Source organism: Sceloporus occidentalis, unplaced genomic scaffold (genome assembly GCF_023333645.1).
Source record: "Sceloporus occidentalis isolate IW3139 unplaced genomic scaffold, rSceOcc1.0.p SCAF_171, whole genome shotgun sequence".
Taxonomy (NCBI): Eukaryota; Metazoa; Chordata; class Lepidosauria; order Squamata; family Phrynosomatidae; genus Sceloporus; species Sceloporus occidentalis.
In genome coordinates, this window is record NW_028317151.1 from 62,331 (window position 1) to 192,424 (window position 130,094).

Here is a 130,094-nt window from a genome sequence, read left to right on the forward strand (position 1 = left end):
ATGTTGTCTAACTCCGGTATGATACTAGAAGCTGAGGTTGACGAGATGAATGCAATTGCAGGAAATCTTGAATATTCATCAATAGTCACCAAAATGTATTGACCATTAGGGAGCGGCCCATAGATATCAACTGCTATTTCCTCCCAGACAGTTTTAGGTAGAAGAGACATTTGTAAGGGTTCCGACTTTGAGGAATGGGTAACTAGCTGACATGTGGAGCAATGTTTTATAGTGTTTTCAACCAATTGATCCATGCTTGGAAACCATACCTTTTCCCAGGGAAGATGGCCTTCATGAGCAATCTGTATCACTAAGTGGCGTAGAGTCTTAGGAACAACCAGCTTCGTGCCTCGCAGAATGAGACGCTCCTCCGTGACTGACAGTTCTGCCCTTACATTGGAGAATGATTTCAGTTCCTTGAGATTTTTCAGGATCTGGAAATTTTGCTCTTTGAATTTCATGCCATTTTCCATTCTGGAAGATGTGGATTAAGGCACACAGTGTCTTATCATTCGCAGTCGCCGCCACAAACTGAGCAGCTGAAAGTGCCTTTGGTATTGCATGAGTTGTGACAAAGTTGATATAGTCTTCAGTAGACCAATGAGTAGGTTGATTCACTTCTGTGGGATGTCTTGAAATGTAGTCAGCTGGATTGCTGTATTTTCCAGGTCTATGAACATTTTTTTAATTCTAGCCTTGGAGTCACAGACCCCACCGTTCAATCCTTGCAGGCATTTTGGCTCGTGGATTTCCAAAAATGGTAAGTAAAGCCTGGTGGTCTGTTACAATGGTGAAAGGAGCTCCATAGAGAAACAGATGAAAATGCTCACATCCCCAAACAACTGCTAAGCTTTCTTTTTCAGGCTGAGAATATTTTTTTTCTGTGCTAGTTAAGCTTTTACTGGCATAGGAAATAATGAATGGATCAGAGTTGTTAGCTTTTTATTGCACTAGTATAGCTCCCAGTCCCACTGGACTTGCATCCACAATCAATTCAGTGCGTAAGGCTGGTTCAAAATAAGCCATTGTTGTTGTCGAACAGAGTTCACTTTTAATAGCATCAAAAGAGGCTTGGCATTCTTGAGACCATTTGAATTCACAGCTCTGTTTGGTGAGTTCTCACAATGGTGCACTAATTGTTGAAAAGTTTTCAATGTATCTAGCACAGTAGCTTGACATGCCAAGAAAGAAACGAACTTCACTTACATTCTGAGGAACTGTGGCCATTTTGATTGCCTGTACCTTATTTGGATCAGGCTGCATTCCAGCTGCCGAGAAGATGTGACCATAAAACTCCAAGGAAGTTTTGTTAAATTCACATTTCTGTTTATTCAAGGTAAGACCCTGAGACTCAAAAACAGCACGTAATGCACAATTGTGTTCGACCTGGGTTCTACCAAATACTAGAATGTCATCACTGTAGTTGAAAACATTGGGAATATGATGAATTACATTCCTTATAGCATCTTGAAAAATTTCTGCAGCAGAACAAACCCCAAATGTTAACCGTTTATATCTTCTGAGGCCTAAATGTGTAGAGAATGTTGTCAGGTATCTGGATTCCGGGCTCAATTCCAGCTGATGGTAACCCTTATTAAGGTCCAATCTTGAAAATACAGTTGCGCCATTTAGCAGATGGATAATGTCATTTATTGTGGGAGTGATGTGTCTTTCTCGCTGAATGGCAATGTTTGGAAGGCGCATGTCAACACAAAGTATTACCTTGTCAGGAAATTTTGGTTTTGGAACTACCACAATTGGAGAAACCCATGGAGTGGGACCAGTGACACATTCAATGATGTCTTGCTCTTCTAAACTTCGGAGTTCTTCTTCTACTTTTTGTCTCAGATGAAATGGAATTCGCCGATGAGCTTGTGCAACTGGGCGAATGTTCTCATCCACATGCAGATGTACCTGAAAGTCTTTCAATTTTCCAAGTCCACTGAACAAAGAAGAAAATTAATTTAACATATGTTGTACATCCTTATCATCAGGATCAACTATCGTATGAACGATCTGGATGAGACCCAGGTTCATGGCGGTATGGTAACTAAGAAGACAGCCTCCAGATCCTTGTAAGATGTAAAAACTTGTCCTCTGACTTTTATCCTTGTAACTAATGTCAGCATCACATTTTCCCATAGTAGGTAGTGGGATTTGTGAACCGTATGGGAAGATTTTAGTGTGAACACTTTCCAGAACAGGCTTCAATTTCAATAGTTCATATGTGTCACTGTCTAAGATATTCACTGATGCTCCAGTGTCAATAGTAAATGCAATGTCAGTGCTGAATAGAGTGAGTGTTACACTAGGAGACTGTGCAGATTTACCAGTGGAGGTAATGAAAACATAGTCACCCGTCGTGGTGGAAATCTCCTCTGCCTCTTCATGCAACATTTTCACATTAGCTTTGTTTGCTGAGCGGAACAAAGTCTTGGTATTTGTTGATTTGCAGACAGCAGCAAAATGGTTCTCCTTCCCACATTTGCTGCATGTCTGGCCTAAAGCTGGACATTTATTTATATGAGGAAAGTTCTTCCCACATCTGTAACATGTTTTATTCCTTTTTGTTTGGATGTCAGGTGTAATTTTATGTCGCATGTGATGCACATGTGAATCAGGTTCCTTTTCCATTGAAGCTGCCTGATAATCCGCAATTTCTATGGCACGAGCCATTTTAAGAAGGTCAGGCAGAGTGTAGTCTTGCTGTAATGCTTTGCATCTTATAGTAGATGATGTGCAAGATACAATTACTTGTGTGATAATTTCATCATCAACATCAGCAAAAGCACATCCTTGGGCCAGTTCTTTTAAGCGTGTGACATATGTGTCCATGGATTCTTCTGGAAGTTGCTTAGTAATCCTAAATTTGTATCTCTCATATCTAATGTTCTGTCTAGGGTTGAAATAATCTGTTAAGGCTTTGGAGCAGCCACAGTATGTATCAGTATCTGCAGCAGATAGTGTGCTGAATATGTCATATACCTCTGTGCCAGCATAGTGTAGTAATAAAGCTCTTTTTCTTTTATCATCTTTTATGTCCATAGCATCCAGAAAGTTGTCAAATCTAGTAAGCAATTTCTTCCAGTTATGAGCCAGGTTATTAACATCAGTTGTATCAAACTTTGGGAACATGTGAAGGAAATCTGCCATCTTAGCTTTGCTCACCAGTGTGCAGTAAGTCTCCAATTCTTCTCCTCGTCACCAACTGTAATATTGTCATAAACTGCAGACACTCAGAGATGACTTTTAACAGCAACTTTCTTTATTTTCTTTCTTAACATCACCATATTCCTCCTTCCATGTCCCAGCTCCCAGCAAGCCAATTCCCCACTTCCTGTTTCCTGTCCAGACTCCTCTTCCCTTAAAGCAGGGGTGGGCAATTAATTTTCCCATGGGGCCACATGAGAAATTGGAATGGTTTTAGAGGGCCAGACCTCTACAAACTACAAACTCCGAAGCCTTGTCCATTTTGTTAACTTATGTGCTGTTTAATAAAGTTATTCAAGCCTACGTCATTGGTAGAGGTGCTTGAATAAGTAAGGCCTGAATAACTATTAGCACAGCACAGAAGTGAACAAAATGAACAAGGCTTCGGAGTGCATACCGTATTTTTCGCTCTATAAGACGCACCTGCTGATAAGACGCACCTAGATTTTAGAGGAGAAAAAAAAGGAAAAAATATTTTGAGCTAAAAAATGGGCTAAAATATTTATTACAATAACTGAATAAGCTATGAACACAGTAAGACACACGCAGTAAGACACACACAGACACAGTAAGACACACACAGACACAGTGAGACACACACAGACACAGTAAGACACACACAGACACAGTAAGACACACACAGACACAGTGAGACACACACAGACACAGTGAGACACACACAGACACAGTGAGACACACACAGACACAGTAAGACACACACAGACACAGTGAGACACACACAGACACAGTAAGACACACACAGACACAGTAAGACACACACAGACACAGTAAGACACACACAGACACAGTAAGACACACACAGACACAGTAAGACACACACAGACACAGTGAGACACACACAGACACAGTAAGATACACACAGACACAGTAAGACACACACAGACACAGTAAGACACACACAGACACAGTGAGACACACACAGACACAGTAAGATACACACACACACAGTAAGACACACACACACACACAAACACAGTAAGACACACACACACACAGTAAGACCTCCCTCCCTAACCCCCCTTCTCAGTATCTCCCCTCTAACTCCCTAACCCCCCCTTCTCAGTATCTCCCCTCTAACTCCCTAACCCCCCCTTCTCAGGATCTCCCCCCCTTCTCAGGATCTCCCCCCCCGCCCCGGTCACTTACCTTAAACTCCTGTGTTGGAAGCGTGAGGCGTTTGTCTCGGGTGCCGGCGCTTCACTGCTGATCGCCGGCGTCTGACGTCATATGCCGGCGCCCAGCGTAAAGCGCCGGCACCCGAGACAAACGCTTCCAACACAGGAGTTTAAGGTAAGTGACCGGGGCGGGGGGGGACACCGGACTCATTGGTGAGTCACCAGGACACTCTTTGCGGGCCGGTCCGAGCTATTCAGCGGGCCGGATGTGGCCCGCGGGCCGTGCTTTGCCCAGGTCTGCCTTAAAGGGATGCTTACAGTGTGGTGTATGAATGTTTGGCCTGTAGGAAGACACACTCAAAAAAAAAAAAAAAAAAGACATAAAAAATTATTTTAGAGAGATGATGTAGAGGTTCATAAAATTGGTGAATTAATCACCTATCATAGCAAGAATGTGTTTTATCTTCTAATGTGCAAAATCGGAAAACGATATGTGGGCAAAACAACCAGACCCCTGCACATTCGGTGGAGGAGCACATTGGAATGTAAAAAACACAGTGTCTATTCATTTTTAGGAACATCACGGCCGAAATCCACACCATCTCAGTTTTCACTTACGAAAAAATTACTGCAGTTTTTTGGACATGAAAAAACTGCAATACTGCACTTTTACTGCAGTATTACTGCACATTTACTGCAGTGTTACTGCATTTGTACTTCACTGTACTGCAGTTTCACTGCACATTTACTGCACTTTTTTTTTATATTGCAAACCTACAGTTGTACTTCAATATACTGCAGCTTTATTGCATTTGTACTTCCGTACAAAAATAACTGCAGTAAAACTGCAGTACAGTGAAGTACAAATGCAGTAAAACTGCAGTAAATGTGCAGTAATACTGCAGTACTGCATACTGCATGTCCAAAAAACTGCATTATTACTTCAGAAAAACTGCAGTAATTTTTTCGTAAGGGATACAAGCAATTGTACTTTACAATGTCGAGCTCGCTTCGACATGCTTCAGCCTTAACACTGGTACTAATCTATGCTACTTACGCTGAAAATATTTCTTGGCAACATGCATTATCATATATCATAGCCCCAGCCAGGTAATATCACACAGTAACATGCATTATCCTTCACTTGAATTTTCCTGCTCTCCTTACATTGTTGCCCCCACATCCCTTACACCTGATTGCAACAACATAACTTTCCAAAGGACCACTTTGCACCAAGGTTGCACACACAACCCTTCCAAAGATCCAGATTGCCCATCCAGGCAATGCCCCAGCCAGCACCCAGATAGCACACCCATGCTGGCTGAGCATCATGGGAAATGCAGTTGATAAACCTGCAGATGTTAGCTGTGAATAACAATTCCCATGATGCTCAGCCAGCCAGGTGTCCACCATGATGCTGGCTAAGCATCATTGGAAGAGTAGTCCACCGCAGAAGAGATTTTTTTGTTTACAATTACAAAAAATTCTAATGTTAGCCTCCCTCCCATTCTTTTCATAATTATATTAATCCCTTTAGTATTGATTTATCATGTAATGGCCCCAGCTGCCCTCTTGTGTATCGGTGACCCCACAACCTTGTGTATTGCCCCCAGGCAGGCCTCTATTATGTTTTCATGCCCCCTGCCAGCCCCCGTTTATGTGATACCCCTAACCCCTTGTGTATTTATACCACCAGCCAGCCCACTTTTAGTATAGATGTAAGTGATGCCCCTAGCCAGCCCCCCTTGTGCATTAATGCCCCCACAACCTTGTGTCCCTTTCCTTCCCCCACTGTAGGTTGTGGGGGCATTAATACACAAGGGGGACTGGCTAGGGGCATCACATCTATACTAAAAGGGGGCTGGCTGGTGGTATAAATACACAATGGGGGGCATTAAAACATAATAGAGGCATCAAAGAGAAGGGGGCAACAATACATAATGGGGCTTGGGCCTTCTCCTCATTATGTATTGTTGCCCCCCATCTCTTTGATGTCTCTATTATGTTTTAATGCTCCCCATTGTGTATTCATACCACCACTCCCCCTTTTAAGATGTAAGTGATGCCCCCCAGCCAGCCCCTATTTACTTTTTTAGAACCACAGACCTTTTTTCCTTTTCCCGCCTGCTCCATGCTCTCTTCCACTGCGTGCACTGCGTGAGCCCGCCCCCTACAGCATTGCACCGCATCTTCAAGGGGGTGGGGCGAAGAGCCGTTGCCCTACCGATGTCCTGCTTTGCTGTCCTGTCTTTAAACAGCTGGCTTCTGTGTGCCGTGCCGCTTCTGCAAGGGGTCCCATTTTGGCCATCCACGTGGGGGGTTGATGACCTAGGTGTGCTTCCATTGAGAGATCTTATGCTATTGAATAAAGCAGACTTACTCAGGCTTTGGTTACTGTATCCATCAACAGTCTTGTTGTGGTCCAAAATTACGACCCGCATGATGTGGAGGAAATGCTAGATTTGTGGAGCGCGTCGACAAGGCCAGACATAAACTAAACAGAACCATCTTAAGGTTTGTTTGTTCAATGGGGGCATAATGGTGTGTTGTTTCTCTGGTGTGTCGTTTCCCCTCAATTTAGTGGGGTTAAACATAAGCTTATTTGACATACACAAATAAGCAGGCAACCGAGGTGTTGGGGGCGTATGATGCACACGGTATCATGCATAAAGGCTTAGCAGGTCCTGGGTTGCTCTGCTCTTGATCAGGGGCTGGTTGTAGACTGTGGTCAACTAGCATGGGCTGCACCAGCCCATGTGGGGGGGTTTAGTGCTGGGGATAACCTTGTGGGTGGAATCAGCCTGACACAGCTGTGCGGGTACCCCGGCATGTGAGAATAACAGGAGAAGGGTATTTTGCACCCTGAGCAAAGCCCCCAGGAGGACCATATGTTCCAATGTTTTAACTAATGTTACACGATGTTGTACTGGGTTTTATGTACTTTTCAGCATTTGGTTTTATGCTATTACAATATGCTTTACAGTCATCCAGAGGTTATTTTAGATATATAGTAATATTTATAATAAAGAAAAATGTTTGTTATTGTTTTTTTTTACTTCTGTCTTTTATCAAGTACTTTTTTTGTCACTTGAAATATTATTGAATTTTATAAAATAAGAACACAGACAAAAACAAGGAAAGAGAGCAGTACATAGTTCATCTGTCATCATCCCAGATCTTGACAATGTGATAATGAATGAATAAACAAAACAAGGTCCACTGAGCATCAAAATATTGAGTATGCAATAGTAAACAAAACAAACATACCAAAAGACAGGACGGAAATATCAATGACTCATGATTAGCAGCAGGACCAGTAAGAATTTAAAAAAAGATCAGAGGAATACAAATATAAATGCTGTGACAAAAGGTGTGGTAAAGGGGGCGTGGCTAGCAGTGGGACAAGATGGTTGTGTAGTTCCTCTGCTCTCCCTTCGTGCCCTGCATAAGCTACTGATTTAGCGACTTCACCCACTCTTACCTTCTCCGAAATACATCCCACCGCTGCAGTATGCCCGGAGGCACTCAGAAATCTACAAAAAAGTAATCGGTGCCGGACATTTTTCAGAGGAAACCCTCTCCTGTGGTGCTTCCCGCGCTCTCACCATCTGCGCACTTGGGCCTACTTGAAGACATGGCCACAGAGGCATCCTGCTCCAAACAAGATATTGCAGACCTTAAGAACCTAGTTCTTTCAGTTAAGCAGGATATCATAGACCAACTTCGAGGCGAGCTGAAGGGCCTAAGACGGGACATCGCGGATATCGGGCACTGTACAGACACACTCAAAAGCACACAGTCTTCGATGCAACAGGTACAACGCACGTTGCAGTCCGACATCGCCACACTGCGACAAGCACTACAATCCCTACATAATGATCAGGAAGATCTCGAGAACAGATCCAAACGGGATAATATCCGTATTCGTGGCGTGCCGGAGACTTACCTGGTCATCGATGAGGTACTTTCTGACCTATTTCGGCAACTTCTTCCTAACACACCGAAGGAGCAGATTGTGGTTGAGCGAGCTCATCGAGCCCTGCGTTCCAAGCCCTCTAATCGAGATAGACCGAGGGACATAATTGTAAAGTTTCGGGACTTTCCCATCAAAGATGCGTTAATGAAGGAGGCCAGGTCGAAATCACCTACCATTAGCAATGTAGAAATCCAGTTTTTCTCGGATCTCTCTCCCAAGACCCTCTAACATCGCAGGGAATTCAAACCGCTTACCGATCACCTCAGATCACGTGATATTTCTTATCGATGGCGGTTCCCCTTTGCCCTCCAGGCCACTAACGACGGCAGGAGCCTCACCATCAAGACAATGGCAGAAGCTGACACGTTGCTTCGAGAACTGGATCTACCGCCGTTACTTCTTGGCCGTAAGAGACGATGTCAGGAGATAGCCCCTGCAGCCGCAGACACCTGGTCAGTGATCCCAGCGCCTCATTCCACGCACGACCCTATCAACACTAACACCGCGACTGGGGACACCATGCCTTGAGTGAGCCTTTTGCATCAGCACCAAGCTGCCTATTTACCTCCCGGTTTGTCTGGTGCCTGCCCCAAGGCCCACTCTCGTGCTCAGGATGCGATACACGACCGGACGCCTTGCGGGACTTATTCTGTGTGTGCCGCAGCCTGTTACACCGGACAGATAAGTCTTTCACTATGCACCGCTCCGTGTTTACTCGTATTGCTTTATTTTGTTTTGCTGTTTGTACCGGGGTCCATTTCTGATGGCCTTTACATAAGGAGTTATGTTTGCATGCACCCCAGTATTAAAGTCAGGACCTACGTTTACACACCATGGGGTGCCCCTTGCTATTCTTAGGGGGTAGTCTTTCCTCATCCCAGGGCTGGGGGGAGACCGTCGAGTTCCGTGGACAGTTAGTACCCCCTATTGACCATTGCGGTCAATCTATTACTTGACGGTCGCCTTGCCCGACTTATGGTCGGGAGTAGACAATGCACCGCTGTCAAGTGATAGCCAAGATTTACATATGTATCTGGTTTTTTTGTATTTATTTCCTTTCTTTTCAGTCTTTCTTTCCCTTATTCCTGTCCCTCTCCTTTCCTTACCACTTCTTTTGGGAGATGTCGAAGATAGTTGTTGATGACGCCTTGCGCATAGTGCTTAGCGCCTGTATGCCAGCACTGTTCCTCCTGCTGTGATGTCTGCGCGGATTAAGATCATTTCCCATAATGTTAGGGGCCTCAACACCCCGCATAAACGGAACAAGGCTCACGCTACTATCAACATCACCACTGTGATATTATCATGCTTCAGGAAACGCATCTTCGCAAATCCTATATACCGTCTTATTGGCACAGATCCTTCGGGACACGCTTCCATGCACCGCACCCGAGACAGAAAAAAAACGGAGTTAGAGTATCTTCCTGAGAACAACTCTCGGTTTCCAACTCACGGAGGTCCGCTCAGACAAATGGGGTCGCTTTCTATTATTGATTGGAACTTTACGCAACCAACCCACAGCAATCTTGAATGTTTATGCCCCCTCCACTAGTGATGTTTCTTTCTACAACCGTTTATCGGACATTTTGTTGCCGTATCGTTCCCACCACATTATCATCGGCGGCGACTTCAACTCCATTTGGGACCCGTTCCTTGATAGGAAGGGACCGCACATTACAGCAACTACATCGCCGAATACGAAACACCTTAAAGATTTTATCCGGACATCGGCCCTGGTGGACATCTGGAGACAACTCCACCCTAAAATGCTTGACTTTTCTTTTTATTCTCACCCCCATAACTCCTATTCCCGCATTGACTTTATTTTTTTCAGCCAAAATCTGATTATGTCTGACATGTCTTCCACAATCCACCTCATCACATGGTCGGACCACGGCGCGGTGGAATGCTCGATTGTGCTAACGGATACTCCATCAACTCGTCCCACATGGAGGCTGGATGAATTCTTGTTGACCGATCCATCGGTGCTGAAGGTCGTTCGCAGAGATCTTGATGAATATTTTCCTTTCAACGAGACTCCTGACATGGATCCAGCCCTGGTTTGGACGGCCCATAAGGCCTTTATCCGAGGGTCTTTTCTTAAAATAGCCACACGGCGCAACCGTGCGCGACGACTGGAAGTGAAGTCGCTCATCGACAAGCTCACTCAACTCGAAACTGAACATAAACACTCCTTGTTAGACTCAACGCTTCGGGAGATTATCCAGACACAGGGTGAACTGAACTTACTCCTAAGTAAAGCGGTAATTTTTGAGCACGCAAATAAGCCGAGCGCGATGTTGGCGAGGCGCTTGCGCTCTAAGAGGAAATCCCAAACCATTTCGAAAATTGTTGACAGTCACCAAAAATCTTGGGTAAATCCCGTTGATATCGCGGAACAATTTGCTGCTTATTACAGATCGCTTTATGATGGCAACAAAGCTCCCATTAATAAAACTGGAAATGAGCATATTGCTGACTTACTGAATTCCCTTTCGCTTCCACGCTTATCCACGGAACACACAGATTTCTTAAATAGCCCCTTTCCGGAAGAAGACCTCAAACGCGCCCTTTCCTCCATCAAATCCTCTAAGGCTCCTGGTCCGGACGGTCTTCCGGGCTCGTACTACAAAAAAATTCTCTTCGATATTGAGCTCCAGATTACTCACCCTTTTTAACAGCTTTTTTAGATGGAAAGCAGATCCCACACGACATGCTTACAGCTAGGATTATTGTTATCCATAAAGAGGGGAAGGATCCAGCCAACTGTGGGAGCTATCGTCCCATATCCCTTATCCCTTATCAATGCAGATACTAAATTATATGCAAAACTTTTGGTGACACGTTTGAGCTCAATCATCTCGACACTGATTCATCCGGACCAAGTGGGCTTTACACCCCACAGGGAAGCTCCAGACAACATCAGGCGAACCTTGGACCTGATTGACGTTGCGGTATTGTCAGGTAAGGGGTGCGGAGCGTGGCGCAGGCACCACTATACAGAGTCCAGGAGCGTAGCACAAAGAGGGGCAAATCCAGGAGAATAGTCGAGGTCACGGTCCAAAGGTCAAGGTAGGCAGCAGACAGCATAAACGGAATACGAAAGCCAAAAAAGGTCAGGATACCAAGGATACGAGTACTAGAGGTAGGGATAAGCAAGCACTTGAAGCTTAACAAAGAAGCACTGGTGTAGAGGTTTGGGGAGTTTATATAGGGGCAGGTAATTAGGCTTCCACCCCCTATCACCTGTACTCCTCCCACCCAAAGTGCCTGAGTGGAGGGAGACAGAGCTGGGTCTATCTCCTCCCCCTCCCTCTGGTGGCTGTGGGAGAGGGAGGTTGCATCAACGGGGTTAAGCCCCACCCCCCTCCTCTCCGGATGCGCGGCTCCTGCCCGACGTCTCGTCTCGCGAGGAGGTCTGCCGGTGGGGATCGCGCTCCGAGGCGGCGGCCCCCGCAGCGAGGTAGGTGCTCCCGGCCGGGCCTGACAGGTATCTACAGATCAACCGCTGATGCTCCGCGCATTGGACGCCGCAAAGGCGTTCGACCGCATAGACTGGTACTATATGTGGGAAGTTCTGCAGTCATTTGGATTCAGTGGTCGTTTCCTCAGGGGCGTTCGTGCATTATATGACTCCCCGATGTCGACAATTGCTCTTATGGGACATGAATCATTACCCTTTCAAGTATTAAATAGAACCAGGCAAGGTTGCCCGCTTTCGCCTCTTCTATTCGCCATATGCCTGGAACCACTGGCGATCGCGATACGGTCTAATCCAGATGTGCGGGGAGTGGAGATTCATGGACGTCAATATAAACTCAGTCTGTTTGCAGACGATATCTTACTTACCGTGTCGAATCCTCTTATTTCTCTTCCAAATTTGTATTCCACTCTTCAGGCTTTCTCTAGTATCTCAGGATATAAAGTTAATGACTCTAAATGTGAGGCCCTGAACATAAACCTGGGAGACCCGATGATAAATTCTCTTTCAGCTGCTTTTAAGTTCACCTGCAAATCCAGGTCTCTCACCTACTTGGGTATCAATATTACTAACTCGCACAAAACGATGTACCAAGCAAATTACACTCCACTACTGTCCACATTACGCTCAGAAATGAGGCGCTGGTCCAAATACTCCATCTCTTGGCTTGGACGTATTCACACGATCAAGATGAACATCTTGCCTAAGCTACTGTATTTGTTTCGAGCTTTGCCCACCCCAATTCGCAGATCTGATTTGGATGCATTCCAATCATTTATATTCCGATTTATCTGGAATTTTAAAAGGGCCAGAATCAATAGACGCACGATGTACCTGCCCAAATGCAAAGGTGGCCTCCCTGCTCCAAATCTCTACCTTTATTATTTGGCGGCTAGAATTGCTCAATTAGAATCCTGGTCCCTCCTGGAGGGCGCCCTCCTGTGGGTGGACATCGAACGGGCTTTTGCACCGCACCATCAACTTCACCTCCTACTCTTGACGGTCGCCTCAGTTCTTTCCGCAGATCCTCCTCCAACATCGATGATGGCTTCCCTCTCTATTTGGAAGTCCTGTCGTCGTGCCCTGAATCTTGCCGGAGATATCTCTCCCCTGACTCCCGTGTTCTTTAACCCTGCGTTTCCGGCGGGAGTGGAACCGAGGATTTTCCAGTGGTGGCTAGAGAGGGGACTTGTGCGTGTTTGCGCCAGCTGATACATCAGAATGCAGTCTTCCATTCCACACGCTGCGTGAGACGCTGGATATTCCATCAAGGGAATTATTTAGATATCTCCAGATCAGACATTTTCTTCTATCCATGCTGTCGAGACGTCCTCTGGCCGATGCTACATTGTTTGAGAAGCGATTCCTCACGGGTCAACACCGCAAACAAGCAATTTCTGCATACTATGGTCATTTTCTAGCTCTTAAATACAAAGACCAACCTTCATACAGACACAGTTGGCACACGGACCTAAATTGTGTGTTTCCATCTGAGGCGTGGGAGAGGGTCACATCCACCACACATAAACGTACTGTATGCACAACTGTGAAGGAAAGGCTATATAAAGTCATAGCGCACTGGTACCTCTCTCCGATACGTTTATCCCATATATTCCAATCGGTCCACGTGACGTGCTTCAGGGGTTGTGGACAGCCCGGTTACCTACCTGCATGCATGGTGGAGTTGTGTGCCTGTTCAGCCTATCTGGCAGGTCGCCTTCCACAAGCTATCCCAGGCGCTAGGTCTTGAGATTCAGGGTACCCCAGAAGTGGCCCTGTTAGTGATGGACGTCGCGCAGCCAGTGCTCTCACCCCACAACCACAAGCTTACTCACCACATTTGTGCAGTGGCCAAACTAACGATCGCAAAGAGATGGAAGGGGTCCCCGCCGACTGATGCCAAGATTCAAGCCGGTATCTGGAATATCATAATCATGGAACACCTTACGGCCAAACCGAAAGATGAGTTGTCCAAGTTTGAAGCCATTTGGAAACCTTGGCTCTCTAAGCACACAGATTTCACCACCAGTTTGGAACTATTCCATCTCTAAACAGTTATAACTCATGAGGCGGTCGTCATCTCCCATTCCACATTCCTTCCCCGTCTCTTTTCCCAATTTCGGATTCTTTTTTTTCCTCTTTCTATGATTTATCTTACTTACATATCACAAAACCACTTCTGTGAAGCTGCCTGTGCTGCATTGTCTGAATAGATTCCTTTGTCATAACCAACGGTCATGTCACTTGGTGCCTTTCTATTTGTAACAATATACTGTATTCTTTTGTACATGACTGTATATTTATACACTGTGTTGTATAGTTTCCTTGTTGCGAATCCCTTGCATACATTATCTGTGTATCTGTTCATGACCTGCTTCGTATCACAGAAGCTAATAAAAATTGAATTAAAAAAAAAAATAAAAGTGTGGTAAAGTGGTAGATGGCAGGTATATTAGACCAGCCTTGGTCAATAGTAGCCTGCTTTAACCCCTTCAATCCCAGGGGTTTTTGGTACCTCAAAGCCCGGAGCAATTTTGCCATTTTTGACCTATGTCGGTTCAGAGATGATTCTCTTTTCCTGTGAATAGTGTACCCATGTAAACTATTGTTTTTTTCAAGGAGAGATAGAGCTTTCTTTTGATACCATAGTTGGATGATTAGCTGAAAAGTTAGAATGAGAAATTTAGTAAAAACTAGAGAAAATTAGAAAAAAAAATGATTTTTTTTTTTTTACATTTTCCCTCTGAATCCTCACAAAATTAGGTAAAGTGATGGAAAATCCCCTCCAAGTTTATCAATTCAGGTGTCCTGATTTCAGATATACCTAATTTATATAGATTTTCCATACTTTCCCAGCACCAGGGAGCATACTATCAGGTGTACATTTTTTTTGTATAATTTTTATGCCTATGGCTTAACGGGTTTGAGGGTTGTGAACGTGGGCAGGAGGGTTATAATGGCTAGATGTTATGCTAGGGCAATGGGATGTAAGGTTTTATAATGATTTTATTTTTTTTTATATATATATATATATATATATATTTTTTTTTTATTTTTTTACACAAAAATGGTTAGAGGTCCTCTTAGGGACCTCCTGAACATGCCAGTGATGTCACAGCTCACATTATAATTTTTTTAGTATTAGTTATATTATTATTTTAAGGATTTTTTTACTATTATTTTTTAAATGAATTAACATTTTTTTTTTCTGCTTTTCTGTTTCAGGACGTGAGAGACATGGTTTCTTACTCCCCTCCCCGCGATCCCCCTGCAACGATCACACTGTGATCTCTATGCAGGTCCTCACAGACGTGCATAGAGATTGCAGCATCTGTGCCTTATCGGAGGACAGGATATCCCCTGCAGATGACCTTCCGGGTTACGTCAGCAGTTTGAAATGTAACAGCTTTCCGGCTTTCATGCTGTCAGTGGGGAGTCCAGGCTGTCAAACAGCCTGATTTCCCGTGCAGCGGCAGGGATTTGTCCCTGACGCTGCAAGAAGGGCTGGACGTACCGGGACGCCCATAGGGGTTTCTTAATAGGTGTTTTTTGGACGTCCCCGTACGTCTATAGGGGATTGAAGGGGTTAAAATATATCCCAGGGAAAGATGTTGTTTACAAACTGCACTACTGGCAGTTTGCAAAACATGGTAAGGGTCCCTGGGGCGGAGCATCTGGAAGAGCAGGGTGGGCCAGTGCTCCAACAACACTAATTGCTGTTTTGATCCAGTCCAGAGCCTCCATTCTGGACAGGAGCTCCACAGGTGTGCACTAAGTAGCCGCTCACCTGTGGTTGATTAATTAGCAGGCAGAGGGTAAAAGGAATCGAGCCTGGTTCAGAGAGAGTAAGCCACTGTTATGCCAGCTAGGAGAGCTGATGAATTGAGGAGTGGTTTCTCTCTGCAAAGCCGTTTTGATGGTAACTTGTGACAAGTTTTGTCCTAAGAAAGTGCTCAAGCAAAAGCAAAGACTGTTATTCTGTGCTGCTTATAACCGCTGCTGTTTATTCCTTTAAAATAAACATTGAAACTGAGCTGGATGTGTCCTGGGCTTCATTTACCCTAGAAGACTGGGTTACAGCCAAGCCAAGCCTTGACAAAAATCCCAAGAAAAAGGGAGGCGTGTCACAATACATAAAAAAAAAAATGGGAGACATAGCTAAACCTAATCATAATATATGCTCTGTCCAGGGAATACGAGGGAGAGATACGCGCGGGAGGGGGAGAGAGCTCTCGTGACACTCAAGAGACACTCAAAGAGAGAGACTCTCACACACCGAGAGAGATGTCGCGAGAGAGAGAGAGCAGCACTCTTCAATTCCATGGAGACGTGCACAGAAATAGCTTCTTGCAAAAATTGTGCAAATATGAAACAAAATCAAGTTTTCCTCCTCCAACATAATGTTCTCCATTTTCAGTAACTGAAAAAAGAGAGAAAGAGATCTTGCAACACTCAGAGAGACACTCAGAGAGAGAGAGAGAGAGAGAGAGAGAGAGAGATTGTGACACTCAAAGAGAGAGAGAGGCACTCACACACCGAGAGATGTCGTGACAGAGAGAGAGAGAGATAGCGCCACACTCACACCGAGAGAGAGCAGCATTCTTCAATTCCAAGGAGACGTGCACAGAAATAGTTTCTAGCAAAAATGTGCAAATATGAAAAAAAATCACGTTTTCCTCCTCCTCCTCCAACATAATGTTCTTCATTTTCAGTAACTGCAGCGTTCTATCAAAGCTTCTGCCTCACATCCCGCGTTATAGCTGCAGCAGCGCGATATCGGTACAGTCCATTTCAAACAACTGCATTTCCCACTTTCGTGTTTTCTGTAGTACCAATTGACGCATTATCTGTTGACATCACCGGAGTCCTCAGTAGGAGCTAGCGGCTATCATACAACACAATAACAACGACATTATAACAATTTACTTCCGGGTCAAGACACGTCATAAAGAACGCAACATGGCGAGAGGATGGAGGTTATCAGTTGGTTTCGTATGTGTAGTGTTGGCCTTTGTAATACTATGCAGCAGTATATCGCTGTGGATGTATTTGCTATTTTTATTGTTACTTTTGAGTTTTGCGACGTTGCTATTTAACACAGGAAGCCCAAAAGAAAATTATCTCGTATGTGTATTAGTTCTGGGAGATCTGGGTCGCAGTCCACGAATGAATTACCACGCATTATCATTGGCTCGGCACGGTTTCAAAGTTTTGTTAACCGGACATCTAGGTCAGTAGTTGGTTTGAAGCTGGACGTTGTGCACCCGTTTTACGTTATTGTGTATATTGTAACCTGTAATAGCCAGAGTCGTTATGCTTCGGGTTATCTCGCTCTTGCGAAATATCGGATGCAGTAATAGAAACAATTATGCCTGTCCTCTTGTGATTAGAACTCATTTATGTGGTGCCTTTATTTTGCCTGGTCTTAATTTGTTTTATAGCTCTGTCGTTCAGTAGTGTGTCTCAGCGTGAATGATGGCTACATAAAACCTGTATATGCCGCACTTGTTTACAGCAGCTGAGATACTCCATTATTTTTTAACATTTGTGCGCCCAACTGTCCAAATACATTTTTTATTGACTTCATAGTTTCTTACCAAGATATTTCAAGCCCTTCCAAATCCATTGGCTATATACCCAGCTATGAATGGGTCACACAAAATATCTAAATTTTGTCTAGCAATGCCGCTAACCACACTCTAAAGCTGAAGTTTCCTTTTGCTATTTGAAATGTTGACAGGTATGCACCTTCACAATGTAGATTACATAAATTTAAAAAAAATATATTCTTTTGAAATACCAATGCACTACTTGTACTTATTGTCCTTACAAAAACATACAAACATTGAGTATTTTTACATTCGGAATTAGAATCTGTTTGGCAGTTTTTCTGGTACTTTCCTGTTATCCAAAGCTATTTTTTTTTTATTTATTTATTATTAAGAATAATATATCTCTACAACAATAGCAATTATAATAGAGATTTAGGAGGCCAAAAAACTTTCATTGCTTCAAACAGTGAATTCATTTGGAGGCAGCACATGTGACACAAGAACGTATTGTTCTTGTGTCACATGTGCTGCCTCCAAATGAATTCGGCCAAATATGACAACAAATGGTGACGTGCTGTTCCTGTGGTTTTTTTGTTTTTTTTTGTTGTTCTTGTTGTGCAATTTACCCAATAGCCACATTCGCTCAACACTCTGTGGATGCCAGTGTGCGGATCAATGAAGTTGTAGTGATGATTGACTTAACCCCTTTCAGTCCCCTACAGACGTACCGATACGTCCAAAAAATGCATCCCAAGAATCCCCTATGGATGTACCGGTACGTCCTGCTCTTCTTGCAACGGTAGGAGCACCTCCCTGCCGCTACACGGAAGATCAGGCTGTTATGTGAGATCAGCCTGGACTCCTATCTAGACCCTGCTGGGATATCCGATCACTCTGATGAGGCACTTGCATAGAGATCACAGTGGGGATCGCAGGGACGAGAGTTGATGAGAGGGATGAGGAAATCGTGTTTCTCACTCTTCTCACATGCTGAAAAACGAATCGGCAAAAAAAAAATATAAAGAAGATATTTATAAAAAAAGAAATAACCTTTACATCCCATTGACCTAACACATCATCTAAAAGGTATAACCCTCCTGCCCCCGTTCACAATCCCCAAACCGTTAAGCCATAAGTATAAACAAATACTACCCTATATGAATGGGATGGATATGGCTCTCTAGAAAGAAATAAAGAAAAAAACGGGAGAGGCGGCTGAACAATTTAGGCTGGGTTTCTCTGCCGTAACACATACCATGTGCCAAAAATCCTCAATGTTGGTGAAAAAAGCGCAGGAAATAATTTCTGCGGCCACTTTTGACAGTGATTGGTGGCCAAATAACTGCGTGAAGAGTGTCCAAATACCCCTGATAGGATAGTCTAGACTGTCTGCTTTACAGAAATGTATACTTTTGTTGGTATTTTTTGTTTATTTGTTTAAAATTAGTGTTGCAATCCCATCATACTTAATGTAAAAATTCTACGGCTTCGTAAAAAATAATGTACACCTTATAGTATGTTACCTATAAGTGCTGGGAAAGTATAGAAATTCTATATAAATTAAATCAGGACACCTGAATTGATAGACTTGGAGGGGATTTTCCATCACTTTACCTAATTTTGTGAGCATTGTGGGAAAATGTTTTTTTTTTTTTTTTTTTTTTTTCTTTCTAATTTTCGCTAGTTTTTACTAAATTTCTCATCCTAAATTTTCATCTAATCATCTAACTATGGTATCAAAAGAAAGCTCTATCTCTCTTTGAAAAAACAATATATAGTTTACATGGGTACACTATTCGCAGAAAAAGGAAATAATCGCTGAACCGACATGCTGCAAAAATGGCAAAATTGCTCCGGGACTTGAGGTACCAAATACCCCTGGGATTGAAGGGGTTAAGGACCAGGCTGTGTTTTACCTTTTGTACCCTTTGGGACCGAAGCTGTTTTTGCGTTGCTCGTGTTTAGATGTAATTTGCTCCTCACTCATTTAGGGTACAACACAAGTTATATATTGTTTTTTTTTTCCAGGACAAGGACTTTCTTCAAATAGCTTTTTTTTTCTATCATATTTAATTTCCTTGTTGTGCTCCCCTTCAGATCCTAGCATTCTCTGTGTATTTCTGTTTATTTCATAGCCGCTTTTTTGTTTTTCTTTTTAAATTTTTAGAAACAAATCCTCATCAAGACGTCTTGAATCATGAGAAAATAAAAATCTGTTCATTTCCAGACTTTGAAATGATAAAAGGTAACTTTTTTTTTTTTTTAAATTTCAATTTGTCTGTTCTCTTATTTGAAATCAAAACAGTACCCTGGAATAGTATGTCACCACTTGTGTCCTGCTTTCCATTGCTAAATAGAATGGTTATTTAATATCTGTTTGCTAAATCGGGATTTCATCATAGTAAGAAGAGTATCGTCAAATGGGTTAACTTGGCTTCCTTAGGTATATTTAAGGCAGGGCCAACAAATTTGGTTTTGAACCAGGACAAATATTTAGGAGGCAAAACTGTTTTGTTTTTTTCTCTTCCATATGTTACCCCTGGTCTGCAGTTAAAGGATGTTTTTTTGGGGGCAATACAAAATAAAACATACATTTCTTTAGTGCTGTACCACTTTACATGGTACTGCAGTTAACGTTCCATGACAAGGGGTATTTTACACCAGAGAGACTGAAGCTTTAATGTTTAACCATTAGTCTTACACCTAAACACACTAACGCAATACAGTCACATACATTCACTGGCCACTTTATTAGGTATACCTGTTTAACTATTTGTCTTAACAAGCAGTTGATCAGCCAGTCAGATGGCAGCAACTCAATGCGTTTAGGCATGTAAACGTGGTCAAGACAACTTGCTTGAATGGGGATTTAAGTGACTTTGAATGTGGAATGGTTGTTGGTGCCAGACAGGCTGGTTTGAGTATTTCAGAAACTGTTGACTTACTGGGATTTTCACGCACAACCAGAATGATCTGAAAAAGAGAAAATATCCAGTGTGTGGACAAAAATGCCTCAGTGATGTAAGAGATCAGAGGAGAATTGGCAGACTGGTTCGAAATGACAGGGAACGGTAACTCAAATAACCACTTGTTAAAACCAAGGCATGCAAAATACCATATGTGAACACAGAACACGTTAAACCTTGAAGCAGATGGGCTACATCAGCAGAAGAACACACCAGGTGCTACTTTTTCAGCTAAGAACAGGAAACTGAGGCTACAATGTGCACAGGCTCACCAAAATTGGACAATGAAAGAGAGAAAGAACGTTGCCTTGTTTGCTGAGTCTCTATTCCAGCTGCAACATTCAGATGACAGGGTCAGACTTTGGCATAAAAAACATGAAAGCATGGATCAATGGTTCAGGCACGTGGTGGTGTAATTGTGTGGGGGCATTTTCTTGGGACACTTTGGGCCCCTTAGTACCAATTGAGAATTGTTTAATCATGACAGCCTATCTGAGTATTGTTGCTGACCATGTCCATCCCTTTATGGCCACAGTGTTACCATCTTCTGATGACAACTTCCAGCAGGATAATGCACCATGTCACAAAGCTCACATCATCTCAATCCGGTTTCTTGAACATGACACTGAATTCACTTTACTCCAATGGCCTCCATAGTCACCAGAACTCAATTCAATAGTGCACCTTTGGGATGTGGTGGAACAGGAGATTCACATGTGTGATGCCATCATGTCCATATAGAAGGAAAAAAGGTATATACAAAGTAAATCTTTATTAGACAATATGATTTAAATACATATAAAATATATATATAATAAAAAAGCATCTCGGCACCAAGACACATATAGGAAGGTACCTATGAACAAGGGCACAGGACTACAGGAACTAGGATGGAAATACGTATGTATATAAAGACACAAATAAGAAACACAAGGATGACCACAGCAATAAAGTAAAAAGGAACAAATGAAATAACATACAGCAATGGTACATCAGTGCTCAAAAGTAAATAACCAAACCTAGAAACAAGGCTGAAAACGGCAAAAAAGCCTGGTGATGAATGGTGCCAAGTCTAAACGTACCAACCCCAACGTACGTTTCGCTGCAATGAGCTTCGTCGGGTCCCCTTACTTGTATACACACATACACTGAATCTGGCACTACAATGCAGTAGACATACTGACTCTGGCACTAGAAATTTACACATACACACACTGACTCTAGTACTATACATACACCGATCAGCCATGACATTATGACCACCGACAGGTAATGTGAATAACACTGTTGTCAGTGGGTAGGATATATTCGGCAGCAAGTGAACATTTCATCCTCAAAGTTGATGTGTTAGAAGCAGGAAAAATGGGTAAGGATCCGAGCGACTATTACTTTGATTGTTATGGCTAGACAACTGGGTCAGGGCATCTCCGAACTGCAGCTCTTGAGGGGTGATCCCAGCCTATAGTGGTCAATACCTATAGAAAGTAATCCAAGGAAGCAAAAGCAGTGAACCCGCGACAGGGTCATTGGCGGCCAGGGCTCATTGATGGGTGAAGGCTGGCCCGTGTGGGCCATTGTAGCTCAAATTACTGAAAATGTTAATGCTGGTTCTGACAGAAAGGATGTTGCTAGATAAGCCAGGCCTGCCTGAAGAGACTTCAGTTCCTAAAAAGGCTACATCTAAAACAAAAGCCTTTTGCTTGTAAAAACTGCAACGCAACCGTGTCTGATGCCACAACAAAATTTCGCTTGGCCTGTCTGAAGGGCAAAGAAGAATTTATTTCAAAATTTAAGGAACGGATGAAAGCTAAGCTTCAGTCTACTTTCCAGCAGATCCAGGCATCTGTTTTGGATACATTTCTCCAACCTAAAACTTCTTTTCATCATCATCCTCTACCTGTCTTCAGGGCAGGATCCTAGTTCATCAGGCTCAGAGAGGGACTGACACCTAGAGGAATTTGAATCTCCGGAGGAAGGGGAGCTTTTGGAAGAGACCTTTTTCTTTCCTGTGGAGGAGGTGGATAAGCTTGTTACTTTTGTAAGGGCTCCTCTGGATTTGGAACAGGAACAGCTAAGAGAAAAAAAACAGACCGTTCTTTTAAAAAGCCTAGGACCTTTCCAATCCCCAAAACCTAAAATCTATCATAACTGACCAGTGGTAGACTCCAGAAAGAAAGCTAAATGTCTCCAGAAGAGTTTCCAGATTGATTCTGCCAGAGTTTTCTGAGCTCTGTTTAGCTCCTAAAATAGATGCTCTGGTGGCCAGGACCACCAGAATGCCAGCTATTCCCTTGGAAGATTCCTCTCATTTTCAGGATCCTATGGACAGGAAAGCAGAAGAGGCACCCAAGAGAGGCTTTGAGATTAAGGCAACTATTTTCAATCCAGGCATTGCGGGGGCTTCAGTGGCCAGAGCCATGCGTTTATGACTCCAACAAAATGAGGATGATATTTTGGGTGGTGAAGAAGAGGATGTTCTCCGTAGTATTTCTGATGTTAAAAGCGAAGCTTTGTTGTTGTTGTGGTTTTTTTTTGTTTCTTTTTTAAATTATTTTCTTTTTGTGTGTGATTCAGCTATGGAATCCTTCGGTATGGCTGGTAGGGCCTCTGCCCTATCTGTGGTTTCAAGGAGTACTCTATGGCTCAAGGCTTGGTCCGCAGTTTCAGCCTCTAAACATAATCTGTGTGGTATCCCCTTCTCGGGGAAGGATCTGTTCGGGGAGGAACTAGAAGTTCTGTTGGAAAAGGCTACTGGTAACAAGCATTTTTTTCTGAAACGTAAACCTCTGCTTTGTTTTCGTCCAAACCTGTTTAGATTGTCCAGGACTCAGGATTTTAGATCCCAGTCCCGTTTCTGAGATAGACCTTACAGCACCAGGTTGCCTTATTTCTGAAGATGACGTGGTCTCCAAGAAGGCATGATGCCAGAAACATTACAGTAGGGAGGAGGCTGAAGAGATTTCTGCATCAGTGGGCTTATCTTCGAACTCTGGGAATCCTCTCCCCAGGGTGTACGGTCTGGAGCTTGTCAGCGCTCCTCCGGAGCGGTTTATATCGGCCTCCCCTTCGGATCCTTGTCCAGGGCTTCCTAAGGAAATAGATTTTGATCCCTGTGCCCCTGTGTAAATAACTTTTCCAGAGAGGAAAAGGTATTTACTCCCAGGTCTCTGCTGTCCCCAAGTCTTCAGGGGGTTTCAGACTGGTTATAGTTCCGGATGGCATTAATGACATCTACCATAGAGCTTCTTTCCAAGGGAGAATTTTTTTTTTTTCTATTCTCGACCTATTCTCAGAGAAGAGTCACAGAAGTTCCTTCAGGTATCTATCCCTTCCTCGAGAGGGATTCTTCACTTCCAGTTCCAGGCCCTTCCCTTGCCTCTGTACCAACAATCTTCACCAAGCCCCTGTCAGGGGTTACAGCTTTCCTGAGAAAGGGAAGTATCAAGTTGATCCGTTATTTGGATGACTGGCTTCTGGCAGCAAGCTCTCAGTCTTCTGTTGCAGCAGATTCTCAGGACTATATCAATGCTTCAAGAATTCTGTATCCAGAGCTGTCCGTGTGTCCGTAGTGTGCCCAAAGAAGTTAGAGAGCAAGCCGGACATGCTCCACCAAGGGCCTATGCTCCACTCAAACCCTGCTTACTTCAAGTTGATGAGATGGCTTCTGAAATGGAGAGATTAATCCAGGCCATTCATTTTCCAGAGCTAGAAAAGGTCTTGCTGTTACAAGAACTTCTGTAGCTGAATTCCGCTATTGATGAAGCCTACAAGGCGTCGGTTAAAGAACCTCCCTCTGGTGTAGGGCTGCAACAACTAATCGATAAAATCGATAATGAAATTCGTTGCCAACGAATTTCATTATCGATTAGTTGAATCGATTATTATCGATTATAAAATGAGGGTTTTTTCAGAGCAAACGCTCTGAAAAATACCCCTCATTATATAATCCGTTTGGTCTGACTCACAGCAGCAGCTCCTACTTACCAGCCCCTCCCTGTAATCACTGTGACAACTGGCCCCGCCCCCTTCCTTCTCCCAGAAGGCCAGAACCACATGGCTGTGACATTCATCTAACTGTAAGTATAAAATTAATATTTGGGCTGCTGAAAGTTAGGGGAGGTGGGGGTTAATTTAGGGGCAGTTATGGTTAATGGGGTGTTTAGGGTTAATTTAGGGGCAGTTATGGTTAATGGGGTGTTTAGGGGCAGCTATGGTTAATGGGGTGTTTAGGGTTAATTTAGGAGCAGCTGTGGTTAATGGTATGTTTAGGGTTAATTTAGGGGCTGTTGTGGTTGACAGGGTCTTTAGGGTTAATTTAGGGGATACTGTGGTTAATGGGGTGTTTAGGGTTAATTTAGGGGCAGTTATGGTTAATGGGGTGTTTAGGGTTAATTTAGGGGCAGTTATGGTTAATGGGGTGTTTAGGGTTAATTTAGGGTAGTTGTTTTGATGGGGTATTTAGAGTTAATTTAGGGGTAGTTATGGTTAATGGGGTGTTTAGGGTTAATTTAATGATGAGGACTGAGGGTTAATTTGATTAATTTAATAAAGTTAACTTAAGGTGCAGTTAGAGATAAAGGGGGGCCAAACTAAGGGGAATCTAAATCCTGGGGGCAGTGAAGATTAACCCAGTACTTATTTAAAAAAGTATGGTGTCAGTGTGCTGTGAACGGGTCTGTGACTCTATGAGGGGACTATGAGATATCTGGGGGGTATAAGGCATATCAGGGGAGGACAGAGTGACATATCTGGGGGTATAAGGCATATGTGGGGAGGGCAGTGTGGCATGTCTGGGGAGGACGGAGTGGTGTATCAGGGTGTATAAGGCATATCTGGGGCCACAGTGGCATATGTGGGGAGGGCAGCGTGGCATGTCTGGGAGGTAGTGTGGCATGTCTGGGGAGGATGGAGTGGTGTATCAGGGGGTATAAGGCGTATCAGGCACAGTGGCATATGTGGGGGTGGAGTGGCATATGTGGGATGCAGCGTGGAGTGGCAGATGTGGGAGGCAGCGTGGAGTGGCATATGTGGGAGACAGCGTGGAGTGGCATATGTGGGAGACAGCGTGGAGTGGCATATGTGGGAGGCAGCGTGGCATATGTGGGAGGCAGCGTGGTATATGTGGGAGGCAGCGTGGAGTGGTATATGTGGGAGGCAGCGGGGAGTGGCATATGTGGGAGGCAGCGTGGAGTGGTATATGTGGGAGGCAGCGTGGAGTGGCATATGTGGGAGGCAGCGTGGAGTGGCATATGTGGGAGGCAGCGTGGAATGGTATATGTGGGAGGCAGCGTGGTATATGTGGGAGGCAGCGTGGAGTGGCATATGTGGGAGGCAGCGTGGAATGGTATATGTGGGAGGCAGCGTGGTATATGTGGGAGGCAGCGTGGAGTGGTATATGTGGGAGGCAGCGTGGAATGGCATATGTGGGAGGCAGCGTGGAATGGTATATGTGGGAGGCAGCGTGGAATGGTATATGTGGGAAGCAGCGTGGAGTGGAATATGTGGGAGGCAGCGTGGAGTGGCATATGTGGGGGGCAGCGTGGAGTGGTATGTGTGGGAGGCAGCGTGGCAAGCCTGGGCTCAAATGTGCATAAATTGGGGGGGGCTGGTTGGGAAATAAAGACAAATGTATTTTATCAAAGTTTTTTTTTATTCTGCTGTTTGTATTTAACAATTTGTTTATTAAATTATTTTAAATAAATGAAAAATTTACATTCATTTTTTTTATCCGATTAATCGATTAATCGAAAAAATAATCGGCCAACTAATCGATTATGAAAATAATCGTTAGTTGCAGCCCTACTCTGGTGTATAGGCTCATTCCACTCAGGCGGTCATGACAGCCTGGGCTGAGGCTGCTGGAGCTCCAATCAAGCAAACTTGCAAGGCTGTTGCCTGAAAGTGTTCATACCTTTTGTCAGGCATTATCGCCTGCAGTCTACTGGTGTGGATGATGCCAAGTTTGGTACAGGAGTTTTGGAGTCTGTTGTTTCATTCCTTCCCTAATATCTTTTTTTTTTTTTTTATATCTCCTAGCTAGAGAAGTAAAATTTCTGTAAATGTTGAAGTCATGGAAAGTTTTTTTTTAAAATGTGTTACACTGGGAACATGAACTGCAGTATATCTAAAAGTATCATGCTTGAAATAAAAGTACAGCTTATTAAGTAAATAATACTAATAAACTAAACTTTTTGTTTTTTAAACTTTTTTTGTTGCAAGTATAACCACTTGTATATACTGTAAAAAAAAAACAGAAATTCTCCTCTAAACCTCCTACATGAATTGGATGGGGAGAGTGCTCACAATCGCCCGATCATATTTGCACTTTGGCGCCAATTGCAAATGAAAACGTTAAGCAAATGGCATTATTTGTGCTAGTCGATGTGGACAAATTGCATCTATCATAAAGGTCTTCATGTAATATAGTTTGAATGCCATATCATAAACATATTTATCATTGTAAAGGGAGATATTCCATAAATTTTGTATAAACAAAAAAAACCTTTTTTTTCCCCCCTGTCACTCCCGGTAGCATAGATGAATCCTCCTATCCGAATAGGGCAGGAAAGGATAAAACCCCCAGAACCTCCCCCTTACCCTCTGTTCTTTCCTGCCCTATTCCGGGTAGGTGCAGTCATCCCCCCGTTTGTTTGTTTTTTTGGTTTTTTTTTTGAGCTTGTGGCAGACCTTATTTCCCCTGTGCTGCCATCCCACTTTGGGTAGCAGGGAAGCGCTTTACTTTCCCCCACTCCGGTCAGATCCTTGGGAGGATCGCTTTGCCAGAGAGGGGAACGTGTTATATTCATGCAGGGTCCCCCCAAGGGACCCTAGCTTGCTTACCTCCAGGACGCAGGTGGTTTCAGCAGGGCCCTGCCTGTGACGCGTTTCCAGATCTCGTCCCAGGCTGTCCGGGGGCGCCTGAGGTCAGTGTCTCTCAGCAACAGGAAGCAGCTCTCGGGTCAGATATTTTTGTTGGTTTCTAGATCATTTTTTCCCGCGTTTTTGGTAAGGTTTCTCTATTTGTGCTGCTGATGGTTTCCAGTTTGCTTCTGATGAAGAGTCCTGGCATTCTGTTTTCTGTTTTGGTGTCTTTCTACCTCTTAGCCCAAGTAGGTTATGAGTCTCCTGGTTAACTGTCTCCTGTCCTTTGCTATCAGGATGTCAGATAAGCCAGACCTCTCTGAAGAAACTCCAGCTCCTAAGAAGGCTACATCTAAAACAAAGCATTTTGCCTGTAAAAATTGCAAGGCTACTATGTCTGACGCCTCAAAGAAGTTCTGCTCTTCCTGTCTGAAAGCCAGGGAGAAATCCATTTCGGATTTCAAGGAATTAGATGAAGGGTAAGCTCCAGTCCACTCTTCAGCAGATCCGATCATCTGTTTTGGATTCTTTTCCCCCAGCCTGAGACATCTTGTCCTAATCCTATTCAACAGGGTTGATGTTCCTGGAGGAAGAAGCTAAATGGCAAACGATCTAGGTAAACTGGAAACATGGTCAGAGCTGTGGCAATTGGCATTTAATGTGGATAAATGCAAAGTAATGCACCTGGGGCATAAAAACCCAAGGGCTGAGTATAGAATATTTGATACTGTCCTAACCTCAACATGTGAGGAAAGGGATTTAGGGGTAATTATTTCTGAGGATTTAAAGGTAGACAGACAATGCAGTAGAGCAGCAGGTAATGCAGAATGCTTGGTTATATAGCAAGAGGTATTAGCAGTAGAAAGAGGGAAGTGCTCATGCCGTTGTACAGATCACTGGTGAGACCTCACTTGGAGTATTGTGTACAGTACTGGAGACCGTATCTCCAGAAGGATATAGATATGTTGGAGAAAGTTCAGAGAAGGGCTACTAAAATGGTTTATGGATTACAAGATAAACCTTACGAGGACGTGTTAAAGGATCTTAACCTATATAGCCTGGAAGAAAGACGTGACGGGGGATATGATAGAAACATTTAAATACTTAAAGGGAATCAAAAAGGTAAAGGAAGATAGTTTATTTAAAAGGAGAAATACTACCACAACAAGAGAACATAGCCATAAGCTAGAGGGGCAAAGGTTTAATGGTAACATCAGAAAATATTACTTTATGGAAAAGGTAGTGGACGCATGGAATAGCCTTCCAGTAGAAGTGATGTTAATACCATAAAGGCATTTAAGCAAGCATGGGATAGGCATAAGGCCAAGCTAGATATAAAATAAGGGCAGGTACTAAAGGAAAGTACTCAGAGGTTGGGCAGACTGGGCCTACTGGTTCTTAATTGCCGTCACTTTCTATGTTTCTATGCCTGGGTTCCAGTCTTCTGGTCAGGATCCTGGTTCTTCAGGCTCACAAAAGGACTAGCACCTGGAGGAACCTGAATCTCCAGAAAAAGGGGAGCTTCCTGAAGAGACTTTTTTTCTTTCCTGTAGAGGAGGCGAACAAGCTGGTTACTGCGCTGAGGGCTGCTCTGGACTTGGAAGAGGAACAGCTGAAGAGATCTTTTGAAGCATTTCGGGTTTTTTTTTTTTACATCCGTATGGCTGTTAGGGCCTCTGCCTTATCGGTGGTCTCTAGAAGAGCTCTATGCCTCAAGTCCTGGTCAGCAGACTCAGCTTCCAAGCACTGTTTGTGTGGGATCCCCTTCTGTGGGAGAGATTTGTTGGGAAAGGAACTAGAAGTTCTGTTGGAAAAAGCTATTAGTGACAAGTATTTTTCGCCGAAACGTAAACCTCTGCCTCGTTTTCGTCCCAACCCATTTAAGTCATCTAGAGGTCAAGATTCTAGACCCCAGTCCTGTTTTCCAGGTTTCGTCCTTTACATGGTAGAGGCAGATCTTCCTCCTCTAACCAGGAGGATGGGGCTTCCAAGAAAGCATGACGCCAGAAGCATTGCTCTAATATCTTCGGACACTTGGACCTTGGGAATAATTTCCAGCAGTTACGGTCTGGAGCTTGTCGGCACTCCCCCAGAGCGGTTTATGATATCTATGCCCCTTGTGGATCATATTCAGGATTTTGGGAGGTAACAAGTGTTGATCCCTGTGCCTTCGGCTCAAAGAGGGAAGAGGTGTTTACTCCCAATCGGAAATCGTCAGGAGATTTCAGACTGATCATAGATCTCAGGTTCCTAAACAGTTTTGTGCCTTACGGAAAGTTTAGGAAGGAGTCAATCAGATCCGGAGAGCTTCTTTCCAGTGGAGATTTTCTGGCTACTCTCGATCTTCAAGATGCCTATCTTCATGTTCCCATCAGGCAGGAGTCACAGAAGTTCCTTTGGGTGGCTATCCCTTCCACAAAAGGGATTCTTCACTTCCAGTTCCAAGCCCTTCTTTGTGGTCTCGCTTCGGCACCATGAATTTTCACCAATCTGCTGTCAGGAATTGTTGCTTTCCTGAGAAAGGGAGGAATCAAAGTGGTCCCTTATTTAGACGACTGACTTCTGGAAGCAAGCTCTCCAGATCATCTTACTCAGCAGATTCACAGGACTGTTTGCCTACTTCAGGATTTGGGATGGATTATCTCTTTTTGAAAATCCTATCTGCTTCCCAATACTTAATCCAGGCTGGTCTCTCTGAAGAGGTGGCTGAAACCCTGATAAGAAGCCAGAAGTCCTCCAGTATGATAGGATCCGGAAGTCCTTCTCCTCCTTGTGTTCTAGAAGACAGCTTCAGTGGGATAATGTCTCTATCGGCAATATCCTAGATTTCCTCCATGCAGGTTTTCGTACAGGTCTGTCTCCAGCCACCATGAAGGATCATGTGGCAGCTCTTAACTCTCTATCGAATGAACAGTTAGCTGTGCATCTCTGGGTCTCTCGTTTCATGAAAGCCATCTCTAGACTTCATCCGTTAAAGAGGCCTCTAGTGCCCTCCTGGGACCTGAATTTGGTTCTATCTAGCCTGGCTTCTCCTCCTTTCGAGCCCCTCGAAGACACCCCGATCAAGTTTCTCACCTGGAAGACGGTCCTATTAATAGCTTTAACATTAGCTAGAAGAATGGCCGAGAACCAGTCTCTCTCCACTTTGAACCCTTACATTTTTTTTTTGAGGATAGGGTTGTTTTGCTGTGACTAAAGTCAAGATATTGTCCTACTGGTCTTTTGTCCTGACCCTAGTAATGACAAAGAATACTGGCTCCATTGCCCGGATGTAAGCAGATGCTACAGAAGACTGCACTATAGAGAAGATCTTCCAATCTGTTTGTGTCCGAAGCTAGAAAAGGTCTTGGCATTACGAGGTCCTCTATAGCTAGATGGTTGATCTCCATTATTTATGAAGCCTACAAAGCTGCTGGTAAAGAACCTCCCTCTGGCCTCAAGGCTCATTACACTCGGGCAGTTGTGACATCTTGAGCTGAGCAAATTTGCAAAGCTGCTGTTTGAAAAAGTGTTCATACCTTCGTTAAACATTATCGGCTGCAGCCTGCCGGTCTGGATGATGCCAAGTTAGGTAGAAGAGTCTTGGAGTCTGTTGTTTCATTCCCTCCCTAGTGCCTTTTTATATCTCCTATGCTACCTATACAGTTTGTTGCCCTCCCTAATAAAGAATTCTGGGGGTTTTATTCTTTCCTGCCCTCTTTGGATAGGGGGAGCCATCTCCTATGATACCGGGAAGTGACAAGGAAAATACTTGTGTAAGAAATCCATGTTTCTTTTACATCATGTGGATGGCTGGGTGCGTGTGCGTCGCTTACCTGTAGAACACATGGCACCAGGAAGCGCTATGGGAAGAAGAGAAGCTGGCAGAGGCAGTGTGATTCTTTGGGCAATGTTCTTCTGGGAAACCCTGGGTCCTGCCATTCATGTGGATATTTGACACATAAAACCTACCTAAACATTGATACAGACCATGTACACCCTTTCATGGACACGGTATTCCCTGAAGGAATTGGCTTTTTCAGCAGGATAATGTGCCATGCCTTAAAGCAAAAATGGTTCGGGAGTGGTTTGAGGAACACAACAACAAGTTCAAGGTGTTTCGTGCTTGTATGTCTTCAGCTCCAAGAATTTTCAAAAAGTTGTAGTGATTTGACGGTGCTGCTTTGGTATTTACATCATCTCATACCTAGATGATTGGTTCATATAGGCTCCTAGCTCGCTACTCAGTCTCCATGTGTCACAGGTCATCCCTTCCTTGGAGGCTTACTGTTGGATTGTAAATCTAGAAAAGTCCTCTCTCATTCCATCTCAAATAATCAGATTCTTAGGTATGTGGGTAGACTCCATAAACATAGTTTTCTTCGCCAAAGCAACAAAAGAAGTCTTCACATTCGTTATTCCCATTGCTCTATTTGTAAGGCCTTGAGGCTGTTGAGCCTGATAGTGTCTGCCATTCCAGGGGTCCATTGGGCAAAGGCATACCTGCTGCTTCTACAGAGTTTGATAGCCTCACACCCTGGAGAAGTTTATTCACATAGCAAGACGTTTGAAGGGCAACCTTGCTTGGTGGCTAGTGCTTGCACACCTCTGAACGGGTGTGCCTTTCCGCCAAGATCTTTGGTGCCATGTTACAACAATATGCCAGGCTGAATAGCAAAGGACTGTGGAGCTCAAAAGATCAGACAGTCTTCAAATTTCCTGGAGCTGAAAGCAGTGTGGATTGATTTTCTGCATTTCAGTCTGTAAAGGCCTCCGTGTGCTGATCCATTCAGGCATTACTACAGTTATAGCTTATTTAACATAACAAGGAGGAACTTGATCCAGTTCCCTGCGATCACATTAGAGAGCAGGGGCTCTGTCTTCCAAAGAGGCTGGGAGGGAGGTCAGCAACAGACTTTTTGGAGAGATCACCCAGAAGTAGATCTTATGGCTACAAAGGCAAATTCAAAGCTTTCCCGATTCGGTTCTTTAAGGGCTGAAGATGTGCTTGAGATAGTGGATGCCCTGCCAGTCCTGTGGAACTACAGCCTGGCTTATATCTTCCCTCCCAGTCCTAAGATTTCCCGAGTTCTTCAAAAGATTTGGGAGGAAAAATGAAAAAAAAGATTTTCACCTGATCTCATTAAAGTTTTTATGCAGTCTCGTAAATCGACTACTTCCATCATTTATGATAGGATTTGGAGGGCGTTTTCCAGATGGTGCTCATCTTTTCAGTATTTCCAATCTGTAAGCTTTGATTCCTCAAAGTCTACAGTTTTTACTAACAGGTTTTCATGGAGATCTTAGACCATTAATTCCTGATTTCTACTATCCATTCAATTGCAGACTATCAGTTCAACTGGCTCAAGAACCATTGGTTAGGAGATTTGTTAAAACTGTTGGAAATCTTTCTCCAAATGTCCGATCTCCTCTTCCTCTTTGAGACCTCAGCCTGGTTCTGGATAAATCATGTGGACCTCCTTTGAACCCCTCAAGGATTGCTCTTAGCAATGGCTGTTTTTGTTTTAGTTGCTATAATGCAAACCAAAAGAGAACTGGAGGTTTTGTGATTGAAACCACCTTATATTAGTTTTAACAACCATACCAGACTTTCGTCCACAGTCACTTCCTCCCCAAATAACCTTCAGGTACTTTCAGGTGCATTCCTTCTGTCCAGATCCTGTTTCTCCTTTAGGAAAGAAATTTAATTCCTTAGATGTTAATGTTGTCACTCTGTTTATTTGGATAGGCCTTTTCAATTTCAAAATCTGATAATCCTTTTATCCTGTGTGAACCTCTAAGTCCTCCATCCCTCTGTGGCAAATTCCCGGGAGTAAACTGCAGCTGCCTCTTACTATGTACCTAAGGTATGCTGCTACTTGCAGGAAGGGGAAAGATACCAAGCAGCAGCACTTGATGCCCTCCCTTATAAAATTTTGTTGTGCACTCTGTCTGGCTCCTTACTTCTGGGGAGTTTCTGTTGCCGGCGGAATTTATGCCAGTAGGAAGAGACAGAGAGAGTGGGGGGTGGGTGGTCTTTTTTCTTCTTTCAGCTTCCTGTCCTGCTGAAAGGAAGAAACCCTAAGGTATGATGCTGCTTGTTGTCAGGTAAAGGACATTTTACAATAAGATTTTAAAAAAAACAAAAACAAAAAAATTCATATGTATACATAGTTGTTTAACTGATAAAATGAATTGCAAAAGGTGGATGTGACAGCTGCAATAGTGACTTAAGGTAGTTGGATTTTATGCAGACTGAATAAAATGTTACTTGTCTACAGTATTTAAACTCAGAAATAGACTAAACTTGAACCTGCAGACTGTGAAGCCCCAGTAACTACCGTATGACAAGCAATCTTCCAACACACAAATGTTTTGTATTAATCTTCTAGGATGTCTGTCATTAAATCAATTAACCCCCTAAACCAAAATAAAATGTTTTTTCTGAGACATATTTTAGCAAATATATACTGTGAACATGTGTCACTGATTCATGTATGTGTTTTTTTTTTGTTGTTTTTTTTTTCAGCGGGTCCACGAATTCTTCGGTATTGTGTTAAAGTGACAGTGCAGTCTATAATTCTGTTTTATACACTGTTGAAGACCGACACCCCTTCTTATATCCTCCTTCAGGTAGATGACACATTATGACCATACACAGGCATATTACTTGAGAAAGAAATAAAATGGGTTCGCAAAGTGGATCTACTACTTACAAATTAAGTATTGTAGGGTTTTTTATGTGTGGTTTTTAGCCACAATGTTGGGTTCAGTGTTGCTAAATGTAAAATAATGCACTTTGGACATAAAAATCAAAAATAATCATTATGGGGTTAAACAAGCTTAGATACTTAATATTTGTGAGTACAGCAAATGAGAAGAAAATTACAGCTAAATGAGAACACCACAGAAATAGTTAGCGATAATTGTAGATAACAGACTTTGCAACAGTGTGCAATGCTAGTCAGAAGCTGCAAAGGCCAATAAGTATAAAATTAGGATATTGATTCACGTGAGGGGAATATTATCTTGCCTTGTTATATGAATGGTAAGACCTCTCCTTATCCCCCTAAAGGATCAGGGTTTTTTCTTTTATCTACAATGTTTGCTCTACATGACCAGAGCAGTTTTTGTGTGTTTTTTTTTTTTCTTTTCTTTTCAACTGTGATTGCCTGCAAATTCATTTAGTACCCCCTGAGTACAGCATGCATGGATAAGCCATGTTTCTCGGACATTGTTGAGTGAAAACTGGAAGGTACGCATTTCAGTTTTCAATCTAATTTTGACAAATCACTTTACTGGGTTCATGTCTCATTGGAGACACACTAGAGATCCCAAATATCAGCTTAACCCCATAAAACTATATATTTCCTAAAGATTTAGTATACGGCTGCAACTAACGATTATTTTCATAATTAATCTGATAAAAAGAATCAACATGCTAATTTTTCGTTTTTTTAATTTTACTGACATAATAATTAAAGCTAAATTTTAGGTACAAGAACCCAAAACAAATTATTTCTCAAACTAAGTTTTAATACCAAAAAATTGGTAAATTGGTAAATAAAAACTATGACAAAAATGCCTCTTGTTTATATTTTCTTTTATTTGCCAACCTGCACATCTCACCCCCAGCTTGCCACTCTGCCCTAGAAATGCCTTATACCAAGGCTTGATAAATTTGTTTTAAATCTAGGAGCCAGCTAAACAAGTTAGGAGCCAGGACTTTTTTTTTGCCTTACACCCGCACTTTGCCCCAGCACTTTGCCCTGCACCCACACTGCACCCTGCATTTGCCCTGCACCCAGTCTCCCACACTCTGCCCTCCCACTCCCACTTTGCCTCGCACATAGACACTCACTTACCTCAGCTATGGACTCCAACATCCGCATCAAGGATGCTTATCTTCATGTTCCGATCCATCCGTCTCATCAGCAATTTCTGTGCATTGCCGTTCCTCGAGGGTCAAGTATCCAGCATTTCCATTTCAGGCCCTTCAGTTTGGTCTGTCGGCAGCCCCCATAGTCTTCACATAGCTCCTGGCAGTAGTGGCGGCCCATTTCAGACTTCAAGGAATTTCGGTCATCCCTTACCTGGACGACTGGCTTATCCATGCTCGTTCGGCTCCTGTTTTACAGTCTCACCTTACCAGAGTGGTCAACATCTTGCAGGGGCTCGGCTGGATTCTGAATTGGGAAAAGTCCAGCACCATTCCCTCTCAACAGATACTGTTCCTGGGTCTACGTCTGGATTCCTGATCAGAGAAAGCTTTTCCCTGCCATCCCAGGTGACACTATGAGAGACTCCTCCTCCGTACCTGAGATAGGGCAGGACTCAAACAGTTAAAAGGCCCCTCCCCTCCTAGCACCCTCAGTGTTTTTTCCTGCCCTACATCAGGTGGGGAGGACTCGTCTCCCGTTTGTTATTTTTTCACGGCTCTAGGTTGAGCCGGTTCTCCCTAGGGCTAAGCCCCCCCGGATGGGGGATGCCTGCACCATGGCCGGGTGGCTGGTGCCTACACCATAGCCGGGTGGCTGGTGCCGCGCTGCCCCGCGCATACTCACCGTGGCTGAGCGGTGGTCCGTCCGGCTTCCTTCCCTCAGCTCCCGCGGCTTCCTTTGCTGATCTGCCGTCTTCTGTGTTAGACGCCGCGGTTCCGGCGTCTCGGCGTGTTTCAATATGGCGTCCCTGCTTCTTCCGGCGAGGAGTTCTAGGCATGTCCGGTATGCGTTCCTCGTTTTCGGGTCAATTCAAAATTTTGGCGCCAAATTTGCTGCTGTTGCAGTTTGTAGCCTGATATGAAGCTATTTAAGCGGTGTGGTGAGTTGAGAGCTGTTTATATATATATTTTCTACGGTGCTGTTGCATCCTGTTTAATTATGTCTGCTCCAGATAATTCTGAGCCTCCCTCTGTTGAGGAAAGACCTAAAAAGGCTTTATCTAAGACTAAGCATGCGCAGTGTTCTGGTTGTCACAAGCCTCTGCAGGATTCTAAGAAAAAGCTCTGTTCCGCCTGTCTAAAGTCTGTGGCGGATTCTGAAGCCTCTGGTGGGAGAGAATTTTTAGCCTGGCTTAAGGAAGAGATGCAGTCTACCTTTTCTGCCTTTCGTCAGTCAGTTCCTGCTCCTCCCCATCTTCCGGCAGTATGGGAACCATCTTTCCTGGGTTATCAACAGCTTTCTGACTCCGAGTTCGATTACCCTGAGCTGGAGGAGTATTCTTCAGAGGAAGGTGAAATCCAGGAGGAAAGTTCCTTTTTGTTTCCGGTGGAAGAGATTGATACTCTCGTCTCTGCTGTAAAGTCGGCCATGAACTTGGAGGATACAGCTACACCTAAAAAAGATCACTTTTTTTCCGGCTTCTCCAAGCAGTCACCGTCTTTTCCTGTACACCCTGCTTTATCCGACATCATTAAGCAGGAATGGAACCATCCAGAGAGGATAATTAACCTGTCCAGGCGGGTGAAACGCCTTTTTCCGTTTGAGGAGGACTTTGTCAAATTCTGTGCAAACCCGCTGGTTGACACCGCAGTGATGAAAGTTTCCAGAAAGACTGCCTTGCCGCTGGAGGATGGCTCTCATTTTTCGGATCTTATGGAAAAGAAGGCTGAAGCAGCCGTTAAGAAATCTTTTGAAGCTTCCACCGTTGCTTTTAAACCTGGCATAGCATCTGCCTCGGCGTCTCGAGCTGTTAAAATCTGGCTGTCGCAGATCGAGGGAGAGGTTGCAGCAAAAACGCCTAGAGAAACTATCCTCAAGAACATTGCTGCTCTCAAGTTGGCAGTGGATTTTCTCTGCGATGCTTCAATTAAAAATGTCAGGATGTCAGCCAGGGCCTCTGCACTTTCTGTGGCGGCCAGACGGGCCTTATGGCTTAAAGCCTGGGGGGGCTGACAATGCCTCAAAGAACAGACTGCTTAATATCCCTTTTAAAGGAGGGTCTCTGTTTGGCGAGGAACTGGAGTCCCTGCTTGAGAAAACGACTGGTGATAAACATTGGATGCCACAACGCAGAACTGCTTCCAGGAGGCGGCAGTCCTTTCGTCCATACTTTCCAGGCCAGTCCAGGTCTGGTTTCTCTCGCCCTGCAAGGGAAACATGCCTTCCGGGGCAGATTTCATCGTGAAAGGGGTAGATATGACAGGTTCGCCTTCCCCAAAGCGGCCCAGGACCCCAAAGGTTTTGCATGACTCGGCAGGCATCCCGGTGGGAGGAAGACTTCGGCATTTCATAGACTATTGGTTCTTCGTTACCCAAGATTCCTGGGTGAGATCCATCATATCCCAGGGTTATCGACTACAATTCGTAAGCAAGCCTGCAGACCAGTTTTTGATTTCCCACCTTCCTCAGAACGTGGAACAGCGGGGATTCCTGTTGTCTGCCGTCCAACAGTTTGTAGATACAGAAGTCCTTATTCCCGTGCCCCTGCAGGAACAGAGTCAAGGGGTTTATTCTCGTGTCTTTTTGGTTCCAAAAGCACCAAAGGGGTTTCGTCTCATTATAGACCTACGTTTCCTGAACCGTCACCTTCGTTTCCTAAGGTTCAAGATGGAGACCGTACGATCAGCTCTGGACTCTCTAAATCTTCGAGACTTCATGGTCTCCATAGACCTAAAGGATGCGTATCTTCATGTCCCTATGCACCCCTCCCATCAACGGTTTGTGCGGATAGCTATTCCTTGGGGTTCAAGAATCAGTCATTTTCAATTTCAAGCCCTTCCATTTGGACTGTCTCCAGCCCCCAGAGTGTTTACAAAGCTCCTTGCAGTGGTGGTGGCGGCCCATTTCAGACGTCAGGGTATTTCGGTCATCCCTTACCTGGACGATTGGCTGATTCACACTCATTCAGCTGCTCTCCTTCAGTCTCACCTTTCCCGGGTGGTCCAGACGCTTCAGGATCTCGGCTGGATTCTAAATTGGGAGAAGTCCAATTTAGTTCCTTCTCAACAATTGGTGTTCCTTGGCCTTCGCCATGGATTCCTGCGAAGGAAAAGCTTTTCTTCCTTCAAGCAAGATCAGCTGTATTTATTCCCTAACCTGCAAGGTGCTTGCTGCACGCAAAAGTCCACTAAGGCAATGTATGTCTCTTCTCGGCAAGATGACTTCAGCAAGGTATGCAGTTCCCTGGGCCCTGGCTCACACGAGGGTTCTTCAGAACCATATTCTTCATCTGATGGAAGAGAACCCATTCGCCCTGGACAGACTGGTTCGTCTTCCTCCGCATGTCAAGGCATCCCTCTCCTGGTGGCTTCTACGAGACACTCTGGCCTCAGGAAGACGATGGGCCTGGTCATCCAAAGAGCTCCTTACCACGGACGCAAGCAGAACAGGCTGGGGAGCGACCTATCGGGACGGCTTTGTTCAAGGTCTCTGGTCGCCTGCCACTCAGCTCCTACCCTCAAACTGCCTGGAGCTGCTGGTGGTGGAGAATGCCCTACATCACTGGGAAAAGCAGCTCTTCGGCAAGAACATCCTGCTTCGTTCCGACAATCGGGCGGTAGTCGCCTACATCAACAAGCAGGGGGGTACAAGAAGTCCTCGCCTGCTGCGCCTAGCTCTCAGGATTTCCTTTTGGGCAGAATCTCGTCTAATGACTTTGTCTGCGGTTCACCTTCAGGGGGCTTTGAATTCCCAAGCCGACTTTCTGAGCAGGACTCCCGTTCAAAGCAACGAATGGGCTTTGCATCCGGCAGCCTTCCACATGATTGTCCAACGGTGGGGAATGCCCGAAATAGATCTTATGGCCTCCAGGGACAATGCTCAAGTTCCAGCGTTCTTTTCTCTCAATCCTCGGGACCAGCCTCTGGCAGTGGATGCCTTCGCTCAGACTTGGAGTTTCAGCCTCGCCTATGTTTTCCCTCCATTTCCTCTGATATCCAAGGTTCTGCAGAAGATCAAGTTCGACCGGGCGTCGGTTATTCTGGTTGCCCCAGACTGGCCCAGACGTGTCTGGTACGCGGGCTTAGTCTCACTCAGCCACGCACCGCCCCTACGGCTCCCGGCCTGGGAAGACCTGCTTCACCAGGGTCAGTTCCTTCATCCAAATCCTGCGGTATTTCAGCTGACGGCTTGGAGGTGGAACGGAGAATTCTGAGGTCTCGAGGCTTCTCTGAGTCAGTTACGGAAACACTTCTTCGCAGTCGTAAGAAGGTCACATCCCTCAGATACATTAAAGTGCGGAAGAAGTTTTGTAGCTGGTGTGGATCCAGGAAAATTCTTCCTTCAGACAGTTCTCCGGCTGCCATTCTGGAATTTTTACAGATGGGGTTTGACCATGGACTTCAGCCTTCTACCATCAAGGTCCAGATTGCTGCCATTAGTGCTTTACTTGGCTTCGATTTGATTTCTGTTCCAGTCATCAGGCGTTTCTCCAGGGCTATGGTGCGTATTCGTCCTCGCCCTGTCTCCAAGATGGTGCCCTGGGACCTGAACCTGGTCCTTCGCAGGCTCATGTTGCCACCTTTTGAGCCTCTTCAATCGGTTTCCCTACACCTGTTGTCTCTGAAGACGGCCTTCCTGGTGGCCATTACCTCTGCGAGGCGTATCGGTGAACTCCAGGCCCTTTCAATGAAGGAACCGTTCCTGCGGTTTTTTCCGGATAAGGTCATCCTCGCTTTGCCCCCTGAATTCTCACCCAAAGTCCAGACGGCGTTTCACAGGGACCAAGAAATTGTGTTGCCTACGTTCTTCTCGTCCCCTCAATCGGCGGAAGAGGAAGCGCTCCATACGTTGGACTTAAAAAGATGTCTTTCAATTTATCTGGAACGCACGCAGCCTCTGCGCAAATCATCTAGTTTGTTTGTAGCCTCTTCTGGTCCCAGTAGAGGTCTTAGCATTTCTAAGCGTACGATGGCAAAATGGATTGTGTCAACTATCTGTTTAGCTTACACAGCAGCTGGCGGGGTTCCCCCTCCCGGGATTCGTGCCCACTCTACCCGCGCAGTTTCCACTTCATGGGCTGAACAATGTCTCGTCTCGCCTGAACACATCTGCAAGACAGCTACGTGGGGAACTCTGAGTACTTTTGTTCGACATTATAGACTCGATCAGATGGCACAAGAGGATGCCCTGTTCGGTCGTACGGTTCTTGGGGCTGTGTTTTCCCCCTGAGTTTCTTTCTTTCCCACCCTTCTTCTTTGTTATATCTCTCATAGTGTCACCTGGGATGGCAGGGAAACATTAAGTTCTACTTACCGAGAGCTTCTTTTCCCTGCCAATCCCTGGTGACACGTTTAGTTCCCTCCCTTCCTTTCAATAAATATTTTTTGCAGCGATTCTGTTTTCCTGTGTGGTCTTTGATATTCACTGAGGGTGCTAGGAGGGGAGGGGCCTTTTAACTGTCTGAGTCCTGCCCTATCTCAGGTACGGAGGAGGAGTCTCTCATAGTGTCACCAGGGATTGGCAGGGAAAAGAAGCTCTCGGTAAGTAGAACTTAATGTTTCTTCCGCCGTCCAAGATCAACAGGATTTGTTCGCTGATCCACAGGGTTCTCTCTGTGCACAGACGCTCCACAAGGACGTGCATGTCTCTGCTGGGCAAGATGGTCTCCACAAGGTACGCAGTTCCTTGGGCCCTGGCCCACATGAGGATTCTTCAGAACGTTATCCTTCGTCATCTAGAGGGAAAACTGTTCGCTCTGGACAGGCTCATCTGTCTCCCTCTTCATGTCAGCGCATCCCTCACCTGGTGGCTCCAATGTGATACCCTAGCTGCAGGGAGATGTTGGTCCTTATCAGCCAAGGAGCTTCTCGCCACCGACACAATAATCAGAGGATTTGATTGCATATCAAGACAGATTCGTTTAAGGTCTTTGGTTTCAGCTGTGCGACACCTTCCTTCCAACTGCCTGGAGTTGCTTGGGGTGAATATTCTGCTAGGCTCTGACAACCAGGCAGTAGTAGCATATATCAACAAGCAAGGAGGTACAAGGAGCCTCCGTTTTCTGCGTATATCTCTCAGAATCTCCTTCTGGACAGAGACCCGTTTGATTACCCTGTCCGCAGTCCACCTCAAAGGGACATTGAACACTCAATTCTCAGGATCGTCCTTTGGCTGTAGATGCCGTCGCCCAGACTTGGAATTTCTGTCTCGCCTACGTTTTTCCTCCATTTTCTCTGATCTCCAAGGTTCTGCAGAAGATCAAGAACGGTCACACATCTGTTATCCTAATAGCTCCAAACTGGCCGAGGCGCATTTGGTATTTGGACTTGATCACCCTCAGTTACAGGAGCCCCCTAAGGCTCCCTGCTTGGAGAGGCCTTCATCAGGGCCAGTTTCTACACCCAAATCCGGAGATCTGACGGCCAGATGGTTGAACGTGAGATCCTGGGGCTCTTCTTCGCAATAAGAAGAAGGTTACCTCCCTCAGGTATATTAAGATCTGGAAGACGATTTGCAGTTGGTGTGGTTCCAGAGGAACTCTTCCTATCTCATGTTCCCCAGGATCGATTCTGGAGTTTTTACAAGAGGGATTTGACTGTGGTCCTCAACCATCTACTATCAAACGTCCAGATTTCTGCCATGAGTGCCTTACTGGGATTTGATCTCGCCTCACTTCCAATAGTCAGACGTTTTTCCAAAGCCATCGTCCGTATGCCCTGTCAACAAGATGGTTCCCTGGGACCTTACTCTAGTCCTTCGTAGACTCATGTCTGTAGAGTCTATTTTTCTACACTTTCTCTACGCTTGTTGTGTCTGAAGACCGCCTTCTTGGTGGCCATTACTTTCGCTAGACATGTTGGTGAACTTCAGGCTCTGTCTATGAAAGAACCGTTCCTGCATTTCTTCCCAGATAAGGTTGTGCTCTCTCTGCCTCTGGAATTTACGCCCAAGGTACAGAACCAGGAAATCTTGTTGCCCATCAGTGACCTAAAGAATCATTAATCTTATATCATGTAATAATCAGATTACTTGCAAGTGACAAGTTTTGGCCACTGACATTGATAGTACAACTGGTTGGTGACATAATAAGTGTCACTAATCGGTGAGCACGTAGTAATTAGTTTAGTATTTAAAATAAATTGTTTAGTAATAGTGTAGATTAAAGTAATAAGTGTGTTTTTGTTCACTTTATGACCTGGATGATTCTCTCACTTGTCACTGATAAGAGTGGTCTTCGAGTGGCTTTCATAATCTGATCACTCATATTAGTCACAAGTGATCTGATCATTACTGTCCCACTCCTTATCCTCTCTGTAGCACATTGAACTGGCAGTACCTGACATGTAAGCCCTTGTAAAACACCCTCAATTTATGCAGCTTTGGTGCAATTGTGGCCTTGAAGGTAGTCAATCCTGTTGTCAGGGGGAGGATGTAAAGCATGTCTGGCTGACTGTTTTCTAAGAAATTTCCTACTTCAAAAAGGTACATTTGCAGATTATATTTTAACCCATTTCCCTTTTTTTTTTTTTTTATTAAAGTAGAATCCTCCAGGATTACCTAGTATTGCAGTCACATGGATGTTTTGTCTTCTCAGAAGAACCAAACTAATAATTGATTGGCATAACTATGGATATTCAATATTGAGTCTGACAAATGGACCTAAACACCCAGTTGTGCATATTGCAAGATGGTATGTTGTGTGACGTGGCAGTGATAAACTATGAAATGTTTACTGTGTGCTGAAAATATTGTTTGTAAAATCCTTAATCATGTTTACCTGAAAATAGCATCTCAGTAACAGTATTATTAGCATATTCATTTTCATTTTATTATGTGGATAACATTACCCTGAAATACAAAAAAACATTTTATTTCGTCTACTGTAGGTATGAGCACATTTTTGGAAGAGTGTCTCACTATAACTTATGTGTAACAAATGCAATGAAAGATGATTTGCTGGTCAACTGGAATATCAGGTAAGATGAAAACAAACAAACTTTTCTTTTCTAGATTGTTAAGCTACAGGCCAAACCTTAAGAACTACAAAAGTTCTTAAACTTTTTTCATAACGTCGTTAAGGTGCAATGTTTTATTAAACACTCTTACACAACGTTCTACAATTCCTTGTCATGGCCCCGGGTTCCCGTCACAGGCGAGCGGGCAGGAGGACGGGTCTGGGGGTCCCGCTACGGGTGAGCAAGGCTACCCGTCAGAGCAGGAATCCCCAAAAGAAGAAACTTTATCAGTTCTCTTGTCACTGGAGGCTCCGGCAGCAGGAACGCAGGGTCGCAGCTAGAGCCGTGGTTTTGATGAACGGTTGGGGGTGCAGCCATGGCGTAGGAGGCAGGGTCCAGAACGAGGGCCGGATTTAAAAATCCGGAAATGCTTCTCTCTGGGACCCTGTTGTGGTCCATTACTGTGTATCATTGCCTGTGTTCCTGATTTGGGGTATTTTGACCCCCTGCCTGACTACTCTTTGCTTAGTGATTCTGCACCTTTGCCTGTATCTTTCATATACCATTTCTGCTCGTCTGACTACCCACTTTGTGTTTTGACCTCTGGCTTGTACGACTACCCGCTCTGTGTACTGGCCCTGCTATCCTGACCATCCTGCTTGAGTTAACCCCTACCGTGCTATACTGCCTGTGTGTATCCTCCCTGAAGCTGACCCTACACCTTGCTACATAGACTTAATACCTTTATTACCTGCCAGCACTAAGGCCTCCTTGCTGTTGGGATCATCTAAGTCCTGGATTATTGCTACTAAGGGCTTCTCTCTTGGTAGCGGTATTCTGGGCAGAAGAACTTCCGCGGTGGCAAATCCACAAGATGCAACCTAATGTACTGTTATTAGAAACCTTGTGAAACCGAACTAATGCAACCAAATATTTTAATTACATTTCTTGCGGTTGTTTTATTCATGAAAAAAGATAAATTGATACGTGTTGTTGGAATTGTGAGTTTTAATTAGATTACATTGACAGGTATATTTTACAGTATTGCTACAGTTAATATACACTAATACTGTATTAGTAAACAGGGTCTTGCTCATGTTTGCATTAGTAAATAGATTGGAAAAAGATGCCAGCCGATTTTAAATATTTCTACTTGCCAATATTCCCTTTTTTGTCATAACCACTTCAACCTGCATTATCCACAATATTCTTTACGTTTTAATTGCTACAGAGCTACAACACTATATGACAAGCCTGCTTCTACATTTCAAGAGAGTCCTTTGGAACTTCAGCACAAGTTATTCATGAAACTTTCCACAGTTTACTCTCACTTTAAGGCTCCGTGAGTAATACAGCATCGCTTTTTTTTATTTTAGACCACATTGCTCAGTAATTTTTCAAAACCTTTGGTCTGTTAGTAGTTGTTTAACAGTATAATGGTAAAATATTAACATAACTGTTTTGTACAAAGTATAGATTTACCCCCCCCACACACTCCATTACTTGCAGCCTCGATTCTCTTCATTGCTTCAAGCTATCGATGAGCGAGCCTTAGAACCAGCTCACAATGGACATGAGACCGTTCGGTTGTCTACACCGGTTCTACACCAGGAGACCCTTCAATTCCAAGTAATCTCTGCATTACCCTGTTGTCCTCGGGTATCCTTGGCTGCGTAAGCACAATCCCCGCTTTGTCCTCAGATTCTTTCGTGGTTCCCTCAGTGTACCAAGACCTGTCTCCTGAAGCCAGTCAAATTTCTGTACTTCCCTGATTTCCTGCTAATTACTATAGAAAGTTCATTCAGAAATTTGCTTTGATTGTGAAACCCTAACGGACATAACCCATAACAATGGCAATGCCAGCTCATGGTCCCTGGTTGCAGTACAGGCATTTGAGTTTCTAAAGATGATGACCTATGTTGCAGCATGTCATATCTGTGCACAAAACCCCCAGCCACCTTCCAGTGGGTTTGCTACAGCCCATACCTAATGATGAGCACCCCTGGAGGCATCTGTCTATGTATTTTATCCTCAGCTGATACTAAAGAACTGCCTTTCATCCCTCCATTTCCAGAGTTACCTGCTAATCAGCATCTCTCTGCCCTTATTATTACTTTACAAGCCAGGAAATGACCATGTGCCTCACTGAGACCTAGCTGCAAATTCATTGAACTGTGCAGCAGCTAGGAACTGCGGCGATGTCCGCCGACAATTGTTGTCCCACCACGTCGCTCTTTTGGGGTTACACTATGCTCGTGGTGGGCAACACTCTGAGATGTCTACGGAAGGGGAGCTCATTTGGGAACCGTGGTTTTATTGCTCATTGTGACGGGAGCGACCTGTACCCCGACTGGGTACACCCGCCAGACAATCCTTCCTTCTCCCCATGTCCACCGGGAACACAAAACTTCAACCATCGGGCAGGACTAGCCTCGAGAGCACTGTATTATACAGAAGCATAGCAATGCAGTGCTTTACCGCACTGACAAGGGCAGCACCGAGGCTTACCCCAATAACAAGACAGGACTCGTATTCAGGTAAAACACCATATGTAAAATGCAATATGCAGATCATATGCAAAATAGTTATAACAGAAAACCACACACACAATCAGAATCAATAATACTGGTCAGGCAGGAGGAAGGGGGAAACTGGAATCTAGAGAGCTCTGGCTCTCTCACTGTTGCCACCCTGTACCCCTTATCAGGTACAGGGTGACTTAAACATAAATCCAAGCAAAGGGGCCAGATATTGCACTGCAATTATGTAATGCAATCCAGGAGTCCAACATCTATAATGGGCAGGGGCGGGCTGGGCAGGGGGCAATTGCCCCCCGGGCCGCCCTGAATCTACATTAAACGGCCGCACGGCCGCCCATTTAAGTGGCTGATTCGGCCGTCTTTAATACCAGCAGCATCTGCGGTGGGCCGGCTGAAGTGGCCGCCACACACAGATGCCATTGCAGGCGATGTGGCTGTGACTCTTGAAGCGGTAAGACACGCTGGCCGCTTTAAAATCCGTGTGACTCCTCCGCTTTGAGCGGCACGTCACATTGTCAATATGATGGGCCGCTCAAGGGGGCGGAGTCACACGGAACAGTTCCTCGTGACAGCTTGAAGAGCACGTTGGAGGACAGCAGCAGTGAAGGATGGCAGAAAAAAAGTAAGTATTAAAAAAATAATAGGCGGAAGGGGAGCCATATTCAAAGGGGAGGCTGCATTGGGACAACAATCAAATGCAAAATGGGGGGGATAGGAGGTAAAAGTACACAACAGGGTGGTTGGGGCACCACATAAATCAATACACAAAGGTGGGGGGGCTGGGTTCAATATACATGGGTCATTAATGCAAAGGGGGGCATCAATACACAAGGGAGGGGGCTGGCTGAGGACATCACATAAATCAATACACAAAGGTGGGGGGGATGGGTTCAATATACATGGGTCATTAACAATGCAAAGGGGGGCATCAATACACAAGGGAGGGGGCTGGCTGAGGACATCACATAAATCAATACACAAGGTTGTTGGGGCATAATGTACAAAGAGGGCTGGCTGGCTGGCGGCACAAATCCACATGGGGCAATACACAAGGGTGTGGGGGGAAATACATTAAAACCAAAGGGGGGCTGGTTGGGGCATCAATACACAAGGGAGGAAAATAAACAAACAGCAAACCAGTGTGGAAAGCATTTTGGATGTGGGTGTCAGTGTTGTAGAGCCTGTCCAGGTGTGTGTGTTTGGGTTTAGGTGTGGCAGAGCCTGTCCTGGTTTGTGTGTGTGTTTGTGTATCGGTGTGGCAGAGCTCTTCCTGGTGTGTGTTTGGCTGTCTGTGTGGCAGAGCCTGTCCTGGTGTGTGTTTGGGTGTTGATGTGGCAGAGCCTGTCATGGTTTGTGTGTGTGTTTTGTCTGTGTGGCAGGGCCTGTCCTGGTGTGTGTGTTTGGGTGTCGGTGTGGCAGAGCTTGTCCTGGTGTGTGTGTTTGGGTGTCAGTGTGGCAGAGCCTGTCCTGGTATCTGTGTGGCAGAGCCTGTCCTGGTGTGTCTGTTTGGGTGTCGGTGTGGCAGAGCCTGTCCTGGTGTGTGTGTTTGAGTGTCAGTGTTGCAGAGCTTGTACTGGTGTCAGGGCGGGCTGTTTGGGGACAAAATTGGCTCACGCTGGGCTGTTTGGGGACAACGTTGGCTCACTCTGGACTATAATTTGTTAATGTTATCTTGGTGCTGGTCGTGTTCTATATGGGCAGTGTGGACACCAGGGCTGGCTTTGGGGGTGTGCATCCTGTGATCTATGCCTGCAATTTAGGGGGTTTTATGTATACCTTTTAATGCTTAGTTGTTATGTGATTTCCAGTTGATCTGTACCTGCAAAGCTGGGTTTATGTCTTATTCTGTTGATCTGTATCTGCTATGCTATGTGCCATACATTATTTATGTATACCTGCAAATACAGGGTTTGTATTTCTTATTCAGTTGATCTATACATGCACATGCTGTTTGCATGTGTTTATTTGATCTATACCTGAACTACAGAGAGTAAGTAAAACAGAGGTGTGGCTTAGTGCATCAGGGACAAAGGGACTCTGGGGATGATTACAGGCAGGGGCCCAAGGAAATGCCTAGGGTCCAATTTTTCCATATTTAAATTTTATTTTGTTAAGATTAGCTGTTTTTTAATGTATTAAACATAATTTTTTTACTCATCACATTACATCAATATGCGTTAGAAAATTAGGAAAAGATGAGCATGGATGGTGTGCTGATTCGGTGGCGCAACGGGCCACTTTACTAGACTTGCCCCCCAGACCTTAGGCTGCCAGCCTTCCCCTGATAATGGGATATACAGCCTCCAGGCACCGCCCAAGTCACGGAGGCTTCCGTGACGCTCTTCTTTAGAACCGGGGTTTACCCAGCCGCGGCTATGGAACTCTGGCCCGGCTACTGTGCAGACTATTCCTGGCGACGTGTCTGATGCATTTGCTCAGGGTCCCGACGTTGGATCGAGCTGCTTTTTTGGAACATAACATCCTTGGAACCTGAGCTCTCCATTGATACCCCTGGATGGATGCGACTTCTTTGGAATCACCCCAAAATAGTGACTTTTTGTCATGTTGGCATTACTGGCCATGGAACTGTATGGAGGCGCCGGGCTATCTGGATGGGATTATACTCCTGATTTAATTATGTTTGTGTGTATAAATAGCTGTCATGCTTCATCTCGCTAGCGCTAGACTCATCCAGAGCTGAAAGGGTTCCCCACTGGCGGCTCAGCAGAAGGAAGCACAGTTTGCCTGGAGTACCCAGTCGGAGTACAGGGCATCCCGTCACTATGTCACTGCCAAGCACCTGGGTATGGGTTGAGCTTCGTGACTTGAGTACAGTGATACCACCCATGAATAGGGTTGTCGGTTTGCGTGGGAGCTAAAAGGCCACATTTAGGAGGTGCACATTTTTCAGTTTGGAATTTGGACGTCTGTTCATCCTGAGGCTGCTTTCCTATTTGGGGCATACTGGAAAAGGATGGCTCTCCTTATGATAAGGTGACTTCACTTGAGCATTATTTTGAAAAGTTATTAAAATAATAATTTTTCTGACTATTTTTACTTTTTTTTTTCTCATATATTTTTATATTGTACTAATCACAGTGATTAGAAAGCTGGCATCTATTGACCTGCATGGTTGATTGCAGTACCTAGACTGATCGTCTCGGAACTCTTTTCCTTTTACTGGGCACCACTATCTTTTGTATGGGAGCATACCTCTTACTATGATGCTTGTGATCGCTCTCATGAGAGATCACACAGGGCCCCTGATTGTTTTATTGTGTGTTGCCTAATGCCTCACTTTTAGCTGATGCCAGATTCTTCGTAATCGTGAGTGGATGACTGGCAGATAAATATGGCCTATAACATGATTATTTTGTGTATCCTACGGGAATTTTGACACAAAAGTGGTGGAATTTCTGGCATTGAGAATAACTTTGGAAAGTTTGCTGTGGGGGATATCAAACGCCTTGAAGATTGGATAGTAAGGTTATCTCATGTTTACAGCTGGTAAATTATACCACCAACACTTAAGGAAATTGTTATTCCATGGAATCTCTGAAGTGGTTAAATAAACGTAACCCTTATGGTGTGCCTCACTGTAACTTTGTCTTAATTTGACATTAATGTGCCGCTGGTCATTTTTGTTATTGTGAAATCATCTGAGACCAGGGGCGGACTGACCCATCGGGCACTCGGGAACAACTAATCGATAAAATCGATAATGAAAATCGTCAATGATTTTCATTATCGATTAGTCGAATCGATTTTTATCGATTTATAAAAAGGTTTTTTTTTCAGAGCAAATGCTCTGAAAAACTCCTCTCCTTCTATAATCCGACCTCAAACAGAGATCGGATTATAACACTAGAATCCAGATCGCCCACAACCCTGCAGGGGAACTGGATTCCCCTCGCTGTCAGCCGGTGGGTGTCCGTGCGATGCGCACAGACAACTTCCGCCTTTCCCCTCCGCTTCTACGATGCAGCGCCAGCATCACATGACCTTCATCGTAGGTCCATCGTGGAAGCCCCAGCGGAAGCGAAGCGGAGTAACGGAGGCTGTCTGTGCGCATCGTGCAGACCCCCACCGGCTGACAGAGAATCCAGGTCTCCTGCAGAGGATCATCCTCTTTGTCAGCTGGTGGGTGTCTGCGCGATGCGCACAGACAGCCTCCGTTACTCCCCTTCACTTCTGCTGGGGCTTCTATGAAGCAGCTGAGGTTCACAAGACACCATGGAGTTGGGGAGAGAGGCAGAGTGGTGTATGGGAGGAGGCAGAGTGGTGTATGGGAGGGGGAGGAGGCAGAGTGGTGTATGGGAGGGGGAGGAGGCAGAGTAGTGTATGGGAGTCGGAGGAGGCAGAGTGGTGTATGGGAGAGTTATAGTGGTGTATGGGGTGGTATAATGAATTTCAGGGTAGCAGAGTGGATGGGGGTGTAATGAATTTCAGGGAGGCAAAGTGGCATATCTGGGGGAGTTAGAGTGGTTATAGGGAGAGGTAGAGTGGTGTATGGGGGGTATAATGAATTTCAGAGTGGCATATCTGGGTGAGGCAGAGTGGTGAATCAGGGAGTATAATGAATTTCAGAGTGGCATATCTGGGGAGGCAGAGTGGTGAATCAGGGAGTATAATGAATTTCAGAGTGGCATATCTGGGAGAGGCAGAGTGGTGAATCAGGGTGGTGTAGGGCATTTATGGGGGGCGGAGTGGCATATCAGGGTGCACAGTAGCATATAGGGAGGTATAAGGCAGAAATGGGGGGCGAGTGGCATATTGGAAGGTATAAGGCATATAGGAAGTTATAAGGCATATCAGGGGGCACAGTGGCATATATAAGGCATATCGATATTGGCCATATCTGGGGGTATAAGGTATATCAGGTGGCTCAGTTGCATATCACTGGCATATAAGGTGTATAAGGCATATTGGGGGCACAGTAGAATCTCTGGCATATAGGAGGTATAAGGCATATCTGGGGGCAGAGTGGCAAGCTGGGGGTCAGATGGCAAATAAAAGAAAATATACACAAGGCTTTTTTCTCATAGTTTTTATTAAATATGAAAAATAGTTAACTTATGAATTAATATTTACTAATAACTTTGTGTTAAAACTAGGGATGCAACTAACGATTATTTTCATAATCGATTAGTTGGCCGATTATTTTTTCGATTAATCGGATAAAAAAATGAATGTACATTTTTCATTTATTTAAAATAATTTAATAAACAAATTATGTTAAATACAAACGCAGAATAAAAAAAAAAAACTGATAAAATGCATTTCTTGTCTTTATTTCCCAACCAGCCCCCCCAATTTATGCACATTTGAGCACAGGCTTGCCACGCTGCCTCCCACATATACCACTCCACACTGCCTCCCACATATGCCACTCCACGCTGCCTCCCACATATACCACTCCACGCTGCCTCCCACATATGCCACTCCACACTGCCTCCCACATATACCACTCCACACTGCCTCCCACATATACCACTCCACACTGCCTCCCACATATGCCACTCCACCCTGCCTCCCACATATGCCACGCTGCCTCCCACATGCACATTTGAGCCCAGGCTTGCCACGCTGCCTCCCAGACATGCCACTCCACGCTGCCTCCCACATGTGCCACTCCACGCTGCCTCCCACATGTGCCACTCCACGCTGCCTCCCACATGTGCCACTCCACGCTGCCTCCCACATGTGCCACTCCACGCTGCCTCCCACATGTGCCACTCCACGCTGCCTCCCACATGTGCCACTCCACGCTGCCTCCCACATGTGCCACTCCACGCTGCCTCCCACATGTGCCACTCCACGCTGCCTCCCACATATTCCACTCCATGCTGCCTCCCACATATGCCACGCTGCCTCCCACATATGCCACTCCACGCTGCCTCCCACATATGCCACTCCACGCTGCCTCTCACATATTCCACTCTACCCCCACATATGCCACTGTGCCTGATACGCCTTATACCCCCTGATACACCACTCCATCCTCCCCAGACATGCCACACTGCCTCCCAGACATGCCACGCTGCCCTCCCCACATATGCCTTATACCCCCAGACATCTCATAGTCCCCTCATAGAGTCACAGCACACTGACACCATACTTTTATAAATAAGTACTGGGTTAATCTTCACTGCCCCCAGGATTTAGATTCCCCTTAGTCTGCCCCCCTTTACCTCTAACTGCGCCTTAAGTTAACTTTATTAAATTAACCCTCAGTCCTCATCATTAAATTAACACTAAACACCCCATTAACCATAACTACCCCTAAATTAACTCTAAATACCCCATCAAACACAACTACCCTAAATTAACCCTAAACACCCCATTAACCACAGCATCCCCTAAATTAACCCTAAAGACCCCCATCAACCACAACAGCCCCTAAATTAACCCCAAACACCCCATTAACCATAACTGCCCCTAAATTAACCCTAAACACCCCATTAGCCATAGCTGCCCCTAAACACCCCATTAACCATAGCTGCCCCTAAATTAAACCCCACCTCCCCTAACTTTCAGCAGCCCAAATATTAATTTTATACTTACAGTTAGATGAGTGTCACAGCCATGTGGTTCTGGCCTTCTGGGAGAAGGAAGGGGGCGGGGCCAGTTGTCACAGTGATTACAGGGAGGGACTGGTAAGTAGGAGCTGCTGCTGTGAGTCACTGAAACGGATTATATAATGAGGGGGATTTTTCAGAGCGGTTGCTCTGAAAAAACCCTCATTTTATAATCGATAAAAATCGATTCAACTAATCGATAATGAAATTCGTTGGTGAATAGAGAAAAGCCATTGTGATAAAGAGATGAAAGTGTCAATTTTAAGTTTTTTATTCTGCTGGTTTTTGTTGTTTTTTTTTTTGTTTTTTTTTTGTAAATTCTCCGTTTATTGAGATGTGCATAATAAAAAACTACAGATTGCAGCAAGCTGCAGCAGGGTTAAACATGAGTGATACAGTCATTACAATGCATACAATAAGCCAGATAATAGCATAACATCCTGAGAACAACACAAATATCTCTCATAGCAGGTAAGACATTAAAAAGTGTGAATCTTAGGCATGAGAAAAGTTACAGAGAAAGGTTACAGTGTCATTTCAAGAAGCATGCAATAACATGTTGAATGGAAACCATTCCCAGTAATCAGAGGCTCATGTGGATGTGGGAGCCAGAAAAAATGAACATCCTGCACAGCAAGAACAATCAAGTTGCGATAAAGTTATTATATTCTAGTATAAGAAGAGTACTATTTTGGTAATTGGATTTAGGGACATTTATTTATTGTGATTGGGTATATTTATTGATGTAATTTAGTCTTTTTTTATATATATATTATATTCAAGTTTTTGATGGTGATCGAAACTGATGCTACTCTAATTGAAATTACACGTGTAATAAAATTATTAATTGTTCTGTATAATTGTTTAATCATACACTTCATATGACCTGTGCACGTGTACATAGAAGAACTGATGCTGTTTTGAAGGCAAAGGGTGGATTTAGATTTTTCATCTGTTTACATTTTGTGAAATAATAAAAATTTAACTAATAAAACAACATTTTTTCACACCTGCCTAATTCCATGTCGGTTAGAACTGTATTTGAAAGCATGCCTCTCAAGATGAAATTTAGGAATGTTATAATTGGATACATAGTTATTTTCCTTTCACCCCTTTGTTTAGGTCAGATTCAGCAAGTCTGAAAGTTGAAAAATCTGCGTTTACAGAGTTTAACCTGAAAAGTGGCATTGTTTCTTACCGTAAAGAAAGACCAGCCCTTTTAATTAGCAGCACAAGCTGGACAGGTTAGTTCTTGCTCTTAACATTTTCTTGTTTACAAATTCAACCCCTTCCTACTAGCTGGGCACCCCCACAATTTTTTTTTCCAGGACTAGTAGCGGGTGTGTGTGTGTATATATATATATATCTATATATATATATTATATAATTATATATACACACACGGTTACTATGAATGAAAATTTGGAAAAAAATGTGCACAATTTCACCTGTAAAAAATACACATAGCCAGTGCAAATGAGCAAAAAAACGAATGTATTTAGGGATTTGTCCTGATTTTGGAAAAGCCTCATATGTCTGGTATTTCCGTTTACCGTTTTCTGCTCCAGCCTGAGCAGAAAAGCAGCCGTACTATAACAGTATGTGAAATTACTGAAACAACTTATGATTTGTATTTAGCAATATCCTGAGTACATGCACATTGCAGTTTTCAAACTTAAAATTTTGACAGATTAATTTACTGGGCCCATGTTTTATTTGAGGCATGGTATATACCGTATTGGCTCGGATATAGGCCGCACCCTAAAAGTTAGGTGCTTTTTTAAAGAAAAAAATTTCTTCGTAAAAAACAAAAAAAACAAAACACACTTAGTGGAACAGATATGCTGCCACTCTGCCCTCCCCAGACATGCTGCCACTCTGCCCTCCCCAGACATGCTGCCACTCTGCCCTCCCCAGACATGCTGCCACTCTGCCCTCCCCAGACATGCTGCCACTCTGCCCTCCCCAGACATGCTGCCACTCTGCCCTCCCCAGACATGCTGCCACTCTGCCCCCCCCGAGATATGTTGCCACTCTATCCCCCCCTGAGATATGCACTCTGCCCCTGAGATGTGCCCCCCCCGAGATATGCTGCCACTCTATCCCCCCCTGAGATATGCTGCCACTCTGCCACCAAGAGGTCCCCCCCTAGACTTACCGGTTCCGGTGCTGGCACTTCCGCCATGGGAAGTGCCGGCAAGGAAGATTGTTAGCGTACATCGTGCAGACGGTCACCGGCTGCGGCGATGCAAGCGTTAACAACCTCTCGCTGCTGGCACGTCTGCACGATGTGCTTTAACAATCCCTTGCCGGGAATTCCCACGGGGGGGGGAGTCCCGGCAAGGGAGAGATTGTTGAAGCACATCGTGCAGATGTGCCGGTAGCGGGGGCTGTTTACCCAGGCCACATGCCCTACTACTGGTGCGGCTGAATCTCCTTCCTTACTCTGATGGATCACTTTATCAAACTGGTCCAACTTTTGGAGAAATTCAGTCTCGTAGCATGCTGCTGGATGTGCATATTCATTGATTCAGTGTTGCTATTGGTGGTGGTCCTGCAGTGCAAAATCAAGTTTGAATCTCTTTATAAACCTTGAGAGGCTGCAGTTGTAAGTTGAAAGTGAGTCCTGAAGATGTTGGGGACTGCCCCCTTTGGGAATGCCCCAGAATGTAGTTTCTGAATTAAAAAAGGCATCTGAATTTCATCCAAAATTAGTGGTCTAATATACACAGATACTTATTAATGTTAGAAGAGACTTTGAATAAATCTCTAATACATCATACTAAAGTGTTGGTTATCAGGGGAAGCTGTTTGTTCTACAGTGTAATTAAAGTACCGTATCGGCCACGCTTTTTCCCCCCTAATTCAAGTCTTCAAAGTGGTGTGCTGCATATAATCGGGGTTTAGCGCAGACGTGCGCAATTTGTATTGCTCAACGCCCGTAGCAAGCAGCAGGGTTAGGATCCAGGTCCCCCACAGCGCTGCGGGGGGCCTGGATCCTCCTTTCTGGCAGCCGGTGAATGCAACCTCCACTGCTGCCCGGCACTTCCACTAGAGCTTCTATGACAGAGCGCCAGCGAGACATGACCTTCCAGTGCTCCATCGTAGAAGCCCCAGCAAAAGTAGAGGGTAGCAGCAGAGGTTGTCTACGTGCATCACGCAGACGTTCACTGGTTGCCAGGGAGGAGGATCCTCCGCAGCGCTGCAGGGGACCTGGATCCTCCTCTCTGGCAGCTGGTGGCAGCCTGCATGATGCGCGTAGACAACCTCTTCTGCTGCGCCCCACTTCCGCCGTGGCTTCTATGATGAAGCGCCGGAAGGTGATGTCACGCCAGTTCTCCGTCATAGAAGCCCCGGCGGAATTGAGGGGCAGCAGCAGAGATTGTCTACGCTCATCGCGCAGACATTCACCAGATGCCCCCATTAGACAGCAAGGAGTCTGGAGCACAGGGGACGAGTCTGGGGATGCATTGGTAAGTCTGTGAGGCAGAGTGTCATATGGAGGGTATAAAGCGTATCCGGTGAGCAGAGTGGCATATCTAGAAGTAAGATGCATTATGAATTAAGGGGGGACCTTAAAATGGCTATTGGTTTTCCAGGACTAACAGCATAATAGATAGCAAAAATGTTAAAATACATGTATTCCTGTTCATTAGATAAAATACTGTTTTACTATTCCACTAATGTGTGGCTTTTTTTTTTTTTAAATAATTTTTTCTTCAAAATATCACCAAACTATAAGGGTGCAGCCTATAGTCAGGCCAATACGACATTGTGTGCATATATATATAATATATACTCACTCACTCACTGGCCATTCCGAGCTTCCGTATTTAAGCAGTTTTGTTGCGCATGAAATTGGTGGTGTTCCGATCTCCAGTAGGTTTTTAGGTCACAAGGCAACCAGCCTGTAGAGTGCCAGAGGATCATGCGTAGATGAGTTATTTAGGTGAGTGAAATAATTACTGTTCTTTAAGCTAAAGCATCAAGTATGTATTACAATGATACTAAATGGTTTATTAAAAATATATTTTAAAGGGTCGTGGGAGATGCCCTTTAAGCGGTAACAAACATTCGTATTATACAATTACAAATTCTGTCCAAAATGCAGAATATGCAGATTTTATGTATGACATTTTTATATAATATTGCAGAAGATGAAGACTTCACAGTTTTGCTAAGAGCTTTGGAAGGTAATTTTTTATTCATACAAATTAAATATTACTTTACTACTGTGCTGTGTCTCTTACTTTGACATATCCTTTGTTTTGACAAAATATAATGTTTAAACACAAATTTATTGTTTGTTCTTCTTGTTAGGTTATGAGAAGTGCCTTAAAAGTGGAATCAAACTTCCATCTCTTGTCTGTGTGATAACAGGTAACTTTTTTTCTGTATGCAATTTATGACATTTTGGAATTTTTATGTCTATTAAGTATCTATCGCGGTACAATTAACTAGACACGGTTATGTGAAATAATTCATATACTACATTGGATTTTTAAGTTAGCTGTGCAATTATGATAACTTATTCACTAAAGGGAAAGTTGTGTTTAAGCTCCTTGACTTCACCACACATTATGAAGAGCCAACCCCAGTAAGTTTGTTTTACAGGAAGCTTTTAGCTGGCCCTATATTACACAAGTAGTAACTGTGTTACATGGTTCAATCTATGAGCTTTTTTTAGTCTCAGACATTGAACTATACATTATAAAAGACCAACTCAGCCCTTCTTGCTTAAGAAAATGCCAGTGTTTAACCCTTAGAATGCCAGCTACATACACCTTACATAGCTGGGTTCAGAATGTCAACCACATGTGGTGGCATTCTGTGCACGCTGTATAGCAATTTCCATTAAACAGTTTCTGCAGTGTAGTGGGACATGTGTCACTTTTACATTCCGTTTTCCCCTTAAGGACCAGAGCCGTTTTTGTCCTCCCTATATGCCCATGTGATTTTTTTTTTTTTTTCAAATGCATTTAAATTAACCCCTTTGACATACCAGATCATGAAAACGTGGGACATCTAGGGACCAATGACCACTAAAAGCCAGTCCTGCACCAGGGGGGGGTGCATCTGTTTCTGTCATATGGCTTAAAATAAGAAATCCTCCTTTTCAAAGTGGTACAGTCAGAGCCAAGACCTTAATCCATTAGAAATGCTGTAGAAAGATTTCAAGAGAGCCGTTCACACCAGAAATCCTATGAATATGGCTTAGCTTAAGCAGTGTAAGAAAGAATGGTCTAAAATTAATCCTGAATGTTGTGCAGATCTGATGCTTGTGTGAGGTTATTGCTGCAGAAGTTTGACTAGTTATTAACTCCACTTAAGTCCACTTCCTTTTTTTCCACCAGCACTGTGAATGTTTAGTGGGTGTGTTCAAAACATGAACAATTATCATTGTTTGTGTGTTATTATGTTATTAGCTTAAGCACATTGTGTTTGTCTATACTTGTGACTTAGATCACATTTTATGAACAATTAATACAGAAGACCAGGTAATTCCAAAGGGTTCATTTACTTTTTCTTACCACTGTTAATGCTACTCAAGAAATTCAAAACAAGATTGCAATGCATGCGTAAAAAATGCAGTAAAGTTCCTGCAGCCTTTGGCAGACGTGTGATGAAATAACTGCCTGAAAAGTGTGAAAACGGCCCCCCAAGTTAAATACCCTGGCTTGTCTATAGTGCTGCAACTAATTATTTTTTCCATAATCGATTAGTTGGCCAATTGTTTTTTCGATTAATCGGATAAAAAAATAAATGTAAATTTTTCATTTATTTAAAATAATTTAATAAACAGGATGTTACAAACAAACCGCATAATAAGAAAACTTTGATAAAAACGCATTTCTTGTTTTTATGTCCCAACCTGCCTCCCCCACTTATGCACATTTGAGCCCAGGTTTGCCACACTGCCTCCCAGATATGCCACATGCCCCCAGATATGCCACATGCCCCCAGATATGCCACTTCGCCCTCCCCACATATGCCTTATATACCCTATATACCACTGTGCCCCCCTAATATGCCTTATACCCCCAGATATGCCACTCGGTCCTCCAGAGATATGCCATAGTGCCCTCATAGATTCACAGACTCGTTCACAGCACACTGACACAATACTCTTATAAATAAATACAGGATTAATCTTCACTACCCCCAGGATTTAGATTCCCCTTAGTTTGCCCCCCCCCTTTACCTCTAACTGCACCTTAAGTTAACCTTATTAAATTAATAAAATTAACCCTCAGTCCTCAGCATTAAATTAACCCTAAAGACCCCATCAAAAAAACTGCCCCTAAATTAACCCCCACCTCCCCTAACTTTCAGCAACCCAAATATTTATTTTATACTTACTGTTAGATTAGTGTGGACACCATAAGGAAAGGGGCGGGGCCAATTAGAGTGACTGGTAAGTAGTAACTGCTGTAGTGTAAGTGACATTGAATGAACCGGATTATGAAATGAGGGGTATTATTCAGAGCATTTGCTCTGAAAAAACCCTCATTTTATAATCGATAAAATCGATTCTACTAATCAATAATGAAATTAGTTGGCAACGATTTTCATTATCGATTTTATCGATTAGTTGTTGCAGCTCTATTTGTCTATTGTTAATAAACAATTACTTATATGGTGATAAGCGATGCTAAATTGCCCCAAATGGGATATGGACTCATCAAAGCAATTTCGCAAAATTCCACATTTGAAAACTGAAATGTGCATGGCATCATAGCTTCCCCAGAACAGCCCAATGTCTGCATGTAAGGCATTACTGTACTCGGGGAATGTTGGTGAACACAAAATGGTGTTGTTTTTTTTCTGCACTTGAACATATGCTGCATAAGAAATCAAAAGCAAGATTGTAACGTATGCATTAAAAAAACACAAAATAGTTATTGCAAATTTTTGCAGGGGGTGACATTCAAACAGTCAAACGTGTTGTGAACGAGTGCGACAAGCTTAACCACTGGGAGATTTACCCTTAAATTATTTTTAGGCACTGTAACTTATAGAGACTTACCCGGAGGTTTTTTTATCCTGGCAAAACAAAACTGCAAAGTGATATATTCGAATACGAATGGGTCAAAAGCCAACTGAAAAATTTGCCCATTTGCACGTCTACTAAACATTCATAATGTCCATACGCGATTGTAAAAGGTCGATGTTGAGGCATTCAGCAATTCTGAATCTGCAGCAAGGGCTCCTCCCCGGGTCGTCTACGTCTGCCATATACAATATTGGGGTGATCAAAAATTGCGTTGTTGCTGAAATGCCTCAATAGCGAGACATTCAGTGACCCGAAAACCCACCCCAGGATGCACTGTGGCCGTTCTCCAGAGATCTTGCCCCCTCAAGATGGTGACATCATTAAAAAATCAGCATTATGTAAAGATGAATACCAGGAGACGTGATGATATATATTGATATACTTCTGGCGGTAAAAACAATATATCGAAAAGGTTACCGTAACAAAATTAGAGACAACAATTATATTCTATATAACATTGTATTATCGTGTACTTAACTTTAGAGCGGATCAGCATACCAAATGGCTCCTTTGATGTTCAGTGTCCAAAATGGCTCTAGATTCCATGTTGATATAGAAGACTGATTCATATTTTTCCTCTGGACAACTTTCACAGCTCACTTAGCTTCTGCCATGCTGCTTCCTTCTCCTGCTTCCAGTCTGTCCTCCTCCTGCCCCTTCTTCCTGGAGTTCCTGATATCCTATTGTTCCTGGTATAGCCCACATGGCTTTTCATGTAGGCAAATCATCCATGGTCTTAAATAATTAGCAGATGTACACATCAACACTCACTCTCTAGAGCTACCTGGTGGTAGGTTTGATGCACTTCTTAAACAATAGAAGTAATTGATATAGTAATGTATGCCACAGTTAGGGGAGTGGTTTATCCAAAGGGAGATACAGATATTGCATCTGTGACGTGAATCACCAATAATGGACAATGCAATCCACTACAAACAGGGTCTCTCAAGACCCTCATGAGAACTGAGTTCCAATTGAGCCCAGTTTTCTAATCACAATGTGATTAGTGAAATAGAAAAAAAAAATGTTTAAAATGCGGTGACATAAAAATTAGGAAGTATTGTCACCATCAGGGGAACCATCCAGTTCCAACAAAATCTAAAAGTCTAAAAAATATACACTGCTCAAAATAATAAAGGGAACACTAAGATTATACATCCTAGATCTGAATGAATAAACTAATCGTATGACATACTTTCGTCTTTACATAGTTGAATGTGCTGACAACAAAATCACACAAAAATTCTCAATGGAAATCAAAATATGGAGTCAAAATCAAAATGGAAAACCACACTACAGGCTGATCCAAATTTGATGTAATGTCCTTAAAACAAGAGGCTCAACAACAATGAGGCTCAGTAGTGTGTGTGTGGCCTCCACGTGCCCGTATGACCTCCCTACAACGCCTGGGCATGCTCCCGATGAGATTGCGGATGGTCTCCTGAGGGATGTCTTCCCAGACTTGGACTAAAGCATCCGCCAACTCCTGGACAGTCTGTGGTGCAACGTGGCGTTGGTGGATGGAGCAAAACATGATGTCCCAGATGTGCTCAATCGGATTCATGTCTGGGGAACGGGCGGGCCAGTCCATAGCATCAGTGCCTTCCTCTTGCAGGAACTGCTGACACACTCCAGCCACATGAGGTCTGGCATTGTCTTGCATTAGGAGGAACCCAGGGCCAACCAGCATATGGTCTCACAAGGGGTCCGAGGATCTCATCTCGGTACCTAATGTCAGTCAGGCTACCTCTGGCAAGCACATGGAGAGCTGTCTGGCCCCCCAAAGAAATGTCACCCCACACCATTACTGACCCACCGCCAAACCGGTCATTCTGGAGGATGTTGGAGGCAGCAGAACGTTCTCCACGGCGTCTCCAGACTCTGTCACGTCTGTCACATGTGCTCAGTGTGAACCTGCTTTCATCTGTGAAGAGCACAGGGCGCCAGTGGCGAATATGCCAATCCTAGTGTTCTCTGGCAAATGCCAAACATCCTGCACAGTGTTGAGCTGTAAGCGCAACCCCCACCTGTGGACATCGGGCCCTCATACCACCCTCATGGAGTCTCTTTCTGACTGTTTGAGTGGACACATGCACGTTTGTGGCCCGCTGGAGGTCATTTTGCAGGGCTCTGGCAGTGCTCCTTCTGCTCCACCTTGCACAAAGGCGGAGGTAGCGCCTGCTGCTGGGTTGTTGCCCTCCTACGGCCTCCTCCACGTCTCCTGATGCACTGGCCTGTCTCCTGGTAGCGCCTCCATGCTCTGGACACTATGCTGACAGACACAGCAAACCTTCTTGCCACAGCTCGCATTGATGTGCCATCCTGGATGAGCTGCACTACCTGAGCCACTTGTGTGGGTTGTAGACTCCGTCTCATGCTACCACTAGAGTAAAAGCACCGCCAGCATTCAAAAGTGACATCAGCCAGGAAGCATAGGAACTGAGAAGGGGTCTGTGGTCACCACCTGCAGAACCACTCCTTTTATTTGGGGTGTCTTGCTAATTGCCTAATTCCGATCCTCTGTATGATATTAATTCATCCTGTAACAAATAACACATCCGTGAAGCAATATAAAGACTATTTACCCACTTACCTCTCGTTCTATGGCAAAACGCGGCTACCGATCACGGTATTTATCACACTCACATCAAGAACTTTCGTACGGACGGGAAATGAAAAATGAAAGAGACCCGGAAGTAGACCTGATTGACGCCAGACGCTGAAACGTAGACGGCAAAAAGATGGCGCCGCACACTTAAAAGAACCTCTACAGACGACGAGAGACACTCCTGGCGAAACACGTTGAGTGATTTATTTTGGACTACTCTTACATTTTTACCAGGACTTATATATATTTTTTAAAACATTTTATTTATTTATTTTGTTTTTATACTATCTAGATGTATCCTATATAGATCCGGCTTATTGTTATTTAGGAATAAAACGTATATTTTTTACTATACCAATGGTGTGGATAGTCACTATCTGATATACTCCACACTCGCTGGAATTTAACCATTGGACCCACCGGGCTGAGGAACACATAATCGGGACCAGATTGTGACCAGGGACTACGGGCATATTTATACTTATCTAAGTGTAAGTACATTTTCTATCCTTTGCGTTCCCTGCGTTTGAAATAATATCACACTATCGGATCTCCTCTGTTTTCCCTTGTGTTTCCTGACATAAACTCCACACGTGGATCCTGAGGTTTTACCCTCGTTACGCATTGACCAACACAGCAATATTGTGAGTGCAAAATCCGGGACACATTGGGCAGATTACATTTATCTGTACACCTACACTATATATTTTTTTCCTATTTATATCGAATGGGATACACGAGCACCCCCTAGTGGACCTTGGTTGAAATACTTCGACACCCGGAGAGTGGTGTTTAAGGGCTGCAGCTGTGTTTCCATACACACAAAAGGAAAGTTCCAACTCATTATTATTATTCTATCTTTCTGCTCCTTATACTGGTTTTCAATCCTTTTCACGTTTACACATTAATTTATTCTCAATTGGTTTGTTACAAAGTACTCATAGGGTGCCAAATATTCTCATATATATTCAACAAATAACTAGTAACTTAAGTTTTTAATTTTATTTGGAAAGGTCACCAGGAAGGGTTTACTTTTGTTTTACTTAGACATTTTTATTGGGGGTAACATTTGTCCCATATATCACATTTCATGAGCATAGGTGGTACACAGTTGTGTGTTGTATGTTACATTAAACATTACGGTGAGACAATAAAGTACATGGTCTGTCGCTGGTCGGACCACATTGAGAATCAGGCCACAAGAGAAAACAAAAGTTTATCTTAGGAGCCAGTAAATCAACCACTTAGTTGGTCCTCATGCCCCAGTTTCGTCTCAAAGTCAAATAAATATAGGAAGTCATTACCTATTTTGTGGAATTACCATTGGGAGCCTTTATTGAAATAGTTGCAGGCTGTACCAAGCAGTGGTCGTAGCTCCACGTTAAGTGTTAATGTATGGTCCTCGTAACTTGTAAAAAAGTTGTAGAGCGCTCCTTAGCTAGAGTGGCTTCTATCCAATCCATTTGGAAAGGATTACCATATTTGCTCGATTATAAGACGACCCCCCAAAATCTGAATATTAACTTAGGAAAAAAAGAAAAAGCCTGAATATAAGACAACCCTAAAGGAAAAAAGTTTTACCAGTAAATGTTAATTCATGTAAACAATTTTTTTTAATAAAAGCTACGATTGAGAAAAATATTTTTTTTGTTTTTATTTCCTTGTATTTTCCGACCTGTCCCCCAGTTACGCACATCTGCCCCAGGCTTGCCACACCAATATGGCACTGTGGCCCATGATATGCCTTTTAACCCTCTATATGCCACTGTGCCCCATGGTATGCCTTTTGACCCCCTATGTGCCACTCTGCCTCCAGAAATGCCTTATACCCCTATATCCCATTCTGGCATTTAGGGGGTTAAAATGCATATTATGGGGCAGAGTGGCATATAGGGAGGTATAAGGCATTCCAGGAGGCAGAGTGGCATTAAGGGCGTTAAAAGGGATTGTATAGAGCACTCTGCCTCCAGAAATGCCTTATACCCCTATATGCCACTCTGGCATTTAGGGGGTTAAAAGGCATATTATGGGGCAGAGTGGCATATAGGGAGGTATAAGGCATTTCAGGAGGCAGAGTGCTCTATACAATCCCTTTTAACTCCCTTAATGCCACTTTGCCTCCTGAAATGCCTTATACCTCCCTATATGCCACTCTGCCCCATAATATGCCTTTTAACCCCCTAAATGCCAGAGTGGCATATAGGGGTATAAGGCATTTCTGGAGGCAGAGTGCTCTATACAATCCCTTTTAACGCCCTTAATGCCATAAGGCATTCCAGAAATATAAGGCATTCCAGAAATGCCCTATGCCCCCATTTAACACACACATAAACACACACACTTACCGGTGCTTCCAATTTCCTGCTGTATTGCCGGGGCAGCGGGTTGACGTCTCCTTCCGCTGCAGCCGGAAGGAGGTGGAGTTGGCAGCGGGGGTTTGTCTGCGTCCGTCGCGCATACCTTCCCCGGCTGTCAGAGAACAGAGTTCCCCGCACTGTCAACCCGCTGCCCCGGCAATACAGCATGAAGCACCGGTAAGTGTGTGTGTGGGGGGGGTGTTAAATGGGGGGAGGGGAGACAGGAGGATCCAGGTCCCCTGCAGCGGTGCGGGGGGTCTGGATCTTAGTCTCATAATCAGACCTCTATTTGAGGTCTGATTAGAAGACGACCCCGATTAGAAGACGAGTATTTTTCAGAGCATTTGCTCTGAAAAAAACCTAGTCTTATAATCGAGCAAATACGGTATATAGCTTGGGCATGAAAATACAGTATTGTAAAATACATTTTTTGCTACTGCAGTTATGATATGTGTCATTTTTGTGGAGATCTTGTGCTGTGGAAGGTCTGCAATCTGGTGGGCCCAGACATAGCCGCGTACCTGCACCCAAAAAGACTGTATAGGTGGGCATAGCCAAAACAGTCAAAGGAATGAGCCTGAGGGGAGGCACACTTTGGGCAATGATTAATATCCCTCGGACCCAGTCAGCACTGTCTGTCAGGCGTTAGAAATGTGCCATGCGCTACCCTGTAAAACATTTCTGTGTAGGACACCATGGGTAGCTGCCTAGTTGCCTAGTCCAGGATGAACCAAAGAGTTGGACTGAGTCGCGATAAGCTTAAACAGTATAAAGCACTGATTGAGTGGGTGTCCCTCCCATCTCTGTGTATGCAACGATCAAGGTCGCTATCCCAATCAGTTTATGTAAAGTGTTTGGTCACAGACATTGCATAACATTCTCTCTGCAATGTTGTAAAAAGAGTAAGAAATTATTTGATAGATCAAAAAAGTGGGAAATTGGGATTTTATAGGAGTGGCAGCTGTTATGTGTATTGCCATTGAAGGCAAAAAAACAATACAGATTTTTTTTTTTATGCCTTAATCGTGATGGAGAGAAAGGGGTTATCATTGACCGCCTCAGTGAGGTGCCCATATGGTGTGTGAAGGAGTATAGGCAAGGAATAAGAGGGCAGAGTTGGCTTTCAAGATGTGTGTCCATGAATTTATTGGTGTGCGTTATGCAATATATGCCATGTTGAGTTTGTATTGCAAGACTGTAGTCCTTTAGATTAGGCAAGTTGAGACTCGTCATTCGTTTCCCTTGCTGTACCTTAAGTAGGCTGATTCTGCATTTTTCCCTTTCCATAAAAGGGTACGAAACTAGGCTTCAAGCAGTTTGATATCACAGGGTTTTGCCATTAAGAGTAAAGATTGTAGGACATAGAGTAGTTTTGGAAGGTTTATCGTTTTGATAAGGTTCGCTCTTCCTGTTAACGTGAGATGCAATGACTGCCATAATTTAAGTTCAGCAATGACCTCCTTAAAGATCTTAGAGACATTCAGGGAGTAGAGTTGATACGGATTTTGGGGAAATCTGACTCCTAGGTAGTTAATAGAGGACACTGCCCAGTGAAAGCCAAAACTAGGGGTGTCTCGGGACATCGTGGAGTGTCCTAAATGTAGCGCCTCAGCTTTGGAAATATTGATCCTAAAACCCATCACCGGCCTATACAAATCCAGTAAGTTAAGAATATTGGGAATAGAGTGTTTTTAGGGTCAGAAAAATATAAAAGTATATTGTCCGCAAACGCAACCAACTTCTGTTCCCTAGTGCCCACATGAATACCCTTGAAGTCCTTTGAAAAAAGTAGAATTCTTAATAAGGGGTCAAGGGCTATGTTGAAAAGAACTGACAGGGCGAACCCCGCGTTAGACAGAACGCAGCAGAATCAAGCCCATTGGTGTTTATCGAAGTTTTACGCTTAGTGCGCAAGTTGCGGACTAAATTCCAAACATTCTGCCCAAAAAACTATTGAATGCTTTTTTCCCGTGTCAAGACTTAATAATATTCTGGGGTGTGCATATTTTGACCGCAATGTATTATAGCGGCTAATGCCATGCATATGCCTTTAACAGCGTGCCGCCTCCTCACAAATCCCAATTGATGTTGCACTAGCAATTGCTGTAATCTCATAGCCGTTAATTTAGTTAAGATTTTAAGGTCCTCATTGAGGAGTGAGATGGGTCAATAAGATTTAGTAGAGTCTTTGTTCAGTTTGGGCAATACATTTGTTCTAGCAGTGTTTACGGTCTCCACGGGACAATTACATAGAAATTTCATTGTCTAATGTCTTGAGAGTTATTTTATTGTCTGACCAACCTTCTCAGTGATCTCAGGTTATGAGCTCCATCTGATCATTACTAAATGTATTCATTTTAGCTGCATGCAAGAATTTGATTCCCTGGTTCAAATCATCCTGATCAGCTGTGTTAAGTGTCTGAAAATGTGAGGTGAAAGCCTTACTAATGGCATCGAGCGTAGTGAAGTTGTTCCCGTTGCCTGATATAATTTTTGAGATATGATGCCTAGGTGCGCACGGTTTTGCGATATTGGTGCGGTGCGGGGAACTCTGATCTCTGACAGCCGGGGAAGGTCTGCGCGATGGACGCAGACAACCCCCGCTGCTAGCCACACCTCCTTCCGGCTGCAGGGTAAGTTGTCTACGCGGATCGCGTGGACGTCAACCCGCTGCCCCGGTATACAGCAGGAAATTGGAAGCACTGGTAAGTGTGTGTGTGTGGGGGGGGGGGAGTGTTAAATGGGGGGGGAGACAGAAGGAAGACCGCTGCCCCGATATACAGCAGGAAATTGGAAGCCCCGGTAAATCCCCACCTATCACAAAAGAGGTCAGTGCATTCAAAGTTTCAAATAGATGCATATGGAAATCATTATTTGGAAAGTTCAGAGCATACACGTTTACTACATGCATTTTACAATTATAAACAGACATTTTCAATCTGGGGATCAGATATAACATTATGTACTTCATGGGGTATACATTTACTAATTAGGATGGCTACTCTGGCCTTGGACTTATATGGGGCAGAATAGCAATTCTGGATCCAGTATCCTTTAGCGAGGAGGGGCACCCCTCTTCAAGTGCGTTTCTTGAAGAAAGGTGATGTGGTTTACTTTCCCTCAGAACCACAAGGATTTTTTTACACTTATTAGGACTATTCAGACCTGGTACATTCCTGGACAAAAAGGAAACAGAGTCCTGTCTGACCACCAGGTTGGGGGGGGCTGTAGTCTTTTTGGGGTATGGGAGTGAGCAAGAAACACAGGGTGGACCAGCTTATTGAGTCTAATGGTGAGGATCCCTCCTTGTCCCAGCGCCTGGACCGATCACCCTCGGGAAAAGTATTCTATGCTACCCCTCCTTATCCACAGAGGCCGATGGGATCTACCATGTTCAGATGATAAATAAAGTTGCAATAGCCAGGGTGCTCAAAAAGCAACATCAATATAACAACACTTGAAACAAAAAAAAACATCAGATAAACAAAAACATGCACATAAGGTTAGAACTGATAGTATAAATGGTTGCAGGGTACAAAGTAAAGTCCCACTAGAGGAGAGCCGCATTCTTCAGGCGAAGCCGAGGGTGGTAACAGGGACTCCAGGTGCTGAAGGGTTGCTTCTTGTGGTGTCTCGCAGAGTCAGGTTTGTCCGCTCACAGTAAAATGAGGTAAAGTATGGTCAACTTGATCTTCTGGTCTATGAGGTGTCTGCAGGTATGAATTCCCTTCGTTTCCTTGCCCTAGAGGGGAATAGCCCTGAAAGATCATGATTCTATGCAACTTGTATTGTAGGTTCTGAGTGGTACGGTAGGCCGCCAAAATCTTCACCCAGTCAACAAAGTTCAGAAGCTTTATGATGACTGGCTGTGGTCTGGTCTGAAGCATAGGTAACCATGCCCAAGGCTTCACAGATTCTGCAATCCCCATGAAGTGTAAATTATTGCGATGGCTCCGTTTTTCAAGGTCGTCAAGTTCTTTGGTCATCAGCTGTATCTTGCGTATTTGAGGAGATATGTGTTCCATTTTTGTTATGGTGTCTTCACTTTCACTTTGCCTATGTTCCAATTCCACAATCCTGTTTTTGTATTATCTGGGATTTGTTGTAGCATACAGGATTTGAGATTCTGAAAGCGCTGATCCAAGAGAGGCAACATGAGGTCTGAGACCGCCTTGGCCATATCAGAAGTGTTAGGTTGTGGGTCTGTATTCATAGAATCTTCTTGGTAGGAATCTGAGGATCAAAGTCTCTGGGTCCTCATCAGGTGGTGACATATATGACATTTTATTTGCATTTCTCTGGTGTGAAGTCTTTGTGGTAGATTTTTTAGAACCCTTGTGTTAATATCAGGCATTGAGTCAGGGTAAGGAAGAATCCAATGATTTAGGTATGAGGCTGGAGCAAAACAGATTGTACACTTATTTTATTTGATGTAAGAATACAGCGTGGCAGCAAAGACTGGATCAGACCAGAGTGTAGAATAATATAGCCGAAGCAGCTGTCCAAGAGATAACTTTGTATGATGCAGATGTCTTGGCTGTACAAGACTGTGACTTCCTCTACACCCCCCCCCCCCCGAAACTTGCAACCCAGAAGAGTGAGAGCAGACTATATATAGCTCACTAGTGCACACAGCAGGGAATGAGTTAGGCAAAAAAAAACAGCAATCACACTCCCATCATGCCCAGGCAACCAGTACATACTAGAACCTGGGCGTGATAGGTCCAAGTTTGGACAGAACATTTCAATAATATTTTTATATAATATATATATATATATATATATGATTGACAGCAATCACACTCATATCATGCCCAGGCAACCAATACATGCTGAGACCTGGGCATGATAGGAGCGTGATTGCTGTTAGCAATTATATATACTGTATTTGCTCGATTATAAGACAAGGTTTTTTTTCCACAGCAAATGCTCTGAAAAATACCCCTCGTCTTCTAATCTGGGTCGTCTTATAATCAGACCTCAAATAGAGGTCTGACTATGAGACTAAGATCCAGATCCCCCGCACTGCTGCAGGGGACCTGGATCCTTCTGTCCCCCCCATTTAATACTCCCCCCACCCCACCCCACACACACTTACTGGTGCTTCCAATTTCCTGCTGTATACCGGGTCAGCGGGTTGACGTCCACCGGTGCGGGGAACTCTGATCTCTGACAGCCGGGGAAGGTCTGTGCGATGGACGCAGACAACCCCCGCTGCTAGCCACACCTCCTTCCGGCTGCAGCGTAAGTTGTCTACGCGGATCCCGTGGACGTCAACCCGCTGCCCCGGTATACAGCAGGAAATTGGAAGCACCGGTAAGTGTGTGGGGTGAAGTGTTAAATGGTGGGGAGACAGAAGGAAGACTGCTGCCCCGGTATACAGCAGGAACTTGGAAGCATCGGTTAGTGTGTGTGTGTGTGTGGGGGGAGTGTTAAATGGGGGCGGAGACAGTAGGAAGACCACTGCCCTGGTATACAGTAGGAAATTGGAAGCCCCGGTAAGTGTGTGTGTGTGTGGGGGGGGGGGGGAGTGTTAAATGGGGGCATAGGGCATTTCTGGAGGCAGAGTGCTCTATGAAATGCCTTTTAACCCCCTGAACGCCACTCTGCCTCCTGAAATGCCTTATACCTCCCTATATGCCACTCTGCCCCATAATATGCCTTTTAACCCCCTAAATGCCAGAATGGGATATAGGGGTATAAGGCATTTCTGGAGGCAGAGTGGCACATAGGGGGTTAAAAGGCATATCATGGGGCACAGTGGCATATAGAGGGTTAAAAGGCATATCATGGGCCACAGTGCCATATTGGAGTGGCAAGCCTGGGGGCAGATGTGCGTAACTGGGGGGCAGGTTGGAATATACAAGGAAATATAAAAACAAAAAAAATATTTTTCTCAATCATAGCTTTTATTAAAAAATGTAATAGTTTACATGAATTAACATTTACTGGTAAAACTTTTTTCCTATAGGGTCGTCTTATATTGAGGCTTTTTTTTTTTTCCCTAAATTAATATTCAGATTTTGGGGGGTCGTCTTATAATCAGGGTCCTCTTATAATCAAGCAAATACGGTATATATCATGCACAAGCAGCAAATACATGTTAAAACCTGGCTTGCTGCCCCCTTATGTATTGATGCTGCCAGCAGTATTGGGTCGGCACATCACATAAATCCTCCCTATGCCATGCTTCCCCCCCCCCCCCACTTACACATCCATGCTATCACACACTCATTCATTTACTCATTCACAGATACTTATTCATTCCCTCAATCACGCATACTCGTTTATAACCCTCCCCCCACCCACTTACCTGAACTGCAGATCACTTCCGCTGGGGTCCTGCTGCTTTCCTCTGCGTTGATCACACTCTGGGAAAACAACTTCTCTTCTCCTGCCCAGGGGAAGCAGGAACGAAGCAGGGTCGTGCGACGTGCATTCACGTGACTCAGCTGGGTTCCTGCTTCCCCTGGGCGATACAAGAGACAATTCACAGTTAAGGAGCAGGGCCCCTGGGGACAATTATTTTCGGCCGCTTTTTATTTTTTTCTTTTCTTTTTTTTTTTTTTTTAAATACGGCATTCTGCTGATAAGTCCCTTTTCGGACAATATATTTTGGCCACCTAATGCATGTACTTCAGATAGCTAACATGAGATGTTATATATTAACTCATGTAACTATGAGATTTCTGGCATTAAATGAACTATTATTTTAGCAAATAAAGGTTATAAGACACAAAGCATACTTTTTATATTTATAAAATTGTAATTGTATGTGGGAAGGCAGAAGTAATTGGTAAAAATAATGTTGAAATTTTAAATGGATTTTTCTTCACTTTTTTACAATTTCAGGCAAAGGTCCATTAAAGGAATATTATACAGGATTAATTGCTAAGATGGAGCTTAAGTACATCCAGATTTGTACACCATGGTTAGAAGCTGAAGACTATCCAGTTTTACTAGGTAAGAAAAGGATGATGAGTAACTTTTTATGTCTCATGGGGTGGTCTTATTTTTCTAAATTTAGCTTACAATAAAAATAAGTAGAAAACCAAAGTGTACATTAACTAGCGATAAACGAAAATTGGGGAACATCCATAAATAGCCACCAGTCAGCGCATGCTCAATGTCTGTTCACAGAAATCATGAACTTGTGCCTACAGAAGGTTTCATTTTGGGCTGACCCACCAAATGCATATAGGGCCTACTTTTACACCCTTCCCAAAAATATTTGAAACGTATTTTAAACTGTATGGCGGCAGAGTTTAGGAGGATCAACAATCGCCTCCTAAACTTTAATGGTGTCACTGAAATGGCTCAATAACGAGGTATTCAGCAATACCGAAAACTCACCCCAGGATGCGCTATAGGAAATTAGATATGATCAAAAAAATAGTATCTGAAGAAAGCCCTTTTTGTCCTGGGAAAAAAAGACAATATAGACAATAAATGCTCTGAAAAATACCCCTCGTCTTTTATTTGAGGTCGTCTTCTGATCAGACCTCAAATAGAGGTCTGACTACAAGACTAAGATCCAGATCCCCCCGCATCGCTTCAGGGGACCTGGGTCCTCCTCTCTGGCAGCCTCTGCTGCTGCCGGCACTTCCTCCAGGGGCTTCTATGACGGAGCGCCGGCATCACGTGACCTTCCGGTGCTCCATCATAGAAGCCCCAGCGGAAGTGCCGTTGTCTGTGTGCATCTGCTTCATTCTCCCTGGCAGCCAGTGAACGTCTGCGCGATGCACACAGACAACCTTTGCTGCTGCTTCCGCCGGGGGTTGTATGACGGAGCACTGGTGTGATATGACCTTCCGGTGCTCAGCCATAGAAGCCCCGGCGGAACTAACGGGCAGCAGAGGCTATCTACGCACATCACGCAGACGTCCACCAGCTGCACCCACTAGACACCAGGGAGTCTGAAGTACGGGGGACCAGTCTGGGGAAGCATTGGTAAGTCAGGGGGGGTAGCAGATTGGCATATATGGGGTTAAAAGGCATTTCTATAGGAAGGGTGGCATATAGGGGGTTAAAAGGAATATTAGGGAGGCAGAGTGGCATATCTGGTGGGCAGAGTGGCATATAGGGGTATAAGGCATATCTGGGGGGCAGATATGTGCCTCAGAAATGCCTTATAACCCCTATATGCCACTCTGCCCCCCAGATATGCCTTATACTCCCTTATATGCCATTCTTCCTCCCTGATATGTCACTCTGCCTCAGAAATGCCTTATACCCCCCTATATGCCAGACTGACATATCAGGGAGGCAGAATGGCATATAAGGGAGTATGAGGCAAGCCTGGGGGCAGATGTGCATAACTGGGGGCAGGCTGGCAAATAAAAGTAATGACAACAAAAAAATATTTTTTCTCAATCATAGTTTTTATTAAATATGGAAAAATAGTTTGCATGTGAATTAATATTTACTAGTAAATCTTTTTTTCCTATAGGGTAGTCTTATATTCAGGCTTTTTCTTTTTTCCTAAATTAATATTAAAATTTGGGGGGGGTCGTCTTATAATCAAGCAAATACGCTATATAACTTGTGTGGGTACACTAAATAAGTGAGGAGAAAATTACATCTCAACACAAGCAAAAGTGTTAAATAGAAGTGTCAAGCCCATCTGATGATTCTTATAAATGCTTATACAATTGGGTTAGGTGCAAAAGGGAATAACCCTGTAGAACTGTTCTTGTTTCTGTGTTTTCAGAACCAGAGGTATTATCACTATTGCGGTCTGTTTTACCATTATTTTAGAATTTTATGAAGAATAAAGGAAGTAAGAATCATCAGATGGGCTTGACACTTCTATTTAATGTGTGCGTGGTACTTACACCTTTACACTTGCAGTCTTATGATTTCACACTATTTTGATTTTTCTTTCCCTTTATGTCATAGCGCCCCAACTTTGGACATATTTTTACTGAAAAAAGAGATTTAGCTGACTCTGAAAGGTCAAAAAGTGTAAAAAGTCTTTCAGAGGGGTGCAGCACTCTTGAAATTCTCTGGAGGTGAGAGTGTTGTTGTGAGAATAAACAACAGTAGTTACCTGCAACAACTAGTGTAATGGAAGCTGAATCATATCACAGTTTCCCTTGTCAATATAATCCTCTTATATATGTCAGTGAGGGTTCAGGCCAAATGAATGTTATCTTGGTAAAACACAGTTCAAAGCTACAATATAGTAGGTAGATGGTGCTATCTTACATTTTGCACCAATATAGGCAGTGAGGGTTGTTTCCATTACCAGGTGTAATCAAGTTTGGTTGGTGACCCCGACAATTTTTCCCATTATGGGAAAGGGAGTATTTAATAACCAGTGTTGTAGTTGGTGCTCACAAATCAAACTGTTGTCCACAGGGATGAATCCAACTGTGGAGTATTGTCAATTATATTTATGTGATTCACAGCATCTTGTTACAGTATCTTAAATTCACTAGAAGGAGGTGGTAATGGGCTTAGAGTGGGCCACAATGATTGCTTACAACATATAGTGTAAGGGAGGCAGGGTAATATCACAGTTCCTCTTGTCAGAATAATTTTCTGATATATGTCTGACAATATACCGTATTTGCTCGATTATAAGACGAGGTTTTTTTCAGAGCAAATGCTCTGAAAAATACCCCTCGTCTTCTAATCGGACCTCAAATAGAGGTCTGATTATGAGACTAAGATCCAGATCCCCCCACCGCTGCAGGGGACCTGGATCCTCCTGTCTCCCCCCACACACACACACACACACACACTTACCGGTGCTTCCTGCTGTATTGCCGGGGCAGCGGGTTGACGTCTACGCGATCCGCGTAGACAACGTCCGCTGCAGCCTGAAGGAGGTGTGGCTAGCAGCGGGGGTTGTCTGCGTCCGTCGCGGATACCTTCCCCGACTGTCAGAGATCAGAGTTCCCCGCACCGGTGCGGGGAACTCTGATCTCTGTCATAAATCAAGTACTTACCCCCGCCATCGTTCCCACGCTGACGTCTCTGCTCCTTCCCGGCTTACTGACACAGCAGCAAGCAGGGCCTCTCCAGCTACACTCCCACGCAGCTGCAGCCGGAGGTTAACAGGAGGGAGGGGGCGCTCGCTCCGTTGCCAGGGAGACGCGTCTCTCTCTAGCTGCCGGCAGAATCGAGTGAAACGTAGGACACGCTCCACCGTTGCCATAGCAACACGTTTCAAATACTGACGTCATTTTGGCGCCAAATTTGAACGTATTTAGACGCTTTAGTTCCAGTATCCTTTGCTGAAGTATCAGTTGAAGTTGGATTCCTATACTGAAGCGTTCTCTGTGTTTTGACCCTTTGTGTACCAGACCCTATTCTCGCTTACCGACCATTATCTATTTGCTGCCTGCCTTTGACCCCTTGCTTGTTTTTCGACTCTGCCTCCGCTCGTGCCCTATTGTACCTCGCCTGGATTTTTGTCCTGTGTGAATTGGAGTTTTTTGCTATTAGGAACCTTTCGCTTACCAGCTCACCTCTGGAAACAGGTTGTCACAAGGTTTAGGTGTTCCCTATATATAGCTAATTGCACTAGCTACACCAGGGACCACAAGGCTATTTCTGCCGCTCCTTGCACCAGCTGTACCCACAGTTTACGCATCATGACCAAAACACTTTTAGCCAACCTAGTAAGAAACACAGTGAAAAGCCGTAAGGCAGGGACTTCCTAGTACATTAATAAATCATGACATGGTGCAATAATGTGTTGTTGTTCATCTGAGGTTGTATTTACCTAATTTTTAGACCTGCTAAGGAACAGATTGTTACTATGTCCTAATATGTAAAACCATAGAATTCAAAGAGGGTGTACTGTCTTCAATGATCAGGAGGGCTCTGCTTATTCCGCTTATCTCTCCCTGTCGATGCAAAAACCTCAGGACTTGTATGTCCCATGGTAATGAATTTAAGACCAAATGTTGCTGTCTCTGGGGTAAGACTAAATGTATCTGAGTTTATCTCAGGAAACTTTTCTAAGCAACTTAACAGAGAAGAGGTAACCTCACGGGAAGAATAATCTAAATGCTCAGATCGTATAGCCGTCACCACAGTTTACATACAAAGTAGGTTTCTATTACATCATTTTGTAGTCTGTTAACACAACAACGTTCTTCACGGGAAGAATAAAAAGTAGATTTTTCTTTACATTCTGTAGAACTGCTTTATTTATTTTGTTTTTCCATAAGAAAAAAAATGCCTTTCTATGTACTCTATAGACTATAGTTTCTATAATTAGTCTTTGTTTGGATCTATGGATATATAAATATTTTTTCCCCCCAGGCTCTGCAGATCTAGGGGTTTGCCTTCACAAATCATCCAGTGGTCTGGATCTTCCTATGAAAGTAGTTGACATGTTTGGTTGTTGCCTTCCTGTGTGTGCAATGAATTTTCACTGGTAAGAAAATTGATATATGTTATAAATGTCTGAATCATTTTTGATATTTTTAAATTTACATATTTTACCCTTATTAACCCCTTCAGGACCGGGATTTTGATACTAAGGTGTCGCTAAAAGACCGGAGCCATTCTTGTGTTTTTGCTATGTCTTTCTTCAACTGTAATTTCTCTCTTATCAATTAGTGCACCCACACAAACATATATTGTTTTTTCAGCAAAAGTAAGACTTTCATTTGAAACCATATTAAGCTGGGTAGTACATTGTTTTGTTTGAAATAAACTGGAAAAAGTGGGGAAAAAATGAAAAAAACTTTTTTTTTTTTACAGTTTTGTATACATACAAATTGTACACACATTGAACCGATGGGAAAAAATTATCCAAAATATATTCATTAACTTGTCCTGATTTGGAAACAACCCAATATGGCCAGGATTTTCATCTATTTTGGCCAGTATAGGGCAAATATTGCAGGGCATGCATCATATTTTTAAAATGCGTTTTGTTTTTTTCAAATTTGGCATGTGTGAATGTCGGCAAGAAATCTGACGACACCAGTTCAATGAGTTGAGTAAGCAAGAGCTTCTTTATTCAAGTGCGCACAGGGGAGAGTCCAGTTCGCAGACTTCTCTACCCCTCCTTAATTTTCTAACAATATATAGGCAAAGAAGCGCAAACAGTTATTAGCATATTGTCTAGCCATCTGTTGGTATATTTACTTTGATTTGCTGACACACATGGTTTAAAGAGGTCAAGAAAAATACCCCCCCACCCCAGACATGTGAAATCTTTACTTACAGAAGGTCAAGAAAGGGACAACTTGTCCTTTGTCGTGGCGGACTCTGTTTCTTTTGCAACAAGGCACTTAGAGCAAAGAAAACATACCATATGTACACATTCTTCCGAGACACAAACAAGACATAAGTAAACTAAGAAATGAGGTAGACAGGTGATTGTAGTGTTTAGGGCTGAAACAACGAATCGATAAAATCGATAATAATCGATAACGGAAATCGTTGTCGACGATTTCCGTTATCGATTAATCGAGTGATCGATTCGTTGTTGGAGCACTCGGCTCCTTTTACTTACCTCCGCGAGCGTTCCCCGCTTCCGCTGCACTCTCCGCCTTCTTTTAGTTGCGTGTGGCTCCGTTCGCACAGAGCGGTTCGCTCTGTGCGAGTGGCTCCATTCGCACAGAGCGGTTTGCTCTGTGCGAGTGGCTCCATTCGCACAGAGCGATTCGCGGGGGTGGGGGTGGGGTTTCAGGGGATGCAGGGCAGAGTGGGGGTGGGGGGGCAGGCCAGGGTAGGAGACTGAGTGCAGGGCAGAGTGGGGGTGGGGATGCAGGGCAGAGTGTGAGTGTGGGGGCAGGGCAGGAGACTGGGTGCAGGGCAGAGTGGGGGTGGGGGTGCAAGGCAGAGTTGGAGACTGGGTGCAGGGCAGAGTTGGAGACTGGGTGCAGGGCAGAGTGGGTGCAGGGTGTGAGTGTGGGGGCAGGGCAGAGTGGGTGCAGGGTGTGAGTGTGGGGGCAGGGCAGAATGTGGGGGCAGGGCTGGGTGCAGGGCAGAGTTGGAGACTGGGTGCAGGGGCACAGTGCAAAGTGCTGGGTGCAAAGTGCCAGGGCTGGGTGCAAAGTGCCAGGGCTGGGTGCAAAGTGCCAGGGTGCAAAGTTCTGGGTGCAAAGTGCCAGGGCTGGGTGCAAAGTGCTGGGTGCACAGTGCCAGGGCTGGGGCAAAGTGCTGAGTGCTGGGTGCAAAGTGCTGGGTGCAAAGTGCTGGGTGCAAAGTGCCAGGGCTGGGTGCAAAGTGCCAGGGCTGGGTGCAAAGTTCTGGGTGCAAAGTGCCAGGGCTGGGTGCAAAGTGCCAGGGCTGGGTGCAAAGTTCTGGGTGCAAAGTGCCAGGGCTGGGGCAAAGTGCTGAGTGCTGGGTGCAAAGTGCCAGGGCTGGGTGCAAAGTGCTGGGTGCAAAGTGCCAGGGGTGGGGCAAAGTGCTGGGTGCAAAGTGCCAGGGCTGGGTGCAAAGTGCTGGGTGCAAAGTGCCAGGGCTGGGGCAAAGTTTCTTGAACAGTAATAGTCCACCTCTTTTCAGAATGTTTGGGGTTATTTTGTTTCATAAATATTGTGTTTGGGTTTTTGTACTTTGAACATAGTTTTTTTATTACATCATAACAAAATAAAAATGTTAATGTAAATTTTAAGTTGTTTTTTAACATTCAGTTCATTAAATTTTAAATAATCAAAAAATTTGCATATTGTTTTTTTTGTCCGATTAATCGAAAAAATAATCGGCCAACTAATCGATTATTAAAATAATCGTTAGTTGCAGCCCTAGTAGTGTTATCTTATCTGCTATCAGCAGAATAAGCAATGAGGTAAAGATCATTGTACTGACATCCAGAATCAGCAAAATTCTTCAACTTCCACAGTCCCCCCTTTTTATTCTTACGGACTCACTGTAAGAATCAATTTCTTCAGAGTCCAGTGGAGTTATAAGTTGGCAAATTCCATAAGCCTTGCTCCTTCTCATATTGATCTTCAAACATGTCACTGTACAAAGTCTCTAGGGGAAACTCATCAAGTGGGAAGTCATCATCATATTTCTGCTCCTGGATCTGTGGCATTGCTCTTGTTGGTCCGAGACATTTTTGAATAAGTGTTTTGCAACAAACAACAATTACATAGATACATATAAAAGCCACAAGCAACAAAAACATACCAGACATCAGCTTTGCTCCAAGTGAACCAAATAGTCCGCCCAGACCAAAAGGATCCCAAGTAGTCTCCCTAGATCTAAGTCTTTCCTGAAGTTCGCTCACCTTTTCCATATCATGTTCTATGGATACACTATTGTCTACAATGTAAATCTTCCCCTGTAAAAGGTATTCCTATGCAGGGCTCTGCTAAGTATGCAGAATATATCCACAAACACAACAAAGCTCCGAGACATTAGAAGCATTATACACCTTTCTCAACATTTCTACAGGTATTATCTTTTTCCCAAGGAGAAGCATGCAGATCACGTTTAATTCGTGAATGTATCTTATTCTCTGCTATATTTTTAGTAGGTTCTAATCTGAACACCTGAAAAGGACTGAAAGGAAAAAAAAATAGCAAATACATTTAGTATAAAACAAGTAACGATAATATACTCAAACATTTTTGCATCTCCTGATGACCTCATTCTTCGTATCTTCACGAGGGGCTCTTGCCAATCTCGTTTTATGTTGGTTAACCAACTGGGATTATTGTGCCCGATGGAATGGTTAATTTAGGAGCGTGGATTGAGTTTTGGCACCAATTTAAGATGAGTGCAATGAATCCACGGTGTAATTTCAGCTACCTTTACAGCTGTTTTAGTGATCAGTAGTACTTGGTATGGACCTTTCCATCTGGGCTGAAGAGTCTTTTTCCATTGGAAATGCTTTACCAGGACGTAATCACCTGGTCGGATGTGATGAATTGTTTTTTCGTCCTCAGTGTTCGTGCGCACAGCAGCAACCTGGGATTTAAATTGCTCAAGAGATTTTATTAGTTTTTTACAATACATTTCTATTGTGTCATCAGTTAGAGCATGATCATGTCTTAGTAACTCTAGAGTATTAGCAGCTATCATGGGTCGACCCATTATGAGTTCATGAGGAGAACATTTAATAGCTGAGTGTCGGGAATTTCTTATTGACATTAAGGCTATAGGTAATGCATCTGGCCATTTTAAACCTGTCTCGGCACATATCTTGCTAATCTTATTCTTTAAGGTGCCGTTAGCGCGTTCTACTTTTCCTGCGCTTTGTGGATGGTAGGGACAATGTAAATGGTACATAATTCCTAGCCTATGTGCTATCTCTTGCACTATTTCAGCAGTAAAATGATCAGAGTATATATGCTGAGGAATTCCATACCTAGGAATGAACTCTTGTAGCAACTTTTTAGCAACTGTTAGAGCGTCCACATGTTGGCAAGGATAGGCTTCTATCCAGCGGGAATATGTACACACCACCACTAGTACATACTGATAATGTAGAGATTTAGGCATTTCAATAAAATTAATTAGCAAATTTTGGAAGTGTCCTCAAGGACAGGGAGTCTTTCCACCTGGGCTGAACAGTGAGGTGGAAGAGCATTAGCTTCCACTTCTCCTTCTGATGTAACTACAGCATACCCAGTACAACGCCTGCCGTCAATATCCATAAATGAGGAACCATCTACAAAGTATTCGATATCAGGGTCAGTCAAAGGTCGCTCATACAATCAGTCGCAAGTAGTTTGTAATTGTTCTATCAAAATCACACAATCATGAGGAGTTCCCTCCTCTGGTTCTGGCAAAAGAGTGGCAGGATTTAACACTGTGCACCGGTGGACGGTGGCATTGGGTGTACCCTGCAAAACAATCTCTTATTTAGTCAGCTTACTATTAGTAAACTGTGTCGATCGACGGGTTAACAATGCACTCAGTTCCTGTCCCTGAACTATGGCCTGTCCTGATTCCAGTAAGGCAGCAGTCTAGGGCTGAAACAACGAATCGATAAAATCGATAATAATCGATAACGGAAATCGTTGTCGACGATTTCCGTTATCGATTAATCGAGTGATCGATTCGTTGTTGGAGCACTCGGCTCCTTTTACTTACCTCCGCGAGCGTTCCCCGCTTCCGCTGCACGCTCTGCACTCTCCGCCTTCTTTTAGTTGCGTGTGGCTCCGTTCGCACAGAGCGGTTCGCTCTGTGCGAGTGGCTCCGTTCGCACAGAGCGGTTCGCTCTGTGCGAGTGGCTCCGTTCGCACAGAGCGGTTCGCTCTGTGCGAGTGGCTCCTTTCGCACAGAGCGGTTCGCTCTGTGCGAGTGGCTCCATTCGCACAGAGCGAACCGCGGGGGTGGGGGTGGGGTTTCAGGGGATGCAGGGCAGAGTGGGGGTGGAGGGGCAGGCCAGGGTAGGAGACTGAGTGCAGGGCAGAGAGGGGGTGGGGATGCAGGGCAGGGTGTGAGTGTGGGGGCAGGGCAGGAGACTGGGTGCAGGGCAGAGTGGGGGTGGGGGTGCAGGGCAGAGTTGGAGACTGGGTGCAGGGCAGAGTGTGAGTGTGGGGGCAGGGCAGAATGTGGGGGCAGGGCTGGGTGCAGGGCAGAGTTGGAGACTGGGTGCAGGGGCACAGTGCAAAGTGCAGGGTGCAAAGTGCCAGGGCTGGGTGCAAAGTTCTGGGTGCAAAGTGCCAGGGCTGGGTGCAAAGTGCCGGGTGCAAAGTGCTGGGTGCAAAGTGCCAGGGCTGGGTGCAAAGTTCTGGGTGCAAAGTGCCAGGGCTGGGTGCAAAGTGCTGGGTGCAAAGTGCTGGGTGCAAAGTGCCAGGGCTGGGGCAAAGTGCTGGGTGCAAAGTGCCAGGGCTGGGTGCAAAGTGCCGGGTGCAAAGTGCCAGGGGTGGGGCAAAGTGCTGGGTGCAAAGTGCCAGGGCTGGGTGCAAAGTGCAAAGTGCTGGGTGCAAAGTGCTGGGTGCAAAGTGCTGGGTGCAAAGTGCTGGGTGCAAAGTTTCTTGAACAGTAATAGTCCACCTCTTTTCAGAATGTTTGGGGTTATTTTGTTTCATAAATATTGTGTTTGGGTTTTTGTACTTTGAAAATATTGTTTTTTATTACATCATAACAAAATAAGAATGTTAATGTAAATTTTAAGTTGTTTTTTAACATCCAGTTCATTAAATTATTTTAAATAAACAAAAAATTTGCATATTGTTTTTTTATCCGATTAATCGATTAATCGAAAAAATAATCGCCCAACTAATCGATTATTAAAATAATCGTTAGTTGCAGCCCTACAGCAGTCGCTGCCACAGCCCACAAACAAGGGGTTAATCCAGCTGCCACAGAATCAAGTGGAGTGCTATAGTAGGCAAGGGGTCTCTGTCCCTCTCCGTGGCTCTGGGTTAGTACTCCAGAGGCATTACCCTGTATTTCATGACAAAACAAAGTAAATGGCATATCATAGTTAGGGAGCCCAAGAACAGGGGCACTCCACAAAGCCTCTTTTAACTGAAAGGGTAAATCAATTCAGCATCGTCAGTATTAGGTTCAATAGAGCAAGCATCAGCAAATTGTTACTAGCAGATCTACAATTTCTATCCAAATGCCCTGGCTTGTTACAATTAAAACAAATAACATTCTTTCTAGTTTCCTTTCTAGAGGAAGATTGTCCGTTATCTCCCACTACATCAGACGGAGTTCTGTGAATAGAACTGTCTCTGACTTTCCATCAACATTCTCTGTTCTTTCTCTCTAACTTTCTCTTGACGTTCCTTATTCACTTCCTTTTGTTTTTCAAAATGTTTAGCAGCTGCTATCATTTCAGAAAGCGGCTTCTCTTCCCATCCTAATACATTATTAGTGACACCCTTATGGAAGTCTGGTAACAACCCTTTTACAAAACGAGATACAATCAACTGTCTTGCATTCTCCTCTGGATCTGTCACACCACTGTGTCCTATTACAACTTTCGCTACTCTGTCAGCGAATTCACTTACTAATTCATTCTTTCCTTGCATTGTAGAGTTAATCTTTCCCTAGTCAGGTCGCTGTAGCCATGCAGTCTCACAAGCTTGTATTATACAATCTATTGTCTGCTGTCTCTCAGTACTCAATCTCTTAGTAAACAGTTCATTTGCTCAAGGTGTTACATCAGGAATTCTGTTATTAGCTTCAATTAACTCTATGCGTCAGTCATAACCAAATCAAACAATTGCATAAAATCCTTTTTCACTGGATCATAAGGAATAGACACACTACGTAATTATTTACAAAACTGACCAACAATTTCATGTCTGGGGAATCGATCTTTCAACAGCAATAATTCCCCTGGTGTCCATGGATGATGGACTGATAGAGGTACACCTCTCTCATCTCTAGCCCCCCCAGTCTTTCTCATGGGCATAGCATGCACAAATGTCTTTTCCTCAGCATCAGAATCTGAATGAGGATCTAAATGGGGCTTTCTGGATCTAGTTCTACTTGATGGTCCTGTGGGCTGAATGTCGGACCTTGATATTCTAGGAGGATCAGGTTGCCTTTCTTGGTCTAGGGGTGAAATAGGAGCTGGTGGTAAAATGGGACAAGCTCCAAAGAAAGTGGCAACTCTGCTTCTGGACCTGCAGGGTGTTGATTAGAACCAGGCATATTAGGGTCTGCTGGTTGAGGTCCATTATATGGGGGTGGGTCAAATAATTCTTGAGTCCATAGATCAGATGGATCTAAGGATGGATATAGTGAATTATGGACCTTAGGTGGTCCTGGGGTTACAGACACCTCCTGTGCTTTCTTAGAAGTCTCAACAGGTTGAGGTGTTTGAGCACCCTTTTGATTCTTAAAGTTACCTGCCGGACGGCAAGGATATTGGGAATTGGCAGAACAGGTGGGGTCTAGTAACTTCTGCTGTTTCTGTATTTTAACGTTGTCCCACCCTTCTTGATACCATTTCAAGAAAATCATTCTCTCATTCCTTTTCATATCACACATATTCAAACATTCTTTCAAATTATCTAGTATTTCTACATTCAAACTACCGCCAGCTGGCCAAACATAACGGCTTTCATTATCCTCTTCAGATATTTGCTTCCAATGAGACATATATTTTCCTGCCTCCTTTCCATGTTTTCTTATCATATATTCTAAGGGCGTCCCCTTAAGCACATTTTTTGACAACAAACTCCCCATCTCCTCCGCTACAATAATCCGTGACTATGTACTTCAAAATATTTACACTAGTTCTCACCACTAGGTACTTTACAATAGCCCGTGATTATGTACTCAAATAGCTACACTAGTCTCTCACAACTAGGTACTTTACAATGGTCCCTGACCATGTAGTAAACAATAGTTACACTAGTCTCTCACAACTAGGTACATTACAATGGTCCCTGACCATGTAGTAAACAATAGTTACACTAGTCTCTCACAACTAGGTACTTTACAATGGTCCCTGACCATGTAGTAAACAATAGTTACACTAGTCTCTCACAACTAGGTACTTTACAATGGTCCCTGACCATGTAGTAAACAATAGTTACAATTAAACAATTCAAGATCTTATAGGTCTTACTTACTCAACTCTGGATCCCGTCACCCGGATGGAATACCGAGGACGACCTTACCCTCATCCACCCAATAATTAAACTATAGGCATTTCAAAAGGTGCCTTACCTCTTTTTGATGGCCAAGAATAAGGTGGATCAAGGTTTAGTCCGCTCCTTCGGTTACCGCTTCCGAGACTGTTGGGATCCCGGACGAGCCCCCAAGTGTGAATGTCGGCAAGAAATCTGACGACACCAGTTCAATGAGTTGAGTAAGCAAGAGCTTCTTTATTCAAGTGCGCGCAGGGGAGAGTCCAGTTCGCAGACTTCTCTACCCCTCCTTAATTTTCTAACAATATATAGGCAAAGAAGCGCAAACAGTTATTAGCATATTGTCTAGCCATCTGTTGGTATATTTACTTTGATTTGCTGACACACATGGTTTAAAGAGGTCAAGAAAAATACCCCCCCACCCCAGACATGTGAAATCTTTACTTACAGAAGGTCAAGAAAGGGACAACTTGTCCTTTGTCGTGGCGGACTCTGTTTCTTTTGCAACAAGGCACTTAGAGCAAAGAAAACATACGAAAACATACCATATGTACACATTCTTCCGAGACACAAACAAGACATAAGTAAACTAAGAAATGAGGTAGACAGGTGATTGTAGTGTTATCTTATCTGCAGAATAAGCAATGAGGTAAAGATCATTGTACTGACATCCAGAATCCGCAAAATTCTTCAACTTCCACACATGGTAGGCTAATAACTGCAATAGTTGTCACAGATACTGATTATCCCCCCCCCAAAAAAAATTATATGTTTATGAACAGTAGATAAGTCAAGGTGTAAAACTAGGGTCATTTTGACACTTTTCAAACAGGGATTTTATCGCCAATTGCTACCAAATTGTGAGGTATTTTTATATATTTTTTTATGCATAGGTTGCAATGTTGCTTTAGATTTCATATTATATTTTGTATAGAATATGTGCAACTGCAGAAAACACCAAATTGTGTTCACCAACATCCCCTGATTCCAACAAGGTTTCACATGCATGGTTCATAAATTTTTTGAGGAAGCTATGAGGCCAAAACTGGAACATGCGCAATATTTTAGAAATTGGTTTGCTGGGCCCATATCCCACTTGGGACATTTTGGAAGCCCCCCAATTTAAATTACCCCTTAAAAGTATATGTTTATGAACAGTGGACAAGTCAAGGTGCTCAACTAGGGTAATTTTGACAGTTTTCAGGCTTGTTAGTGACAAGTTTAGGTCACTGACATTGACCAGGGAGACCGATGAATAACCAGTGACTTAAAATGTCATCGACAAGTGATCCGGTAATAATTAGGTATTTTTTTTATTATTTTTTTTCCACAATTACCCGAGATGACCCCTCTCTCTTTCTAAGGGTCATCCAGGGGCTGCCATAATGATCAGATCACTCCTATTGACTAGGAGTGATCTGATAATCATCAGGCGACTTACTAAACTCACAGCATTTGACCTGGAAGCGCCCTGGACTTTCAGGTCTGTGCTATTTTTTTTTATTATTATTATTTTTTAACTCTTTCAATGCTGATGCTCCATTGGAGCACAGCATTGACTGATATTTAGTCCCCACAAGCTTGTGGGGACAGATGTTAACCCCTGCAATGCCGCGATTGTGTCATATACATTGCGGCATTGAAGGAGTTAACGCTGCACTATCGCACATATGGAGCGATCAGGCAGCAGGGGAGGGTTGGGGCTGGTCTCCATACTCATGTGGAGACGAAAGAACCCCCTGTCCCTGAATCTGCCTCTGGCAGCTGGGAGGCATTTGCGGGTCTATAGACCAGCAATTGCATGGAGTCTCTTTAATCACTCCTGTAGGCTTCCATGCCTACAGGAGTGATCAAAGGGCTTGTGGGGGCTCGTTTTTGCTGTTGCTGGTCTGCCTGAAAGCAGACCATCAGCAACAGAGCCCTGTACAAAACGGGTAAAACCCCTGCTATCGCAGCATTGAAGGGGTTAACGGTGCACTGTTGCTCTTAGGGAGCAATCAGGCAGCATGTGGAGTGCGAAGAACCCTCCCCCCTGTCCCTGAAGCTGCTTCTGGCAGCTGGGATGCAATTGCTGGTCTATAGAGGAAGATCCAGGTCCCCTGCAGCGTTGCGGGGAATCTGGATCTTAGTCTTGTAGTCAGACCTCTATTTGAGGTCTGATTAGAAGACGATCTCGAATATAAGCTGATGGTTATAATCGAGCAAATACGGTATTTTATAAATGTAAGAGGTGCAACAAATAGTCCAAATAAAGGCAATCTGATAAGGCAAGATAGCAAAGGAAACTAGGATGACCAAGCAATGTTAAATCCAAGGTAAATAAGATACTGAAAAGGTAGGGGCCAACTGTTGGAGAAGATGGCTGCTTGAGACCTGAGCTCCGTCGGTCCCCCGGTATTATTAGCACTGAATCGCTATCATTTGCACTTATGGTGCGTAACAGGTGACAGTCCTCCACCCCTTCGGGGACTGGGGAGGGTGCCATGTCCTCGGCGGCATCCCTTCGGGAGTATTTTCGCACCCCAGCGGTGTTGGCCTCGCAGGCCCCTGACGACCACGAGGCGCCTTTGCCCGCGGGTTCCCGCGATTCCGAGGATAGGCAGGAGGATATAGCTACGGGAGTGCCTGATGTACCTACCTGTTCCGCGGATGTTCGCCAGCTTTTTTCATCGGCTCCATGGCGCGAGGACTTTAGCAAGTTGCTGTCGGAACTGAAACAGACCGTGACCGACGCCGTGGCGGGCATTAGGGCCGACCTGGATGGGCTGGACCGTCGCCTTGTGCTCCGGGAGGCTGATTCTGCTCACCAGGCTCAGAGAACATCTGCCCTGGAGTCCTCTTCTGCCCACCATGCCTTTTATCTGGCCGAATATCGGAGGAGGTTGGAGGACCTCGACAACAGGGGCCGACGCCACAATGTGCGCATTCGGGGTCTTCCGGAGGAGACTACCCATACACCTGAGGATGTTAGGGGTCTTGTGGCCCGCCTGTTTAACAGCCTCTTGGGGAGACCTCCCGAGGCTGTGGTCTCTTTGGATCGGGCTCACAGAGCTCTGAGACCTAGGGGTCCCCCGACAGCGCCACCGAGGGACATCATTTGTTGTGTTACCAACTTCCAGCTAAAAGAGCAGATTATGCGGCGTGCGCGGGAGGTGGGCTCCTGGACTTTCAATGGCTCTGCGGTCACCCTATTCCAGGATCTCTCCGATATCACACTCCAGAATCGGAGAGTGCTACGACCTCTTACGGCTGAGCTCCGGAGTCGTGGCATTCCGTACCATTGGGGTTACCCCTTCAGCCTTAATGTGCGCTCTGGAGGATCTACTTATTCGCTCCGCTTCCATCGCGAGTTGTCGGCGTTCCTCCGGGACCTCCACCTACCTGCACTTCGCATCCCGGATTGGAATATGCCTGCTGTCCCGGCGGAGCGTGGTTCTGGCAGCGGAGAAGCGGTTTCTTCACGTCGAGGGGTGAGGATGCTTGACCGTGCTCCCCGTACCGGGCGTCTGAGTACTAGGGCTCCAGAGGCGACGGATCCTGAGGAGTGAGCACCCTGTGATGTGTTCCTGCTGTTCTGTCAGGTGGCGGCCGTCTCCGCGGCTCTGTTGGCATACCTCCTGGTTGCCTACTCCTGGAACATTTCTCCCCTTACCATTGCCTTTGGACCTGGGCTCCTGCCTTGCCCCCCCCCACCCCCCCTTTTTTTTATTTTTATTTTTTTTTGGACCCTGCTTCGTGATTTTGTTCGGGGCGTCCTGCTCCCTCCTGCCTCCCTTGTGGACGCAATCCTGCGTGGAGATGTCTGCACCCCCGTTGGCCGGGTCGCCGTGCGGAACTGTTTATGTTTGTTTTGGGGGGGGGTTTGTTTGTTTTCTTTTTCTCTACGGCTCGGTGGGGGGGGGGTTGTTCAGGTTTACTTTGCCTACATTATATTTACTACTGTTGGGCTTTTCCACTTGTGGATACCCCGGGCCTTGTGAAGTTGTGTGGAGTGTCTATGGGCTGGTTATGGGCAATTATCGTTGGGGTGCGGGGGGGGGTTTCGGCACTTTGGCTTGGGTTTTCTGTTCTTGTTTATTTTCCTTTGCGCTAACTTCTTAGTATTGCCCTTTGCCCACTGATGTGCTGCCTTTATGGGAGTGTAGCGTTCTGCGATCGCTCACTTTTCGGTCATTACGGGTTATGCATATACTTGTGTACTGGGGGAAACATAAACAATATTTTCTTTTACATCGACCTTCTCCTATCGGCTGTTCTCCTTCGTTTGCGTCTATGTGGCGATTAAAGTTCCGCAACCATGCCGTGATTTCATCTCATTTCGTGCATTTGGGGACATGCCCCCTTGATCGCTGACTGTGCCTTCTTTTAGTTTTGGGGATGGGGGGTAGGACTGCTCTGGGGGGGGGGGATTTGCGTTGATACTGCGATGCGTTACCTTGTATACCGGGGACCGATGGTGGGTCTCGTGTTCTCTTTGGTTACTTTTGTAGTTTTTGTTTTGTTTTTTGCCGGATTCTTTTTTCGGTTGTCACTCTGCCTCTTACCGTAGGCGTTGTGTGGTGCTGGTGGAACGCTGTGGTCCTGCTGTTTCTGGGCCTTCCAGTGTACCCTCTTCCAGCTGACGCCCTAGGTATTCATTTGGAGTGTGGGGATTGTTTCTCCCCCCCCTGTATATTTGTTTGTTTGTTCAGTTGTACCTCCTACCTTTCATTGTCTTCGTCTTCCTCTCCTGGTGTTTGTCTCCCCCCCCTCCCCTCCCTGTTTGTTTATCTGTCTGTCTGTGTGGTTGTAGGTTGCTTTGTGCCTACCACTTTCTTTGTTTTTGTCTTCCTCTCCTGGTGTGTTTCCCCCTCCCCCCCCTTTTTTGTTGTTGCTGTGGTTCTCTCTCCTTTTCCTCTTCCTTTTCCCTTCTTCCTTTACCTGGGAGATCCTGACTCGCGCTTTGGGGGACGATTTACCTCCCATTGATTTCATCCTGCGCTATGACTTCTCGACCTGCCGATCTTGTTGTGCTCTCGATCAATGCCAAGGGGCTTAATGTCCCTGAGAAACGGTCAATTCTGCTTAGGGATTTAAAGCGTCAACGTGCTTCTATAGCGTTTCTTCAGGAGACTCATTTTCGAGAGGGGGCTCATCCTCACCTGAGGTCACGCGATTACCCTGTTGCCTATTTCAGTAACAATCCGCACTCTAAGTTGAAAGGGGTTGCTATTTTGTTTTCTAACCATGTCCCGCTTACTGATGTCACTCATTTAGCAGACCGGAGGGTAGATTCCTCTTTGTGAAGGGTAAGGTTGCCGATGCCTGGTACACGTTTGCAAATGTCTATGTCCCTAATACTGGGCAGCACCTGTGGCTTTCTAAAACATTTCGAGCCTTGCGCCGATTTCAGGAGGGGCTGTTAATTTTCGGTGGGGATCTCAATGTAGCTCTGTCTCCTCGTTTGGATACGTCCGCGGGGGTATCTCAGACCCCCTCTCATGTCTTAAAACGTATCCATTCTTTGCTCACGTCTGAGCAATTGGTGGATTGTTGGAGGGCCCTTCATCCTTCTGACAAAGATTTTAGTTTTTATTCTAATCCGCACAACAGGTACTCTCGCATTGACTGTCTGTTTATTACTCACTATAATCTCCCTCTCCTGCTTGCTGCTCGATATGGAGCCATTACGTGGTCTGACCATGCTCCCCTGTCCTTGACACTTAAATCCCCCCTGTCTCGACCAACCCAGAGCTCTTGGAGGTTGAACGAGTCTCTGCTTAACGATGCCCTTGCCTCGGAGGATACTGCCGAGACCTTACGCAACTATTTTTTGTCCAATGTGACTCCAGATCTGCCTCTTCCTACTATTTGGGAAGCACATAAATGTGTTGTCCGTGGTCAGCTTATTAGATTGGGGGCTGCTAAGAAGAGAGCCCATGCGCAAACGCTTAGCGCATTATATCTGCAGATAGAGAGGTTGGAGAGGATTCATAAGGACACGATGGTGGCTGCTGACTTTACGCGTTTACTTGCGCTTTGTACGGAACTCGCTGCTATCCTCAATGACCAGGCTCAGAGATCTTTCATTCGTTTTAAGGCCCTATTTTATGAACACGGGAACAAGCCGGGGAAATATTTAGCCCGCGCTTTACGCAAGAGGAGACAACTTTCCTATATACCTAGAATTCGTTCTGCTGGAGGTGTCTTGCGATGCCTTCCGTCGGAAATCGCGCACGAATTTGTGGCCTTCTATTCTAACCTCTACAATCGCTCCCCTACACACAACTCCTCTGGGGATACGGAGACTTGTAGATTGGCTATTGCTCAATATTTATCCCGATACTTACCCCGTCGTCTGCCCACTTCGGCGATTAAGCTTTCTAAATCTGGTAAGTGTCCGGGTCCAGACGGTCTCTCTCTGGCCTATTATAAAAAGTTTTTTGATATTTTGGGTCCCCAATTGGTCTCTGTGTTCAATTCTATTTTGAAGCTGTCATACCGAAGGAGGGGAGAGATGCTGATCTCTGCGGTAACTACAGGCCTATCTCCCTGTTGAACGTAGATATAAAGTTATTCTCCAAAATTTGGGCTTTGCGTTTGGGTCGATTTCTCCCGGCTCTGATTCATCCTGATCAGTCGGGCTTTGTGCCTGGTAGGGAATGCAGGGATGGGACTATCCGTGCATTGAATCTTATCCACTTAGCTGGGCGTTCAGGGGGCAGGTCCATATTGCTTTCTACAGATGCCGAGAAGGCTTTTGACCGGCTTGACTGGACGTTTATGCTCGCTGTGCTTCGGGAGGTGGGTCTTGGTCCTCATATGATGGGCTGGGTGTCGGCTTTATACTCTAGGCCCTCTGCCAGGGTTCGCATTAATGGTGTTCTCTCCCCCTCGTTCCCTATCTCCAACGGCACTAGGCAGGACTGTCCGCTCTCCCCGCTACTCTTTGTCCTTTCCCTTGAACCCTTTTTGGAGGCGGTGCGTACTAACCCGGATATTTCAGGGGTGATATGTGAAGGTTTACAGCACAAAACGGTGGCTTTTGCGGATGATATGCTGTTTGCACTTACGACTCCCCACGTTTCGCTACCCGTGCTCCTCGAGGAATTTCGGCTTTATGGTTGTCTCTCTAATTTAAAAATTAATTTCGCAAAATCTGAGATATTAAATATTTCCTTGCCTAGGGCGGAGGTGGCATCCTTGACCTCCTCCTTTCCCTTCCGTTGGTGCGCTCAAGCATTGCGTCATCTGGGGATCTGGTTGACTGCAGACTTATCTCTTTTGTATCGGTTTAATTTTCCCCCGTTGCTTGATGAGATTCGCAGGGACCTTCGCACATGGGGGTCCTTGGTTGTCTCTTGGGTTTCGTACGGTTAATGCCCTTAAAATGAACGTTCTTCCCCGCATATTGTTTCTTTTGCAGGCCTTACCTATAGTTCTGCCGAGGGCCTTTTTCTCGATGGTGCGTTCGATGTTCCTCTCCTTTATCTGGGCCAAGAAATCCCCTAGATTGGCCATGGCGTTATTGCAGAGACCTAAGGTGGTCTGGGGTTGCCTTGTCTCCGTACTTATTATTTTGCTTGTCATCTCTTGCGGTCTTTGGAGTGGACATATCGCCCTTCTCATAAGTTGTGGGTTCATTTGGAGGCGTTTGCTTATTTGGTACCGATTCAGGTACTTACCTGGTTGGCTCCGTCGGTGGCCCGGAGGCAGGTGGAGGGTAATCCTTTTGTACTAGCCACCTTGCGGGTGCTACACTCTGTCTCTCGCAAGTGCCGGCTGCTGACTTACCCTTCCCCCAAGACTCCACTTCGTGATAATCCGGACTTTCCCCCGGGTGTGTCTGGGGGTGCCTTCTTTGGGTCGCCATCGCATGATTCTCCTACGCTGAGTTCCTTTATGCAGGGTCATACACTCCAGCCCATTTCTAGCCTTTTCCCTGAGGTTGCCCCTACCGCTCTTCAGGTTCTCCAGTACCTGCAGTTGCGAGATTATGTTGCTTCCATTCCACAGAAACATCATCTTATTAGAGACCTTACCCCCTTTGAGGCTTTGCACTTTAGGGATGCCTTGCCTCCCCATGGCGTTTCTTTGTTGTATCAGCTACTATTGTGCGTCGATGATGTTCCTCTACCAGCGTATGTGGGTAAATGGGAAACAGAGCTTGCTGTTTCGCTGACTGCGGCGCAGTGGGGTAAGATTTTTACTTTGACTCATGGCTGTTCCCTAAACTCTAGGTCGCAGGAGATGTTCAAATTTTTGTCGCGTTGGTACCGCACGCCGGTCATATTGCATGCTATGTTCCCAGAGAGCTTGAATATGTGTTGGCGGTGTGTACAGTCGGTGGGAACAGTGCTTCACATCTGGTGGGATTGTCCTCTGATTGTCCCTTTTTGGAAAACTATCCATGGTATCCTTCCTCGTTTCACCGATTCCCCACCTCATTTCGCCCCTGTTAACTATTTGCTAAATCTTACCTCCCGACCCGTCTCTGTGTATCGGCGCTCGGTGGTTCGGCACCTGCTGAATGAAGCTAAAGCTCTGATTCCCCTTCATTGGGGTGCGTCGTCTCCGCCCTCTATACGGGAATGGGTGTTGCGGGTTGAACATGTTCGGGAAATGGAGGAGCTGGTGGCCAGGTCTGATAGTCTTAGCGAGCGGCATTGTCGTACCTGGTTCTACTGGTCCCAGTTCCTGGCGGATCCCTCTTCTCAACTTCTATTTGTCCTGTTCTCTTTATTATTTGTTTTTTGTTCTCCCCTACACGCTGCAGGTGCTGAGTCGTCTATGCACCTTATTAGAGATACCCGGTACCTTCTCCCCGTGTTCAGCATTTTACGGTGCAAACCGTTTTAGTTCCGGCGCTCTGACGCTATGGCCGGAATAGGCTGAGGGGTGCGGGTATTACTTATTGTTTCTGTCTATCAGGGGTGTTGTCTATTTTGTCATCCTTGTGTGCAGCGCTGTCATAATTACTGTCATTGTTATATGCACATTCCTGCTGTGTCAGGATTTTGAGATTTCTTGCTAGTATCCCCCCCCCTCCTGTTCACTCCTATTCCCCTCCTGTCTTGTATACCTTGTTGTAAAATAATAAACTTTGATTTATAAAAAAAAAAAAAAAAAAAGTAGATGCTGCAAATATTAACCCCTTGACGACAATTGGCGGTCTGGGCACATCACGCAAAAACATTCACTTAGCGACGTGCCAGGAAACCCATGGGTTGAAACGGTTGTAGATCTACGTTCGCTTTCTTTACCCAAATGGTGTTGCTGTAATGCCTAGATGTGGAGGCATTCAGCAATGCCGAGATCGGCATCAACGATCGCCTCCTAAACTTCAATGGCGTAGCTGAAATTCAGCAACACCGAACACCCACCCCAGGACGTGCTGTGACCGACCCCTTTTGAATGCATCTAATGTATTGGATAACACCACCTCACTTGGCAGTGAATTCCATACCTTTATTGTCCTCACTGTAAAGAATCTTTTCCTTTGTCGTCTATGAAATCTCTGCTCTTCCAGTCTCAGAGGGTGACCTCTTGTTCTTTGTACATTTCTGTTAATGAACAGGTCACTGAAGAGCTCGTTATATTGGCCCTGCATATATGTATATAATGTCATCAAATCCCCTGAGATGCCGTTTTTCTAGTCTCTCTTCATAACTAGTATCTCCCAATCCACTTATTAATTTTGTAGCCATATTGGCTACAAAATACAGTGACATATACCAGGGGCTGTAAATTCATACCTAAAGTACAACTTGTGTGGGGAAAAACACACACAACAAAATACTTCTGCAAGCTTTAACAAAGGCTGGTGGTAAAATGTGTGCATTGAAAGAGTTAAAATATCAGTGTTTTAAATACCCTGGGGTGTCTAGTTTTCAAAAATATATGGTTTTATAGAGCACATTAAATTGGCCAGGCTCAAAGATGTACCAAATAGGGCATGGACAGTGGATCACCAAATGTCAAAGTCCTTCATGAGACAGCCTGATCTCCCCCTGCCCATGCAAAAACCTCAGGACTTACTTGTATGTCCCATGGTAGTGAGTTTAAGACCAAATGTAGCTGTCTCTGGGATAAGACTAAATGTATCTGAGTTTATCTCAGGAAACTTTTCTAAGCAACTTAACAGAGAAGAGGTAACCTCACGGGAAGAATAATCTAATTGCTCAGATCGTATAGCTGTCCCCACAGTTTACATACAAAGTAGGTTTCTATTACATCATTTTATAGTCTGTTAACACACTGACATTGAGCAAACCAGTAATATTCACCATACCCGGGAGACAAAAAAACACGTTTTGATTTTTCTTTACATTATGTGCAACTGCTTTATTTTGTTTTTCCATAAGAAATAATTCCTTTCCATCTACTCTATATACTATAGTTTCTATGATACCACAAAGTTTAACGAAGACTGGTGGTAGAATTAGTGCATGGAAAGAGTTAAAATATAAATATATTAATATACCCCAGGGTATTTAAAATACCCTGGGGTGTCTAGTCTTCAAAAATATATGGTTTGATGGGGTAAATTGAACTGTAGAAAAAAGCAAAAAAACAAACATTGGGTGTTTCTAAACTCAGGACAAATAGAATCTATTTAGCAGGTTTTTTCATTAGCTTTTCACCATATTTTATACTTTTAATATTAAATGATATGATACAATGACATCTAAAGAAATATGATAAATATAATGATGATATGACATCTAAAGAAAGCCCTTCTTGTCCTGAAAAAAACAATATATAACTTGCGTGGGTTCAGTAAACTTGAAAGAAGAAAATTACAGCTATACATGAGCACCACAGAAATGTTAAAACAGCCAAAAAATAAAATTAGCCATTGTCAAGAAGCTAACATACTGAATCTTTCATTTTCATCTGTTTACACAAATGAAGTGCTCTTAGTGGACCCTTCTCATAAAAACCTACTTGTACTCATTCTCACTAAATAAGTGTCTACCTGCAGAAGTGTACAGGGGCAACTGAAAAGAAATCAGATTCATAATTTACTAAGTCTTGACGAGATTGCAGTAAATGAAGCTTGCCAATGGAAAATTTTATACCTTGGATTTGACATCAGTAGTGGGTAAATTGCTTGAAGGAAATATTTTGGATACAATCTTATACTGTCTCATTTTATTGAGAATTGCTTTCAAATTATGTAGCTCAGTGTTGGATGCATTGGTAAGAAGTGTATGATTGAATCTGAAAGAATAGAAAACATTAATGTGGTAACCTAAGTTGAGTTTACCTAAACTCTCCTATGGATATACTATTATGTTCACAAATAAGGGTCATGTATAAGACACTGATGGGTTAATTGTTGAAGCCATCCACAAGTTTGAAACTGGTATCACCAGTGGTGAGTACCAGAGGACCAAAAGTTTGCTTCACTGATTCTTTTATGGAGATATGGTATTATTTGTCTGTATTTTTAGAGAATTTGCAGATTAGATATGTGTATTTCCTCAAGCTAAAAACCGTGCTGTTCTGAAATTGAAACAGACCTTGTTTGTAAGTATTTTGTAACTAATTTGACACGCAGTTTGCATGAACTTGTAAAACACGAAGAAAATGGATTCATATTTGAAAATTCCCAAGAACTTGCTGAGCAGCTGAAGGTATTTGTTTTCTTTTATGATGTTTTCTAATTTTTTAAATAATGTCTCTTTTTTTAATATAACAAAAATTAACGTTGCTATATTGGCTCAAGGGAAAATGCAATCTTTAGTTGAGTTGATACCTTGTCTCAAAAAATACCAAAGTGTAAAAAAAAACAAAACATATCTCTGAAGTTATATAAGGAAATCATATTTCTGTTTTATATACATATGTGTGTGCGCTGTCACCTTTTTGTACTATGCTAAACTTGCACATGTTCACACACATAAACTAACACTTTACACATACATGCACACGCACACTCTTACAACATACGCTTCTAATATATTTGTACATATAGTGCATGTGTGACACCTGACCATTACACTAACATTGCATTCTAAATACATAGATATTAATTTGTAATTGGTCCTCCCTTTTGCAGCTATAACAGCTTGCATTCTTCCGGGGAGGCTATCAACTAGGTTTTTGAGTGTTTCTGTAAGAATTTCTGCCCATTCATCCAGTAGACCATCTGTGAGATCAGGCACTGTTGGATGAGAATACCTGACTCGCAATTTCTGTTCCAGCACCCAAAGGTGTCCGGTGGGGGTTGAGAGCCAGTCAATTTCTTCCAACCATGTCTTTATTGACCTTGTTTTGTGCATTGGGGCACAGTCATGCTGGAATAGAAAAGGACCTTCCCCAAACTGTTCCCACAAAGTTGGAAGCATAGCATTGTCCAACATGTCTTGGAATGCTGTAGCATTAGGATCTTCTTTCACTGGAAGTATGGGGCTTAGCCCAACCCCTGAAAAACAGCCCATGTCATTATCCTTCCCATCCAAACTTTGAAGTTGGTACAATGCAGCCAGGCAGGTAACGTTCCCCTGGCATCTGCCAAACCCAGACCCCTCTATCAAAATGCCAGAGAAATGTCATTTGTCGCTCCACAGAACACGTTTTTCACTGGTCCAGTGTTCAGCAACGGCGTGCTTTACACCACTTTATCTAACGCTTGGCATTGTATTTGGTGATATGAGGCATGCATGCAGCTGCTCATCCCTGGAACCCCCGCTCCCGCTGCACAGTTTCTGTGCTGATATTAATGCCAGTGGAAGTTTGGAACTCTTCAGCTATGGAATCAGCAGAGTGTTGGCGACTTTTACATACCATACGCCTCAGCACTCTATGACCCCCCTCTGTGACCTTACGTGGTCTTTTACTGCGTTGCTGAGTTGCAGCTGTTCGTAAACACTACCGCTTTCCAATAATAACACAGTTGTCCTAGCTATCACAGTATCGTGCTTGAATTTACTGGGCTCTTCAGAATGTTTGTTAATGCTTGTAAATGTTTGTAAATGCAGACTGCATGGCTAGGTGCTTCATTTTATACTTCTGTGGGAATGGGTCTGATTGAAACACCCAAATGCAATCATTTTCAGGTGTGTCACGATACTTTTTTCTATATATTGTATATGCTTACATACACACACAGCCACTCACTTACTTTGACATACACAGACCACTCAACACTTACACATACGGGTGATGTGAGGTGCTGGTCAGACAGAGAGGAAAAAGGGATACAAATTATTCAAAAAGACAGCAGTACCTAGTTAAGATCAAGTCACGAAAGTGGCCAACTGCCACTGACATAGCCACTGACGAAGGCTGAGTAAATAGGATTGCGGAATAATAAATTGCTAATTAGTTTTGCTGTGTCTTTGCCTGACCTTTTTAAAATGTACTACATTTAATGTTTTTTGGATGTCTAATTTTTCTTTTACAGATATTATTTTCAGATTTTGAGAGTAATTCAAGCAAACTAAATCGATTACGTCACAATCTACGTGAATCTAAACAGATTCGTTGGGATGAGAGCTGGGATCAGACAGTTTTGCCGCTTTTTGAAAGTTGTAAACCATGATTACATTACAGTGGACTCATTTTACTTTTCAAAATGGGCACAATTATTATCATAACACTCAAACTCATGCATGGCAATTTCTTTTTCAAATATGTTTTGAGTGTTCAGCTGAACTAGATGACAAATGTTTCCATATTCTGTGAATACAAAAATTGTAAAATTAAACTTGCTTTTGGAAACTGAATAGAAAGGCTGATGTTTCTTCTATGAACAAGTCCAGGTTTAAATGTAGTCCACATTAATTAAGTTTTTTATTTGTAATAATTTCTCTGTGATCTCACGTGTTGGAGTCTCTCGTTAACTCGTTAAACTCTTTTTGTCTTTTTTTCTTTTTTTTGAACTTAAAATTTTTATTGTTTTATAGTTTGCATGGAAAGCGAAGTGGTTACAACATAACACTTGCGACACAAGGCCGATGGTACAGATCGATTAAATCAAGCAGTTAGTGCGAGTACAGAAAAGTAAACGGTACATTGTAATGAGCGAGGAGACGGCGCTATTCCACACATGCGAAGGAAATAGAACCATGTTGAAAACATAGGACAATAATCAAAAACAGAAATAGAAGATGTCCCAATGGCAGGGTGTTGTGGTCGAGTGATACGCGAATAGGCGCTCACAATAAATGAGCGCGACTGACTCTGATCGCGAGGGCACAAGCGGTAAGCATATGTTGGTCACTAAATCATAACACAGTTCCGGCAATACACACAATAAAGAAATTATACAAAGTGTTGCGGACTGGACGCGACTCTCCACATCAAACCCCGACACAGCACACGTTAAGAGCGCCAGCAAGGCTCCGACTTGTGTTGGAGCCACGGGGACCATATTTTATCATAAAAGGAAGCTGTAGATCATTAATAAAAGAATTTTTTTCCAGAACATGGACCCTCTCCAGTATTGCATGAATGTCTGACATGTGAGGTGTAGTAGGAGATTTCCAGTTACGAGCTATGAGGGATTTTATGGCCAAAAAAATATGAATAATAAGTTTACGGGTGGGAGAGTCCACATAGTCTGGGAACATATGTAAAATAGCTATCTCAGGTTCGAGGGGAAGGTACACGCCCAAAGTGGAGGAGATGAACGTAAATATTTTTTGCCAGGTGGACAAAATAGAAGGGCACGACCACCAGACATGTAACATAGAGCCAACATCCTGGCATCCCTTCCAACATGAAGGTGAACTGGAAGGAAATAAATGGGAAAGGCGAAGCGGCGTGAGATACCATCTGCAAACAATTTTTTTCTGCAATTCAAGATGGTTAGTGCAGTGTGTGACTCCCCTCATAGCCTCCTCAGATGCCAGCCACCGTTCCAGCGGAAAGGAGGAGCCAAGTTCCTTCTCCCAGGCAAACATATGAGGAAGCTTGTGGTCCCACATACGGGAAATGAGTGCAGAATAGCAAATAGATAACATACCTCTTTTAGGAGAGGACCTGCAGCATAAACGAACTATAGGATGAGATGAAACAATATCAACTGGGGGAGATTTAGTAGATGCCTGATTTGAAGATATTTATAAAAATCGCGTGACGGGATGGACAATCGTGTTTGGATGTCAGTGAATGTACACATGTCCTGTTTGTGGAATAAGTCCCCTATACGAAGGGCTTGTGAAAAATTCCAATAGCGTATGTCTAGGTCCGGGATGAGGCACATGAGTGAAGTTAGCGGGGTGGCCTTCGTGATGGAGGATAAGACAGGCAGGAACCGCGTCACTGCAGACCAGACATGGAACGTGCATATTGTGGTGGGAGGAAGAGGAGGGAGTGTGGGGCGAAGGCGAGAGGGTAGCCATAATAGTTGACTCACTGAAAGTGGGGCTAACATGGAGTTTTCGAGAGGCACCCAACTAGGAATATCCTCCCTGGAGTGAAAAATAACCGCCTGGGATAAGATAGAGGCCTTATAGTACGCTTCAATATTGGGAGCCCCCAAACCGCCTTTAAAGCGCGGTGCAAAAAAAGCTTGTCTCGAGATCCTCGATCTCCCTCCTCTGTTAAAGAAATCGTTCAGAATGCGTTGTACTTGTGTAAAAAAACTATGCGGAATGACGACCGGGACCGCTCTGAAGACATATAACAACCTGGGAAGGACCATCATCTTGACTGAGGCTATCCTACCCATCCAGGAAAGATCGAACGAACGCCAAGCCTGGAGCTCGCCTTGAATAGATTTCCATGTCTGAAATGCATTAAAAATATTAAGTTTAGCCAGATTTTTAGGGAGTTTAATCCCTAGGTAAGAGATATAATCTTTCCGCCAGTCGAATGCATATGTAGAGCGAAGGGAACGGGAGAGCGAGAAAGGTAAGTTTAAAGGCATAGCCTGCGTTTTACTAATATTGAGCTTATGATAGGAGACTCGGGCGTAACTATCGAATTGCTCCAGCAGTGCGGGCAGAGAGGAGGAAGGATTTGTAATTGCCGCCAATATATCATCTGCAAACAAACCAAGAACAGAGGAATCACCACGGCGTCCTGAAAAACCAGTTATAAGGGGATCGGATCGTATCTTTTGAGCCAAAGGCTCCAAAGCAAGGGTATATAGCAGTGGGGAAAGGGGACAGCCCTGCCTCGTCCCGTTGGAAATAGAGAAAGGAGCAGAAAAATTAACCGACGCCGAAGGCGTAGAATACAAGGCCATGATAGTGCGAATCATAGAAGGAGGAAAAGCAAATTTACTAAGGACCGACGAAAGAAAAACCCAATGTAAACGGTCAAAGGCCTTTTCTGCATCGAAAGAAATGAAAAGGCCAGGGGTAGAGGTTCGTGCTGCGTCCCAAGATAATGCCAAAAATTTACGGGAATTGTCCACTGCTTGTCGGTGTCTAACAAAGCCTACTTGGTCATTATGGAGGAGGGAAGGTAAGAGTAAGGAAAGTCGGTTAGCAATAATTTTGGCATAAAGCTTAACATCCGTGTTAAGGAGAGAAATCGGGCGAAAATGTGCGCATTTGTCAGGGGATTTACCCGGTTTAGGTAACGTTACTATGTGGGCATGCAAGTTTTCTGTCGGAATAGTGCCAGTGGACATAAAGGAGCGAAAAAGTTTTAGAATGTGCGGCCCCAGAATCGGAAAAAAAGTCTTATAATAGTGGCTAGAAAAACCATCTGGACCAGGGGCAGACTTAGCTTTGATCTGAGAGACTGTAGCCTGAATCTCATCAATATCTAATGGGGAATCTAAGGTGTGGAGCATGTCGGCAGTAAGCGTGGGGAGAGTCAGTGAATCTAAATACCGGTTAATGACGTCATGTGTGGGTTGGGGAGTGTGCGTGTCGTCAGAGAGATTGTAAAGGGAGGCATAGTAAGAAGCAAATTCCTCAGCTATGTGGGAAGGATTCTTTAGAGTGGAGCACGAGGCCGAGAAAATAAATTGGGGACGAGACAGGGCTGTCACATGCCGGAGCTTATTCGCCAGCATCGTGTCAGCTTTATTGCCCTTAGAATAAAAGCGTTGGCGAAGGGAAAGGAGCATTTTGGCAGTCAATTGGGCCTGTATCGCTGCCAACCGAGATTTAACTTGTTGGATGTCTGAAATTAGTTGAGGAGACGAGGCTTGTTTGTTTAGCCTTTCTAATTCATATAACTGGAGGAGAAGGGAAGGCTTATCCCCCTCCCTCTCTCTCTCTCGCTTAAGATGGGACGCTATAGATATAAACTTGCCCCTGACAACAGCTTTGTGTGCGTTCCACAAAGATTCAATCGATGAGACCGAATCTTGGTTTTCCTGAAAATATAATTCTAGCTGTGAATGAATTTGCGCAACTATAGCCGGGTCGGAGAGCAGAGAGTTGTTGAGGCGCCAGGAACCTTTAAAGAGGATTACTAAAAGATAAACATAAAGGGGCATGGTCCGACCAACTAATAACGTCTAAAGAGCAGTCCCGAATCGATTGTAAAAGAAACTTATCAACCAAAATTACATCTATCCTCGTGTATGATTTGTGTAATGCAGAGAAGAAGGAGTAATCCCTTTCCGAAGGGTGAAACAAACGCCACACATCGTATAACTGATAGGAATGCAAGGTGGAGGTGAGAGCCGCGGCCAGGGAACGTATACGTTTACCATAAGTGCCCGACGGGGGAGTCGAGGCATCCAACATGGGGTCAAATATAGCATTTAGGTCGCCACATAGGTTCCCTTATCTTTTCTTAAAAGAAGTGGCTTTGCGGAGCAACTTCTGAAAAAAAAGTAATTGAGAGGTATTAGGTGTATAAAAAGCAACTAATGTGTAAGTGACTGTGTTGATAATGCAGTTGAGGAATAAAAACCGTCCCCGGGGGTCCACCATCTGGTCTAGTAGTTGAAAAGATACATGTCGGGAGACGAAAGTTGACACCCCAGCCCTGCAAGATGAGGCCATGGAATGAAATTGCCATGGAAAATCTTTAGAGTACATGTGAGCAGGTTTTGAGCGTTTTAAATGGGTCTCTTGCACACATAAAATTTGGGCGTGGCCCTTTTTTGCGTCTGAGAATAACATCCTCCTCTTATGCGGGGTGTTAAGGCCATTAGCATTTATGGATAATAACTGAAGAGAGGACATTAAGGTGAAAATAAATAAATGAGTAAAAAAAATTGAATATTAAAGTGAAGTCGTGTAGTGTATAGTGGAAGACGGTGGAGACCCCCAGAGAAGGCAGTACAACATGGGAGAGCCGCGTCCAATGCCCAAAACAAACTAAATAAAAATTGAGGACCACATACCGGAAGCGCAATTGTAAAAAAGAAAATGGTGTGTATGTACCGCAACATGTGCAGACTGCAGAGACGATACTCCAGAGTGTGACAACCGAAGTATAAGTGTATGATGCAGAGTGAGTATAAAACAAAACATTTACCGCCATCAGGACATGAACAATAAAAACTGAAAACATAACATGTGAACTTAGAAAAAAAAGCGCTGTGTAGCCAAAAAGCATTTGGCAGCCCAGGACGTGTATGGGCGCCACAAGGGGGAGGGAACCCCGTCCAGGTGTACCGTAACATGGTACCCATCGAAAGGGGAAGGGAAACCCCTGAAACGGCAAAGGAGAACCCCCAACTCCAAAGAGCCATGACGTAATTAAACTAGTAGTGTGAGAAAATAAAATAAAAAATGGCGATGTACGTCGTGGTGTGAAAAAAGAAAAAAAAGAAAGTCAACCGTGTATGAATGGCGTGTGAGTCAAATAGCTAGGCAGTCACCAGAAAAAGGATACCAGCGGTGGTGAGATCAGGAGAGTGGAGCAGGCGTCTTGGTGGGGACTGTATCCCACTCCAGCTGGAGGTGTTTCGGAGAGGATGCAGGAACAGGTGAGCGGGTCCTGGCGGTGCGCGGCGATGACGAATCCTGTGATGAAACAGCAAGTCCCCAGTCTGAAAGAAGCTGCAGGCCCTCCAACGGTGAAGCAATGGAGATAGCCACTCCATCCTTGGAAAGGTTGATGCGCGTGGGGAAGCCCCAGCGGTAGGGAATCTTGTGTGCTCGGAGAGTAGAGGTGACGGAGGAGAAGGCCCTTCGTTGATGTAGTGTGTGTTGTGACAGGTCCTGAAAAAATTGCAGCTGTGAGTATTGAGCCGGTAGATCTTGCTTATGACGCACCTTCAGCATGAGTTGTTCCTTTAAGTCATAGAAGTGAATGCGTAGTATCACATCTCTAGGTGGAGACCCCTTCACCATTTTCGGGCGAGGTAGCCTGTGTATCCTGTCAATTCGGACGTCTTCAGAAGACGGGAGGTTCAGGATGGTTTGGATGAGAGTGATGGTGTAAGGGCGCAGTTTGTCCGCAGTGATATCCTCAGTGATGCCTCTAATGCGGAGATTATTGCGTCTGGAACGGTCTTCCAGGTCGCCCAATTTGTGTTTAAGCGTGTCAATCTCATCTCGTAAGGAGGTGCACGCATCGGCCACTGTGTTATGTGCGGAAGAAAATTCTTCCATTTTGTCCTCTAAGTGGGACGTGCGAGTTCCAAGCTCTTGGAGGTCCACGTGGAGTTTGGATAAGGCGTCCGCCATGTCCGATTTAAAATTACAGCGCATCTCGTCCAGAAGCCTTTTCATGGCGGTGACGGTTAAGACGCCGTCGCCTGGATCACTCGGAGGAGGCGAAGGTGAGTGTGGCAAGGGGCCAGCGTCCGGGCCTTGTGAAGCGTCGGAGTCTTCCGCGTCGTCACGGATGGTAGGTAAGGCGCAGGAAGAGGCCCGACGTCTGGGTTTGGGCTCGAAAAAAGCCGGAACAGAGCCCGACGACGGCTTGATCTTGCTCGTCGACATAATGACCGCAGTGGGTAGAAGTAGATCCGTGGATAATATCCCGGTAACTGCTGAAATCGGTTGAATATAGCTTAGGAGTTGGAGGAGCTCCCGCACCGCACGTCTTACTCAGCCGCCATCCAAGCCACGCCCCTTTTTGTTTTTTTTCTTTAGAACTTAACATCATTAAGTGGCCCTGGATCACACATTTGTAGGCACACCAGATATTTATTGGAGAAGTCTCTAAGTTTTTGTTCTCATTAACCCCTTAATGACAACTGCCGGTTCTGGCACGTCATGCACTAACATCAGGTTAGTGACAATTCACGTGCCAGGACCGTCATGACTTTAAACGGGTGCAGAAAGCGATCTACGTTCGCTTTCTGCACCCAAACGGTGTTGCTGTAATGCCTCGATCAGGAGGCATTCAGCGACACTAAATACTTACCCCAGGACGGACTGTGACCGCTCCGGACAGTGGTCACAGCCGCCGCTGCAAGTGATCTTCGCCATCCGCAAGATGGCGGCCGCCCAGTAAAAAAATAACGATGAAAAAGTTCGCTAGATGGTCTCCAGACCCTCTAGAAAACTCTGGCTCCACTTGCAGGTTGAATACAGGTACTGCATTCAACCATGCAAGTCAGTGGAGCCCAGCTTTCTAATCACAGTGTGATTAGTAAAAACAAATTAAAAAATAAAATTTATAAATAGTTAAAAAAAAACAGTAAAATGTAAAAATAATTTCCCACTGATGTCACTATCAGGGGAACCTTCAAGTTGGAAAAAAAAATGTTAAAAAAAATAAAAAAAGCAAAAAAAATAAAAAATAAAATAAAAAAATATATATAAAACATATATTTTTGTGAGCAAGTCCTAAAATTAGCACATTAGCTTAAAACAATTCTCGCATGGAAAGAGTTAAAATACTGGCATAGTAAATGCCCATGAGGTGTCTACTTTTAAAAAATATATGATTTGATGGGGTAAATTGAATTGACCGGGTTCAACAATGTCCCAATTAACACGGGGGGGGGGAGGATGGCCACACATCTAATGCACACGTACCAAATGTGGCCTTTTAGTTCCCCCCAAAAATGACAAACCCATGCATGTGGGGTATCACTGTACTCAGGAGATGTTGCTGAACACATATTGTGGTGTCGTGTGACAGCGGCATATACCAGGAGCTGTAAATTCATACATAAAGTAGGTGTGTGGGGGAAAAATACACACAAAAAAATACCACTGAAAACTTTGAAAAAATGCTGGTGGTAAAATGTGTGCATGCAAAGCGTTAAAATACCAGCATTTAAAATACCCTGGGGTGTCTAGTTTTAAAAAATATATGGTTTTGTTGGGCACACTGAAATGGCCCGGCTCAAAGATGTACCAAATAGGGCATGGGCTGTGGTTCCCCAAATGCCAAAGTTCAACATTGAAAAATGCGCATACCCCAAATGTGGCCCTTTTGACCCCAAACAGCCAGGCAAAATTCCCATTTTAAGTTTCTTAATGTTGACTTTAACCCAGTGGGATTCTTGAATTTGCGCTACGTCAAGGTTTTCTTTTTTTAGAGTTTTAGTTAGGATGGCTCTTTTATAGTGTGTGTTTAGCCCCTGGACATTAATGGTCATCCATTTAACCATGGAGAACCATTTATCACTAATATTTCAGTGTGGCGACATTCCTTATGATGAATAAAACAACTTACATAAAACATAAAATGGACTACAGACAACAAATAATATACTGGAGGGGATAGTCTCTTCCCTCTGTATTCGTGGTTTCCCACAATACATAGCACGAGATTAGTGAAGAGTCTAGAGTGGGGGTTTGAGGCTGACGGGACCCAGATTATCGTTCCAATCTGTTTAGCTGCTCTAGATTCATTCTGCTATAGCATGGTTACTCCATAAAGATAGATATACTTTTTTTTTCTCTTTCCTACTTCCTCTCCCCTCTCTCTTCTCTATCTATCTTTGCTTGCTCTACCTAATGTTTTTATTTCCCTCTCTCCTCTTCTTCCATTCTCACTTAGGTCTTATCTTTTCCCTCTCTCTTTCCTCTTTTCTCTTTTTAACAATAATAAAGGAAAAAAAATTATATGTGCAGCCGCCTTGTAAGGTAATATAGGAATCTAATGTAAATGTATTAGTTTAGAATACCTTATGTGAAGACTATCATTAAATATCTTAAATTTGTGTTTTATGCTTTATTAAATTGTATACTTCCCGTGTTTCAGAACATTTTAGGTAAATAATCTAATAATTCGTGTCAAGGTACCTTAATGTAAAAACCCATCTAATGAGATACATGATTTATACAATATTGTTAATTTACTATATTTTATGTGGAATCTATCAGACTTTTTCTATATATATTCTGTATTGCTTAGTCAAATGTGCCCTTTTTTTTCTTTATTTAAACCTCCTGACCTAGTGTCTATCCCACATACCGTATTGGATCGAATATAGGCCGCACTTTCCCCCCCCACTTTAAGTCTTTAAAGTGGGGGTGCGGCCTATATTCGTGGTCTAGCGTAATTATCTATGGTAATTAGGCCAGATGTATCAACTTTGTTTGTTGAAATTTATCAGTTTTCAATATTAATTCCTGGAGAGATCATAAGATGCAACAATTCCAGATTCTGGGTAATGGTTGAAACATATAAATCCGGGCAGTTTCAGTATATTCAATTCCGACAGCTTGCGTTTCATAACGGATATATCATATAGGTCATAAAGATCCACATTCTAGATTCAAGATAATGGTTGAAGCGCATAGATCCAAGTACTTTTAGAGTTTCAGTATATTCAGTTCAGACAGCTTAGATTTCATAAAGGGTATATAATATGAGTATCCTCTATCGACAGATATTTATAAAGTTATATGGAAAAAAAAAAATTCACATCATATGGCAAAAGTAAAATAAAATCTTAAACCAAGTATGGTATTATAAGAACAATAAGACAGATAAGCTCCTTACAGCAAAATTAAAAAAGAAAGCAGCTACTCACAGAATATATAAAATAATGGAGAAAGATAAAACACATTATAAACCACACGAAATAGGAGCTGCCTTTGGGAGATATTACCAAGATCTATACAATATCCCAGACCAGACGTAGGAGCTAACCATACAAAATTATCTAAAGGAAATTAAATTGCCCAATCTCTCTAAAGAGCATATTGAACAATTAAATGAAGTATTAAAGTTGGAGGAATTCCAAATGGCAATTGATAAGTTGAAAAATAATGTAGCACCTGGCCCAGATGGCTTTACAAACTTATTTTTTTAAAACGTTAAAAGAGAGACTAGCTCAAAAACTCTGTATGGTTTTTAACTCTATAGGAAAACAGGCACACTTTCCAGTTGAAATGATGCAGGCAAATATAGTCCCTATATTAACCCCTTCAGGACCGGGATGTACCTGGTACCTGCAATCGCATTTTCAGCTGCCACGGGCAGCTTCAGGGAAGGGGGTAGTGTGTTGACCTGACACAACACCCGCCGCTGCCTTATCTCTCCATGAGAGCATCAGTGCAGCGTTAACCCCTTCAATGCTGTGATCGTGGCATTTTAGGGGTTAATTCCCATTTTCTACGGGGCTCTGCTGCTGGTGGTCTGCCTGGAAGCCCAGGCAGACCAGCAACAGCAAAAATGAGCCCCCACAAGCCCTTTGATCAGTCCTGTAGGACTGATCAAAGAGACTCCTCCCCTTCAATCTCCGGTCCATGGGAAATTGTGTCCCCGCTGCCAGAGACAGCTTCAGGGAGACAGGGTTCTTCGGTCTCCACATGAGTGTGGAGACCAGCCCCCACCCCCTCCCTTGCTCAATTAACCCCTACCCTCCCTCTTGCTCAATTAACCCCTTCAATGCTGCGATTGTGTATGAACCCCATCGCAGCATTGCAGGGGTTAATATTAGTCCCCACAAGTCAATGCTGTGCTTCAATGGATGCCACTGTTGTGCTCTATTAAATGCCCCCTTAACGCCACTCTGCCTCCTGAAATGCCTTATACCTCCCTATATGCCACTCTGCCCCATAATATGCCTTTTAACCCCCTAAGTGCCAGAGTGGCATATAGGGGTATAAGACATTCCAGAAATGCCCTATGCCCCCATTTAACACACACACACACCTACCGGTGCTTCCAATTTCCTGCTGTATTGCCAGGGCAGCAGGTTGTCGTCTCCTTCCGCTGCAGCCGGAAGGAGGTGGAGTTGGCAGCGGGGGTTTGTCTGCGTCCGTCGCGCATATCTTCCCCGGCTGTCAGAGATCAGAGTTCTGTCGGGAAGGGTATGCGCGACGGACGCAGACAACCCCCGCTGCTAGCCACACCTCCTTCCGGCTGCAGCGGACGTTGTCTACGCGGATCGCGTAGACGTCAACCCGCTGCCCCGGCAATACAGCAGGAAGCACCGGTAAGTGTGTGTGTGTGGGGGTGTTAAATGGGGGGGAGACAGGAGGATCCAGGTCCCCTGTAGCGGTGCGGGGGATCTGGATCTTAGTCTCATAATCAGACCTCTATTTGAGGTCTGATTAGAAGACGACCCCGATTAGAAGACGAGGGGTATTTTTCAGAGCATTTGCTCTGAAAAAAACCTCGTCTTATAATCGAGCAAATACGGTAATAAAAAAAAACATAATTATTACCTGATCACTTGTAGGTGACATTTTAAGTCACTCATTATTGATCGGTCTTCCTGATTTATGTCAGCGGCCTACACCAGTCACTTACAAGTAATCTTATTAAAAAAAAATGTAAAAATTGAAATGCGCATGTTCCAGTTTTGACTCCACAATGTCTGAGAAACATGACTTATCTATGCATGTAGGGTATCGCTGTACTCAGGGGGTGTTACTGAACACAAATCAAGACCTATTTTGTTTTTTTACACATCTACTCAGAAAAATAAAAATGGTGAAACCGCAAAGTGGATGTGAAAATTTTTTTCTTTTTTTGTTAGACTAAATTTGGAAGGCGCTAGTGTGGAATCAGCTGCATGGGACAGGCCAATATGCCCCTAACTAGATTCCCTGAGCTGTCTTGTTTAAGGAAATATATAGTTTTAGGGGGTTAAAATTAAATATGGGATGTCTACGTGTCTCAGATGAGACCTGGACCCAGCAAACTAATCTGTCAAAATTACATGTTTGAAAACTGAAATGCCCATGTTCCAATTTTGAACCCGCAGTGCCAAAGAGACATGCTCTACCCATGTATATGGGGTATTCCTGTACTCGGGTGTTTCTAAATACAAATCACAAGTTGTTTCAGTCATTTTATGTACCCAGGAAAAAAAAAATTCTGAAATACTGTGTTCGGATTAAATGGGTTTGTTAAAAATGAAAAAATGAAATGTTACTGCAATGTTTAGGACAGACTGGCACTAAAATGGTTAAATAAAAAGTGTTAAAATGCCCCAAGTAAAATACTTTGGGATATCATCTTTCAAAAAATATTTACTTTTGTTAGCAGTTTTTCTTTTTCTGGCCACTATTGGGGCACAACTCCCAGGATACCACATTTGAAAAAAACACTTGTTTAGAAACAGCGATGCGCATTATTTATATTTAACCCTGTAAGTGCCAAAATAAATGAATATACAAGGCATATGAGGTGTTTCCAAAACAGGACAAATACCCAAATACACTTTTGGAGTTTTTTCCCATTTGCACTGGTTATATTAAGTTTTTATAGGTGAAACTGTGAAAATATTTCATTTTTTTCCTAATTTCCCCCACATTTTTAGATATTTTTCATACTTATTGATGGTTTATATATATAATTATTATTTCAATAGAAAGCCCTACTTGTGCTGAAAAAAAACCAATATATGATTTGTGTGGGTGCACTAATTGATAAGAGTCCTGAAGGTCCTGAAGGGGTTAAAGCAGGACAAAGATCCAGTCCAGATAGCCAACTACAGACCAGTCTCATTGATAAACACAGATAGTAAAATCTATTCAATGATGTTGGCTAATAGATTAAAAGACATAATACCTTATTTAGTTAACAACGATCAAGTAGGCTTTGTGACAGGAAGATCCTCTAGTAGTAATATTAGACGCCTTGTGCATATTCAGTATATAAATAAAAGGGGGAATAATACCATCTTGGCTCTATTTTTAGATGCAGAAAAAACCTTCGATAGGGTCAACTGGAAATTCATGAAGGTGATATTAGAGAAATATGGTTTCACTTGAGACATATTGGATAAAATTATGGCTTTATGTATTCAACTCTCTGCAAGAATTATTGGTGCTGGGATATCTTCCCCATGGTTTTCGGTTAGAAATGGCACAAGGCAAGGTTGCCCGTTATCTCCCCTCCTATATGTGCTTACATTGGAACCCCTTGCACAAAAAATAAGAGACCAACCATTAATTAAAGGCTGTCTGAACAAAAGAATAGAGGGAAAAATATCTCTATATCCTGATGATATAGTCATCACGGTCACAGACCCAATTAATTCAGTAGAGCATCTATTAAAAGAAATTAACATATATGGTGAAACCTCTAATTATAAACTTAATGTGGTTAAAACAAGTGCAATGTTATCCACCCAGTTGGAACATTGAAGCATATATTATTAGCATATACATCAGAAACCTTAAAGTCATGGTCTAAATTAGAGATTTCATGGTGGGGTAGATTAAACACTGTTAAGTCATACATATTACCAAAATGGATACATTTGTTTAGACTGATCCCACTTCATTTCCCAAACAGTTGGTTGAGAGAAATACAGAAGCTGTTTATGAGATTTATATGGGGAGGTAAAACCCCCAGAATATCAATAAAAACCTTAAGTAAAAATGTAAATCAAGGTGGGATAGGTCTACCAAAAATTAAAAAAATATCATGATGCAACAATGATCTCACATCTCTCAAGATGGTTGATAGAAACATCTTACCAGGAGGCTTGGTATAAAATTCAAGCTTCATGGCTAAATTGCAAAGATCTAAGTTTCCTACTATGTTCTATCTATAAAAATATAAAAATGGACAATAACTTCATTTTAAATAATTTATTGAAATTTTGGAAGGATAACACATTAGGCTGTCTTATACTGCCAAATACCTCCTTAAAATCACTTGAAGTGAACATCATAGACCTAGACATAAGTAAGTGGCTTGAAAGAGGATTAAGCAAATATAATCAGCTGATTGAATGAGATTCCATTAAACCATTTTCTCAGTTAGTAGAGGAATTCTCCCTACCTTGAATGTTCTTTTCTCTTATTTACGCGTCAAGAACGTCATAAATGTAGAAATTAGGGCTTACAATGAAAAGAAATCTAAGATGATATCATTATTAGAGAAAGAGATCAATATTAAAAAAAAATCATAAAAAGTGAAGTACTTGAAGAGGAGGATCTATCAAATGTAAAACCCAAAGCTCTCCTGAATTGGCAAAAAGAGATAGGACATGAATTTAATCAGGAAGAATGGTATAAAACCTTAAGAAAAATATTAATTGTTTAAATCTTAATGAACTCCAATATAAAATAATGTATAGGTGGCATTTAGTACCTGAGAGTAAGATGTTTCCCCAAGCTCCTAGTGTATGCTGGAGGTGTGGGATAGAGAAGGGAACCTATGACCATATATGGTGGAAATGTGAAAAATTAAGAGTTTTGGGGAATGGTTGTTTCCGTGTTAGACATGTTAGAAATTAGATGAATTCAAAACACTGCCAAAAGTTTTCTCTTTCATTTATCATGGACAAATATAAATTATATACAAAATTACTTAGTAATACATATAATGATGGCAGCGAAAATTTTAGTAGCATGTAACTGGAAAAAACAAGAAGTACCTCATTGGATGATATATAAAGCCCAAATAGAACATCAATTACAAATGGAAAGGGGCTTACTAACGGGTAAATACGAGCATATCGCAGAAGAAGCTCTAAAGCAATGGCAATTGTGTTTGTAATGGAACAATGAACTAATCATTACAGAGTAGAGCTAGATCAGTTCTTTAGTAGATAATACTGTTATTTGGGTAACAAGATAGTGTTGATTGCCCCTGGATATATAACAGCAGTGTGGCGACTCCCGACCGATGTCTTAATATGTTGTTTATATATATTTTTAGAAGAATGGTCGTGTATATTTAGCATTTAAATATTGGTGTATATATATATATATATATATATATATATATATATATGTATTTTGTACTGTCTTTTGTATTATGTTTTGTCATAAAATAATAATAAAAAAAAAAAAAAAATAATAATAATAATAATAAAAAAAAAAATATATATATATATATAGTCCACATTATATAAGCAGTTTCAAACAACTGTTTTAAAAATTGTTATATCCAAAAATGTTATGTTGGAACAAAAATTCATGCACCTGAGTTGAGAATTTCAACATTATTAACTTTATTACATATTGTTTGCATTGTTAATAACAGACACTATTTCCAGTTCTTGAGACATTTCTAAATATCTTGCTGCTTTTGTTTACTGGAACTTACCCCTGTTTAACTCATTGCAGCAAGTGTGGTTTTACAGTCGTTAAACTTGGATACTATAATATAAGAAATGGGTGCAGGTATGTGAAATTCTTATTTAAAGTCAAGCATTTTAGGGTGCAACAATCTCCAAATATCTACTAATGCTGAAGTCCGAGCAAAGTCTCTAAGATGTTTTGTGTTAGGCGATGCGGTCTGTGTGGTGCGAATCCCCTTCCTATCTAGGAACGGGTCCCATATTGAATTGAAATCACCCCCCACAATTATGCGGTGGGAGCTATGGAACAGCCACAGTAGGGGTTAACATCATCTCCCAATAGAAAACATAAGAAAAGGAAAGGGGTGAAGCAGAGATAGAAAAAGGTAGAATAGAGAAGAAAGAATAGAAGAGCAAGAAGCAAAAAATAAACAACATTTGTATATTGAGGCTACCACCTGACAACGAATGTCACCTATCTCCAACACAGTGTCGGGGACAGTAACTGTCAGGCAATAGAACGACCCCACAGGTCAACAGGGGGAATTAACCAGCCACGGGAAGTCGACGGTCCCCCAACAGCCCAAGTTAAAAGAGAGAACCACATCCTGCCCTACGGTATTTAATGATAGTAGCGTTAGGCCACATTCCCGAGGGAAATATGCTAATGAGACGGAGCGCAACGTAACAAAAAATAAAACAGTCATTAACAAAAATAAAACCGAATCGTATAGTGCAACGAGGAACTTAGCTGTCCCGAGGCACGATGAGCGGCGACGGCAGGAGAAGTCTCGCCGAGAAGAACACGTCTCGGCCCACTGTGTGAAGGAGACTATTCCGACCGGAGCCGCAGAAAGTCAGTCTGCACACAATCTTGGCACGAGCAAGTGGTGAGCCAATTCAGGTCATGGTGTCTCCAGACTCAGCAACAACGACCGGAGCGTCTCGAGAGGCACGTGAAACAGGTACCTCTGACCAAGCTCCCGGAACAGCAAGGGTCTCCACTTGGTGGTGTCTCCTACGGTCCCGGAGCAGCGTGGCAGCAGCAGACAGCGATCTGATAGTGATGCTCTTGTCGTTATTCGTAGCCTGGAGGGCAAATGGGAACCTCCATCTGTACGGTACGCCCTGGGCCCTGAGGTGGTCGGTTATAGGCTTGAATTCCCTACGGCGTAGCAGGGTCATGGGAGATAAATCCGAAAAGAACTGCACTTCCAGGTTACCAAGGTTAGGAGTTGTTGAACGAGCCTTTTTCATGAGTGCCTCCTTGATGTGATAGTCGCGAAATTTGACAATAATGTCCCTCGGTTTACCTTGAGAAGCAGGTTTAGCGCGTAGGGCCCTGTGAGCTCGCTCAACTACGATCTGGTCCAGCGGCGTTGCAGGGAGAAGCTGTTGGAAGAGGATGGACAGCACCTCATCCACGTTCAGGTAGGTTTCCGGAACACCACGGATCCGAATATTGTCATGTCTCGATCTGTTTTCGAGATCCTCCTGAGCGTCATGAAGAAGTTGAAGCTCCTGTTGTAGCGAGGTAATGTCTGACTTCATCGCGTGTTGCTCCTGTAATATGGATGTGTGCGTGCGTTCGAGCGTGTCCGTACGGTGACCAATGTCAGAAATGTCCCTCCTCATGTCTTTCAGCCCGCTCCGTATTTGATCGATAATGTCCTGCTTTACCTTAAGAACCAGATTTTTAATATCCACGATATCTTGCTTGGAGCACACCGCCTCCGCAGCCATGTCGTCAAGTAGGCCTGAATGCGCAGGTGGCGAGAGAGCGGGAAGAGCAGACGAGGCTGGTTTCCTCTGGAAAATGACCGGCACCGATTATTTTTTAGCCGATTTGCGGGTGCCCCCGGGCATACTGCGGCACTTGACCGAGATGTGGTGGGAAGACAGGCAGGTGGTGTCGCTAGAACAGTCGCTTATGCAGGGCTCGTTGGGAGAGCAGGGAGACTACACGACCATCTTGTCCCACGGCTAGCTCCACTCCCCCTTTACGCCTTTTTATTAATGATCACCAGGATAATTGAGCATTACTTCTACCTTGGGCTGAGTTTGCTAGGAATAATACGGTTCACGAATCCTCCAAAATTAGTCATTTTTTCTGTAAATGGTTTTCACCCTTCTTCCTTGCCTTCTTCTTTCGCTGCTTCTCAAGTTCCGGCCATGGATCTGTATATGAAACAATTACCGTTAGTTTGGGACGGGGCGCGCCGTTCTCTGGTTGATGCTGCCCACAAGTATAAGTGTCATGCGGATCGGCGTCGCCGATTAGGTCCCTCCTTTATGAATGGTGATAGGGTATGGCTTTCCACTAAGAATCTTAAGCTTAAAGTCCCTTCTATGAAACTTGCCCCTCGTTACATTGGCCCTTTTCGGGTTCGACGCAAGATCAACCCAGTCGCTTATGAATTGCTTCTTCCCTCCTCCCTTAAGATTCCCAGGGTTTTTCACGTTTCCCTGCTCAAACCACTCACCTGTAACCGCTTTACCCGGTTGGCTCCCCGGGGGGGGGGTAATGTCACTCCTCCGGCTCCGGATGCCGCCGGGAGGAGGACCGGCCGCGGTTCTCGAATGGCGGCAGTTTGGGGTGACGGTCCTCTGCCCGCAGCACATGTGTTAGTAGTGGGAGGAGGGTTGGCCGCGGGTCCCGGGAAAACATCTCCCCGGGCAGCGGACAATCCTCCGCCCGAGGTACACGACGAGGGCTCTGTGAATCTGACCCCTGGCTCTTCTGACTACCCGCTCTGTGAATCTGACCTCTGGCTCGTCTGACTACCCGCTTAGTGAATCTGACCCCTGGTCTGACCCCTGGCTCGTCTGACTTCCTGCATTGTGTTCCTGTTTCGTGCTGCGCCTTGCTGCTTCTGCTCAGAGCCTATCTCCAGCTGGCGGGAGGTTGTCCACTGTTGGGATCATCTAAGTCCTGGACTGCTGGGAACTCCCCTCTCAGCAGCAGTAGTTTGGGCAGAAGAACTTCTGCGGTGAAGACCTCCCTTAGAGTCCAGCGTAATAGCGACACATATTGGCAGCAGGGGCAAATATTTATATATGTTTTGGCAGCAGGGTCTAATATTTATTTATATATTGGCAGCAGGGTCTAATATTTATTTATATATTGGCAGCAGGGTTTAATACTTATATATATTGGCAGCAGGGTCTAATATTAATAGATATTGGCAGCAGGGACAAATAGTAATATATTTCGGCAGCAGGGGCTAATATTTATATATATATATTGGCAGCAGGGGCTAATATTAATATTTATTGGCAGCAGGGGCTAGTATTTATATTCATATTGGCAGCAGGGTCTAATAGTTATATATATATATATTGGCAGGAGGGGCTAATATTAATACCGTAGTTGATCGATTATAAGCTCTGAAAAATACCCCTCGTCTTATAATCGGGGTCGTCTTATAATCAGACCCCAAATAGGTCTCACTATGAGACTAAGATCCAGATCCCCCGCAGTGATGCAGGGGACCTGGATCCTCCTGTGTTATGCCCCCCTCAACTTACCGGTGCATCTGAGTCCCCGGTGCTTAGTCCGGGCAGCGTGTAGAGCTCTACGCGATTCGCGCAGCACCGGGACTCAGATGTAGGGGGCCTGGATCCTCCTGTGTTATGCCCCCCCAACTTACCGGTGCTTCTGAGTCCCCGGTGCTTAGTCCGGGCAGCGTGTAGAGGTCTACGTGATTCGCGTAGACAACTTCCGCTCAAGTTATGTCAGTTCAGCGATTATTCTCTTTTCCTGTGAATAGTGTACCCATGTAAACTATATATTGTTTTTTCAAGGAGAGATAGAGCTTTCTTTTGATACCATAGTTGGATGATTAGCTGAAAATTTAGAATGAGAAATTTAGTAAAAACTAGCGACAATTAGAAAGAAAAACTAATATTTTTTAAATTTTCCCTCTGAATCCTCACAAAATTAGGTAAAGTGATGGAAAATCCCCTCCAAGTTTATCAATTCAGGTGTCCTGATTTCAGAAATACCTAATTTATATAGATTTTCCATACTTTCCCAGCACCCGGGAGGTGTACATTAGGTACTATAAGGTGTACATTTTTTGTATAATTGTTATGCCTATCGCTTAATGGGTTTGGGGGTTGTGAACGGGGGCACTAGGGTTATACTGGCTAGATGTTATTCTAGGGTAATGGGATGTAAGGTTTTTAATTTTTTTTTATTATCTTTTTTATATATATATTTTTAAATGTTTTATTTTTTATTTTTTTTTATTTTTTATATATTTTTTTTTTACACAAAAATGGTTAGAGGTCCTCTTAGGGACCTCCTGAACATGCCAGTGATGTCACAATGACATCACAGCTCACATTATTATTTTTTTATTATTATTTATATTATTTTAATTATTTTTTTATTATTATTTTTTAAATGAATAAACTTTTTTTTTCTTCTCCTTTTCTGTTTCAGGATGGCAGGGGGAGTGAGAGACATGTTTTCTCACTCCCCTCCCCGCGATCCCCCTGCACCGATCACACTGTGATCTCTATGCAGGTCCACCGATGAACTTCCGGGTTACGTCAGCAGTGACGCAACCCAGAAGGGAATGCCCGATCGCGCGATCGGCCAGTTTGAAATGTAACAGCTTTACGGCTTTCATGCCGGGAGCTGTTACATCAGATCGGACAGCAGAAAGCCGGCGATGCCCCACTCAGTGGGGAGTGGGTTTGACAGCCTGATCTCCCTTGCAGCGGCAGGGATGTGTCCCTGACGCTGCAAGAAGGGCTGGACATACCAGTACGTCCATAGGGGTTTCTTAAGAGGCGTTTTTTGGACATCTTGGTACGTCCATAGGGGATTGAAGGGGTTAAGGACAATGGGCGGTCCCTAAACCCTTTGAAAACAATGCATTTTGAGTCCGTACATGTACGGGCTTTGTCATTAAGGAGTTAATATATATCGGCAGTAGGGGCTAATGTTAATACATATTGGCAGCAGGGTCAAATATTAATATATATCGGCATCAGGGTGTAATTTTTATGTATATCGGCAGCAGGGTATAATATAAGTATATATCCGCAGCAGTGGCTAATATTAATATATATATCCGCAGCAGGGGTTAATATTAATATATATCGGAAGCAGGGTGTAATATTTCTATATATCGGCAGCAGGGTCTAATATTTATATATATACATTGGCAGCACGGGTTAATCTTAAAGAATGAAAAATAACTGCCAGTTCAGCTGTTATTTTGAAATCAAGTAGGGCTTTCTTTTGAAATAATAATTATATATATAAAGCATCAAGTATGAAAAATATCTAAAAATGTGGGGGAAATTAGCAAAAAAGGAAATATTTTCAGTTTCACCTATGAAAACTTAATATAACCAGTGCAAATGGAAAAAAACCTTTTTTTCATGTTTTTGGAAACACCTCATATGCCTGGTATTTTCATTTATTTTGGCACTTACAGGGTTAAATATGACTGACACGCATCCCTGTTTCTAAACAAGATTTTTTTTAAAATGTGGTATCCTGGGAGTTGCGCCCCAATAGCGTCCAGAAAAAGAAAAACCGCTCAACAAAAGTATATTTTTTTTTTAAAGATGACATCCTAAAGTATTTTACTTGGGGCATTTTAACACTTTTTATTTAACCATTTTAGTGCCAGTCTGTCCTAAACATTGCAGTAAAATTTCATTTTTTTCATTTTTAACAAACCCATTCTATCCGAACACAGTATTTCAGTTTTCAAACAAAGAATTTTGACAGATCAGTTTGTTGGGTCCAGGTCTCATCTGAGACACATAGACGTCCCATATTTCATTTTAACCCCCGAAAAAAATATATATTTCCTTAAACTAGACGGCTCAGCGAATCTAGTTAGGGGCGTATTGGCCTGTCCCATGCAGCTGATTTCACACCGACGCCTTCCAAATTTAGTCTAAAAAAAAAAGAAAAACATTTTCACATCCACTTTGCGGTTTCACCATGATTATTTTTCTGAGTGTTCAGTAACACCCCCTGAGTATAGTGATACCCCACATGCATAGATAAGTCATGTTTCTCAGACATTGTCGAGTCAAAACTGGAACATGCGCATTTCAATTTTTTAACTTTTTAAAATATTTTTTTATCAGATTACTTGTAAGTGACAAGTTTAGGCCGCTGACATTGATCAGAGAGACCGATAAATAATCGACTTCAAATGTCACGTGATCAGGTAATAATGATGTTTTGCTACTGTGGGACTATTCCATCGTGAGACTATATCCTTCCATATAATTTCATCCCCCTCCTGCCCCATTGTTCTAGGTCTTCCTTGGCTTCGCATCCATAACCCAGCCATTAAGTGGTCCACTGGAGACATCCTAGGTTGGGGTCCTGACTGTTCTCAATGATGTTTTTCGACCACCACCCCCATTCGATCTGTTTCCGCCTTGACGGTACCCTTGGCATATTCTGAATTTAAGGACGTGTTTGATAAAAAGCAAGCAGAGGTTTTACCTCCCCACAGACCTTACGACTGTCCTATCGAACTTTTGCCCAGTACGCTTCCACCTTGCGGACGTATTTACCCATTGCTGTTGCCCGAGTCTCAAGCGCTGGAAGAATACATTAAAGATAATTTAGAAAGAGGACTGATCAAAGGGCTTGTGGGGGCTCATTTTTGCTGTTGCTGGTCTGCCTGGAAGTTTCCAGGCAGACCACCAGCAGCAGAGCCCCATATAAAAAAGGTTATTGACCCCTAAAATGCCACGATCGTGGCATTGAAGGGTTAACGGTGCACTGACATTCATCTACTAGTGTCTAATTTAAAATCAGTAATATTAATTAATATAATTAATAATTGAATTCATTATAAAATTATATATATATTTGTCAGTTATAGTTAGTAATAGTATACTGGTGTAGAGTGTACTGTAGACATTCAAGACATCTACTAGTGTCTAATCTAAAATCAGTAATATCAATAATTCTATAATTCTTTCTTATCTTAATAGTTAATTAAATTAGCTATAAATAAAAGTGATAATATTAATTAATTACTACTAGCGTATAGTTCAGCTAATCTTATTAGTACTGGTGCTGCAGCTCTATAGTTTGTGCTTTGTTTTAGCAACAGCAAGAGACCAAGTCAATTTTTCTTAATTAATAATCTTTCATTTTATTTCATTTGTTTTGCTCACCTCAGTCCATCAGTGAAGTGAACTTGTTGGGCTAGTGAGTGCAGCCGCATAAGTGCTGTGTGAAGCTAACTGTTTTGCGGTGACATTTTATTTTATTTCTAATTCTTTTCAAGAAAAATTGACTGTGACGAGCTGTACTAAGCAAAGCTTCAAGCTACTAGCTGTAGTACTAAAATAATTCTAATCTTCTTTAATCTTAATCTATAATATATTATAAATAATATATAACAATATAAATTCTAATTCATAATCTATAATATAAGAAATTCTAATTCTAAATTCTAATTCATAATCTATATTCTTCTATCTATAATACATAATATATAAGTAAATTATTTCTAATCTATTAATATTATATAACTTAATATTAATTAATAAATCATATACTGAATCTGATTTAACCTCACTTTAGCTTAGTGGGTTTGAGAGCGTCTGCCTAGAGGTAGACTTATAGTAAGGAAATATAGCTTTAGGCTAGCATAGTAGTAGGCTAAGCTCTTAGGCCCGTGTAAATTCAAATTAAAAATAAAATACTGCTAGTTATTAAATAGTTAATCTTGACTTAATAATTTAAATAACTTTAGCACTTTGGCAGATTGCACACAACAGCACAGTGCAGTAGTGCATAGTTTTACTTTTTAAGCAGTAGCACTGAAGAGAACTTCCTCTAATTTTTTTGTCTTTAATTCGTTTTTCCTTTTTTTTTTTTTAATTTTTTTTTATAGTTTTTTAAACACTACACTACACTACACTACACACACAACACAAAATTTGAAATGGATCCTCCTTTTGGGACTAAGGAGGGACAAACGCCATCTACCACCACCACCAGCACCACCAGCACCACCACCAGTTCTAAGATGCAGCCTTTGCGTCAGTCTAGTCGGCCAAGTAGGCCAAGCTCTCGCTTATCATTTGGGGAAGCATTGCTTGAAGGATCATCAAGTAAAGGAAAGGCACCAAAAGCAGGCAGTAGTAGTGCTGCTAGGCCCACAAGCTCTATGGTTTTAGGTTAAAGGGTAGCACAAGTAGTACCAGCCCAGTGACTAAAATGAAGTGCCTTTTGCCCAAAGCAGCATCTTCCCCATCCACAAGCAGCATGCAAGGTACCAAGCAGAGCCAAATTAGCAGCAAGACTCAGAGGGGTCCCAAACCAAAGCGATCTCATTCCTTTGTAGGGAAAACCACCCCCCCCACCGCCTCTACCACCACTAATGCTGCGCCTACTGTTCCCACTGGTACCGCCACGCCATGTCCTCCTAGTACCTCTAGCAAGCCACCAAGTCCTTACAAAATTTTTGTAAAGACAGTTAGAGAGAGGGCTACACATAGTGGAACTCCACCTAGCGAGGTAGCAGAGGAGCCTGAGACTGAGAGGCCAAGTGCAGAGTCTATTCTTCCTGCTCGCACTTCTACTAGTCACGAGTCTCACGACGATATCAGTCTTAGCTCCAGCCTAGCAGGAATTCCATTCGATCTGGCTAATGAAGAGCTAGACTATGAGCCAGAGGAAGTAGAGGAGATGAGTGGTCAGGAATCAGATTCCTCAGGGAGCAGTGTCCAAATGACTAGTGCACAATTTTCCCCTGAGCCTCCACCTTCTCCGCTACGATCATCACCATCACCACCACCACCAGCAGCAGCAGCAAAACCTAGCAAATCTAAAGCAATTAGCAGTCCCACTATGGCCAGTACTGTTACCACCAGTCCCACCACCACTAGTTCTGCCTCTGTTCATCCACCCCGAGCAGTAGGAGCAGCACCCAAGGCACACTCCAAGGCTATGCGCGCCCCAATTTGGGAGCACTTTGAAAATGTTGAAGAAGGGCGATATGGAAAGTGCAAACATTGTGGGAAGCTAATAAGCAGAGGGAAAGTGTCTGGCCATTTTACCAGTGCTAGCATGAAGCATCACCTCAGCACTCAACACAACGCTGTGCTATTGGGGAAAGATGCAGAAGTAAAACTTAGCGCAGGCAGCATAGCTGGTGGCCGTGGAAAAACCCCAACAGCTTCTTCTTCTGAGCCAATAGCAGCAGCAGCAGCTAGTGCTGGCAGCCAGAGACCAAGGCAGGTTGGAGCACTGCATGTCCAGCCCACCCTGGAAAAATTTGTGGCATTCCAATCCAAAAGGTCAATGCCCAAACAGCAGGCCAATAAAGTAACGCGACTGATTGGTCAGTTTATTGCTGTTGGAGGGGCATCCTTCTCTATGATCGAAGGGGAGCCTTTCAAACAATTGATGGCGGCTGTGGCTCCACAATATACAGTTCCGTCACGTTCCACTTTCAGCAGGAACATTGTCCCCTCATTGTATCGGTCCTGTGTTGCAGCAGTGAAAGAGGAGCTTCCCAAGGCTGCTGGTCAGTCTGTTCATTTCACTACAGATTTGTGGAGTGCACCTAGCGGCCAGCATGCCTTTCTTTCTTTGATAGCACACTGGTGGCAGCCCGGTGTGTCTAAGGAAGCTGCTGCAGCAGGCTACCGATCTTTCCTTCTCCATGCAGAAGTGATGGATGAAAAGCACACTTCCCAAAATATTCTGCATGCAATGAGGAAAATGTTTAGCCTTTGGGTGGGAGCAGAGGCGGGCACCAATGTTGAAGTTGGTTTTGTGGTAACTGACGGAGGTGCCAATATGGTGAAAGTGCTGCGAGATGGTCATATTGTTGGTGTGCACTGTGCAGCCCACATCATCCATCTTGTAGTGAAGGCAGCAATGTCAGAAGGAACTAATGTGGCAGCAGTAGTTCTGTCCCGCTGCAGAAAGATCGCTGGGCACTTTCACCATAGTGTTAAGGCTAGCCAACTTTTGAGGGAAGAGCAAGAGAGGTCAGGTCTTCCCGTACACTGCCTACGTCAGGATGTCATTACACGGTGGAACTCCACGTTAGACATGCTGGAGAGGATTTTGGAGCAGCAGAGGGCAATCCATAATCTTGCCTCAGAGCACAATATTGGGATTACCTCTCCATTGACTAGGGAGGATTGGACAGTGATCGCCCAGCTAGTGGCAGTCCTTAAACCATTCAGGGATGCCACAGAAAATTTAAACTCAAACACTGCCAGTCTGGCCCAGGTAATCCCAGTGTTCTCCCATCTAGGCAGCAAGATGGATGTGTTCCTTGGAAACCGTGAGGCTGTTCAAGGTGGTACTCTACATCCTGACGTAGCAGCCATAGTCAGGAAGCTGAAGGATCTGCTAAAAGTACACCTTCGCAAACGAATGGAAGAGAGTCCCGAAATGATGCTAGCGTGCCTTTGCGATCCAAGAATTAAGGGAAAGCTAGCTTTGAAATGTAATGTTCTCAGTAGCTACCGGGAGCAATTGGTCACCAAGGTGCATGACTGGCAACGTAAAATGGGAATGCTGTCCGAGGAGGGAGAGGTGCAGGAGGAGGAGATGATGTGGTCTGCTACTCCTAGCAGCAGCATCAGCAGCAGTGCCACAAGCAGCACAACACAGCTGAGTGGAGCAGCTGCGTTTTGGGAAGAGGCACTTGGGAGTATAGTTGGACCATCTGACAGAGCTAGCAGCAGAAAGGAGAGTAGTGCTGCTGAAATGGTCAAACTTTACCTCTGTGAAGTTCCTTCTGCGCCTAATGTTGATCCTCTTAGCTACTGGGATGAAAAGAAGAGTGTGTGGCCTGCACTCTCATGGGTTGCGCAGCAGCTACTATCATGTCCGCCAACCACTGTTCAAAGTGTTTTCTATAAAAGGTTCGATAGGGGGCGCTCGTGTATTCCGTTCCGTATAAATAAAATGAAAAAATACAAAAGAAAAACAAAAATAAATAGTGCAGGTGTACAAAAATATGATGTGCCCTGCGTGTTGCAGATTTTACACTCACATTGTTTATGTGGTTCAATGCGTCAAACAGGTGTACTCTCAGGGTCCACGTATGGGGTATATATCCGAGAAAGAAACAAGAGCGGAACCAATAGTGTATATTGTATATATCGCTGGAGGCGCAACAAGTAATACTTACACTAACACCAGTGTCAAGGTGCCCGTAGTAGTTGGTGACGTTTTGGTCACATGCGTATCCTCCTCTGTTTGGTGAATCCGATGATAAATATTGGTGGGTGTGTGGTGCATCAAACAGCCACTGTCCACATGAGATGTGTGGTAAAAAATATATTTATTCCAAGGTAGCAATGAGCTGGATCTATAACAGATGCAGCTTAAAAAATAGACAACTAAAATAAATAAAATCAATAAAAACAATAAAATAATAAAAAGGCACTGGTACAAATGAAAAATGATAAGATAAGTCCAAAAAAAGTCACTCAACGCGTTTCGCCATAACAGGCTTCATCAGGAGTATTTTCTGCTCGTGTGAGCTGGTCCTTTTAAACTGTTCGGCGCCATCTGCTGTCTGTGTTTGGCGTCTGACGTCAGGACGGTGTTTGCTTCCGGATTTGTTCCTTCGTTTACATGTAGAGGTCGCTGTTCTCCCTCAGAGGTTGTATTGTGCCATAGGATAGAAGGTAAGTAAAGAAACAGTGTTTGTGTCATGATGCTAATGTGTTTTCTCTTTACAGGTCGCAGAATGAGAAACAACAACACCAGAACGGTGGTCCACTGCCAAACCGAAGATGGAGGGACCACGGCAGCGCCGGCGTGTGAAGCAGGCTCTCCGCGCGGGGGTGGTTCTGGGGGGGGGGTGCCGTCAGGAGAAAAAAAAAAAATAGGACCGATACAGCCATCAATGTGCCGATCGGCGCGCTTAAGGGGGGGGGGATGGGGACAGACAACGAAAAACAAACCGATGCGGTTATAGGTTATAGGAAACCACGATCGGCACACACGGGGGGGGGGGGGCAAGGTAGAGAATGAAAACAGCGCGAGATGCAAAAGGAACTACATACATATAGGCGTCCAAGACATGCATAGGCATGAAGACGTTGTTAAGGATGATGATTGTGTAATATGATAATAAATGAGATCTCCTGCAATTATAAATGTATAAAATAAATGCAATGAATGTTGATGAAATGAATTAAAAAATGGAATGGCATACAATAAACTGCTTTAAACCAAATACTGATGGTTGTTTGTGTGATGTTATAGGGGTAAATGGATACTGGTGGGTGTCAGTGTTATTTTCTAAATATGTACCAGAATATCCAATTCCATATTAAGTCCCCCACTTTTGAATGTCTTTAGTTTAAAGATCCATTCTGTTTCTTTTTTTATAAGGTTCTCCGTGATGTTGCCCCCCCTCCAGTTTTTGGGGACCCAATCTATACCGATAATTTTAAAAGTATCTCGTGAAAAAAATGGGCATGTATTACAGTGTCTCGGGACACTGTGTTTGAGGTTTTTGTTTCTTATGTTGCCCAAATGTTCTAAAATTCTCTCTTTAAGGGGCCTGGTTGTCATCCCTACATATTGTAAACCGCAACCACATTGAAGTAAATATATGACATTTTTAGTAGAGCAATTGATAAAATGCTTGATGGTGTATGTTAGGCCTGTTTTGTGTCCTATGAAGTTGTCGGTCTTCTTGGGGAGTGGACTGCACATTTTACAATGTCCACACTTGTGGAAGCCATTCGGTTTATTCCCTAAAAATGTGTGTGAAATTGTATCTGGCTTTTGTTTAGAAAGTACACTGGGCGCAAGTATGGTTTTCAAGGAACCTGTTTTTTTAAAAATGATCTGGGTTTGTCCGGTAGAACTTTCCCCAGGATCTCGTCATTTTTCAGTATGTGCCAATGTCTATTAAATATTCGTTTGATCTGATTTGCATGTGTATTATATTTTGTGAAGAAGGAAAAACTGAAGTCTTTCTTAATGTTAGGTTGTTTGTTCTTAGGTACAAGTAAATTTTGCCTATCTATTCCTTGGGCGTGTTTGTACACCTGACAGAAAAAAAGGGGAGTTTCACACAAGCCCTTATATAAAATATATTATTTTATTATACAAATATTCAGTTCATAAAAAACATTTCATTATATAGACAACAGAGGTTATAATAGAAAAGTAATCAGAGCATATGGAGGCAATATGGCTATGTATATATAAAGTGTCTCGAGTGCATGTAAACCATCATAAGAATTATAAAGTGCTGAATCATTCAAGTACAATTGTATCTTACTCTATATAGAGTGCACCTATCTATTCTATAATCATAAACAATTTTGCATGGTTCAAAATCCTCACTATGGAGTTAATAAATATATAAGGCACTTGTTGACATTTATAATAAATATTTGAGCAAGTCCAGAAAATCAGAATAATAGCTAAGAGCAATGTGCTCCTTACCCATATTGTCATCCACTTCCCCAACGCCGTTTCGGTTCTCCTTTTTCAAGGGGTCGCTGCTATTTCCTTGTCTTGTACTGATATTTATACCCCTCCCCTCAGAAGTTTCGCGCCGAAACCTTAATTGGCGCCGGCGCTGCGCCTCCGCCCCACGATTCACTGCCCCACGTATCGGACGCCCCTCCCCATGGCACGCAAGCCCGAGATATTGTCTCCCGAGTCCGCGCGCCATGGGCGGGGCGCCCAACCGAGAGCAGGACCTCAGGACGGCCATCGCCGCGCCGGCGCACTAGGTTTCGATTCGGAACTTCCTAAGGTTGTACAACAGTTATATTGTGCCAACATAAACCTTGAGTACATCTCCAAGAAATGAGCCCAATAAATATGTGCATATAAATATAAAGTGCATAAAGTTTCTATTGATGAATAAATATAATATATAAATATATATAATTAATAATTAAAGTGATGATGTGCAAAAAATACATATATCTCCTCTTGCATATAATGCATATTGACAAATCAATAAATAATGTGCAAAAATACTCTATATACATATGAATGAATTCATTGATCATAAATGTGAAATAAACTTTAACAAATTTAAAATAAACATAAAAAAATTCATCAAGTGGTATAAAAATTATTCAATCTATATATAATCAATCAAGTGACTGTGCAAAAAACATGCTAATGACATTAAATATATTAAATAAAAAATACAAATGGTGTATGTACATATTTAATATTGTTAACTCATTACTGGCTATTCTTGATGATGATTTTCATGGCTATTCATTTTCCACATCTGGATCTTCAAAAAACTTGTTGCTGAGGGTAACATGCCATAGCATATATACTATAAAAAGGAAATAAAAACAAAATATTAAAATCACCAATGGAAAAAGAAGGAAACAGAACTTATTTAAAGAAAAGCAGAAAAAGACAATTGCTCATTCAGGCCAGCAGGTGTCACCGTACCCAATTGTACAATCCACCTGCATTCCTTTTGAGCCAAAATTTTTTTAACATTACCTCCTCGTATTCCTGTATTGATTATTTCAATTCCTTTTACTTGAAAACTTGAGGGGTCACAGTTGTGTGAGGTTTTAAAGTGACGTGGTATTGTTTTTAATATTGTCCAATCTGACGCATTTCTAGCTGCCACGATATCTCGTACATGTTCCCGAGTACGAATTCTCAATTCTCTTGATGTTAATCCTATATATATTTTAGGACATCCACATGTTGCATAATAAATCAAAGTTTTTGTACTACAGGATATATACTGGCGGATAGAATATTCGCGAGATCCATCTGCTGTTGTAAAGGTATTGGCCCGAACAATGTTTTTGCATGCTACACAATCTCCACAGGGATAACATCCTAATCGTGGATTAGTTGTTCCAAAAAATTGTTGATTCCTTGCTACATAATGACTTCTAACTAGTAAATCTTTGAGGTTGTTACCTCTTCTTGCAGTAAAGGAAACCCCATCTGGAATCACAGACGCCAAGGTCGAATCCGTTTTAAGAATTTTCCTTGGGCGTGTTGTAGGCTGCTTTTTAAAGTTTCTAGCTGAAATTCTTTTGCTGAAATTCTTCAACACCCGGAGAGTGTTGTATAAGGGCTGCAGCTGTGATTCCAGACTAAACAGGAAAGTTATTATAGCATATCACTTTTTCTGTTCACTGTTCCACTCCTCCTACTGGTCTTCTCACTTTTTACACATACCGTTTTACTTCTCCACGAGATTTCCAGCCATAGAGGATTGGTTACACTATAGCTCACTTTCACTTTGCTACACCCTATTAAGACCCACAAGATGGATTCCTTCTTAAACTCAAGAGAAGAAAGAAATAGAAAACTGAACAACATTTTTTCACAAGAATATAAAGACACCATTCCTGACACGAACCTTTTTATTAACTTAGAAAGACTTATGGGAAAAGAGATCAAAAAACCCCCGCTTTCGGTCAGGATGACCAAGAATTTATGCACAAATGGCATAACACGTTAGATGAGTGTTCCTATAAATTGATGGAACTTATTGTAGCTCAACAGACAGCACAATTAAAACATATAGAAAATGATATTCATACATTAGAAGATGAGATAAAAATTAAGGTGGATTACACCACCGCCAAATCTAATAGGACAAACATAGAAAAGAAACTAAACAAAATGGAAGAAGAAATTATTTATAACAAAAAGAGAAAGTTTTTCAGGGATAAGGATGATATGCAGAATGGCATTCACCAATCGAGGATCACTAATAACCTTCACCATTGGCCCCTTAGGAACAAATGGGACAGACCTACACCCAACCACACAACTCCACATTATAGGAAGACCCGACCTGAACCTTACAGGTCTTACCCTAGCAACCACACACGGTTCAGATCACCACATGTACACACAGGCCCCACTTCACCTACACGACCACGGCCACCACACACTGATTATAAATCCGCTCTAGCCGCACCTGCACCCCCACAACAAGAGGGAGAGTTCACCAGAGCAAATAGACATACTGAACAAGAGCAGACTTTTTTAGATAGGGAGCCATCCCGAAAGGGTGGCACAAAGAGAAAAGAAACCCCCCCACGGAGGGAACCGATAGAGTTAAGGAACAGGTATATTCCCCTAGAGCAGAGCCCGTGGAAAAAGAGAAAATACCAAAAAGATCAAGAGGTCAGAGGGGCAGAGGAAAAGAGAGCAAATGCCAACCGATACTAACACCTGAGGAAGAAGGCATTATCAATATATCCCAGATACAATTACAACAAAATGAGATTTGCCTCCTTAGGAAGGGCTTGAAATTTGCCCCCGCTAAAGGACCCAACCAGTTTGAACTTTTTCTAGACACACAAAAATATTTAAGAAAACTTACCGTTAAAAGATTTTTTTGTAAACCAGAAAAATCCCAAGGAACACTTGGTGAACCCATAGACACCATAGACAATTCCACCCATACCGGATTTGTACACACAGACCTTAAACCCAAATCAAAATTTTTTCCTTATAGCGAGAAAAGCGAACATATTGGTGTGTTCACTGATCTAATTTTGAGAGATATAGAAAAATTGACCCCAAAACACAAATCATTCAATTTAAGTAAAGAGGAACAACTTGCCATACGCACTATTAAAGAGAGACACAATATAGTAGTGAAACAAGCGGACAAAGGGGGTGCCATTGTAGTTATGGACAGGGCATATTATATCAAAGAGGCAAACAGAATACTGGGAGACACGACTACATATAAAGTACTCAATCAAGACCCCACAAAAGACTTCAGCACAGTATTGTACGCCATATTGGAGGAGGGCTTAAACTCTGGAGTTTTAAACAAAAAAGAACACTCTTACTTAAAGACAGAACATCCGAAAATTCCGGTGTTCTATTTTTTACCTAAAGTACATAAAGACCGTAAGGAACCCCCAGGGAGACCCATAATCAGTGGTCTGGACTCCCTTACCTGCAATACGTCCGAATATGCAGATCACTTTTTACAGAAATATGTATGAAAATATTTATGAAAGACACCACGCACCTATTAAACACTCTAAAAGATATCCAGTGGTCACCAGGGTGGCTATGGGCCACCATGGATGTTTCATCACTTTACACTGTTATAAATCACACACAAGGAATTGAAGCAATTGATAACACACTTTCCAGAGACAGTAATATGGACCCCAGGCAGAAATCTTTTATCTTAAGATGTATAGAACATAGCCTCAAACATAACTATTTTTGGTTCGAGGACACATTTTATCTACAACTATGCGGTACCGCCATGGGCACCAGGTTTGCACCCAGCTACGCCAATCTTTTTGTAGCTGAGTGGGAAGATCAATCAGTTTGGAACAACAATCCTTTTGGTGCAGACCTGGTGCTCTGGAAAAGGTACATAGACAATATCCTTATCATTTGGAAAGGACAAATTACAAGAATTTATAAAACATATAAACAACAATCATTTCAATCTCAAATTCACGTCTAATATCCAAGCTACACAAATCGAATTCCTGGATGTAGAACCGTTCGTGGAGAACAACCGTATTCCATCAAGGAACTACACAAAACCCACGGATAGGAATGGTTATATCCATTATACTAGCTGCCACCATCCACAGTGGCTTAATAACATTCCTAAGGGTCAATATACCCGGATAAGAAGAAACTGTTCAAAAGACGAAGATTTTAAGAGAAAAGCAGATGAAATAACTCAAAAATTTATTGACAAACAATATCCGCTAGAAACTTTAAAAAGCAGCCTACAACACGCTCAAGGAATAGATAGGCAAAATTTACTTGTACCTAAGAACAAACAACCTAACATTAAGAAAGACTTCAGTTTTTCCTTCTTCACAAAATATAATACACATGCAAATCAGATCAAAAGAATATTTAATAGACATTGGCACATACTGAAAAATGACGAGATCCTGGGGAAAGTTCTACCGGACAAACCCCAGATCAATTTTAAAAAAACAGGTTCCTTGAAAACCATACTTGCGCCCAGTGTACTTTCTAAACAAAAGCCAGATACAATTTCACACACATTTTTAGGGAATAAACCGAATGGCTTCCACAAGTGTGGACATTGTAAAATGTGCGGTCCACTCCCCAAGAAGACCGACAACTTCATAGGACACAAAACAGGCCTAACATATACCATCAAGCATTTTATCAATTGCTCTACTAAAAATGTCATATATTTACTTCAATGTGGTTGCGGTTTACAATATGTAGGGATGACAACCAGGCCCCTTAAA

The 130,094-nt window shown here is 43.5% G+C and overlaps 1 protein-coding gene across 1 annotated transcript; it reads left to right on the forward strand.

Annotated features, from left to right (window-relative positions):
- The first annotated feature begins 16,846 nt into the window (after positions 1 to 16,846).
- LOC149279316 (chitobiosyldiphosphodolichol beta-mannosyltransferase-like) lies at positions 16,847 to 97,145 on the forward strand. The gene is made up of 13 exons (XM_089501317.1): positions 16,847 to 17,033; positions 19,523 to 19,600; positions 33,691 to 33,794; positions 42,583 to 42,731; positions 42,928 to 43,017; positions 44,228 to 44,338; positions 53,237 to 53,358; positions 56,269 to 56,307; positions 56,435 to 56,494; positions 70,986 to 71,096; positions 75,411 to 75,525; positions 95,160 to 95,235; positions 97,008 to 97,145. Exons 1-13 carry the CDS (start codon positions 16,847 to 16,849, stop codon positions 97,143 to 97,145), a joined length of 1,380 nt encoding a protein of 459 aa, XP_089357443.1.
- Positions 97,146 to 130,094: the final 32,949 nt, after the last annotated feature.

Excerpts from the sequence above, each read along its gene's own strand:
- LOC149279316 (XM_089501317.1), top strand. The coding sequence starts at position 16,847 with ATGTATTTGCTATTTTTATTGTTACTTTTGAGTTTTGCGACGTTGCTA. Across the intron at positions 19,601-33,690 it reads AGACTTTGAAATGATAAAAG|CGGGTCCACGAATTCTTCGG; the intron begins GTAACTTTTTTT and ends TTTTTTTTTCAG. Across the intron at positions 33,795-42,582 it reads CTTCTTATATCCTCCTTCAG|AATCCTCCAGGATTACCTAG; the intron begins GTAGATGACACA and ends TTATTAAAGTAG.